Source organism: Meriones unguiculatus, chromosome 14 (genome assembly GCF_030254825.1).
Source record: "Meriones unguiculatus strain TT.TT164.6M chromosome 14, Bangor_MerUng_6.1, whole genome shotgun sequence".
NCBI classification, from domain to species: domain Eukaryota; kingdom Metazoa; phylum Chordata; class Mammalia; order Rodentia; family Muridae; genus Meriones; species Meriones unguiculatus.
This window is the reverse complement of record NC_083361.1, coordinates 89,333,291-89,474,504: the sequence shown is the minus strand read 5'-3', so window position 1 is coordinate 89,474,504 and position 141,214 is coordinate 89,333,291. Positions and strand designations below refer to the sequence as shown.

The following is a 141,214-nucleotide window of genomic DNA, read 5'->3' as shown; positions in this document are numbered from 1 at the left end:
TTCCTCAAGTCCACTGATAGGGAGGTCTTCCTCTCCTTCCTTCTGATCTTAGTCTATCAGATCTCATCAGGAGTGGATGCATTGCCATCTTCTGTGGCCTGGTAAGGCTGCTCTCCCCTCAAGGGGAGGTGATCAAATAGGCCAATCAGTTCATGTCAGAGACAGTCCCTCTTCCCATTACTATGGAACCCACTTGGACACTGAACTGCCATGGGCCACATCTGTGCAGGGGTTCTAGGTTGTCTCCATGCCTGGTACTTGGTTGGAGTATGAGTTTCTGGGGAGACCCCTGTGTTCAAATTTTCTGGTTCTGTTGCTCTCCTTGTGGGGTTCCTGTCCTCTCCAGCTTTTACTATTTCCCACTTCTTACATAAGATTCCATGCACTCTGCACAACAGTTGGCCATAAGTCTCAGCATCTGCTTTGATAGTCTGCAGAGTAGAGCCTTTCAGAGGCCCTCTGTGGCAGGTTCCTAGGTTGTTTCCTGTTTTCTTCTTCTTCTGATGTCCATCCTCTTTGTCTTTTGGGATGGGAATTGAGCGTTTTAGCCAGGGTCCTTTCTCTTGATTAGTTTCTTTAGGTGTACAGATTTTAGTAGGTTTATCCTATGTTATATGTCTATATGAGTGAGTATATACCATGTGTGTCTTTCTGCTTCTGGGACAACTCACTCAGGATGATCCTTTCCAGGTCCCACCATTTACCTGCGAATTTCATGATTTCCTTATTTTTCATTGCTGAGTAATATTCCATTGTGTAGATGTACCACAATTTCTGCATCCATTCTTCAGTTGAGGGGCATCTGGGCTGTTTCCAGCTTCTGGCTATACAAATAAAGCTGCTACAAACATGGTTGAGCAAATGTCCTTATTGTGTACTTGAGCCTCTTTTGGATATATGCCTAGGAGTGGTCTAGCTGGGTCTTGAGGAAGCGCTATTCCTAGTTGTCTGAGAAAGTGCCAGATTGATTTCCAGAATGGTTGTACAAGTTTACATTCCCACCAGCAGTGGAGGAGGGTTCCCCTTTCTCCACAACCTCTCCAGCATGTGTTGTCACTTGAGTTTTTGATCTTGGCCATTCTGGTGGGTATAAGGTGAAATCTGGAAAAATATTTATTCACAAGAGAAACAGAGTGCATAGAAGTCACACATTCTTCTCCTTTGAACATTATGCAGTGATGTAACTGACATGTGATAAAATAAATTAATTATTGTTCATATCATAATCATTGAAGCTGTGATGTCCCAAAAAAGGGTGAAATCATTTTTTTTTATTTTTTTATTTTTTATTTTTTAATTTTATTTTTTTTTTCAATGCAGTTTATTCAGGAACCTTGAACAATCCTCGGACCCTGGGAAAGCCAGCCCACAGCTTAAATAGCCTCTGGGTAGCCAACCCCAGCATGCCACATGGGCAATGCAGATAGGTCCACATACATGGAAGCAAGCCAGATCCTCAGCCTTAGCCAAATGTGGGATTGTTCGTGACAGAGAGCACTCACCATCGGGAAGGTGGAAGGCGGAAACCAGCTCCATCTTTAAGGCACAGCATTCCGCAGCTCTCTACAGTTCCCCCTTTTTGTTTTAGACGCATCAGGCAAGAGTAGAGGTCTGATCTCTGATATTAGAAATAAATTGGGACTTTGTACCGATGTTCATTTAGGTGTCATCCACCCAAAGAGCATCAGACCCGTCCGATACCTTTTTCTCAGAGGCGGGACCTGGGGCATCAACCCGCATGCAATCAGACATGCTCTTCTCTGGGTCGAAAGCGGCTGACCCTGAGTGCAGTGCTTAGCCTCACATCCTGAGCGTATCATTTTAGCTTTTTATGGTATCCAACCATGCTTGGGGAGACTGTCCTGCTTCAATGGCTGTAAAGGCCTGAATGATCATGGCTGCATCACACTGTTGTGAGACTCTAATCTTGCATATATACCACAGGCAAACCAAGGAGACCAATACCAGAAGGCCTGCTAACACTCCCATGCCCGCCCATTCCTTCAGATGATTCATGGCTGCAGCAATCCATGTTGATAATCCTGTGGCTAGTCCTGCGTCCACTCTGGTTCTTTAACCTTTTCAGTCTTCACCCAACAGATTAGTGAATAAGTTGGCAATAAGATCAAGGGAAGTCTATTAGGTTTGCTCTCAATAATGGAATTCTCCAGGCAAATCTCACTCGGTAACAGCAGTCAAGTCTGTAAGTTGTCAGTTAGCAGGGACAAATTTTCAGTCTATATCGTGCAATCACATTTTAAGGGGAATCACCAGTTAGCTGGTACTAGCCAGAATTTTCATTTCATTGAGTTAAATGCCCAGTATTCCTCAAAGGGATATATAGCTACTCTGAATCTGGCTATTTCTTCTCGATTTCTGTAAGTCCTAACATCTGAGAAGGCACTACGCTATTTATTTATTATTTACTTATTTAACAGAGCATCATGCCACCTGGTCTGATCTCCAAGTGCATATGCCGTCTTGAACTTGCTGATCCTCTTGCCCCTATTTCCCAAGTGCTGGGGTTACAGGAGTGTACCATCATACCCAGGTTTTTAAATTTTTAATTAATTAAAAATTTTAATTATTAATTAATTCATCAATTATTTTTTGTGGGCTTTTGCTATAGAACCCATACCTCTATGGAGTATAGGTTTAGACTCGACTTGAACTCATGACAGTCCTCCTTCCTTGGTTTCCTAAATGCTGGGATTATCAAAGTAGGCAACCAAGCCTGGCTATATATTGTATATAATCACACACGCTGTATGTCTTGTCAGTTATCTAATGTTGCATAACAAGGCAGCTTAGCGGTTTAAAATGACAACCATGTATTTTTGTACATGAGTCTGAAAGCCATCTGGCTGGTCAGCTGGGAGCCTAGGATGGCCTTACTTACTCGCGTCTGGTTGTTGTCTGCTTAAAGGCAGCAGTGATGTGAGGCCATGTGTCTGTCCTTATGTAGTAGGCTAATCTGGAGTGGCTTATTGTGGCAGGGCTGGGAAGACCAAAAGGCTGAGGCTCAGATCTGGCACATTCCATTTCTGCTGCATTCGATGACCAGGGCTAAAAGGCCAGTGTAGACTGAGTAGGAGAGGAAACAGATCTCACTTCCTGATGGGAAGGACTTCCCCACCTTGCCAACTGCAATTGCTTAGGTAAGAGATGATTCTCAGGCTCCTGGTGGATCTAATCTTTGAGAAGTGACTGGATAGTGAGGGCTCTGACTTCTTCAATGGGTGATAAACTCACCAATGGATTCCTAAAGTCGATGCCATTACTGGAAGGTGATGAGGGAAAGGGCCTGGTTGGAGAAAACAGGCCACTGCGACCAGGCTTTTGAAGGGTGTGCTGTCCTTGTCTGTTCCTGTCTCTCTGTTTCATGGCTGCCACAGGTGAGCAACCTTGTTCTCCAAGCTCCCTGGCGTGATGGATAGCCTCACCTCACCCTGGTCCAGAAGCAAAAGAATCCAGTGACCTGTGTAAGACAGATCTTTTCAACAGTGAACTAACAACAGCCCTTCTTCCTTTAAATCACTTTTGCGTATCTTTTAAGAGCAGTGAGGTCCTGCAAGATATATTATAGCCAGAATTATTATACTTATCTTTCTCTTTCTTCTTGGTCTAGCTTGCTTGACCTGAGCCAAGGCCACCAGCTGGATATTGTTGCTCTTCATCTCTCAAGAACTCCTATTAAGAAACAATAACTTGGCAGCCCAGTCTCCAAATGGTTTTCCTAGTAAGGGGAACAGGGACTGTCTCTGACTTGAACTCAGTGGCTGGCCCTTTGGTCACCTCCCCCTGATGGGGGAGCAGCCTTACCAGGCCACAGAAGAAGACAATGCTGTCCTGGCCAGTCCTGAAGAGACCTGATGGGCTAGGTAGGATCAGACCGAAGGGGAGGAGGACCTCCCCTATCAGTGGACTAGGGCATGGGAGGAGAAGAGGGAGGGAAGGCGGGATTGGGAGGGGATAAGGAGAAGGCTATAGCTGGGATACAAAGTGAATATATTGTAATAAATTTGAAAAAGTAAAAGAAAAACAACAACAGCAAAAAAACCCAATAACTTTACTGGATTGGGATGCCTATTTTCCAACCATGGCCTTCTTTCCCTATCCTCCCCTTCCCTCCCCTTCTCTTCCCTTCTCTTCTCCTCTCACTCCTTTCCCTTCTCTTTCTCCTCCCTTCCTCTCTCTCTTTTCTCTTATTCTCTGTATAACTTTCTTTTTAAAAATTTTCATTGTTCTCTTTTTCAATACAGCATTTTTATAAGTAGCTTTGGCTGGTTGGGAATTCACTCTGTAGCCCAGGATGGCCTTGAATTCACTGTAATCTCCCTGAGTGTCCAGGATGTTAATATCACTGGGAAGAGTCTGTTGACTCAGATGACCATTCACTTTGCTGTTAAGGAGCCATTGGAAGCCTAGTTTAGGGCAAGCAGAAAGGAAAAGATACATAGGGAGGGACAGGAAAGCAAGAGGCCTTTGAGGGTCAGAGAGAAGCCCAGAGAGCCTTATTCCACTACAAAGGACTTTTCTGTGCCCCCGATTCTGTGAGATGGTCTACTGGATCTGCTCAGGAGAGAATCACGGGAGTTTATAAGGAACAGTCATTGATGAGCTCGTCTGACACAGAAGCTGATAAGTCAAGGATTTCTAGGCAGGTAAAATAGCTGCAGCAGAAATGAAAAGCATCCACTGATTACTCTGAATAGGGGCTGGAGGGTGAGTAAAACAGACAGACAGACAGACAGACAGGTTACAGTGGAGTACAGTCTGTGGTACCACAGTACTTCCCATGACCAATGTTCCAAATAGAAAGAGTGTACACTTGTTTGTTTTGTTTTTGTGACAGTCATTCAGCCTAAGCACCCCCCATGAACCAGAAGATGACCTTTAGTTTCTGACCTTCCCGAATCTACAGCCTGAGGGCTGAGAGTGTGGGCATGTGCTAAACTTCTTTATGAAAATTGATGAAAGGGTGGTGCATGAAGACAAGTTTGGCCATGTAACTAAGGTGTCAAAAGGGGATGTGGGAACACTGAGTGGGTGTGCACTGTGAGTATATCAGAGTATGGGAAACTCAGGATAATTAATACCCAGATATTAATTTCTGCTTCTTTTTTTGAATACTCAACCTCCCCAACATCGCGTCAGCTATGCCCCCAACTTCCTCCTTAGAGAGTAATCCTAAAGTTTACAGAATCCTTAAGTTTACAGAAAGACACAAAGGCATTTGTCTTGTCTCTCAGAATGGAATGGTAGGAAAAGGTTAGGGGATATAAGAAGGAGGAGAGCCCCTCCCGCAGCTGAACCTGACCTGTGACTCCTGCCCACTGTTTGGAGATTCAGCACAGCTGAGTGGAGGCTGCCCTGCATATAGCCCCACAGAGCAGCTGCATTATTTCCTAAACATACCACAGATTAAGATGCTTGATGAACTATGCTCAAGGTTAAAATGCATCCTAAGCTCTGTGTGGGACCTACGCACAGCAAAATTAACTTGATTTTTAAGTTTTGATCTTAAGTACATTTCTTCCTTAGACGTATGCTATCCAATACCTCACAAATAACTTGGTACGTTAATTTGTAAAAATACTTCTTTTGGAAGGAAACAAGTAGACCAAAACATGGTTTGTTCCCTCTCCTTCGGCCTCACTACAGATTACCTTCTTTAAACAATGTGACTCCCTGACTTTCTTTCTTTTTAATATAAGGATACGTGTTTTTATTTTTTGTGTATAGTTGTTTGTTTGCATGTATAGGTTCCAAAAGTATGTTCCAGAAAAGCATGCATCCCGTGGGCATGGAGTTACAGATGGTTGTGAGCCACTGGTGGGTACTGAGAACTGAACTGGGTCCTCGGCAAGAACACTAGGCTCTCTTAACCGCCGAGTCATCTTTCCAGCTCCTCCCCAGCATTCAAAAATCACACGGCTATTGCTAGAGCACTTAGGCATGTTCCTCTCCTACCGCTGCACCTGACTCTCGTCAAGCGTGTCCGCTTTTTCTCCTAATCAACGATCTTGCTAAGTTTGCTTCTTGAATGCTCATTTGGGAATTCTTTTCTGCAGTGTAAGTCAACAGCCCTCGCCGCACCCCAGGAAAGGCCCCTGAGGCTCAGAGAGGAGACTGCTCAGGGTGTGTAGCTAACAATGACAAGGCTCACGTTCGAAGGCAACAGTGGCCTTCATTGTCCTTGACTCTGTCCTGTTCTCTGCCTTGTCACCACTAGGAATTCCATCTTGTAGCCTGCTTGATGAATCTCTTCAGAAAACAAGGAGCTGTTTGGAGCAGATCTTTCTGGTTTTTCTGCACTCTCCCTCCAGTATCTCCAGCGCTATGGACTGCCTGTGTAGGTTTCTTCGATGAGCAGAGGCCATTTTAGCAAGATGATTCAGCCAGTGTCAAAGAGGGGCCAATAAAGCACTCCAGATTAGCCTTTCTTGTCTCTTCTCGCAGGCCTGGTACCTCAGGCCCCTAGGAACACAGCTTCTCACTCTCCATGGAACGAAACTTTTCATTCTTCGGAAACTTGCTGTATTAGAATCCATCACCTTCCTCAGAAAAACCCTCTACCTACCCGAAGGAAGGGATATTACTCCTTAGATCACCCTCTCACTGTGTTCCAAATTTGAATATGTCTATTTGAGGCAGGATCCTTAGGACTTTAACTGTTAAACACAATGTTTACTGTCCCACAAAGCCTAAGAATGTCTATCCATGGGTGGGGTAGAGTGGGATGGAGTAGGAAGAGCCTCCAATGCTGTGGTGGGTTGCACGTTTAGATTTTCCTGGCAATTTTTTTTCCTGTCCTTACATGTGTGAGCAGGAATCGGGTCAGTTTGTTTGATTAGTAGATTTGCCATGTTAGTTATTCTCTGCTCCCAAGAATAGACATTACCTTACAGAGAGTACAATCTGTGCTCATATTGGAAGGGTTATATTTCCTCAATTAGGACATCTTGATGTTTCCCCAATGTTAGTGAGCACGATTATCAGGGAGAGGTCTGGTTTCTTTCCTGCTCTGTCTGGGAATCCACTGAAATGATGAATAAGACACATTATCTTTTAATGGCTCCTGCCTTCGTTAATTCAGGAAAGGCTCCAGACTGTAAATTGTTTGAGCAGTTTGGAGCAGTTTGAGCTCTCCTTTGGGAGCTAGGGTCACTGTGAATATTCTTTATAATAAACACATCTTCACTTAAGTTAACTGAGACAGTTTCTGCTCATTCCAATCAATCGATCACCCCCCAGTAGACAGGTGGGTTCTTCATGTAAGGTTGCAAGCACTGAACCTCAGAATGGTGCAGGTGTCAGATCCAGGACTGTAGCGAGGAGCAGAGCGGTGAAGGCTGGGAGGCCTACAAAGTCTGAATGGCTTCCAGTTTAATTGAGAAAAAAAGAAAGAAAGAGAAAGGAAGAAAGGAAGGAAAAAGTGATCCTTGACTAGAGTTTACTATAATTAAGACTAGGGAAGATATAAGGAAATTTGAGAAATGGCTGGCATGACTTTGTGAAATGAAGTTCCCAGAAAAAATAAAATCCACACTGAGTTCCACATTCTAGGCTGATGACTGATGGATTGTGGAGATCTGGAGTGGGACTGGGCTGTTCTTAGTCGGCTTGGTACTCATCTGTTGCCAAGCTCTCTATGGGTGACCTAAAATCCTCGGGAATTTAGGTAAGTCCGTTAGGAATGTATAAACAGACTTCTAGCTTCCCCCAATCCAAAGGCTAAGATTGCCATTAGATAGTACCTGAGGTCGATAACAAAGGTTTTCTGCTTTGCTGTAACTCACCGAACTGATTATTTCCACCAGTGTACTTGAAAAAAAAAAAAAAAAAAAAAGCTTTGATTTATAACTTTGTATTCTGTTACTATAAAAACTTCTTAAAACTACTTCCACATTGGAACATGATATTTGAGGTTCCTGAATTCCCAGGCCATTGTCATTCATATTTGGCTTTAGAATAAACTATTTTTATTCCTTTTGAGGTGAAAGCTGAGGTTTTTTTTTTTTTTGTATGCATTATTTCTTATACAGTATACACTTCTGGTTAAGGTGAGTTAAATCTTAGCACAGTGCTAGACTAATTCACCAGGGGTTCAGATCTTTTAAGTGGGATGTTGTGGGTTAATTCCAGTACTTACCCAGTGCAGGTACACCATAAGAGGATTAAAAGTGCTGGAGAGATGGCTCAGCGGTTAAGAGCTCTGGCTGCTCTTCCAGAGGACCTGGATCCAATTCCAGCACCCACATGGTGGCTCACAATTATCTACAGCTTCAGTTCCATGAGGACACGAGACATTTACACTGTGCATAGACACACGCAGGCAAACACCCACACGCATAAAGCAAATATATATTTTTTAATGAAACGGACCATAGAGGACATGTAAAGAAAGGGGACTCTTCCCCTCCTTGCTCTTCCTTCGTAGAATGGATTCTGCTGTTCCATTCCAGCTGGTTCTGGACCCACTGTGGAACTGAGATCTCTGGAGCTCTCCCTATCGGATTACGGGTGAACCTGTTCCTCCACTCCACTGCAGGAAGCTTTACTTAAAGGTATTCACAAATCTCTTATCCCAGTGGCACTGAACATTTTAAACAAGTACAAAATTTACCTGTGTGTTACTCAGGTGTGGGGGCAGGCATGTGCATGCCATGTTGTATGTGCGGGCAGCTTGTGGGAATCTGCTTCCTTCTTCCGTTTTGTGAGTCCGGTGCATCAGACTCAGGCTGTCAGGATCTCACCTTTTCCCACCAACCCATCTTGTTGGTCTTGGCACCGAAGTTGTAATTAATTGATTAGAGACGGGTGTTGTTATGTTTCCCAGGCTTTGGACCTATGATCTTTTTGCCTCAGCCTCTTGACTGTTGAGATTACAGGCAAGCATTACCAGACATGGAGTAATAGGCACCTTCATTTTTGCTGTCACTAACTTACCTGACAGGAACAATGTAAGGGAGGGTTTTTAGGCTTACACTGTTGGGAAGAGTCCATCTTGGTGGGCATGGCAGCAGGAGGGGGAGGCAGCTGCTCACCTAGCATCTGCAATCAGGAACTGAAGAGTGGACAGGAAGTGAGGCTGTGCCGTAAAACCTCAAGGCCACCCCAAGTGACCTACTTTTTCAGAGTGGATCTGCCTCTTAATAATTAGTCAGCCTGGGCTGGAGAGGTGGCTCAGTGGTTAAGAGCACAGTCTGCCCTTCCAAAGGTCCCTGAGTTCAATTCCAGCAACCACAAGGTGGCTCCCAACCCCCTATACTAGACTAGGTTCTGATGCCCTCTTCTGGCGTGCAGGTGTACATGCAGTCAGAACATTCATATACATAAAATACATAAGCAAATAAAAAAAAAGAAAAGAAAAGATTCTTCAACCTTTCCAAACAGCATTACCAGGTGGGAACCAAGAACTCAGACACATTCAAACCATAGCGTATGTCTAGCCCCTCTATGAATTGCTACTAGATAGTCCTCCAACCTTGATATATATGTATTTTTACGCCAGGGTCTCATGTAGCCCAACCTAACGCAAATTCTCTGTGTAACGGAGGATGACATTGAACACCCCACCCTTCTGCATCTGCCTGCCATGAGCAATGATTACAACTTTGCATGACCATGCCCAGTTACTCCTCCTGTTCTTAGGCAGTCACACTTTTGCTTTGTTTATTTTTGCATTAAAATTTTTGTCTTAAGATTTACCTATTTTTATGTTATGAGTGTTTTTTATGCATGCATGTCTGGTACCCTTAGAGGCTAGACTGAGAGGCCATGGATACCCTGGAACTGGAGTTACAGATGGCTGTGAGCTGCTGTGTAGGGGCTGAGATCAGACTTGGTCCTCTGCAAGAACAGCAAACGTTCTTAACCACTGAGAGAAACTACCATGAATCAGTTATCTCCTACCAGGAGGGGCCCAGAGATTGAACCCAGGTTGTTAGACTTGGCAAAAAGTGTCTCAACCTACTGTTCAATTTTTGTTTGTTTGTTTGTTTGTTCGTTTAAAGACAGGGTTTCTTTGTGTAGCATTGGTGATCCTAGAACTTGCTTTGTAGACCAGGCTGACCTTGAACTCACAGAGATCTTCCTGCTTCTGCCTCCCGAGTGCTGGCATCAAAGGCATGTGCCACCACTGGCCGGCTCCCGCTGGGCAATATTGAAGCATCAAATGTACCTTTATAATATAGAATATAAAAATGCCATATCCATTCCTACTGTCCTTTATCATATGAATTGTTAGGCACTTGAGTTTTGTTTAGTTTCCAAAGCTGGGAATTCAGTGAAGAATTCCTATTTTAGGAAAGTTTCCTACCACCCCAGCCCAGTTTCATTTTTTATTTTTGAAAGTTGCTCAGGCTGGGCTTGCACTTCTAATTTTCCTGCCTCAGCCTCCCAAGCAGTTGGGATGTGCTGCCAAACTTAATCTGTTAAGCACTTTAAAAAGTAGGCAGGGTAAGCCAGGCATGCTGGCACATGCCTTTAGTCCAAGACTCATTCTCCAGAGGCAGAGGTGACAGTGGGTATTTCTCTGTAAGTTTGAAGCCTGCATCGTCTGTGCAGGGAGCTTCAGGCCAAAAGCTACAAAGTGAGACCTTGTCCTAAAATAAAAATTAAACAAGAAAACAATTAAAAACCAAAGAACGTGGGTAGGGAGCCTAAAGGTAGAATTTTACATTTTATTTAATTCTACAAACTTAAAATTTAAAACAAAAAGCCACACATGGTTACTGGCTACGATATTAGACAGTTTAAGGCTAAAGACACCCTTGGTGAGTTTATAAAAATGGGTCACTCTGCAAGCATCAGGTTGATGGGTTGTGTTTGCCCGTGTGCAATAGCTCTCTGTGTGCTCAAGTTTTACATCTGTAGAGTTAGTCCACTGTTGAGTGAAAATGTTTAGGAAAAAAAAGCTACAGAAAGTTCTAAGCAAAAAAGGAAAAACCTGAATGGCCTTGCACTTAGCTGAGAATTCTACGGACTGCCTTTGAATGCAGTAAAGTGTAGGCACATCCCGCTGTAGCTTCTTGTCATTCAGATCTCAGCCTCTCTCCAACGCTCATCTGAAAAATTTATCTAGTGATTCATTCTCATTCATGAACCATAATGGTTGAGTCTGTAACTACTGACATTTTTTTCTTATTCATCTCTACACTGTACTGTATAGCAACTATTTTTTTAATCTAGGGTTTAGACTTTATCATCTATTATAAATAATCTAGAAGTATTATTTATACTTCTAGATGTGGTTTGTTGTATATGGCAAGCTTCTTAGGTTATCTGTGAATCTGCACCTTATGTATGAAAATCAAGAGTTAGAAGATTTTGATATCCTTAGACACATGATGGCCTGGGAGAATTTCCTCAAACTTGTCTCTCTTGGCTATGGATAGATATGTATAAGGTATGTCTTCTTGTCTGAGGACTTTGGGCAAGGCAGGACCTTTATTATATATATATAATATATATTATATAATAATATATAATATAATATATGCCACCTCATCTCAAGTGTCAGTGGCATGAGTCCCAGAAAGGTGTTATAGCTGAGTCAAATGCCGTGGAACAACCTGACCGTATGGAGGCATGTTTGGGAAATGTTAGCTGATCCTCAGAGAATGCCAACAAAGCTCCATTTTGATGAATGAGGCTCTCCTTCCACTTTCAGAACCTGTATTTCTGTTACCATGCCATAACACCACTTTACAAAGTTCTTTCTCTTCTGCAAGTGAAGTAAGGAATGGTGTGGAGATCAGAGCAGCTTAGTGACGTGTCCAGGGTCACAGAGCTGGTGAGGGGTAAATGCTATCACTCAGTGTGTTCCCTCAGTGTGCAATCCTAGTCAGCCACATCCAGCATTCAGAAGCCATTAACATTTTAAAAATTAGGTCATCTTAGAGTTCAGTTCAGTCTCTGAGTGGGATGGGAAAGAATTCATTACATGACAATGGTGTGATGATATCTTTCTAACTGTTCTATGCAAGTAGCAAGACCCTGATTAAGTGAAAGATCCAGGGTACACATCCAAGTTGTGGCATAGCCAGGACTCAAACCAGGGTGGCTGATGGATGCCCTGGTCTCCCACAGAACTGGATGGATGCTCTTCTGCTTCTCCCCCAGTTTGTTGTGTGTGTCAGGACAATTAAAGTATCCCCCAAAAGCCCTTACTAGAGCCTCAAATTGAGTCTTCCCTTCTTTTCCCATTCTGCTGCATCCGTCTCTTTCACTCTTTCAGTTTCCTGCAGTGTCTGCCTAGCCCATAGGCTGGACTGACAGATAAAATTTATATTGGATATGATAGTGGCGATCCTGATTCTCCCACTTACAACTGTGGCTCTTTGGTACATCTGTCCTCCATCTGGTCCTCATGCCTCCTTCAGTGAGTAAAAGCACGTGCAAAGAAATGAACTAAAACCTTCGTGCAAAGACTGCTTACTTTCTTCCACCCTTCCTTCTTTGCTTTTTAAAATAGGGTCTTGTGTAGCCCAGCCTGGCCTGGCCTTGAACTCACACTGAAGGTGATCTTGACACTCATTCTCCTGCCTCAGGAGATGGTTCTAGGATACTGGTATTGTAACTAGCCTGATGCTGGGAAAGATTTTCTAAAGAGACACTTGCATCTCTCAGTCTGACTTTCAGACTCTTGAAACAAGGGACCTTGGAAGAACTTCTCCCGGATGCTGGGGCCAGGAGAAAGGCACAGCACCATCCACAAGGGGGAAACTTGTCCAGGAGAAAGAGATTTCGCACAGTTCTAACAACTTGTCAGACCCCTTTACAGGATCAGACTGAAGTCCAGACGATGATGGATTGTGGTGTGGCGGAAGGGACCACATCTTGGCTGGGGCTGCTTATATGGGCCTATGCCAGGCCCTTTAATCCTGCTTCAGGACTCGGGTTTGCTGCAAGGTTTGTGTCTCTTCTCAGAGTGGCCACATTGAATAAGCCTCCTTTTTTTGTTTGCCACTTTGTAATTTGGCTCTTTTAGTTGGCCTATGAGGAGGATGGCAGCTGGCCCTGATTTGGGACACAGGGTGTGTGGTGGAGAGCTTTGTGTCAACTTGACACAGGCTAACGTCATTTGAGAGACGGGACTCTCAATTGAGAAAATGTTTCCCTAAAACTGAGCTGCAGGCAAGCCTGTAGAGCATTTTCTTAATTAGTGATTGATGTGAGAGGGCCCCGCCCATAGTGGGTGGGAACACCTGGGCTGGTTGGTCCTGGGTTCCATAAGAAAGCAGGCTGAGCAAGCCACCAGAAGCAAGCCAGTGAGCGGCACTCTTCCGTGACTCTGCATCAGCTCCTGCCTCCAGGTTCTTGCCTCCAGGTTGCTGCCCTGTTTGAGCTACGCTCCTGACCTCCTTCAAAGATGGAGTATGATGGGGAAGTGCAAACTAAATAAGTGCTTCTGGTCATGGTGTTTCATCACAGACACTAGTAATCCTAATTAAGACAGGTGTGACTCCATGTTTGAGAACAGGGCTACAGGTGTTTGCTACTGTTCTTAACACGGTGCTTCTGATCTGAGAAAATCCATGTTACTGGGTTCAGGCTGTCTTGGAAGCCGCTGTGATATTTTTGCTGGCTGGCTTCTCTAAGAAGATTGGGATGGATTCTATCTGTGCTGCTTATCAGCAGTGTGATCTCACACAACCTAACCTGGATTTCCCTGTCACGGTGAAATAGGATTGTGAGGGCTAATTGATTTATTCTGCACAAATACCTTCAAGTTGGCTCTATCAACAATCAAATCTGTTAGAAGTCGGGAGAGTGGCTACCTCTCTGGGTGTTCCCCAGAGAGGACAGTAGAATACTTGGAGGAATAGTGTGGAAGAACTCCAGGGTTGATGGCAGGCTAGCAGCTGCCTCTGCCTGACCTGTTTATGGCTCACTATGAAGACGACTTGCTGCTTCTGCAGATAACATGGGCTCAGTTCCCAGGACCCTCGGTGGCTCACACCATTCATGACTTCAGTATCAGGGTCCTGACACTCCCTTTGCGGAGATCAGACACATGATGTACAAACACTCACATAAATACAAATAAATAATCTGTTTTAGAAAGAACAGGAAGCACTTTGACAAGTCATAAACAGCTGAAAAGTTCTGAGAAAGGGATGTATGAGACATGGAAAGGAAGCCAGTCCAGGTGAATGGAGCTCTAGCCTTCAGGCTCCTTGCAGGGTGGTGGGGTGGGGAGCCAACGCCTTGTCCAGGAGAGAAGCGAAGCAGCCCTGCTGACAAGATGCAGACAGTACAGGCAGGATTGGCTCACAGATTCCTCTGACACACAGGTCAGCAATGGGGATGAACTGTGTGTCGTTCTCTGTGACTCAGAAGGCAAGCTACCTGGAGGGCGTGAGAACAGAGAAGACATTGAAAGAGCCTGGCTAAATGAGCTTGACCAACTCCATGCCAGACTTCATTTTCTTGAACAAACCTAAGGTCACAGGAAAAGCTACAGAAAAAAGGCAAACCAATCAGAACAGCCAAGACATCTGGCCTGGGAAGATAAGGTTGCTTAACTACAGGTTTGAAAAGCACCTAAGTTCTGACTGGAGTCACAGAACCTCCACAGGCACCAGCCAATCCCAATTGATGCCACATAGCCACAGTACGAATTCCCCTTCCTGGCTTTAAAAGGGGCCTTCGAGCTCCCCTCCGGGTCACCGCCATGTTGTAAAGGTGGTGACCACAGCGTACTGGACTTGTGCAGGATAAACACCCCTTGTTGCTTGCATGCTTCTCTAGTCTGGGGTGGCTCTTTCTACACCCAGAGTCAGGGCTTAGGACTAAGTCTGCTGCAGTCTCTGGATGACAGACAGGCCCAGGAAGCACTGGTGACAAGCAGAGAGCCGCAGGCTGAGAAGCTGAGCAATGCAGACCACAGGAGGCTGGGTTCAGGCTGTGTGCATACACCCCTCACCCTATCTTGGTGGTCTGAGGCAGATCTCACCAATCGATAATGACTTCTGGATCTGATAGCTCTGACCCGGAGGTCAGCAGCTGATTAACCTCTGGAGCCGCTTCCTGCCATTCCTGCACACCAACACACACACACAGACACTCCTCAAACAACAGCAAAAACCAATGGCGGTGGAACACTGAAAGACTACAAGCTACACATAATAAAGAAGAGGTGTGAGAAAAAAACCCAAGATCTCTAAGTACTATGCAACTGATCTATAAGAGGTCGTAACATTCAGGGATTTTGAACCTCAGACTTTCCCCTAATTCTTCACCTGAATTCCATTCACAAAAGTTCCTGCTTCTATTATTTCTTTTTCTTCCTTTATTTTTAAGATAGAGTTTCCTTATTTAGCTTTGGATATCCTGGAGTCCACTATGTAGACCAGGCAAGCCTAGATTACATAGAGATCTACCTGTCTTTGCCTCTTGAGTGCTGGGATTAAGGTATGGTGTTGGCCCCTTTCTTCTTCTTAATAAAGGGCTTCTTCTATCCCCTGGGCCACAAACCTGGAAATCTCAATAGGTGCCCTCCATGCTCTGACCTTGCCTCCAACAGCTAGTGAAACTGCCAGGAGTTTGTAAGAGTTGTACTATTTCTTTCTGCCTTCTTCTCCACTGTGGATCCTCCTTGGCTCTCTTGGAAATGGTGGGCTAACCCCTGCAAGAGGCCTGACAGTAGCCTGGAGGCACGAGAGCCAACCTCTCCCTGTTTCTTTCCTTTCTTCCATTTTTGGTGCCTAAGGCCCAGAGCCAATAGTGAGCCTGGACTTTCTACCATGATCTTGTGGAACACTGGCCATGCTTATGCCAGGACAAAGAAACATGTGTACTGTCCAGAGGCTGCCGAGCTCACTTGAAACTGGGAGGCAGCTGTTGGGGAAAGTCCACATGTCAGTTTAAAGCCCATGTAGACCCACAAATGTTGGACAGATCCCAGGTGAGGTCGGAAACAAAACAAAACAAAACAAAACATTCAGATCCCACAGGCAACTCATGCCTATGGAAATCCAGCTTATGCATGCATGGGGGAGTCCCTCCATCTCAGGCAGAGGGCAACATGAGGGCAACCAAACATGATGGCAGTCACACGGGTAACTAAGATGGTGACACTCATATCGGGTAGCCTTGATGGCGCTAATAACAACAATGAGGGCCATGTGGCTGCTTGGGATCCACAATGCCAATGAGTCCCCTGAACACCATCACACTGAAGCCTTTCCCAGCTGCTGATGCTCCTGATGGGTGGGTTTGAATAGACTTGGGAGCGATGGGCTCCAGTGCAAGGACTGTGGTGGCAACAATGGAAGCTCTTGCTTGCTTCCTCTTTGAGTCTAAGATAATTCCCCAGAGACTCATTTCCTTCTTCAGGGCTCAAAGTTGGGACATGGTGAGCTAGTCAGGATCCTTCTGTAGCGCAAACAAGAAGCCAAGGGAACTGTTGCTTGGGAGAAGCGCCTGAGCCCATTGCTGGGAGATAAGGAACACAGGTCTGGCTGATGGGTCTTTCCCCTCTTCGCTCTAGTTAGCATTGCTCTATAGTCTCCTAAAACTGTGCTGTTGCTAACCTCTGCTCCCACATCATCTCTTCTCTGCCACCATGTGCAGCCGTATCCCTGAGAGCATGGGTGTCGTCCCCAGTGACAAGGCATTCCCTTAAAGGTGGGAGCCACAGGGAGAAAACCTTTTTGTATTTTTACCTTGAGTGGCAACGTAAAACAAAAACCAGAGACATTCATGAGCGCAAGACCCTTTCCTAAACCAAGCCACTGTAGCTTGGGCCATTATGCTTGAAGCAGGGGCTTACTTCTCAGTAGTTTGGATTTTAGTCGCAGGAGAAAGACAACACAAGTGATCGGTTCAAATCCTAGACAGGAAAAGAACAAATCTCAAAGAGCTGGGACTCCCGCCAGCAACTGTAATTCTGTGGAAGTGTCTTGGACTTGTACACCTGGGTTGGATGATGGTAAATGGACTTATTCCATCAGATGCTAAGGATGTGGCGTAGACCAGATATATACCTTCTTCACTTCAGAGGCCCCCAATCCGCCTTCGCCCCCTAACAAATACTTTTAAGGGTTATCTCTCAAGTTAACAATATTCTAATATATTGAATTAAATTAATATATTAACATTAATTTCACTGGTTTCCCTCTCTACCTCCTTTCTGTCTGTCTTTCTTCCTTTCTTTCCTTCTTCCTGACTTGCCTTTTTTAGACAGCATCCCAGGATGGCCTCGAAGTCCTGATCCTCCTACCTTCACTTCCCGAGTTCTGGGGCTGCAGAAGGGCACTGCTATGTCTAAGCTCACTTAATTCTCTTTATTTTTACCTATCTTATCTATCTATCTCTATCCATCCATCCATCCATCCATCCATCCATCCATCCATCCATCCATCTCTCTATCTATCTATCTATCTATCTATCTATCTATCTATCTATCTATCTACAGGGTTTCCCTGTGTAGCCCTGTATGTCCTGGAATTCTCTCTGTAGGCCAAAGCTGGCCTCAGACTCAGAGATATGCCTGCCTCTGCTTCCAGAGTGCTGGGATTAAAAGCATATGCCACCATTGCCCAGATTTCTTTTTATTTTTAAACCCCAATATTAGAAAATTAAAAATTATGTGCATTATTTTTGTGTTGGACAAGGCTAAAGTAGACATTTGCTGCTTGAGATAGCTGAGATTTTGGCAGCAGGCAGCTGTAACCTAGGGTGTCTACTCGTGAGGAATGTAAGTGACAGGTTTTACCTGGGTCCACTGGATTGCCCAGCAATCTCAGCAGCTGCTCTGTCTTTCTGGGGTCAACCTCACAGGAACCTAAGCTTGCTTTCCCTGGTCCTCCAAGCTTCAGCAGGTGGCATTCTAATCTGGCTTCCCTGGGATAGTCCAAATCCCAAATTAGAGATAGACAGCAGTTGCTACTCTTTGAGAATTCACAATTTCAATTTTGTAACCTTTATAAGTAAAGTACCATCTGGACATTATGTCTTTCTAAAGCTTCTATAGCTTGTCTGCTCAGATGGAGCCATGTAATCATAATATATGGTGTCCTCAATACCTTGAAATTTAAAGAATTTGCTCATGTGGTGTATGTATGTATGTATGGTGTGAATGTGCATATGTATGTGTAGGGTTTGTGTATGTGCACACGTGTACATGTGTGTACGTATGTATGGTGTGTGTGATTGTGGGTAAGTGAGATAGAGAGAGACAGACAGAGAGAGTCATGCCTATGGGGTTCAGAGGACCACTTTAGAGAGTTACTGTTCTCCTTTCATCACGGGATCAAATTCAAGTTTGGTCTACACTATTAATCTACACTCCACTGTCGGCCTGGGCAGCCGATAGCTTTCCCCGGCACTTTACCTGTGGGGCCATCCCACCAGTCCCTTTTGTACAAATTTTACAGTGTAGAAGTCAGTCTGTCCTGTCTTCCTTCCTTCCTTCTTTCATTCCTTCCTTCTTCTTCCCTTTCTTCTTTCTCTCTTCTTTCCTCTCTCCCTCCTTTCCTCCCTTCCACCTCCATTTTTCTGCTCTTTGAATAGGCTCCTGTTATGTCACTCCGTGTTGCAAGACTTTTCGTGGGGAGACATGAAGAGACATCTATTCACCCCAGGTCAAGGCAGAGCAAAGAAATGACTCTGCCCAAGTCTAGCTTGTGTTTATTTGGGGTTATCTGTAACTTACGGGGAACTGGAGTAGAGTACCCTCCACAGCAATTATTAAGCATTGATTTGTCCTCAGGAGAGGCTGCGTGTGACCTCTTCTATGTGGGAATGGTAGTGGGTCCAGTCTTTTGAGTGTCTCTTATGGGTAATCTCAACTGCTGATTTCAAGATGGCAATAGGCACATCATGCTTGGAACAGTCTTCCTCAGCAACCTGGCTGGTGTGGTATTCACTGTATAGCTCAGGTTAGATTCATTTATGGCAATCTGCATGTTTAAGCTTCCCAGGTACTGGGATTACAGGGCTGCTACTATACCCAACTAGTGGTAAGCCACATACGTCGAATTACGTCCCAGGTGTAGATGCTAGGTGGCTTGTAAATGACTTAACCTTTTTGGGGTCTAGCTATCAATACATGGGAGACTGTTGGTACTAAGATGAAATAGTGACAGAGCCCAGCAGCTCACAATATCCTTAATTAAGCCTTAACCAATCTGCAATCACTGCCTACAGCACCTTATTCAAGCCTGCCTGAGCCGTTCACTCTATCTATCTCAGTTTACAGGGCTATCCAAGTGCTCTGCCGTCACTTGTGTGTGGTAGAATTAATACTTGTGTAAGAGTGCAGTTGAGAATGTCAGGCGGAGGGCTGCTGTCTTTTGCCAAGTGCTTCTTAACGATTTGTCTAGAATGGTAGCCCTTACCCAGGCAGCGGTTCACTGATGCCAGAACGCTCTGAATTCTTTACATTGCAGAAAAGGGCTCAATGGAGTCTATTCACTAATGGATTTTAGTTTTTTTTTTTTTTTTTTTTTTTGTGTGTGTGTGTGTGTGTGTGTGTTTTATGTCCCAAGACATTCCAAAGAAAGGCCCAACCCCTACCTCCCTGTGCTGGGCTCTGGAAACAAGTGTATTTTCTGAAGCTCTGGCCTCCTTACAGCCTCGGAGTCGTGGGGGCATAGAGCTCTGATGCACACTGTCTGCTCTGGTCTGAGCTTTGCTGCGGATTCCTATAGTAACTTAAACAGATGCTGTCACACAGTGTCTAGAACCCTTGATGTTCTACAGCTCGGGAGGGGGATACTTTACTCTGTTTTACAGCAGGAATCCACGCAGGAAGTACCACCCTTGATTTCCAATGGAAGAGCACCTCTATACAAAGAAAAGTGATGGTATCCACCTCAGAAGTCTAAAAAGACCTCGTGTCTGCTGGTTGCCAACTGAAAACCCCGCTGACATCAGTGTCATTGTCTCCAGGAACGCTGACCAGGCTGCGCAGAAGTTTGCCGCTGACATGGGAGTCGCTCATATTCTGCCCACTTCACTCCTGAGCCCTTCCTTAACCAGACCGGGCAGCCTTCTGGTGGCCACTGATCCCAGAGCTCACCATCGCCCGCCAGAGGTGTTTTATGTCAACCTACCTACCGCTGCCCTCTGTAACAGACTCTTCTCTATGCTGAGCAGGAGTCACCATTCTGTGCAATAGCAAACTGCTCACACAGTGGGTCTCATGGGATGCTGGCCCTAGAATTTCCCTAGGCAGATATCACCACGTGAGCACCCTTATGAGGTCATGCCCAATCTCTCCTACAGAAGAACAAGCTGGCGCGGAAAAGGCTGTGACTGGGGGGAGTCTCAGGGTGGATGGACGCACCAGGCTCTGAGTCTACTGCTGCTCAGCCTGAGGAGGCAGAATCTCCAAAGGCACCAGGTTCCTTCTGCGCTTAACTAGAGTTCCCACCACAGAGACCAGGTCTGCAGTTCTGACTGCTCAGACGGCTGAAGGCACAGGACACTATTTCACAGTAGGAAGCTGCTCTGCAGACACTTAATAATATGGAAAATCAAAGTTTCTGCAAGCAAAGCAAAACCGAACGACAGCGGAACGCAACCCCCTCCCTCTCACAGGGTGACTGCCTGCCTGCTGTTACAAAGTGTTGGTTTTTTCCCTGCCCTGGTGCTTTCAGTCAGTGTCTGTATGTCTGTTAGTTTCCTAAGACTGCAAGCTATCCTAAATGGACATGGCTTAGAACAGCAGAAAGGTGGGCTTAGGGATGCATCTCCACTGCAGAGTGCTTTCCCAGAATTCTCTAGGCTGTGGGTTTCAACCTCAGCACAGGGGCAGGGGTAGTGGGGAGCAGGCCGTATCTGTGCACAGCTATACTCCCAGCGCTCAGAGGGTCAGAAGGCCTACACAGCAAATTCAAGGCCAGCCTTGACTCCATGAGACTCATTCTTAAAAAAAAGAACAAAAGATAAAATAATAAAAGAAAGGAAGAAAAGGAGAAGAAGGAAAAGGAGAGAAATCGTTAACCCTGCCTCCAATCATCTTGGCCTTGGAGGGCAGAGGTATAGAAGCAGCGTCAGCGGCACCACATGACCCAGAAAGTGGAGGAGGACAATGTGCATAGTCCACGTGCCTCTCCTAAGTCGCAGTAACACGTGAGCTCAGGTCGTGGCTGTCCTACAATATCTGCCTTAGCCTTCACAGCCTCTCCTTGCCTTAGTCCCAGTGTCTTCCCTTATAAAGGCAACAGTCTAGGGCCCTCCCTAAGTTCAGGGTGATCTCATCTCAATAGCATTAATTTAATTTTATCTGCAAAGGCTCAGTAGCCGAATAAGGTTACACTCACAGGTATTGGGAGTGAGGACATATCTTTCTGAGAGATAATGTTCAGTCTATAAAAGCTAGAAACACCCCCCCCACACACACCAGTCGTTTGAGTAAGCCATATGCCTGATTCTTGCCATTAAAGGTATTCCTGGGTCTCTTGGTTATACTATAACATGCTGGTGTCTATCCGTTTGAATAGTGAAAATTCTTTCCTGCTGCCCTAAAGTCATGTTCCAGTGGCACAGAGCTGCCCCCTTATTGTGTCGTGTGGCCTTACTCCTTCTGTAGACAGGATGCCTGACGAAGGCTGGAAGGTAGAGCCTGCCCACCGAGGCTCATTCCCTGCCATTTTTTTCTTTTAGCGTACAAATAAAAACAGGACCAGTCATTTTATTTTATAAGACAATGAAACACTTCGCTTTCTAAAAAGTATGATATTTAGTATGGGAAAGCAATAAAGAACATTCACAGCATTGAACAGCAAAATTATATATCTTAGACATGAAGATGGACAGAGTAAAGCTTATTTCCATTCCTGATTTCATTTCCCCTGTTAGGGCAGTTTTCTAAAATAACCACAAGCCATCTCTGATATCATTTCCACAACTGAGAGTGAAACCGTGGTCTAAATAACACTCCTACCCCAGATGCTTGCTTAGCATATGGCATGAATCACCCTTTCCAGTTTGTAGGATGGCAGCAAGTCTGTTTTAGCCCAGCTCCCTGGAAGCTCTTCCTGGCGCTCCCGGGAAAATAGTGATAATGGTTAAAACCATCCCACAATAGGAAGTCAGCTGCCTATCAAAACAGTGGTGGTGGGGCCCTGCATTGGGAGGGTTTCCTTTCCCGAACTGGATGCTCTGGATTTCTTGTCTGCTCTCTCTGAGCGAGATAGAGCTATGGAAATGGGCATCTTCTTTTAGCCCAACTTGAGCTTGCATCTGCTATATAGTTCTATACCAGATACTTTTCAAGGTGTGTAGCACATAGGAGAGGGCTTGAAAGGCAAGCTGTTAACTCACTACAGAGACCTATTATCTCCTTTTTGACAGAGAACATCAGAGGTGCTCCAATGAGGAAACCGAAGACAACCAGCAACAGTCAAGATAACGCAAGCTTGTTATCCGCAGGCACCTGTAAGTGAATCAGCGAGACGAAGAGTAACAACAACAAAACCCCAAACCATTATTTGGTTCACAAGGTGTGGTGGTTTCAATGAGAATGCCCCCCCCCCCATAAGCTAATATATTTGAACACTCGGTCCCCAGTTGGTGTAACTGTTTGGGAAGGACTAGGAAGTGTGGCCTTGTTGGAAGAGTTGTGTCACTGCGGGTGAGGCTTTGAGGTTTCAAAAAGTTCATAGCATTCCCAATTAGCTCTTTCATGAACTGGCCTGTCATCCTTGCTCAGGGGCCATGCTAACCTTCTCTGTATTGTTCCAATTTTAGTATACGTGCTGCTGAAGCAAGCAACGCGGTTAGCTCTGCCTTCTGCCTGTGGATCAGCATGTAAACTCTGAGCTACTGTCGTAGGCCGTGCCTGATTGCTTTCTTCCCTGCTCTCCACCATGATGGTCAGAGACTGTGACTTTCTGGAACTGGGAACCCCAAATTAAATTCTTTTATGAGTTGCCTTGATCATGGTGTTTTGGCACAGCAATAGAAAAGTAACCAAGACACAAGGGAAAATCTTTGTCACTGGCAAACATTCAGACAACTATATCTGTGTTAGCTTTTTGTTGTTATAACCAAACACTGAGGAGGAAACCAATTCAGAGGGTAAAAATTTCATTTTGGTTCATAGTTTCCTAAGTTTTTGTATAGGCTTTGTGGCTCACACCGTGACAATCAAGTCAAGGGTTAAGTCCCTGAAGGAGGCTTAGCTTATCTGAGCATCTGATGTCTGGGACCCATGACATTTCTTTAATTTTTATTTGAGATTTGTTTTATTATTTGATGTGTATGAGTGCTTTGCCTGCGTGTATGTATGTGTATCATGTGTGTGCCTGGTTCCCATGGTGGTCAGAAGAGGGCCTCAGATCCCCTGGGTCTGGAGTTCCAGATGGTTGTGAGTTACTGTTGGGCCTGATAAGGCCTGCTGCATCTACCTGAGCCTGGCTCGAGTTTGGAGACCTGTCTTTAGCTTCTGATTTAAGAGGCACCACTTCCGGGCAAATGATACAGCATATCCACCTTAAAATCAACCCTGCCTGGTAACTGTTATGTGGAGTTTTGTCGCTGGCCCACCTCTCCTTGCACTACCTAACCTTGCCCTCTACGTCATCTTACCTCACTTCCTAATCCTGCCTCCTGACCCAAACCTATGAAAAGGACAGCTTTATTCAATAAACTGAGTTCTTGCTTCGACAGATCTCCCAGCTTGGTGGTGGTTTATTCCCTGGGGCCTCCAGGGAGGTCCAGGCCGTCTACACTCACCATCCCGCTCAGCCACGGAGGGTGTCCAGCTGGACTAGCCAACCCTCCTCTCAGCTCCACCTGCCGGATATCGGATATCGACCCGGCAAGTTACCATGTCAGTGCTGGGGATTGATCTGGGTTGTCTGTGATAGCAACAAGTGCTCTTAACTGCTGAACCGACTCTCCAGCCCCAAAGGATGTTTCTTGTATAACGAATTAATCTAGACATCTCGCATCATTTCTAAGATTTTGTTTCATTCGATAATTATAAACATTAAGCCTGTATTGGTATGTGAGAGAAAGAATTTCAGTTTACAAACAGCCTAGAGACTATTGGTGAATCGCCAACCCAGCAGCAAGCCTCAGTCTCCTCTCAAAGAGAGTATGATTCTCAGTTGCTGAAGGAACTGTCTTAGTTGAATATTCGGAGTATTTTTTTCTGTAGTTTTCTTTATAGGAACTTCCCTGCTCGCTCATCTGTGTTCATAAATCACCATGGTGGGAGAAGGAGAAATTACAGAAACCTCAATTTTTTTTTTTTATTTATCTAACCAAAGGTTCATGTTGGGACTCAGAAAACAATTTCACAAAGCATTGTATTTTGATATGTTGAGAATTTGATCTGATGGAGAATGGAAGTCCTCATTGATCTTCTCATGGCCTTTTGTCCCTTTTGTCTCCTGCCACTTCTTTCCCTGAGCAATTCACTGAAACCACAATTCTTTTCTTCCTTCCTTCCTTTCTTCCTTTCTTTCTTCTTTTCTTTCCTTCTTTCTTCTTTCTCTCTCTTTCTTTTCTCCTCTCTCTCTCTCTCTCTCTCAACAGGGTTTGACTGTGTAACCTGATTATCCTGGAACTCGCTATGTACACCAGGCCTTGAACTCACAGACCAATGCTTCTACTGCATTTTTTTTTTTCCTAAAGCAAATCATAGAAATGAGGGGTTGAGGAGAAGATTTGGCAGTTACTGTTAGGCCCAGGGAGAGCCCAATTGCCAGGAAGACAACTGAAGGAAACTTGGAGATGGATTGATGTAAACGCAGGAGGTTTATTCAGGCCATCGCACCATGGGGCCACCTTGCGAGTCAGCAAGGAACAGCCCCAGGGACCAAAAGCCTTGGGTTTTTAAAGGAAAAAGCACGGGGAGGCATGGGGAGGCACGGGGTTGCAGCTTGTCAGTACAGGATTGGGTGTAGGGGCTATAGGGTCGTTGACTTTAAAAATGATTGGTTCATTTTAGGCACCCAAGTCCAGTCAGTCCTGCTCCAGACATCTAGAGGATATCTGGTTTTTAAGTTACACCTGGGATGTCCTTTGATGTACAGATTCAGTCTTAGGGAGGGGGTGGCCATCATATCCTGTGGCTTCTCCAAAAAGGGGAGTAAAGAGCTATCTGGGTGAGGGAGTTGTGACCTCCTGGACAGGCTGCCAGGCAACCCTATCTGGTACTGCCGGCCTGCACATTCCTTTGCAACAGGGAAGAGACCTTGGGAGCAACCACTGGGCAACGATATCTTGGAACTACCGGCCTAGTTTAATTTTTTTTTTTACAACAGGGTGGGTCTTGTCTCAATTCATCTGCTTCTTTTTTGTCTGCGTCCTTCTGCTTTCTGGAAGAGTGCTGAGAGAATGTAGGTTAACATGGGGTATAAAATTCTTAAAGAAACCTGGGAAGCTAGCCTGTTCCTTTCGGTTACGAGACTTGTTGCTTTTCCAGAGAACCAAGGTTCTATGGCAGCAACCACTTTGGGTAGCACAGGCATAAAGAAAAAGATTTCCAAGTTGTTGGGCTGCAGTGTGGCTTATCTGCAGAACGCTGTCTGGCATGTTTGAGGCCTTTGATTTGATCCCTAACGCTGTGGCCTGTCAGCTGACTAATCAGTCCGCTGCTCAACATCTATAACCCCAGCACTGTGTGTGAGACAGGAGGGTCTTGAGCTTGAGGCCTGCCTCGCACAGTGAGACCCTATCGAAAAAACAGAAACAGAGTTGACGCCCTGGGTTCGGCCCCGGCACAAGCATGAACTAGGCCTGGTGACACACGTGTAATCCTAGCACTGGTGGAAGGAAAAGGTCAGACGCCCAAGTCATCCTTGGCTGAACAGTGATTCAGGGCCAGCCTGAGCTACAATAAAACCCATCTCAAACAAACCCTCTTAAGTGTTAGTTCGCCAGGCTCAGCCGGATCCAGAACTCTGTTGTTCTCATGAGCAAAATCAAAGTCCAATTGAAACAGAAAAAAACATTTCACGGTGAGAAACCAGGAACCAGCCTGACGCAGCGACTTTCCACTCTGACACTCCACGCTGGTCTCAACTGGCGATCTTCCTACCTCCCTGTGCACCACCACATCTGGCTACAGCAGCAATGGCAGATCCTCAGACTCACCGATTTTGGACAGCGGGGTTGAAGGCATTCGGCAGGAACCACAGTTAACTTCCTTTAAAACAAACCAGTACGGATTCTAACTCATGGCGGAGCTATCTATTCCTCGGGAAGCCCAAAGCAGGACAACCCAACCCGATGAAAAGAAACAGCAATAAGTGAAGCCAGAGGCTGAACCTGGAAAATATCCGGGGATGCCCCGCCCAGCCCGCCTAAACACAAAGCCCTGCCTTGGGCCTAGGCAGTACTGGGTCTGGGGTGGAACTTGTCAAACTTTAGAGGCCGCCGCCCAGGGTGGGTGGGGTTCAGTAGTTTAGGTTATGCCTTTAACACCCCTGCTCTCCCTCTCCCACCCCCCACGCGCAGCCTTTTTCTGATCACTCCATGCATAAACAGAAATTTCAGTGGCTTGCCCTTTGACGTGAGAGAGCCGAGGCCTGAAATAGGCCCACCAAGAAAATGAGCGAAAGGGGAGCTCAAGTTCAGAAAAAGGGTGCCTCTGGGGCCAGCCTGTTTATCCCTTAGATCCCGGGGCGGACCCTTAAAAAAAAAACCAAAACAAAAAACTTTGGACATCCCGCCCTGTGGTCGGCCTCTTTCTCCCCCCACCGCGAAAGATGCCAACTCCCGCCCGGCTGGGCTGAGTCACAGCCTGAACTGGGAGGAGGCGGGGAGAGGCAGCCCCAGCCCAGATTGCAGCGGTCGGTTCCAGGGAGAGCAGGCCGGGTGGTCCGAGACCATGGGGGAGAGCGCGCTGGAGCCGGGGCCTGCGCCCGGGGCGCCGGCCGGGGGTCCCGTGCACGCCGTCACCGTGGTGACCCTGCTGGAGAAGCTGGCCGCCATGCTGGAGGCGCTGCGGGAGCGGCAGGGCGGCCTGGCTGAGCGGCAGGGCGGCCTGGCGGGCTCGGTGCGCCGCATCCAGAGCGGCCTGGGGGCTCTGAGCCGCAGCCACGACACCACCAGCAACACGCTGGCGCAGCTGTTGGCCAAGGCGGAGCGCGTGGGCTCTCACGCCGACGCGGCCCAGGAGCGCGCCGTGCGCCGCGCCGCCCAGGTGCAGCGGCTGGAGGCCAACCACGGGCTGCTGGTGGCGCGCGGGAAGCTGCACGTCCTGCTCTTCAAGGTCAGTGACCTCAGGCACCCCCACCGAGAGGCACTCTCGCCTTCCCCGGGTCCACCGGTTACTTTCCTGACCCTACAGGCGGCCCTCAGCTGGGGAAGACTCTCAGAGCCGCACCCACTTCCCACATCCCAGCCTTGATGGCGCTCGCTCCCAGCCTGGACAATCCACGCCCTCCTTGCTTTAGCTCAGGCAGATTTGGTCAGCCCCAACCGCGTGAAAATAACGGTTATGGTGTTTCTCTGCCTCCCCCAAATGCCCGTACAGCTGTTGTCTTGTTTCACACCTTACATAGTTTCACCTACTTTGCAAACTTTCACAGTCTGCTCTCCCCCTCCCTGCACATCCCTCTGCTCTCCATCCCCCAACTTTCCATTCCTCTCTCTTGGCCCCAGTTCCCTGTGCAGAGGCAAAGGGCGGAGTAGCTTCCCTCGGTGTAACTGCGAGAGAGTTTCAGGCTGGTCCTGGCTAAGTGCCCACTAAGGCTGTGTCTTCACATTCAGGAGGAGACTGAAATTCCAGCCCGCGCCTTCCAGAAAGCACCAGAGCTCCTGGGACCGGAGGACCAGTTGGTGCTGGGCCCAGAGGAGCCAGAGGATGAAGTTGGAGAGAGTTCCGATGAGGAGCCGGTGGAGTCCCGGGCTCAGCGGCTGCGACGCACCGGCCTGCAGAAGGTGCAGAGCCTGAGAAGGGCTTTGTCTAGTCGTAAAGGCCCTGAAGCAGCACATCCCACGCCAGTCAAGCCTCCCCGCCTAGGGCCTGTCCGGAGCTCCCAGGGCCCAACGGAAGGCCAGCCGGCCGCTCAGCCAGACCCGCCGCTAGAGTCTGCCCTGGAGCCAGAACCGCCTCAGGCTACCGAGGACGATCCTGGGAGGCCGGTGCTTCAAATAGAGAGCACGGCCTGATCCCTGGGGCTCCCTGCCCCACTTGGTGCTTATGCCTTGTCCCAAAATAAATCCTTAAAGAGTGCAGCGCTTACATCCAAATAAGGAGGGAATCCTGAATCCACTGCCCAGCTCCAGTCCTTCCCTCCTTCCTTCCGGGCTTTCTAGTCTTGTACCCTGTGTCCTCTGAAAGAGGAACATCCACCAGTTTAGGCTCACCACCAATAAAAGCAGTTTCATCTAACCCAGACTCCATGTGGAAGGGGAAGGCAGTGGGAGGAGTAAGCATGGCAGAGCCGGAGCCTCGAAAGGGTTTGGCAAACATTTCTGCCTTTTCATTGAGTCCTGGGTTCTCCTGCATCGGCACGGAGAAATACCCTGCCGGCCGCTTACTGCCTAAACACATTCCTTGTGGGGACACGTGAGTGCAATTTTGGGCCCGGCGGGGGGCGGTATGCAGTGCTTTGATGAATGCCCAAGCAAATGCCAACTAATGCGTTCCCATCTGGTTTCTTCGATCTCTGTCATCCTTTATTAAAAGCTGAGTTTTACAGAGTTCTTTAGCCAGGTTCGTGTTCACTCCTCCGACGTCTGGTGTCGACCCTCCCTCCGGGGCCTCTCCTAGCAGCCACAGACCATTGGGTTGGGTGCAGTTGGAAAGCAATCCAAAAGTAGCCTTTGGTCTACTTACGTTCTTCCGCCAAAAACCAAAAGAAAACACACAAACCACTTATTGTTTTAAAAAACAAATGAGTAATCTGATAGGTGGAGAGAGTCTCGGCCACTTAGAATTGAGCATCTCCCACAAACAAAGAGACAGTGTGATGAACTGACTTCATAGGTGAAAGGAGTAAAACAAAATCTTCTCCCACAGTCTTCATGCCAATGCATTAAAAAAAAAAATCTACATGTCTTTTAGATTTTGTTAGGGTTTGAATCTGAAATGTTCCCTGAAGGCTCACTGCTGGGAGCTTGGTTGCTCGCTTCCTTCTACTTCTTCTTCTCCTCCTTCTTCTTGTTCTTCTCCTCCTCCTCCTTCTCCTCCTCCTTCTCCTCCTCCTCCTTCTTCTTCTCCTCCTCCTCCTTCTGCAGTAGAATGGGTTCTGATCTACTGAATAGATTAAGCCCTGGTGGCTTCCATAGTATGCCAGCATTATTGGGAGACAGTGAAAAGTAGGTGAGCTTAGCTGGAGAAAGTAGGTCACTGGGTGTATGTCCTGGACAGATGGATGCTTTATTGCCCATCTCTGTTTCCTGGCTGCTATGAGGTGAGTGTCCTCAGCTAGATATGCCTGCTGCCATAACCTGCCTCACTTCAGGCCAAAAACCATCTCGGCAGGCCCCATTTTAAATTATAACAACAACAAATCATCTCAGTATGGTAGCATGAGGAATTAATTTCATTCTTGATGCCTAACAGAATAGCTGCAGTGTTAATTCCTCTGAGGGTATACATCATGTCAGTTTCATGCACTTTCAAATAATCTGGAATATTCAAGTGTCCACCACCATTCTGTGGACACTTCCATATCTAGCACTGGCAGTGGGCACATGGGATGGGGGAGGGTTATCTATTACCTTTTTAGGGAAACAGGCCATGTGGAAGCCTAGCTGCTTGAAGTAGCCCAAGTTCTCCCTCTGTGGCCAGGCAGGGCATAAGTACAGCAGTTTGGTCTCGATGCCTTCCCTGGGGGATACAGACTGCAGCTGGCCTGTGTATCTGGTGAAGCTGCCATGGGTGCTGTGATGCGGTCTGACGACTGGCTGAGACACCGGTGGGTGTTTCTGGGCCAGACGGCACACACAAATGAAGTGTAATGATTGCCATCCATGTGACAGAAGCTACGCAGTGGCTCTGGACATCTGTTTCCCTCATATTTAAAGAGAAGCAGCAGCAGACACGTGCCCAGCTTCACTGCACTCGTGTGCAGGCTGGAGGACAGCTTTTAACAGTTGTTCTCTTCTACTGAACTCAGATCATCAAGCTATGTGACGTATACTCTCACTTGCTGGGCCATCCTTGGTCTTCTATCTTCTAATTTAAAACGTTTTTAAAGGTTTATTTTATGTGTTTTGCCTGCATGTTTGTATGTTCATCACATGTGTGCCTAATGCTCATAGAAGCCGGGAAAGGGCATTGGATCCCCTGGAAGTGGAGTTATAGATGGTTGTGAGCCACCCTCTGGGTGCTGGGGCCTGAACCCAGGTCCTCTGCAAGAGTAACAAATGCCTTTACCTGCTTGGCCATCCCTCCAGCTCCTATATTCTTTCATAACTTTTGCTTGAGTTTCATTCAAGACCAACAGCCACTTATCGAGTGCCTCCTAAGTGGCAGGCCCTGCCTGAGTACAGTTCAGAATTTCCCCCCTCCTGAGTTTTCGTTACTAACGAGTGGCACTGTCATTTGCATAAAAGTTTAACTTTTGGTTGGTTAAATAGTTCTGCGTTCCCTCCCACGAGGAGGTAGTTATCGTGGACCTGACCTTTACAGTAAGGCTTCCACACTATTAAGCCTTTTGAGGGCTTCTCACCTGACCAGGCTTAGACCACTGTCTGATCATGCAGGTCTCCTGATTCACACCGTCAGTGTCTCTCACGATAAAGCTAAAGCTTTTCACTAAACTTAGGAATTGGTCTCTTGTGTCTCTTGCTGTGTGTCCTCATGCTGCAATGGGTTGAATGTCTCTGAGCACTGAAATGATGCCACAAGTGGGAGCTCACAGTTGACCCACATGACAGTCACCACTCGAGTGCAGGTGTACTGAATGTTTGTACAAAAACTCCGTTCAGGCTCTGTGTGTAGAGCGCGTGGCTGGCCCAGACGCCGGAGCTCTCATTGTTCTGAGCCTGTGCTGTCGTGCTGAGCCACATGCTCTCAGTCTGGTCTCCTGCAAAACTCAGCAGGGCACACCTTCTTCAGGGCCAGGCGTTTCCTTGGTCCCAAAGCACCCCTTGCCCAGCCCTCAACGCTCTGGTGGCCTGGTCGTGGTTGCTACGCTTCATCCCACTCTGCCCGGTGAAAATTTGCTCTGGAGACTGTTCTACTCCGGTTTCTTGCGGCTGGTGCTCCTTTTGACCACATGGTGTCACTATTGGGGTGCCAGTGTCCAAGCTGGCGCTTCATCCAACCTCCCCCCCCCCCCAGCTCTTTCTCCGCTTGGTTTGATTTTCTGGAGTGGGGGCAGTTGGTGGACCAGGCTTTGTGGGTCTGAGGCTCCTTTCAAATGGGGAGAGAGGAGCCTCCTCCTGCAGACCCTGAAACCCTGGTAGTCACAACACCCCTGGCTTCCTAGCCGCTACTGCTTTCCAGAGCCTCCCACCTCAAAGGAACAGGAAAATAGTCTTTTTTTTTCTTTTTTAAATCCTTAGGAATCCACCTGATTTTCCAACCCACAAACAAAAGGAAGGCCTCAGATGATTTTTTTTTAAACACATAAAATGTCTAGGCCCTTAACTTCTAGAAACCCAAAGACTTGGGGAACTTCCAAAAGAAGGTACAAGTTAGTTTTTATGCCTTCCTACTTGGTCTACAGTAGCAAATAACCGAATCAAGTTAAAACAAAATTAGTTCTGTTTCTTAAAAGCCCACTTGATCACATTATGTTCTCAATTGTCACGGCTACAGTAATTGTTAATAAGGCTGGAGGGCATGGAGGGCATGGAGACGCAGATGAGAGCCTTCCCACAGTGCAGCGCGGCCACAGCTGCTTTAGGCAGGTGGAGGGTACGCTGATGGATCGCTAAATTTCAGAGGTTGGTTCTCAGCTCTTTAGGCCAGAAATGGAAATTTATTCGTTGATCCAGCATGATTTGGCTGATCTGAAATAGCAAAGCTCAAAAAAGATTAACTCTGGTACTAGCCTCATTAATTTCCCTAAGAAATCTCACTGCCGGGTAAGTGGAGCAACCCAGGCAGAGAGGGCAATTTTCATCCTGCTACAGAGTCTCCAGAGAAGTCAAAGAGAGCTTAGGGTGAGTGCAGAGAGTAAGGTTACTGAGCCTGTGCTCTGGCGTGACATTCCTCCTACAGCAACAAAGAATCCGTGCATTCATGGTGGGGAATTCTCCTGTGGGTAAGTACAGGAAACTCTGGGCTTTCCTTTGTTGCAAGCGGAGGAGTCATAACCTCAGCCCTGAAAACCCCTCATCCCCCAAGCCACTGAGCCCACTAAAGTGTCTTGTTCAGTCTTGTCTATTCTTAGCTGGTCTGCGTTTGAAAAAACCCAGGGCCCAGGAGCTCACCATTTTCCCAGCAATCCTATTTTCAGATAACGGGCTTGATGGTGATGGTTAGTTAGTTTTTGTCACCCTGACACGGGTGCAGTCATCTGGCCTGTAGGCAAGCCAGTGGGGTCAACTTTCTTAATTAATGATTGAGGAAGGAGGACCTATCTCATCGTTGGCAGTGTCACCCCTGGGTGATTAGCCCTAGGTTGTTTAATATGATGGACTGTAAGCTGTAATTGAAGAGACTTCACCAGTCCAGGCCTGGCAAACATGGATCTGGCAGGCCTTGCCCTTCTCCCCGATACCTTCTGCCTTGCTAAAAAACTTCAGATTACATTCCTAAAGCTAGCCATCAAGATCTATCCCCTTTTTTCGACACTTCCTCCTCTTGAGGCTGACTACCAGTCCGTCCAGCTATCAAAGTACTGAAGTCCAGCAATCAAAGGCCCCTTTGGTTAACCTAACTAACATGCCCAATCAAAATATACCACCCCATCCCAGTCCACTCTAACACAGAACTTCCCCCCTTTTCTCTTTTTAAAAATGATACCTGAAAGGTTATTTGCTGCTGTTGTTCCGCCTGAGTCAGAGAGCAGTCACTTGCACTTTTCTTCCCTGACTGATAGAAGGTCTCCCTGTGAAAACAGGGGTTTGAGTGTTTGTGCCTAATCCAGGAAGGAATCCCCAATGTGCCGGGGTGAGGGGCTAACCTTCAGCAATAAGACAAATCCCTTCCTCTCTAGGTGGCTTTGGTCACAGTGTTCATCACAGCAAACTAGGACAGTGACCAAGGCATTTTCTTTATCCCAAGATCAAAATCTGTTCCCACGATTTCCAAGTGTGGCATTTGCTTCTCCTTCAGGGATATGTTGGAGAAGACCTACTGAAACAGGGTACAGAGGGCTGAGTCATCTAGGATTTCCCCAATCTCTTCTTCAGGCCAGGCATTATCTGTTCTTTTTTGTGTTCTTTCGAGTTGTGGCCTTTTTTTTTTCTTGTGAATTATTCCACTTTATGGAATCTGCCTTAAACAGGTAGATGGCGAGGTGCCATGGAAGCATGATTTTCCTACTCAAAGACATCTGGGCTTCATGGCTGGCAATTGCCAGTTTTCTTTGCCAGGTCTGTTATAAGAACTAAAAAAAGATGATTCAGTTGGGGTTGGGAATAGCACAGTAGTGGCAGAGCATTGCTTAGCATGAGGTGCTAGGTTCAATCCCTAGCACTAGAAAAAAAAATGTTCTTTTGGTATTTGTGGTTTCTTGGGAGACTAAGGCAAGAAGATCACTGCGAGTTGAAGGACACTAGGGTCTACAAGAGCCTGTCTCAAAATCCCCCTCCCTGAAAAGGATGCTGCCTTTATGGAGTTCACACGAACAGGCTTTTGCAGCAGAAGTCGCTGTATTGGAGAGACAAGGTTCCGCAGTCCAGAATGGCCCTGAAGCCTCAGTTCTCCCGCTTAGATCCCTGCCTGCCACCATGCCCACCTTGTGGTACAGTTTGGAGTTAAGTGCTCTGTCCCAGCAGAGGTAGCAGCTATAGGGGAACCTCGTGAGGTCTCCCACGGTCTTCATGCCAACCTAACTCCCCTCTCTAGATGCTGACTCTTGTTGCATTGCTTAATTTTAAGGGTGGCGGGGAGAAGCCCTGAGTGGGTGAAGGTCCTGAGTGAATGTGTGTTTCGACATGTGGGCATAGCCACGTGGAGGACTCTAGGGCCACACTGACAAAGCTGTTACCTACACGGTTAAAGAGGAACGGCAAAGCTTTCCTCGGGAATCTGAGTAGGGAGTCTGAGCATGAGTGTTTGTGGGCCTGTGTGGAACGGCAGCTTCCTGCTCCAGGATGTTGACAGCCTGAGCAGCCGACCCTCCTCGTGCTGTGGGTTTCCAGAGGTGTCAGCTAGAGCACCCACTTGATCCCAGCTTCACTCTTAATGCGTCTGTCTTCTCTTCACTCACCACCCCGAGTCAGGGTTCTGGGTCCCAAGCAATGCGGGTCTTGAAACTTCTTTTTATTTCCATAAATGTCTCAAGTAAGTCAAAAGTTAGTTTCAGGTAAGTTAGAATGATCATGAGACTTCCACTGACGTGTTAGGGTCCACCCTGTGGAGAAGTTCTTTCTGCTCAACAGCCAAGATTTCCCAAGCCCTAAGTGTCACAGTCAAGATGTGGCTTCATTCACATCACTGACCTGAACCCCACATCCGATGAGTCACTGACTGACCCTTGCAGATTTTTCATGAACTCGGTGACATATTATCTCATAAATAAATCCACTACATCTGGGGCCACTCCAAGGACTTGAGAAGAAAACTTGCATAGGGGAGCCAAGGGACAGAGGCAAGTTAGCATCCGGAGCTGATTATGCTGTTTACTATGAAGATCTGTTGGGCTGAGTGGACAAGCAGAAAACGCTCAGAACCTGGCCGGGCACGGGCAAGCTTCCGGTTCCTTGTTTCGTTTGGATTGCTCTGCTCAGTGGGCAAATTTACTCATGCAGGAAACTGGCTCATACTATGAACATTCGCATTCGTAGGCACTAAACAATATACTTTTTGTTTAACTCATTTTGTTGTTGTTTTGTTTTTATACTGGGGATTGAAACTAGGTCTTACATATGGTAGGCAAGCATTTCACCACTGATCTCTCTCTATCTCCTTTTCAGTTTAAAATACACCCTCAGTGGCTGGAGAGATGGTTCAGTGGTTGGGAGTGCTTGTTGCTATTGCAGAGAACAGGGTTTGATTCCCAGCACCCACGTGATGGTTTACAACCATCTCTAATTCCAGGTACAAGGGATCCAGGGTTCTCTTCTGAGCAACCTGGAGACCAACCATACACTTGGTACATATATATATATATATATATACATGCAGGCAAAACACTCGTACACAAAATAAAATAAATAAACCTTAAAAACCAAGACACAGTTCCACTAAGCTGCCCAGGCTGGCCTTGAACTCATGATTCTCCTGGCTCAGTCTCCTGAATAGTTGGGATTATAAGCATCAGCCACTAAGCCTGGCTCCAGATTTAGTATTTCTGTGCTTTTGCCCTGTAACTGAAAGTGTAGCTGTAGCCCCAGTGACAGTGTCACTCACAGCATAAGACGGGGGACTTTTTAACCCCCCTTCAGATGCTGACACAGTGCTTGGAACTAAGCGGAAAGGATGTCTCCTGGGGAGGTGGCAGAGAGTAAGGCTGAGCAAGTGCTTGGCCTCAGGAGCTCGCTCTGCTTAGTGCTCCTTTTTATTGGCTCTTGGCATGTCTGGGCTGACTAACGCAGGCAGACACGCAGACACTGAACGTGGAGCCGCAATCAGTGTATGGGCCCAAGAAAATGTTTTATTGATCGATTGATAGATTTTTGAGGCAGGATTGATTTTCTGGAATCTAACTATGCATCCTTGTCTGGTATTTAGACCAGGCTGACCTAGAACTCATAACATCTGCCTGCCAGAGCTTCCCACGTTAAAGGTTTGTGCTACCAAGCCTGGCAAAATATTTTACTTTCTTTTAAGTCAGAAGAAAGCAATGAGTGTTTTACTCAAGAAGGGCGTCGTGATAAACACTATTAATATATAGTAACACAGTTGTAAAACTACAGTTAAAAACTGTTTTTTTGTGGGTGGGTGAGGTGGCTTAGTGGGGAGGGGCACTGTGTGGAGCCTGAACACCTGACTTTGTTCCCTCTGTCCCACAAGGTGGCAGGAGAGAACCGACTCCCACGAACTGCCCTCTGACTGACTACCACACGCAGGACAGTGCGTGCGTGCGTGCGTGCATGCATGCGTGCAGGTAGTAAATGAAATAAATACAATTAGGATGGGGTTTATGAAAACAAAAGTGCTTTTTATCTGTTGAAATTGATTCTAGTCTTTCTTCCTCTGCCTTCCTTTGTCTTCCTCCTCCAAAAAGTTCTTAAATTTTCTTTTAAAAATTTCTACAAGTGGCTTCCCTCCCCCCCACGCTTTCACAGGGTGAGGTACTCACTGCACACAATGTCGTGGGCTTTCTCAGTGCCAGAGCATTTCCTGAGGAGTTCTAGAATTCCTCTCAAACACGATCCATAAACTCCTGCATATTTTCCGAAGCCAGCGGCTGTCTTTGATGAGATCTGACCTATGGTGGCGCTTTAGCCATTCTTACGGCCACATTCCCTCGGGTACATCTGGTAGCACCAGAACAGCTTCCAAAGCCCTTAGAACTTGATCCTGAGGGTGATGGTTTTGGACAGACTCCCGGCCCTGAGGGCTGGACCGTACTGGAGCAGCGAGCTCTGCCAGCGAGGACAGAACTGCGCTGGAGCATGGGCGGGTGCCAGCACTAAGACGGCAGCGAGTGTGTGTGGCCCCCGAGAACAGCCACAGATGGCTCTATACATTTGAACACTGTATAATGTTCAGCGCACTTTGTTAAAAGGATTTATTTTTATTTTATTATATGTATTTTAACACAGGGTCTTGCTGTGTAGCTCTGGCAGTCCTGGAACTCACTATGTAGACTAGGCTGGCCTTGAACTCACAGAGATCCACCTGCCTCTGCCTCTTGAGAGCTGGGATTAAATGCATGTGCCACCACCTTGGCTATTTTTATTTTTAATTGTGTATGTGTCTATGTGCATATGTACGCAGCTGCCTGCTGAGACCAGAAGAATGCCTTGAGTTCCCTGGAACTGGGGTTAAGGGCGTTGGGAGCCCATAGTTCTGGTTCTGGGAAGGGAATTTAGGCCCTCTGCGAGAACGGCATGCTCTCTTCACAGCAGAGCCATCTCTCCACCCCCAGGATCAGTCTAAACTTGCCTGTCTCCTCAAACACTTATCACTTCTTTATGATGAATGGCAGATTATTAAAATCTAATGTCCTTTTACCCAAGCGCATGATAAGAATACACATTTTGGATTTTAGGAGGGACTAATGCACCCTATAATAAGACAAACCTGCCCTCTGTGACAAGTATGGAGCGGAGTGTAATAACTGTGCACCACTTCTCTTCCCCACTCACTTTGAGAAACTTAAAGTAGATTTGACAGGCCCTGCACATCTGGGGTCAGCCCTGCCCCTACGGAACACAGCTCTGAAACCGTGACTCAGCTGGAAGGGCGGGAGGGGACACGAAGCAAGAGTTCCTCAGAGAGCTGTCTCACAGTTAGTGGAGAAGAGCAACAATCGGGCACCAGCCAGACACATACAAGGTATTGTTAAAACCCTTATTTCTGACAGTTCTGGGAAGGAGAGGTTAGACACAGACGTACCCTGTAGCTCACACTTAGGATTGGTTACTTTAATCATATGCACACGCATAGGCGCACATGTGTATACACTGGGAAGATAGAGAAGTGGTAAATGATTCTGATATTTACTGTATTGAATGACAGTTTCTTGGAAGATTTTTTTAACCTATTTGAACATACACATATGTGCCATATAGTTATGTGAAAATGCATACACCTATACCTCAGTGTTACATTTTATAAACTCCCCCAAACCATGTAAGAATGTTTTAAAATTACTAGACTATTAAATACAATAATACAAAATCGACAGATGAGCAAAATCACATTTCTGAAACTTTGAATGAGCAAGTGTGTGAAGCCTGGTGCCTTCAGGTCTGTTCATTAAGTGTTGTTGCTCCAAATATCAAGCCAGATGTTTCAATTAAAACCTTGATTGCTGTTACTTCATTTCATGTGTATGGGTGTTTTGGCTGCATGTATGTCTTTGCTTCACATGCTTCCAAGGCAGAACTGGAGTCACAGACAGTTATGAGCCACCACGTCTTTTGGAGGAGCCACAAGAGCTCTTAACCACTGAGCAATCCCTCCAGGCCTCTGTTTTAATTTTTTAAGTAAAAAAAAAAAAAAAAAAGAAATTTAGAAAATTATAAGGGATTTTATTTATTTCAGCAAAAAGAGAATATCAAGTAATCATGTTCATGGATTAAGGTATACCTGTCCAGCTGGGCATGGTGATATATGCATTTAATCCCAGCATTAGGGAGGCAGAGGCAGGTGCATCTCTGTGAGTTCCAGACCAGGCCAGCCTGGTCTGCAAAGTGAGTTCAGGACAGCCAGGGCTATGTAGAGAAACCCTGTCTCAAAAAACAAAAATAAAGCAAAGTAAAACAAAATATATACCTGTCCTTAGCTGGCCCTGGTGAGGAGGCTGAGGCAGGAGAGTTGTGAGACAAGAAAAGTTTGGCTATATAGTGAGAGAACTGCCCACTCGAAAGTCCTTTCCACGTTTCCCAAGTGTTGTTTTAAATAATATCTAACATTGATAGAATTGAAGACAAAATGTGTGGCTACCTTTACGTATTAAAGTCGACAGTTCATTTCACCAGCAGACACGCATACATATTTCAATATTTATTATGTGTGTGTACATGGGGAAGTCAGAGAGAAACTTTGTGGAACTGATTCCCCTTTTCCATCTTAATGTGGAGCCTGAGGATGGCCCTCAGGTGGTCAAGCTTGCTCGGCAAGTGCCTTCACCTATAGGCCATGTTGACCCCCTCATACACACATAGTTTTTAAGTTCAAGGTGCTGGAGATCGAGCCCAGGAGCGAACAAATCCAAGTTTTCTTGCTAGGAACTTTCCCACCACTGAGCTGTACTCCTAATCCTCTTTCTTTTCTTTTCTTTTCTTTTCTTTTCTTTTCTTTTCTTTTCTTTTCTTTTCTTTTCTTTTCTTTTCTTTTCTTTTCTTTTCTTTCTTCTCTTCTCTTCTCTTCTCTTCTTTTCTTTCTCTTCTCTTCTCTTTTCTCTTCTCTTTTTTGGGGGGCAGGGTTTTTCTTCTTTCTCTTCTCTTCTCTTCTTTTCTTTCTCTTCTCTTCTCTTTTCTCTTCTCTTTTTTTGGGGGGGCAGGGTTTTTCTTCTTTCTCTTCTCTATTTTTATACGTTTATTCTTTTCTCATACAATGCATGCTGACTGCAGCCTCTCCTTCCTCTACTCCTCCCAGTCCCTGCCCATCCCCTCTCTCCTGGATCCACTTCTGTAAGAGCAGGCCTCCCAGAGACATCAATGGAACATGGCATAGCAAGTTACAATAAGGGCAGACACAGATCCTCATGTCAAGGCTGGATGAGGCAACCCAGTAGAGGGAGAAGGGTCCTAAGAACAGGTCCCAGGGACACCTCAGCTCCCCATAATACACACACACGCAGAGGATGTAGAACAGACGCACGGAGGACCCACGCTTGTCGCTTCAGTCTCCAGGAGCCCTTATGAGCACTGCTTAGTTGCTTCTGTGGGAAGTATTTCTCCTGGTGCCCTCACTTCCTCTGGCTCCTCCCGCCCTCCCTCCCAGTCTTGAAACAGGGTTTGCTGTACTTGCTCTGCAGCCCAGGCTGCCCTTAGGTTGTGGTCCCCCTGCCTTAGTCTCCCACATGGCGCAATGACAGGCCTTCGCTACCAGTGCTGGCTTCCATTTTAAGTTTGCTCTGATAAGGGAGTGCCCAGACTACCGAATGTCACACCTCTAAGCCGCATGGTCTTTCCCGTGAGTGTGTGGGTACAAGAACAACTAGTGTAACAGGTAATAGGAAGCTGAAATCACACAAATCAATGCAGGACATGTCATATAGGAATTTTTCTTTCTTTCTTTTCCATAATTTTATTTTTCTCATTAGTTACATTTTGTTAATTCTGTATCCCAGCTGTATCCTCATTCCCTCCCCAATCCCACCCTCCCTCCCTCATCTCCTCCCTGCCCCTTTCCAAGTCCACTAATAGCGGAGGACCTCCTCCCCTTTCATATGATTCGCTTTTGTCAAGTATTTTCCGGACTGGCTGCAAAGTCCTCCTCTGTGGCCTAACAGGACTGCTCCTCCCTTGGGAGGTGGGGAGGTCAAAGAGCCAGTCATTGAGTTCATGTCAGAAATAGTCCTTGTTCCCCTTACTATGGGAAACCAATTGATTACTGAGCTATCACGGGTCACATCCGAGCAGAGGTTCTAGGTTTTATCCTCTCATGGTCTTTGGTTGAGTGTCCATCTCAGAAAAGACCCTGTGCCCAGATACGTTTGGTCCTTGTGGAGCTCCTATCCTTTCCACATCAAACTCCCCTTCTTTCATATGATTCCCTGAAATTTGTGAAATCACACAAATTTGTGAAATCACACAAATCAATGCAGGACATGTCATATAGGAATTTTTCTAATGTAGGAGTTGTGGTAGGTTCACTTGTCTTGGCTCTGTAACAGCTTGCTGAGGCAGGGTTTTTCACTAGCTTAGAAAACTTCCCTCTATCTTTATTTCTCCTACAGAAATCTATGTATGAAATAAGTGACAGTTGTTTGGATATGTTTCAAGTTTCTTTTTTTTTTGTCCATTTTTTTTCTCTCTGACATGTTGCTTGATTGAAGCTTTCAAGGTCCCTTTAATGGGAGAAGATTGAAGGAAAAATCATTCTGAAAACAAGGTTAAGGCTGCAGATATGACTGAAATTTTTAGAGATTGTATTTTACCTTTTTGAGTGGAGTCCATTTTATTACTTCAGCACAGTTGAGGACTGTATGGAATAACATGACTAGTAATTCAAACTATTTTTTTTTCACAGACAAATCACACATTTAGTCAGAAACCGATAAGATTTACACTTTCTCAATTTCTCACACATATGAATCACACATTCATTCTGGTCAAAATATACCCTTCAAAAAGTTTCAAAAGGAAATTTCTCATATTTATGAATGAAAGTTTCATGTTCCAAATTAAGCATTTTTGATAATTTGCATGAAGGCACTGTGTTGATTAGGGTTAACTGTCAGTTCAACACAACCTTAAATCATCTGGCAAAAGAGCCTCAATGAAAAATTGGGTTAGCGATGGCTCAGAGGTCAAGAGCACTGGTTCCTCTTGCAGAAGCCTTGGGTTCAGTGCCCAGCACCCACATGGTGGTTCACAACCATCCAAAACACTGGAGCTGTCCCAGGAAATCTGGTGCCTCTGATGGTCTTCATGGGCATCAGATATGCAAGTGATGCTCATGCATGTTTGCAGGCAAAACACCCTAAAACACCCCAAAATAGAAATAATCTTAGAAAAATCCCGTAGACCAAGTTGGCCCATGGGCATGTCTGTGGAGGACTAACTTGACTGTTGAGTAAGAGGACACACACTGAATGCTGGTGACACCATTGCACGGGCTGGGCCCTGAACTACCCAAGAGTCAAGAAAGCCAGCTGAGCATAAGCATGCAGGCACAGTACATTTGCTTCTCTTTGCTCCTGACTGTGGAAGCCACAGGACCTGCCCAGGCTCTGACCTTGACTTTCCTCCCTGCTATAATGGACTGGAGCTGGAACTGTGAGCGCACTAAAGCCTTCCTCCCCTCAGCTGATTTTGTCATGATGTTTTATCATAGCCATGGAAATGGGACTAGACCAGGCATCTATTCAAACAAACTTCTTGATAATGCTGTACACTTTCAAGGTCAACTCCTACTCACACATGACATCTCTTTCTTAGCAGACTGAAACATTAAACACACAGATTTCAAGAAGAATATTTTGTATCAGTATGGACTTTCTATGCCTGCTCCAGCTCTGAATAATGACACAGAGACCCACTGCACTTATATAATAGATTTAGGCCTTACCTTACTGTTGTTCCCAGCTAGCTCTTTTAACCTATGTTTAATTTGTGTTCTGCCACGTGGCCAGTTACCTGTCCATCTTAGTCTCACCCCAGCATCTGCTTCTTCATCCATGTCCTTATGAAGACTCTTCTGCCTCTCTCTCTGGACACTACCTGGGACCCCTCTCTCTTCTCCCTCCTGGAAGTCCCGTCTCCTAATCTTGCCTCAGTTTATTTTTTTATTAAATAAGCTCATCAGATTTTTTTTTTTATTAAAACCAATCAGAAAGGTGATGGAGAACACGGAGACAGGAGATGCTTCATAAAAATGACAATGGTAAAGTCTGGCCTATGATCAGATCTGCACCAGCACAGAAATCAGCATTTTAATAATTCAAGGTTAATCTTTACAAGTGCACAAAAAGGTTACTCTGTTAAAAACATTAATTTACAGCAGCAAAGATACAGGTGTGTACAACAGCAATATTTTAGCTTATTTCCAGTCATTTTCTCCCTTCCTTCTTCCTTCCCTTTCTTCCTCTCTTTCCTTTCCTTTTCCCTCTCTTTTATTTTGCTTTGCCTTTACAGATGGCCAGGAAGTTTGAAGAAAATACATATCTCTACTACAGCAGCTCTCACATCTAAACCTCACTTCTCTTGAATTCCTTTTGCTAAACTATGAGTCCTCAGCATTTTAGATCCTCTCCATTTCAAGGTTGTGATGTGTACAGAGATATTTTTAAAATTTTATTTATTTTTTTATTATTTGCAGTTTATTCACTGTATCCCAGCTGAAGCCCCCTCCCTAATTCCCTCCCAATCCCATCCTCCCTCCCTTTCTCCTCCCATGCCCCTCTCATAGTCCACTGATAGGGGAGGTCCTCCTTCCCTTCTATCTGACCCTAGTTTATCAGGTCTCATCAGGACTGGCTGCATTGTCTTCCTCTGTGGCCTGGTAAAGCTGCTCCCCTCTCAGGGAGAGGTGATCAAAGAGCAGGCCAATCAGCTCATATCAGAGACAGCCCCTGTTCCCCTTACTAGGGTACCCACTTGGACACTGAGTTGCCATGGGCTACCTCTGAGCAGGGGTTCTAGGTTATCTCCATGCATGGTACTTGGTTGGAGTATCAGTCACAGAAAAGACCCCTGTGCCCAGATTTTTTGGTTCTGTTGCTTTCCTTGTGGAGCTCCTGTCCCCTCCAGGTCTTTCTATTTCCCCCTTCTTTCATAAAATTCTCTGCATTCTGCCCAAAGTTTGGCTCTGAGTCTCAGCATCTCTTTTGATACCCTGCTGGGTAGAGTCTTTCAGAGGCCCTCTGTGGTAGGCTCCTGTCCCGTTCCTTGTTTTCACCCTCTTCTGTTGTCTATGCTGTTTGCCTTTCTGAATGAGGATTGAACATATTACCCAGGGTCCTCCTTCTAGCTTAGCTTCTTTAGATGTACAGATTTTAGGATGAGTATCCTATATTATATGTCTAATATCCACTTAAAAGTGAGTATATACCCAGTTTGTCTTTTTGCTTCTGGGATACCTCACTCAGGATAATCTTTTCTAGTTCCCACCATCTGCCTGCAAATTTCCTGATTTCTTTTTGAGACTGGGTTTTTCTCTGTAGAGCTTTGGCTGTCCTGAAACTCGCTCTGTAGCTCAGGCTATCCTCAAACTCAGAGATCTGCCTTCTTCTGCTGCTATTAAAGCTGTGTACCACAATACCTGGCTCTAGGCAAAGAGTTTCAGCCAATATAAGGAAATTAATCTAAATGTATGAAAAGGTATTCATGTACTGTTAAATTTGATATCAAGTATAGAACCATGAATTACATGTAACCACTAAACATTCTTGTGCATGTATGAATATATGGTACCATATATATATATATATATATATATATATATATATATATATATATGAAACCAGAAAATACTTTGGTAGGAGTATGGGGAAATATGCATATATGTTATTTTATATAGTTCTGTGATTGTGTCAACAGACAAGTACACATTAATTTTAGTAAAAAGGTAACTGGAAAGCTCCACCTAAATCCAATGAAGAGGCTCTTGGACTGAAAGAAATAATAGCTCCCTACTTCTATTTTGTAAATACATACATACATTAACTACTGGTTATCAATACAAAACTGTCTTTTAAAGAACAGGATTAGGAGCTAGAGAGATGGCTCAGTGGCTAAGAGTACTGAGACGTGCTGGGATTGTGGGCATGCACCACCTTGCCTGGCTCTGAGGTATACTCCTTAATCAAGATGTTTATAGCTTTTGCAATATAAGTATAAGCAGATGGCTTGTGAGAGGTCTTGTGGGTAGAGTGCTTGCTGCCAGCCTGGTGATTCTGAGTTCTGTTCCTTCAACATGGTGGAAGGAAAGAATCAACTTCAGCAAGTTGTCCACACTCTTACAATGCAAATAAACAAAACAAGCAAATCTTTTAAAAAATCAGCAGAAAACTTAAATTATTAGTTATGTCATCTAAACAGAAATTTTTGCTTTTACCATTTCAACATCTATGGGCATGTGGATCATCCAGGGAACTTCTGTTTTGGTCAGGCAATCACCAGGAGACAACACAACAAATAAAAACCACTCCCTCAAAAATGACATTTCATGGAGGTCCCAAAATGACTAAAAACAATTTAAAAAGTATAGCAAGCTCTCAAATAGTTAAACACACCAGAAAACCAAATCATTTACGCAGTATTTTCCCAGCTATCTTTTAAAAGCCAAAATATGCTTAAGAGGAAAAGATTAGCTTAAAATGCCAATATTGATGAGCCACATACTTCTTCTCTTCTTTCCTTAGTTTCTCAATCAAGTTATGTTTACAATGAGCATATATTTGATAAACAGTGAAGAGTAAAAAAAAAAGTTAGGCTGTTGGGATTAAGCAGATGAGACTTAGCCCTAGTACTGCCATTTTGTTTTCAGACTCCATTTTGTTCATAAGATGAAATCAAGTTCAAGCTCCTAGGCTCTAGGAGAGCATTCCAAATGGCTAGCCAATTTCCTCCTTATTCTTTTGTTCCCCAAAACATGACTGTTCCTAACCATGAAAGAACAAATGATTCTGATTGATGAAAAATTGTGACTGTAACTTGGCACAGATATTTGTGGGTTTTGAGCTTAAAAACTCTGCAGTGTTCTGGGTCGGAGTCGCAGTGCAGCTCTGGAACCTGTTCAATGGACCTGATCTATCAGTAGTGGCCTGAGTACAGTAAATTTTCGTCATCTGCTTAAATCTATACTGAGGTGAATGCACAAAGGTGCAGTTAGCTCTGGAATCTGTGCTGTTGTCCCTTTCTAATCAGTTTCTGCTAATTCAAACAAAGACCTCGTTCTGCTTGACTCTTGTGCTTGCTTGGGTTAGGTTTTCAGAGCAACACTGAAAAGCAGACCCAAGTAAATAAAAACCGTTAGACGTGAGAGTGAAACCTTTTCTGTGCGAGGTGGATGAAAGTTGAGGCAGTTCTGTAAGGGGGGGGGGGGGCTGAAGAAGCCTTGTTTACCCCAGCGCCTCATCTGGTTTATAGAGGGTAGTGAATCGAGATTGGAAATTTTGCTTTCCTAATATGCACTCATCAACAACTCTCACATCGTGCTGAGAAATACAAAGCCATGCAGAGCCTGTGTGCAGCACTCGGCCATCCCTCCCCGACAGAGCCTTAATAATGGAGCTATTCTATATTCCAGCTGAGCAGGCTCATCCTCATCACATCAGCACTTGAGGGAAAATAAAACGGCGGCACCCGAGTTAGTCATAGGAAGCTAAAGCTAAATTAAGAGGTGATAGGATGGAGGCGGCAGTGATAGCTTGAATTCCCAAGTACTGGCTTGTAAGGCATAAACACTTTGGATTTAAATGGAGACCCAAAAGACCAGAGTCTTCTGTGGGAACAAAATAAGATGGCAAACAGGCTTTACAACATTCAATCTTCCATTGTATAAATCCACCGATCTCTTGAGTACTCAGTGTAGCATAGTTAAAGCAGTCGCCCAGAAAGTAAGCTTGTTGGGGCTCGAGAGATGATGGCTCAGGGGCTCAGAGACCTTCCTCTGCAATCTTGATGCCAGCATCTATATAACGAGCGAGGCATTCCTGAAAATGCCTATAACTTCAGTCCCAAGACAAAGACGTTGGGGACAGGAGGATCTCTGGGGCTGCTGGCTTGCAGTCTAGCTGAGACACAAGCCCTTGGGTTCAGGGACAGTCTTTACCTCAAAGGAGCAGGTAGGGGCGACAGAGGAGTACCTGACATGAATGCTTATACACACACACACACACACACACACACACAGAGAGAGAGAGAGAGAGAGAGAGAGAGAGAGAGAGGAGAGAGAGAGAGGAGAGAGAGAGAGAGAGGAGAGAGAGATCTTTTTAGTGTAATCTTTCTCTCTTCAACTTTCACCCCATTTCCTTTCTTTAATACCTCCATTAGCTATACCTTCACTCTCTCCATTCCTAATGCTTGGTTGAATCCCACAGGCAAGAGGTTCACAAGTCAGCAGAATCTGGCTGTGCACCATTTCCTATGTGTATTTTAGGTGTGGTTGCCACCATCATCATTAAGAATCCCATCATATCTTATATGGACTCTTAAGACCATTCCTACAGCAAATATATTTTACATTCTCAGTGAGTCAAGTATTATTCTTGAGTTTCTTCAGATTTGTGGCTCTCTTAGCCAAAGCAGCATTTTTGTACAACATTTGCCAAGTTTTATTTGTGTAATTGTTCTACTCTCTGTTATACTCTAAGCTCCTTAAGGAAAGGAACATATTGAATTTATCTTTCAGAATTTCCCCATAATACACATGCATTTCAAAGTTATGAAAATTCTTGTTCTGTTTGGTAGTGGGCTTGAGGTATATAATTATGAGCTTGGCTTTTCATTCTGCTTCTCCCAGGGCCATGAAGCTCTTTTCAAAAGTGTGTCTAGGTGGGCATGGTGGCTCATGCCTGCCATCCAAGCACTTGAGAGGACGCGACAGGAGGATCGCTGTAACTTTGAGGCCATCTTTGTCTATATAGTCAATCTGAACCCAGTCTGGACTACAGAACAAATTCTGTCACAAACAAACAAACAAACAAACAAAAAACAAAACCCAAAACCAAAGCAAAACAAACAACCAAACCAACAAAACCAAAGGCATGTCTGAGGTAAAGAGAAATAGAATTGATGTATCTTTTCTGAATCATAAAATCTATTTCTTGAAACATCTTTTCCTCAAATTATCAATGACGGGAGATAGTAACACCCGACCTTTCCAACAAACGTATTGAGAAGATTCCTTAAAAAAAAAAAGCCTGTTTGCTGAGGCCTCCATTTAGTCACAGGAAGCGCAACTCCGCGCTCCAGCAGTGGCTTGTGGCTGAGCTGTGAGGCGTCTGCGCTTGCTGCCATAGTTGTTTATTCTGTCAGTAGGAACTGCTGTTCCGGAAGCTCCACCCCACCCCACTGCCAGTGTTCTAAGAGTCCAGTATAGATCGGAGCCTCCTGGCCCTGCTCCGATTCCCTGTTTTGTTTTTTCATCGGGTACCTAGAAGCCCAGCTCTTCCCAGTGTTTGTGCTTTTAACAGAATGTCCTGAGATACAGGCTTTATCTTTTGCCCCATCAAAACTTCAAATTTGAACTGTTGTTTCAGGGGAGTAGTTAGAATCTTGATCTAAGACAGTGGGGTGTGAAGGGAGTCCAAGAGGATACCCCAAACAGATCATCATGGTTCTTTAACTTGAAAACCCATTATCACCTGGGCAGACCCTTAAATACACTGAACCTCATTACTTGGGGGAGTTCTGTTCTTCAAGGCTTCTTTACCAGCTGCTAACACGGGCTTAGGCTTCTAGCCTGGACTGCACGAAAAACTGTCTTTGTATGTATCCTAACAAGGATGACATCACAGAGGTAGCCAAGTGGCCACGAGGAGAATGCAAAGACTACTGAAGAAAAACCAGAATAGAAGACGAGCGTGAGTATTGCGTTCCGTCCCAGTGGGCAGGGAGGAGTCACAGAAACCCTGCTGAGGATGGCCGTTGAGCTCAGGTAGAACTGTCTAGGTGTACATTCCCGACATGCTGCAGAAGCTTAGAGCTGGCTGCACAGGTGCTTTAAAGATAAAGCCACCCACTGGCTGCGTAGAGGTACTTTTTTAAATAGGCGAGAGTGACGTTTTTGTTTTCTTATAGGGTCTCATATGTAGCTAGCTCTGTCTGGTCTCAAACTGGTTCTGTAGACCAGGTTAGCTCCAGACTCACAGAGATCTGTCTTCAGACATGTACCACCCGGCCCAGCAAGGATTCTATGTTATAAAGAAGGCAGGGGTTGGTTTATTTACATCTGGACAATAAGACAGACGTGACGACGAACACTTGTAACGAAAGTGGCCTAAGAGGTTGAGATGGGAGTATTGCTACAAAGTGGGGACCAGCTTGGGCTGTGTTATGAGAGTCTCAAACCAGAACCAAAATAAAACTCTGGGAGCGGCAGCAGCCCACACAGCCAAGAGTTTTGCTGTGTCACAGCTCAGCAGACTTTTCTCACTGCACACTGTCAGGCGCTGGATCACAGAGCTACATTCCCAGTCTTCAGTCTTTTGACAGTACACAAGGAAGTGTTTCCGGGTCCTCCATCACCAAAAGAAGGAGAGAGAGGTTTGGCCCACTTTGAGGAAAATGTGTTCTATCATATTATCTGCCATTTGTGTACAAGCAGAGAACTCAGTGTGGCCTTGATGTTGACAAATTGTGTTTCGCGTCATCTAGAGCGTATCTTTGAGAGTTAGAAAAAGAGCCTTAAATTTCAACACTTCCCTCTCATGTACTTTTTGAAGTTCAGAGGAGTTGAATGACCAGGCCAGTGACTGATGAGACATGTCAGGTCCTTTTAGTACCTAGAGCAGGAAATATACCAAGTGATGTACCTGCTGAACAGGAAAGATACCATAAAGTTTCTAGAAGGTTCTATGCTAAGTTGCTAGGAAAATTACACATCTGGGCTGCCTCAAAAGTCTCCTTAAGTCTCTGAATACCTGTGGGTGAAGCAAAGGCAAGGGCACACGGAACATCACTAAATACCATATTTCAAAGTAGATACTAAAAGGTACATTCTTGGGCAAAACTCTCATACAGATGTAAAAATAAAGGTGTGAAAATGACCTCTCTAGTGGAGCATCACAAACTGGTTAGAGAATCCCAAAAAGGCACACTTAGATGTCTGGAACATTCAAGTGAATCCACAAATTGAGCCTTGGCAGACTCTGAGTTCCCCCCCCCCCCCCCCGGACAGAAGTCATTTGCATTTCTACGGCCAAGACGGGGTTGCTGTCAGTTATTCTTGCAGAACAGCCTGGCCCCCCGAATCAGAATCAGACAGCCCAGCTGTGCCCTAGGGCGACAACACACGATTTCTCACTTAACCATTCTTTCTTGATAGTCTCCACATTTTGGATTGTTTTAAAAAAAGCATCTCAAAGATTTTTTTTTTTTTTTAAATCACAAAACGAGTCTGGCCTCATTAGGTTTGGTGATGTTATTTGCATAAGTGCAGCAAGAATGTTAATCTACCGTCTGGGCCTTCTCAAAAAAAAAATTTTTTTTTTTTTCTGGAGGTTTCTGTGAGAAATCTTAACCTGGACTACTTTTCAAAGAAAAATGGCATACATTTAATTTACATAGTAATGGGCTTCATATGTTATTTTATACTAGTATTGTGCTGGTTAGTTTTAACTGTCAAATTGATAAAATCTAGAATCAGCTGAGAAGAGAGTCTTAAAGATGATCATCTAGATCCAGTCAGCGTGTGTGTGCGTGTGTGTGTGTGTGTGTGTGTGTGTGTGCATGTGTCATCTATTCATCGTTCATTGTTACAGGAAGATCCTGCCCACTGCAGGTGGATCCATTCCCAAGGCAGGAGACCTCAAACAGCTTGAAAGAAAGCTAGCTGAGGGCAGGCAAGCAGAGAGTCCTGCATGCATGTGAGGGCAGGCAAGCAGAGAGTCCTGCATACATGCTTCCCTTTGCTCTTCTTGACTGTAGACGTGATGTAACTAGCTGCTTCAGTTCCTGTCATGACTTCCCCTCAGTAATAGACTATAACCAGGAATTTCAAGCCAAATATATCTCATAGGTTACTTTTTGTCAGGTTATTTTCTCACAGCTGCAGAAATAAAATGGGGGCAAGCATATAATGTACTTTGATGGGGTTCTTTCCAACTCCCCACATAATCCCCTTCAGTCCATTAAACAGTTTTGCTTTTTTTATGTCATACATACACGCATAATTTTTGGTGGGAATGTAAACTGGTTCAGTTACTATGGAAACATACATGGAGATGCTTAAAACAAAATAGAAAAACAACTGAAGATAGATTTTATCACGTGATCCTTCTATAGCACTTATGGGTATTTACCTGAAGGACACTGAGGAGATGTTTATTGCAATATAATTCACAATAGCTAAGTCATGGAACCAACCTAGATGTAGGCTTGAGCCCCTAAATGCTTCTGTTAGTTTGTCTTGAAGATAGAAGCCAAAGCTTCAGAATTTTCTCTTAATAAGATTTATCTGTAACGTCTACACACTTGGGCACCCTTCTGTCATGCTTTTTCTTTCCTTCTTCCTTCCTTCCTTCCTTCCTTCCTTCCTTCCTTCCTTCCTTCTTTCCTTTCCTTTCTTCCTCCTCCTTTTTTTGAGCAAAGTCTCACTCTGTAGCTAACTTGTCTTGGAACTTGCCATGTATCTTAGGCTCGTCTATCCTTTTGTCTTCACCTCCTGAGAGTTGGGATCCATGTATCATCCTATTCATCTCACTTGCTGCTGGAAATTGAACTCAGGGCTCCCTGCATGGCAGGCAAGCATTACCAATTGTGCTACATCCCAAGCCCCAGGAGTCAGAAAATTCAATTTTAGCTACCTTCTACTGCTGATCAGATAGTTAAGTTTGGGGCATTCTAGGATGGATTGCCTCTTCTGCACTCTGTTTAAGAAACTTTTGCTCATTCCAAGGAACTCTTCCTGCTGAATCAGTGAAAGAAGCTTTTTTAGGTCACTAACAAGAACGTGGAGTGTGGTTTTAAAGTAATTCATAAAGTTAAAAAGAAAAAAAGAAGAAAGAGGAAAACAGAAGGGGTAATTGAAACAGGAAGATGTTCAGGTCAGTGGTCTTTGGGACCAGTGAAGCATTGCCTATTAGAGAAACAACACATACAGAGCTGAAGAAAAGATGGAGCCTCAAGTCTAGGGCTTGATTTCTTGGATAAGCTTGGAGTCTCCTATAGGAATTGGTGCAACCATTACCAACTTGTAGGAACATTCCTCTGAAGAGGAGAGGAATGGTGGACCAAAGTAAAACAAAGTGAATATTCTATCCTTTAAGATATGGAAGGTTCCAAAGTGTGCAAGTCTACGTTCCCACCAGCAATGGAAGGTTCCCCTTTCTCCACAGCCTCTCCAGCAAGTGTTCTAACCTGAGTTTTTAATTGTAGCCATTCTGATGGGTGTAAGGTGAAATCTCAGGGTTGTTTTGATTTGCATTTCCTTGATGACTAGGGATGTTGAACATTTCTTTAAGTGTTTCTCTGCAATTCTATATTCCTATATTGAGAATTCTCTGTTTAGCTCCATACCCCATTTTTTAATTGGGTTACTTGATTTGTTGCTGTTTAACTTCTTGAGTTCTTTATATATTCTAGATATTAGCCCTGGCGCTTTCTCAGACAGTGAGGAATAGTGCTTCTTCAAGATCCAACTATAGCTCTCCTAGACATATCCAAAACGTGCTCAAGTATACAAGGACATTGGCTCAACTATATTCGTAGCAGTTTTATTTGTTATAGTCAGACTCTGGAAACAACCCAGATGTCCCTCAACTGAGGAATGGATACAGAAATTGTGGTACATTTACACAATGGAATACTACTCAGCAATCAAAAACAAGGAAATCGTGAAATTTGCAGGCAAATGGTGGGAACTAGAAGAGATCATCCTGAGTGAGTTATCCCCCAAGCAGAAAGACACACATGATATATGCTGACCACAGTTAAGCTGTACAGATCTAAATTTTGATCTTTTATACCTCTCAGGAGAGCAGCCGCAGTCACGGTTTTGCCAGGTTATTTCCAGGCCTTATTGCAGTACTGCTCATTGTTGATTTGGAATGTGGGTTTTCTGGCAAAAATCTAATCAATCAGCCAGTGGATCGCATCAAAATGTCGAAAGAAGTGGAAATATCTAATCAATCAGCCAGTGGATCGTATCAAAATGTCGAAAGAAGTGGAAATATCTAATCAATCAGCCATGCCAGTGGATCGTATCAAAATGTTGAAAGAAGTGGAAATATCTACAGTAGTCTTTGCGGGGCTGGAAAGATGGCTCATGTGGAGCTCAGACAGCACACATTTACCTTTAACACCGGCTGCAGAGGATATGACACCCTCTTTTGGCCTCCAAAGGCATTGTATTCATGTATACAAACCTACACAACATACACATAACATACAACATACACACACAAACCCATACAACAGACACACAACTTATACCACAAGTAACAGAACACTCATACAAACAGGGAACATGTGTATAACACAAACATGTAATGCACAAAGCATGTAACACACAAACCCACACACCATAACACACCACACAGAGACTCACACCACACACACACACACACACACTTGATAGCAAATAGACTTTATTACATATAAGTGAAGTTTATAACTAACTTTGAAGAGGAGACCCATCAGAAAAGTTACTCAGCTGCATCGAAGCTACTGAGACACAGAAGAACAACAATAGCTGGGCTCAGGCCTTTGCATTTCAGATGAAGGATATTAAAGGAGATGATAATGACTGTATAGATCTAAACAGCCAATCTAAAGACTCATGCATCATAGATGACCATCAGCTGATGAGCGGGTATAATAGAATCTTATTCAGCTGGAAAGAAAAATGAAATCATGAAAATTGCAGGAAAATGAACGGACCTGGAAGATATCATGCTAAGTAAAGTAACACAGGCTCAGAAGACAAACACTAATATGACTTAAATTTTAATTTTAACTGTCTGTAGAGGCCGGGAAGCTCACAGCTGGCGCTGTACACCTGGCCAAGAGTGTGGCTGTGGAAGTCACTGGCCTCAGGGAGAAGAAAAGTATTGTTTTGCTCTATGGGCACAGTGACAAACTTCCTAAGTATTTATTTGCATCCCCATAGATTTGTGCTGTTGTCAACCTATGTCACAGACACTCACTTTTGCAGGGGTCTTTGCAGAAACTCACATCGATCGGGTCGAAGTTCTGAGAATAAGTGATCATAGAATGGTTGGCTCTCAAGAGCATATCTATATCAACTCTCTCCTGGCTCAGGAAACATTGTAGAAAGAGGATTGAAAAGCATGTGAGAGACAGAGGATGTAGAGGGGTGACTCACATTTTGTCATCTAGAAGAGATAGAGCATTGCAACTCACATCCACTGTGTTACTTGCACAATACTGGATCTGTCACCACCACCTCAAGTACGGCAAAAGGGCTCATGAGCCATTGCTCACTTCAGGACTGGGGCAGCAGCTGGCTGCTGGGATGTCATTCTCTTTGGTGGTATTGAAAGGGTTAGACTAACTTTGTAACCTATATGTCTTCTAAAGCCTATAGTTTTGAGTTTTAGGTCCAGGTTAATCTAAAGCCTCTTAGTACCTTTCCAGAGAACGGAGAAATGTGACCCTATCTGTGAGGACAGATTAAAAAAAGCAAGCAAGCAATGACCTTCACTCAGCAAAAAGAACGACCAGACCCTTGTCTTCGAGATAATGTTTCTTAGCAACCAACCCAGATGGCCTCAATCCTTCTTCTGAGTAGCTCCTGACCTCCAGCCAAAAGCCTGCAGCCCCAATCTTCAAGGATGAGCTAACCACCCCCACTTTCAATTGCAGCTGCATCCACACTTGGCAGGACTGGCCAAGCTTGAGCACCTAAGACTAACCAATTATCTTACTTTATAGCTTCCTCATCCAATCCTAAATTGCCAAAACTGCAACTTCAAATTTCCCACAATTTTTCTTTTAAAAACCTAAGGCCTTTGTCTCCCGGTGCCACTCTTTGCTGACCGGCAGGGGTGACCCCATTGCGCAATGGTTAATAAACCTCTTGCTTTTGCATCGAGTCGTGGTCTGTAGGTGTTTCTGGGAAGGGCGCCATCTTGAACTCCTGAGCTGTGAGACCCCAGGTCTTACAGTATAGCTACTGATACATTGCCTATGTTCTGGTAAATAATGTCCTACCCCACCTGCTCATACTTGTGAAAGCAACCATGATTACAGCTATGAAAACTACTATATTATTATTAAAAGCGAAATTTGTGTGGCTGGAGGCATGGCTCAATGGCTAAGAGACTCTGCTGTTCTTGCAGCAGGTGACCCACATTCTCAGTGCCCTCGTGGCAGCTGACCCCACGTGTGTCTCCAGCCCTGGGGTACAAAGCACTCTTTTCACCTCCACGGGTACCACACACGCATGTGCCGCACATGCACACATGCAGACAAACACTCACATGCATAAAATAAAGATAAATTTTTAAAGTGAGGATGGTAAGTAAAGAATTGCTGAATTTTCAAAGATCAAGAAGGGAGAATAAATTTCACCTGAAAGAAGTTCTGTTTCAGGCTAGGGTCAGATGGAAGGGGAAGAGGCACTCTCCTCTCAGTGGACTAGGGGAAGGGCAGGGAGGAGATGAGGGAGGGAGGGTGGGATTGGGAGGGAATGAGGGAGGGGCCTACAGCTGAGATACAAAGTGAATAAACTGTGATTAATATAAAAAATAAAAATCATAAAAAGTTCCATTTCAGTTTACAAAAGCCAAATCTACTAATTTGTATGGCTTCAGGCTGCCGGATAGCTCAGTGGTAGAAAGTGTGCCTAGAAAGCATGCACGGGGCTGCCGATAGCTCAGTGGAAAGCATGCGTGGGCTGGGTTTCAACATCAGCACCAAAGAGGGAGTGTCTTTAAATGTAATGGGTTACAAATAACTTAGTTCCCTTGTGTATCTAGACACAGCATGACAAAAACCAAAAATATTTTAGACAAATAGCTATAATCATCTCTGCTTGGTTCTTTCAGTTCTATGTAATTACTTCTTTTGTTGTGTGTGTGTATCTCAGGTCAGAAATACTATAAACCCACCTGCTTATTTATTCAGAAGAGTTCAAAAAATTCTGACTCAGCCTATTGGTTCTGTTGTAAAGGTATGTAAGCAATGACATCAGAAGCCTGTACCTAAGAGCTACTGAGCAAAGTACCAACTAAAAAAAAAATAAAATAAAAATAAAAAATAAAAAATAAAATAAAGAGCATGGATAGACCTTTTCTGTATCTCCAAGTCTTCTTTGTTGAAGACAGGAAGATGAAAAGCCTGTGGTTGATTGTAGAGCCCTGAAAGAAATAATAAATGTAATAGAAGAAACTCTACCCAAGGAGAACAGACACTCCAGTGACCTTGGTTAATTGCTAATAATTTCTTAAAGAGTGATCTGACGAGACCTATTATAAAAATATGTGTTAGAATTACAGACATGCTACACTCTATCAACTGAGCTTCATCTACAGCCCTCAGAAGGCACTTTCAAGGATCATTGAGAAAACTGTGTCCCCGAGAACCTAATTATATTGGCTAATATTTGACCCATGTGAAAGAAGGCTCCAGGAAGAGGACTGTGGCTATAGTCTGATGATTAAGTGAGGAAGAATGTCTAAGCTACTAAAAACAAAAGAGCATGCTTCTGGTATTCCAGACAGGGAAAGGGAAAAAATGAGTATGATTGTTGTCATAAAAGATTTCCCATCCAAATGGGATTCCTGCTAGAAGATGCTAGGCAGAAGGGGTCATAGAAAAAAAAAACAGAAGCTGGTGTCATATGTGTCAAGGAAGGGAGCTGTTACCGTGCAGTGTCTGTGATTACCAATCCAAGGGCTTATCCTAAGTGCCTCATGAACACCCACCAAGGTCATGAACCACCACCAAGGGCTACGGTGTTGGGGTGATCTTTTTATGCAACATGTAAAGATTGTTCTTGTATGTATAAATGCTGATTTCTCTACCTAGAGAGTTGAGTACAGGCCAGACTTTGGTATTGTCATATTTATGAAGCATCTCTTGCCCCAATATTTTGTAAACATTGTTCTCCCTCATCTTCTGATTGGTTGAATAAAGAGTTGATGACTTATAGCAAAAGCAGGAGAGAATAGGTAAGGCTTCCAGAGAGTTAGGATCTCTGGGAAAGAATCTGAGAGGTGGGAAGATTTGCCTATAAGACATGGAGAAGGTCCAGATGTATGAAACTGAGGAGAGGTAATGAGCCACGGGGCAGAACACAGATTAATATGAATGGGCCAACATTGGCTATAAGAGCTGGTTGGGAACAAGAGTAAGCTAGAGCCTAAAGCTGCTATAAATAAGTATAAATATAAGTCTGCCATTATTCAGAGGTGGGGTGGGCCTAGAAAGTCCTCACGGTTTTACTAAGGCTTCTCATGAGGGACCTAAGGACCTGCTAGAGCAATCAGAGGTTGAAGCGGAGGCACCAGGACTATGTCAGAAGACAAAGCCTCTCGAACCTGTATTGTGTCATCTAGAGCCCCCTCCCCCTAGTACCATTTAGTTCAGGCTGCTTGTCTGAATTAGCTTGATCTGGGGAAGGAAAGAAAAATTATGGAACCTGACATTGATAAAGTGGCCAAGAACCTGAGAATAGCTAGATAAACCATAGGCCCCAAGGGAAAGCCTACGTAATAGTATTCTGCTAAAGGAATACAGCAACAAAATGACTCCTATGATATATACCCATAGATCACAGCATTGTGCAAAACCCATCAGAGAAGATTCTTTTCGTAGTAGATGGTAATTAACACAGGGACCCACAACCAGACAATGTGCAGAAAGTGAGAGACTGGAGCACTCAGTCCTAAATGGAATGTCTTTATCAGAACTCTCCTCTCAAGGCTTAGGGATCTGTGTGGAGAAGGAGGTGGAAAGACTGTAAGAGCCACAGATGGGATTCCCTGCATTCTGCCCAAAGCATCTGCTTCAATACACTGCTGGGTAGAGTCTTTCAGAGGCCCTCTGTGGTAGGCTTCTGTCCTGTTCCCTGTTTTCTCCCTCTTCCTATTCCATCCCATTTGTCGTTCTAAGTGAGGATTGATCATCTTACCCAGGGTCCTCCTCCTTGATTAGTTTCTTTAGATGTACAGATTTTTGTAGGTTTTTCCTATATTGTAGGTCTAATTTCCACTTATAAGTGAGTATATACTATATGTGTCTTTCTGCTTCTGGGATACCTCACTCAGGATGATCTTTCCTAGATCCACCATTTGCCTACAAATTTCATGATTTCCTTGTTTTTAATTGCTGAGTGGTATTGCGGTACATTTTGTAAATGTACCACAATTTCTGTATCCATTCCACAGCTGAGGGACATCTGGGTTGTTTCTAGCTTCTGGCTATTATGAATAAAGCTGCTACAAACATGGAAATGAAAGAAGGGGGAGATAGTGGGACCTGGAGAGGACAGGAGCTTCACAAAGAGAGCAGCATAACCAAAATATCTGGGCACAGGGGTCTTTTCTGAGCCTGATACTCCAACCAAGGACTATGCATGGATATAACCTAGAACTCCTGCTCAGATGTAGCCCATGGCAGCTCAGTCTCCAAGTGGCTTCCCTAGTAAGGGGAACAGGAACTGTCTCTGATATGAGCTGATTGGCCTGCTCTTTGATCACCTCTCCCTGAGAGGGGAGCAGCTTTACCAGGCCACAGAGGAAGACAATGCAGCCAGTCCTTATGAGACCTGATAGGCCAGGGTCAGATGGAAGGGGAGGAGGACCTCCTCTATCATTGGACTTGGATCAGGGAATGGGAGGAGATGAGGGACGGAGGGTGGGACTGGGATGAAACAAGGGAGGGGGCTACAGCTGGTATACAAAGTGAATAAACTGTAATGAATATAAAAAATTAAAAATTAAAACAAGAGCCACAGATGAGAACATCTCCAAGGAGACAGCATCTTCCAGACACACAGGGTTGACACAGGCATCAATTCACGGAGACTATGGCAGCACACATAAGACCTGCACAGGTACAGACCACACAACCTCCCAACACTAAGAAGGGAAAGTGGACACAAATTCCCGCCCCTAACTAAGAAGCTATTTGCAATCGACACCTGCTAGAGATGTGAGACTCAGTTTTCTCCAATAGTGTCACGGGGTATATCAACCACACTCCGGGCATATCCACGCCAAGGAGAAGTTGGCAGACACAAAACAACTCCCCCCTTCTTAAAGGGGGTGCTTTTTGTCTTTTGTTTTTTTGTTGGTCTTTTTGTTACTTTGTACTTTTTATTTTTCGACCCAACCCAGGACCCTATGCTTGCCTAGCGCTCTATCACTGAGCTAAAGCTCCAACCCCTTGTTTGTTATTTTTTACTTATTTTTTTAAAAGAATTAACATAAAGTTGGGTGACTAGGGAAAGGGGAGAATCTGGGAGTGGTTTTGGGGAAGGGAAGGAATATGATCAATATATATTGCATAAAATATTTTAAACAAAATATTTTTAAAAAGCAGCAACAATGACAACAAAAAAGAGAAAGATGTCTGTCAAATATGAGTTTGACTATTATGGAGAACTGGATATTTCAGCTTTTGGCTGGCTTATGACTAAAAATAACTGGAGGACATTTAAATTTTTCTAAGTGTCTGGGAAAAGCTATAGGAATATGAGGTTTCATTAGTGGCCAAGGAAGAAAATAGCTTCTAAGTAGAGGGAGTAGAAATTAAGTTGCTTTAGGACTTCAGCATCCGAGAAGGCTTGCAGCGAAGAGCAGGCACAGAAAGTGGAGACTAAACATTGCCGTAAATATGCGTGCATTGAATAGCAGAATCAAAACTTCCGTCCTATGTGTCAGGATTTTACAGACACTGTGTCTAAAGGGATCACACAGGTGTCTCCTTAAAGTGTAGATTCTGACTTGAGACTGAGTTGGGTTTGAGGTCCTTGACTCCTAGCAATTTACCGACTGGTTCACACCTTTAAGAGGGGAGAATGGGGCTGGAGACATGGCTCAGTGGCTAAAATCATGTGTCGCTCTGGCACAACCAGGGTTCGATTTCCAGAACCAGCATGGCAGCTCACAACCATCATATCTCCAGTTCCAGAGTTGTTCTGGCCTCCACTGGCACTGTGTGTATGCAGTGCCCTTGCATTCAGACAAAACAGTCATGCACATAAAAAATGAATGATGTAAAAAGAAGGGGCTACATTGAAGAAAAGACAGGAGAATAGGAAGAAAGGGTTAAAGCTACATTGGAGATTTATATTATTGGAAGAGATCAGAATTTGAACCCTGGCACAAATCTTGTGAGGACAAAGGAAGGCAGTCAGGTTTAGGTATAGGTCGGTAGTTATTGAGGTCACAATTCTCTTCTCCCTATCATTTTAAAAATAAACATTAGTGGCCAGAGAACTCTCTGGGCTAGGTACCTTTGTGAGGGACATGGGGTCATGGAAGTTTACTGTGCTAAGGCAAAGAACACAAGCATAAGTAATCTTACACATTCTTATGTGCTAAAAATTAAAATTGAAAGTGAATAAAAAGAGAATGTTGGAAGACAATTTAGATTAAATAGAAGATATTCTTTGTATAAAACATATTTAAACAGACCTGACTGAATGAATAGAATAAATTATTCAAATGAAGAGAAAGAGAAACTTGGGACAGAGGAAACTGCTGATGAAGAAAAGTTGTTTCTGATGTAGAAACAACAGGACTTTTTTTGAATCTCATTAACCATGTAACCCAGATCAGCCTTACGCTCACAACATAGCCCATGAATTCTTCATCTTCATGCCTTTGCCTCCCAAGTGCTGAGCTTACAGACCTGTGACACCATGACAAACTGGACTTCTGAACAAATGAAGGATACTGGATGTTTAGAAAGAGGTCAGCTCAGGAGGGAAATGCTAAAATTCTCAGGTGTGTCAGTGAGGGTGTGGGCATAAAGGGCAAAGTCTCTGGATTCCCGTCCAGACAGAGTCACGAGTGGCCCTGGAAACGGGGTAATCTGTCCCGAGAAAGGAATCAGTCCTGAGCTTGTGCTCTTTCTCCCTTCTCGGTCTCATAGTCTCCTGGAGATCTCAGGTCTCCACTCCCCTTTCTCATCCATTCTTCCGCTTGATCTGATCAGCACTCTGCGCTGGGCTTTCAAGCCATCCTTCATTTTCATCTGCTGATCCTTCCTTCCTTCTTCCTTCCTTCTTTCTTTCCTTCTTTCCTTCCTTCCTTCTTTCCTTCTTTCTTTCCTTCCTTTCTTCCTTCCTTCCTTCCTTCCTTCCTTCCTTCCTTCCTTCCTTCCTCCCTTCTTCCTTCCTTCTTTCCTTTCTTTCTTCCTTTTACAATAAGGTTTCACTGTGTACCCTGATTCAGCCTCCTGACTATTGGGAGCACAGGAAATTTCTGCCACTTTTCAATTTTTTTTATAACTATTTTCCTTCCTTGAAATTCTGAATATTTATCTGAAACATGCTCCCTTTTTGGAGTTTTGGATAAGTCTGGCTCAGAGGGTGCTTGCTTCACAGACTCCTACTTTGCCCATTGCTGCCCGTTTACTGCAAGCACAGCTTTCTTGACTTAGAGAATGTTGTGTATACTAGCGTGTTTGAAAAGAGAGTGGATCCCAGGCACACCACGGTGCAGCCGCCTTCACGGTCTAGTTTCTGCCCTGCAATTTCTCCTCTAAAATAGCAAGCGTTTATTCTCCCAGGATGCCCGGTAGCTTCATACATTTTAGAACTGTCATTTTCTAGGAATGTTCCTAACGTCCCATGAAGGTGAGGGTCACCTGGAGCAATGTTAAATGCCACATTCCTGGAGTTCAACTGACTGAAGAACCCTGTTATCCAAGGAAAGAGTATCAAACAATGGTCCTTATTATGATGGAAATTGTTGAGAAGCTTTAGGTTAGAAAATTCCCACTCCACTGGCCTTTTCTGTACCTTCCCCTTGCTGTTCCTATTAACCAATCCAAAGTCCCAAACCAGAAGCTTTGCTTCCTTAAGTTTGGGATCTACATGTTAAATGACCACTGAAGTCAAATGAGCACCGAAGTCAGCAGATCCTGCACAGCAATCACAAAAACAACGGGCAAGAACTTTACCAAAGAATAAGGCAGTGCAGGTGTTAGCAACCAGGCTTCGCCAGCACTTGGGGTGCCTGCCTCAGGGACCCAACAGCAGCAGGGCATGTCATTAGCTGCCGAGATGTGACACATTCCTACTGTCACCACGAGTCACCTTCCCTGCACAGGTGCTACATCCCATTATAAAAGGCCAGCCCCTTTCTTTGCTCCCTCCCCCCCCCCCCACAGGCAGCCTCTGTATACACCCTCCCCAATAAACTGACTGGCCAAAGAGGACAACTCATCTCTACTCAGGTTTTTTTTACTTGAGTTGTATCTCTGGACAAGTCATTTCTCTGGAGTTTTAAGTTCTTCATCTGTAGAAGGGAGATAATGCCACCATTGTGTCACTTTACAGGTATTGCAGGGTATTTGGACAAGAGGAAACACTTTGAAAGAATTAGATGCCATGTGGTAAGACGGTCACACCATCACAGCTCTGCCTTCACGGTATCACAGACAGCCCAGCAGGTACAGCCATGACTGCTAGGCCTTAGAGCCAGGGCCCTGTCTAATCATCAAAACATAGCAGAGAAGATCTGTCAGGTGGCTACTTCCTGGCTTCATGGCAACACAAGCCTTTCCTGGCTTTGGTGAGGCCCTTTCCTTGCTGGAGGAGGAGAACACAGCAGCTGACTTCCCAAGTCCTGTCCTCTGAGCCATAACTTCCATCTTTTTCTTTTCCTCCTCCTCCTTATCTATTCCTCCCTTTCCCCAACCCTCACTACTGTTCTCATGCAAACCCACCATCCTGGCTTGCTTGCTTACATTGCTTTCTTCTGTCCATTCCTGTTGCTCTCCCTTTTTCTCTCCCCTAGTCCAGATACTTTCTTCTTTCTCTTTTCCTGGTCCCAAGTGCATCATTACTGATGTTTTATGTGTCTAGACCATCTTTCTTGGCCTTAGCCTGTGAGCTTTCGGGGGTGTTCTTTGTCAGATGTTGGAAACAAAAGGCCCCCTGTAGCTCTTCGTCCAGGAGTTGGTGTGGGAGGTCTGGAAGATAGTCCTCGAGAGGATGAAGCCCACCTGGCTTTTCCTGGGCCTTGAGAGAAGCAGTGATCTTCAAGTCAGTACTTCAGGAGCCAGAGTGTGTCCTGTGTAGAGGCCTCTTGGGACACAGTTAGCATATTTACATCCCCCTCTGAACTGGTTTGAGCTGGTTCCTCCTTCAGGCTCTGACCTTGAGACAACTTCCAAGGAGAAAGACTGGCACAAAGCCCTAGCAGGTAAGACCCGGAACTGACCCGTGGGAGGTTACTCCTCGCCTGAATCTTCTGTGTAAAATAATTATTCTTATAATTCTGTAACTGTTAGATTATAATTGTTACGATTAGAAAGATTGTTTTGGAAATGCTAATTTATTGGTAGTGATATTGTATGACCACAAGAACCCTCAGTATTTTCTCTTTTGAAAGTAGCAGCCCCCATACTCTAACCCTATCCCCACCCCCATCCTCAACCCAGTGCTCTATACTTAAAGAAAAACAGAGGTGCTGGCTAGTAAAGATTACACTTGGAACACAGTTATGCAATTTTTTTTCTCCTTGAAAACTTGAGGGAAAGGAATTTCTAAACTTCTTTAGTATTCTCACATGGGTGAAAGTGAAAGAAAGTTGGGGAATAAGATTTTCATTTGTCCTCTGTCCAAACATACTTGGTGGTCCTCATTTTCTATCTCTGTCCCCCGTCTGTCACCATGCCAAGGGACTGATTGCTCTGACCTCTTAGCTGCATTTAAAGGATTTCCCCCCTTTTGTCACTCCGGTGATTGAACCCAGGGTCTTCTGTATGTATGCTAGGCAGGCGCTGTATCACTAATCTGTACTCTTAGCCCTGGGATCCCCTTGCCAACAGAATAAATCTTCAGAGAGATGTTGAGACAAAGAGGCGACATTGTTTTGGAAACCATAAAGAAACAGATGAACTTGTATTCATTAGCTTAGTATAAGTTATATAAGCAGACTCTCATAAGCAGACTCTTAGCAGTGTACTGGGTAGGTAAAGAATTGCCACAGTTAGGTAATAAGCTCCTCAAAAGACCTAGAAGTTGGTGAGGCAAGGCATCCCTGAAGAGAAAAGTGACATGGGAAGAAAAACAACAACAGAAGAAGATTGGTGAAAGCTGTGATGAAGAGGGTTGACTTCTGGACTTCCCCCTAACAAACTCACCACAAGTTGGATGCTTCAAAAAGAGGTTGAAGTGCTCGTGGGAAGCAGGTGTTTACTGGACTCATCATAGGGACGTAATGATCCAGTATCATCGTTACTTTAAATTCTATAAGCGGGTGTTGCTAGAGTTGTCGCGCTTCTGGGGCCACTAACAGTCATACTGAGTTTGTACTTTTTTTTTCTTTTTTAATACTTTTTTATTTTATGTACATTGGTATTTTGACTGCATGCATGTCTGGTTGAGGGTGTGAATCCCCTGGATCAGGGATTGTGAGCTGCCATGTGGGTGCTGGGAATTGAACCTGGGCCTTCTGGAAGAGCAGCCAGCGCTCTTAACCAGTGAGCCATCTCTCCAGCCCCTGAACTTGTGCTTTTCTAGAGGGAGCTCTCTGCCCCATGTGACCCTGACAGCCAGCACCAGGCAGTGGAGTGTCCTCAGGTTAGAGATGCTGACGGTGAGGGCAAGTCAGGCCTGGCCTGTCCGGAGTTGGATGGCAGAGGGGCAGTCTGAGTACCAGTGCCTTCTGTCTCACTAGGGGTGTGGTTTTAGCTCCCTTGCCACGGACACGCATTGGTCTCCTCTGTCCTGATCCCTTCTTTTGTTTTGTAGCTCTTGTTTGTGCTACACCATCATTCTAGGTTGACGAATGCAGCTGCCTCTTCATCCACAGAAAGACCTTCTTTTTCTCTGGCCACAGTAATTAAAAATGTCTCTCCAAGTCTGGCTTTCCATCATCCCTCCCTTTAATTGCCCCTATAGGTTTTTTTTTTTTTTTTTTTTTGCGGGGGAGGGTGCTAATTTATAGGTCCACATGAAGGCTACTTAGGGGCTGGGTTTCAAACGCCATGAAATGATACCCTATTTTTTTTAGAAAAAACAAAAACAAAAAAACAAAACAAACCAAAAACCATTATTGCTAAATTTGGAAGCATCAGGATGTCAACTCTGGATTAGATGAGAATGGAATCCTCTTTGCCCACAAGCTGTGTTCTGCCTGGAAGGCTTTGCTTTTGTCTGGGTAGGGCCTTTTTTTTTTTTTTTTTTTTTTTTAAGAAATGCATTTACTACACAGTTCTATGTAAGCTGAGAATTATCAAATAGCACTGAGAATCCTTTTTTATTTTTGATTGATTCACTTTACATCCCGATCATAGCCCTCTCCCTTGTCTTCTCCCAGTCTCACCCTTTCTCCATCTTCCCCCAATCCCCATCCTCTATTCTTCAGAAAGTGGAAGACCTCCTCCCTTACCTACTGACCCAGACTATCAAGTCTCTTCAGGGCTGCCTGCATCCTCTTCCTCTGTGACCTTCCACCTCACCAGGGGGAAATGATTAAAGAGCAGGCAATTTGGGGAGAGTGCAGGGCATCCTATGGAAAAGCTGTTGGATAGAAGGACCCGAAGAAGATAGGAGCTCCACAAAAAGATCAACAGAGCCAACAAATTCCTTCCCCCCCCGGGGGGGGAGGGGACTGTGGAAACTGATGCACCAACCATGGAGAGGACCTGGGCTCACTGCTCAGATGTCGCCCATAGACAATTCAGTCTCCATGTGGGTTCCTTAGTAAGGGGAGCAAGAGGCTGTCTTTGACATGTGTAGGGCCTTTTCAACAGTCCTTCCTTTCACACATTCAGCTAGGCAACCTTGTTTCTTAAAATATACTTGAGGTCTTATATTCTGCTGTAGAATGTCTTGGCTTTCTGCCTCTTCCTTGTTGCTCAGAGCCTGCTTGCTTTGCCCTGAGAAACTGGATACCTTATCTCTAGCTACTCTTATCCTCTAAATGTACATTCCTCAGGAGCCCTCCAGTTCTTATCAATCACTACTTCTGTGCCTACTGGGGATTCTGACGCACAAAACTGTTTGATTAGGACACATTCTACTTCAGCAGCTTGAATTCAGTAACTGTTTCCTGTCCCCAAGAATGGCTTTGTGGTGAGGCTGGAAATTCTATTGCCCAAAGCCTGAATCCTGTTCAAAGGGAGGTAATGATCTTTATGCATGTTGCTAGTAAACACATGAAGGTTCTGGCTGATCAAGTACCCCCTAAGCTTGAGGAGGTAACAGCTGAGGGTCAGGGAGCAAGTAGCAGCCAAAGGCTTGTGGCTTGGTATGCAATAACGGTTGCAGTTTGCTGGAGAGCACTGCATCCTCTGTGCCTCAACAGCAAAGCCAAAACAGGTCCTGCTGCCTTCACGCCTCATGCTTTGTTTTCTTTTTCACTTCCTGGAGGCAACCTTGAGTGAAGAGCCCATAACTCATCTTTCTCTCCGCACTAGTCAGATCTGACCAATCAGCATTTGCTCCTGACTGCAGATGTCTGTGACATGATGTCTGTTCCCTCTGCATGCTCACGGCTACAGCTCTTTCCCTCGATTGTCACCAGGAGTTTCTGCGACACAGTATGAAACCTGCCTTCTTGAGAGATGTTAAAAGACGGGATTTTGTGTTATGGAGGATGGTTTCCAAGGGGCTTCTCTGTAGGGATGGAGAGAACAGAACAATGGCTGCTGAGGGACCCAAGCCTGCAGAACCACAAATACAATACCTGTTCTCTGCTTTGAACCCTGAAAAGAGTTTTGAGTGGCTCTAAGTTGACTCCACATTCCTGAATGATTTCCTCCTCTGGGAAATTAGAGACAAGATTTATGATGAAAAGAAAATGGGCTTTGGGGTCAGGGAGAGCTGGGTTCAATTCCTGACTTTGCTTTCTAGTCTCATTTTACAGAGGTTCCGACGCTCCTCTCAAACGAAGAATTCTGCCACTTTCAGTTGTAGATGGATATCTGTGTAAGTCAGTTTTCTGTTACCATAACAAATTACCTGAAGCAATTACTTTATAGAAAGGAAACGTTACCTGGGCAGTGGTGGCACTCACACCTTTCTTTAAAGGCAGAGAGAGGCAAATCCGAGATCAAGGCCAGCCTCATCTACACAGCGAGTTCCATACAGCTAGGGCTACAGAAAAACCCTGCCTTGGAAAAAACAGTCAGACAGACAGATAGATAGATAGATAGATAGATAGATAGATAGATAGATAGATAGATAGATAGATAAATAGATAAATAGATAGATAGACAGACAGATAGGAAGTTTGGCTCACAGTTTTGGACATTTTGGTCCATTAATTAAGCTGGAGAACTAAACAGTCCCGGTCCCTTTGCTTTCAGGTTGTGCAGAGGTCATAAATCATGGTGGCAGAGCATGTGATAGATGCAAAACTACCTCACGATGAGCAAGAAGCAAAAAGAAAGCAAGGTGGGTGGCTCCTGCGGAAAGACCTCTGAGGTGAACCCATCTCCACGTGCAAGCACATACATGCAGGCACACTCCCATACACACGTGTGAACACACACTTCAGGTACACACCATTTTTATCACCTTTTCCCCAGGGCCGGTTTCCCGGTGCTTTTCTTCCTCCAGGTCACAAAGGAATTTCAGGTTTAACCTTTATTATGTTATATGCCAGTACAATGACAATCCATTCCATGCTCACTATTCTGCTTCTTTCTGAAGTGATATATGGTTGTAGTGTGATCATTTCTGTTAGACAGTTGGGACTGAAACTCAGATGATTTGAATAAAATCATGTAACCTTTTTTTTTTTTTTTCTGGACAGGGTCTCACTGTGTAGCCCTCCCTATCCTATAACTTACTTTATAGACCAGGCTGGCCTTGAACACACAAAGATTCACCTGCCTCCTCCTCAGGTGCTGAGATTTAGGCTGTGCACCGCCAAGCCCAGCTTCGCACCACACAGGCTGGCTGGTGGTACAGGGGTTGGAGAACATACGCCCTGTGACTGAGTAGGGAGACTTTGGGTTCAGGTACTTAAGCTCTGTTCTGGACTCTCTTCTGGATGTGGGCGCTTATATAACTACTCTAGGACTCCGAAGCCTTTGGAAGAAGAGAACTGCTCTGTGGAAGGACCTTGGGAAGGAAAAAGATGAATCTGTCTAAATGCCTGTCATAGAGCACCAGGAAGCATCAGGTTTCACCAGCACCTGCTCTGTCACCTGGCTCTGTCACCTGGCTCTGTCACCTTCCTGTTATAGCATCCTGTTTCCAGCCCAAGAGAGAAAGGAGGCAGGCACACGAATAACTGTCAGGAGAGAGAAAGCAGGGGAACACTGAAAGCCGACAAGCCTTCTAGAGTGACCAAGCAGGGGCCACGAGGGCAGTGACACTGAATCTGCAGCAGACATGATTTGCCAAGTTTCAATAAACACGTGTCAGATGGAAGATGCTCAGGACTCCCCATCTGGCAACACAGAGGAGGACGATGGAGGCAGGAAGGTTCCGTGAGTGAAAGGCTTTCAGCAGGAACAGTGGTTCACACCTGAGTTCAAGGAGGCTACATCAGCCCTTCCTCGCCCTAGCTCTGGTGCTCCCTCCTGATCCTCTGGAATCAACGCCTTCCTGACAAGGAGCAGCTCTCACCGTGCTGGAAGGGCAGCCTATTCCTGCTCCCATGGAAAAGCTGGCAAGAGCCTAGGGCCTAATATCTCCCTCAGCTCCTCAGGCCAGCTGGGATTCTATTTTTAAACAGCACGGTCTTAAGTTGACAGCTTGGAACGCCTTCTCCTTCATTTCTTTCTTCCCCCAGCCATCCACAGCCCAGAACCCAAGAGAAACTAGGGATAGAAATGACCCTATAATGGTAAACAGAGGGCCTGGTGTCCCTTTTCACGGCGCTCCCCGCACCCAGCCTTTCTCCAGGGTGGTTGGTTAGTGGGCGGATGTTAGACAAAGCTAATGAAGCTTACATTTCAGGCTCCTTACTCGCAAGGTGCTGGGTCAGGATCCAAGCAATTTTATAGCCACCAACTTTGTCTTCTTTTCTTTAGTAAAGGTACCAAATTTTTGTATACCTTGCCTCATAAAACTTGGGTCTACTTGTCTCCACAGGATTTACATCAATACGGTTCTTAAAAAATTTTTAAATTTATTCTTTGGGTATTTTTCTGCATGAATACAATATATTTATATCGTACGTAACCACCAGACCCTCCTGGTCTCCCTTGTCTCAGCACTCAGCATGGAGAGGGCTCATAAGGTACTAACCCCTAGCTGAGGAGCTGTTGGCTGTTATTTCTTGTTTTAAAATAGTTAATTACTATTATGTGTGTATGATGTAAGTGTGAGTGCAGGTATACAAGCCACAGTGCACAGGGGGAGCAAGCCATGGGGAGCAAGCCAATAAGCAGCACCCCTCCATGGCCTCCGCCTCAGCTCCTGCCTCCGGGTTCCTGCCCTGTTTGAGTTCCTGCATGACTTCCTTCAATAGTGGACTATGATGTGGAAGTGGGAGCCTTTAATAAACTCTTTCCACCCCAACGTGTTTTCAGTCCCGGGGTCTCATCACAGCAGTAGCAGCCCCAACTGAGGGTCTGTTTCCCATCTGTCGCCACATCAAGCATCGAGGACCTCTCCTCTCCCAACAGCTCTCCTCTGATCACCCTTGTCCATTCTCTCCTCCCGTCTTCTCCCCAACCCTCTGTGAAGCGCTAAGGTTGCTGGTTTCTGTTGTTCTCTGGAGCTACATGAGTTGGGCTCTGAGACCCACACTGGCCTCCAGTCCTGTATTCCATCCTGTCATCCCCAAGTCTCTCTGTTCATGTATTTATTGAACCATTGAACTATTCAACTGTATCTTGGCCAGTTTCTGACCCTAAAGGAGATCAAGTATGTAACACAAATACCCCACTCTTTAACTTCTATGTACCTGTCACAGTCTGATTCTTGGTGTTTCAAACACCCATTGAGTAATCTGAGTCTTATGTAGTCTTTCATCTTTTATCTTTTCATCAAAAAATTAACCAGCAGCCATTAATATATTACATTAATGGCATTAATACATTACATTACAATGGCACCAAATGGGAGAATGTACTCAGGAACCTTGAAGTGTCACGGATATCCCACCTGCCACTTTGAATCCCAGCTACCACATCTCTGGAGTATGGGTAGGACCAAGACAAGAATAGAGAAAGGATGCGATCGTCCTTATCTGTGCTCATACCAAGGCCTTTTTGCACAAGGTTGGACACGGGGTTGAGTAGTCATGGGAGCAAACACATGAAGAAGCTTCATGTAAGCCACACCTGCTCATCTGCCTGCCAGTGTTCAGGAGGCCCAGGAGGATGCTGGGTCATTTATTCTTGTGTCACGTAGTTTGCTGAGGGGGGAGGGGCAGGAGAGAAGGCTTTCCTCAGTGCCTAATGGAAAGGGAGGAGGGGACTTTTTGGTCCTGAAAGATCTGCAGCTCAGGAAGGCATGTGATTAGGCCTGTTGATATTTTCAGTGCTGCATGAGGAAGGTCAAACTGGGGACAGCTTGCAATGTCCTAAGTCGGAGCTGCACTAGGCTATGAGTGCTCTAGAAGATTGCCATTAATGTATGCATGTGAGCCAGTCAGCCCTTGTGAGAGTCCCCCTGTGTAGAGAAAGTTCACTGCTACGGACACTGTCTGTGAGGGTCAGGCATCCAGGGCGGGGCTCAGTCCCACGTGAGAAGTGTGCCTTCTTTCCCGCGTGAGGCTCCTGTCTGGTCCAGGTTGGGCAGCGAAGATACAATTTTCTGTGTGCAGGGTCTGTGTGTGGAGTTGGGTTCCACCTGGATTAGTCCTGGTTTGTGTTTCTTATGTGTTTGCATGGATCAGTTTACAGAGATTATGTATCTTTTCTCATCCTCCACTCCCCCAAACCCTCAGCCCGGCCCCAGTGTGCTGATGGTGGTATAGCTTAGCCTGGAGAGAGAAGCGATGGAGGGGGTAGGAGGATCCTCGTCTGGAAGGGGTCGGGGGCGAGCTCGTGGAGGCCGTGGGCAGCAGCGGGCACAGGTGTCCAGGCAGGCCTGGCGAAAGCGGCGGTGCATGAAACAGTAGACCAGGGGGTTGACACAGGCGGAGGCATAGCTCAGCAAGTGGATGAAAGAGATAGGGGCCCCCGAGAGCGCCCGGTGCGCGCCTGGACTGTCGAAGGCGCGCCAGGTGTTGGCGCTGAACACTGGCAGCCAGCACACGAAGAAGAGCGCAACAATCACCAGCAGCATTCGTACCACCCGTTTCTTAGCCAGCAGCTTGGCCTGGTTGGGCCTGGGGCCAGGGCCAGGCCCAGGAGTAGGCGTGGTCAGCGTTGTCATCTCCAGTCGGGACCGCGGTAGTTGCACATAGCAGCCGTCGCTGTCTTCCCCACCCAGGCTGGTCTCGGGTCGGCAACCCCCGTTCTGGTGGACAGGCCCTGAGCACAGAGCGCAGAGGGTGCAATCGAAGCGGAAGGCAGACCCCTCTTAACCTGCAGCCCAGCCTCCACTCGGCCGCACCAAGGCCACGCCCCATGCATTTCACCCACCTGGCGCTGTCCCACCGGGCAGGCCTCCTTGGTTTCGGACCCGGCTTTGGGTCTCACTGTTGTCACCATCAAAGCGAAGCCCTAGGTAGAGCTCGCGAGAGATGAGCCCGTAGGCCACCGCCATAACCACACCCGGGATGAAGAACAGGAGCATTAGCAGCAGCACCGACCTGGAGACACAACACAGACCAATCGCTGTCCCCTGCGGCCAGTCACAGGTGGAAGAAGAGGCAAAAACGGGTTTCTAGGCTGCGGCCGGATGGCCCCGAGGCAGGTGTAGAATCTGGGGATGGTACTGGAAAGGGCAAGAGACTGGCCCTAAATTGGAATTCCAAATGTGGGGGTGCAGACCGGGGCTTGGCGAGAACATTCTTGGGGACTCCTGGGGGAGGGGACGTTCTAAGATAGGGTGGCGGGGTGCCCTCACCAGGTTTGTTGGACGCGCGCACTGGGCCAGCGATGCTCGCACTTCAGTGCTTGAGGCCCCACTGGCCGCACCACTGTGTACACAGGGTAGGGCACCATGAGCAGGCCGGACAGCAGCCACGTGGCTAAGATCACCCGGGCTGCGTGGGAGCGAGTCTGCCACACCCGGGCTTGCAGTGGTCGGCAGATGGCGCTGTACCGCTCCAGGGCGATGGCCACGAGACTTAGCGTGGACACGCTCACGGACACCCCTAAATGGGGTAGACGAAAGGGTCATCTTAGAAACTCCCCCCCCCCCTGCATGCTCCCTAGGAGGATTTCCCACACCCTCGTCAGGAAAAACCCTGTGTTTTCAGAAGGGAGAGGGCAGAGGGGGGATAGTGTCTGTCCACCTACCCATGAGGTAGGAAACTGCCTTGCAGATGACTGGGCCGAAGATGAAGGTGCCCATGAGGTTGGGCAGCAGCGTGAAGGGCATACAGACCACAGCCACCAGGAGGTCGCTGACTGCCAGGGAGAGCAGGAAGGTGTTGGTGACGGTCCTCAGGCGCCGGCTCAGTCCCAGGACCACGATGATGAGCACATTTCCTCCAACACTCATCAGAAAGATCACCGCATAAAGGGTAACTCTAATGGCCAGCTCCAATTCTGGGTAGACACGAGAGGTGGCTGTAGGAGGATCTGAGCCCCATTCGTGCAGACTCCCAATCTCACTCCACTCCCAAACCATAATATCCAGCTAGATCCCGACACCTTGAGATTTTTGCAGTAAAGGATGATGGATGACGGTAAACGCTTCACCATCCTAAATGCGGAGGCTTAGTGGAGTGGGCCCAACCCTACTCTTCCTTAGAAAAGCCTGTCTCTCCTTAAGGTTGGTTCCGTGCTTGCTTTTCTTTGTAAACACTTTAGGGAATCACTGGTTGGATACTTCTCAACATCACTAATCTGTAGCCACTAGATGGAAAGGTTCCTTCTCTGACCATTTCACTGGAGCTCCATGGACCCTGGACCCTCCACTCCCCAAAAGCAAAACAAACAAACAAACAAAACACCCCCCAAGTAAACAAAAGAGAAAAGGCATCCACTACTCCTGTACTGTTCAGCCCCTCCTTCAGGACCGTCTCCTCCTCTCAGCGCTCTGCCCACTCAAGCCACAAGATGACTCAGTTTCTTGAATGCATCACGAGCACTCGTGACTCTCAAGCTGGTTTCTCAGCCTTGGAATGAATACTGTTTCATAATCTCCTCCCCTTGTTTCCACCCCCCACCCCATCCAAAATGCAGTAAATGTGTTCAAATCCCTTACCCACCAAGAATCAGACTGATGGCCACTGCTTTGGAAAGGCTACCCTGGACACCTCATTTGGGGAACTAACGCATGTCCCACATTCCCTACACACTTATTAGAAACCCCCCCTTTTTTCATTCTGGGTTGTGCTTTAATATTCTCCAAACATTAATTCTCACTCAGTAAACATTTGCAGAGAACCCACTTTGTGTCAGACACTGGGGACAAAAGGGTGACTATGACAATTCCCTGCATCTGAGAGCTTACAGGAGAGTGGGAATCTGAGATACTTCAACTGATAATTGCCACACAGTGTGATAGGGCCGAGAGCTATACAAGAAGCTGTGTGAGCCCCAGGAGAGACCCATGCTGCTGGGCGCGTCAGCAGGGCCCGGAGGGTGACCCATTCATTCGTGTCATTGTCTGTCTACAGACTCATCTTTGGACCTGTGTTCTAAGCACACAAACCTGAACAACACTGCATTGAACTGAACTGGTCTGAGTTATCCATTCCTGGGGCCTCGGTGCCAGGGAGAAAGTGTGCGACAGCCTCCTGCACTGTGGGGTAGGGGGGTCCAGTGATACAGCCCTCTCTTCTTTAACTCTCTTCTCTTAGCTGATGCTTGGCTTAGTTTCCAAACTATATTGCTGTCTCATAATGATAACTAGCTTATGTAGAAGTTCTTGTAGGGTTCAAATAAGGTCTATTTATTAGAAATCCTCAAGGCTTAAAGATGTAAAGAGCACTTCTATGCCAGTTGGCTCACAGCTGTAATTCGAGATCTTGGATCCTGGGAACCTGACGCACTATTTTGGATGCAGGAGTGTCTTTTCTGTGTTCTTTTTTGTCCCTTCGAGTGTGCTTGAGTACACGCATGCACACACACAAGTGCACACATGCACACACACAGACACACATAGACACACACAGACACACACACACACTCATACTACAACTACTCTTACTAAAATAAATCCTTAAAAAAGAATTCCTCAAACAGGACTTAGCAGTAACATTACTTGCTTAGATCTCTGGATACCTAAAAGTTTTGCCTACAGCTGCTGCAGGGGCCCAGCCATTCATCATACTTTTTCTATTTTCTCCAATCAGATCTCAGTGTAGATGCCTCTTTGTCCCTATCTCTATTCCATCATGGCGCCTCTCCCCACTTTATTGTGCCCTTTCCTCTGCCTGTGTGTCTTAGGAGGTGCATGCTGGAGGATCGTGGTGGACCAATAGCATATGATGGGCTGATTTGGGACCGTGCTCTTGCTGTTGTATGTCTACTTTTCAAGCTCTCTTCCTTCTCCTCCTTTCCCGCCTCTTTCCCTTCCTCCTCTTTTTGAAATTCTTTTTCTTACTTTTGTCAGTTTCTTTATGTAGTACTGGCTGTCCAGGATTTCCCAATCTAGACCAGGCTGGCCTTGAACTCAGAGGGGTTCTCCTGCCTCCACATCCCAAGCACTAAGATTAAAGGTGTGTGCCACCACACCTGGATCAAGTGTCCCCCCCCCCCCCCGACAGGGACAGATTATGGAAGGCTTAAGTCTAACATATTTGAGGTGTGAAGTGTGTGTGTGTGTGTGTGTGTGCAGGAACAAAGAGACTCTGGAAGGGAGATCTTTGTTATAGAGCAGGTGGCCTCTTTTGAATTCTTTGTTTTTTTCTAAGTCCACTTTCTCCTGTCTTTACCCACCTTAACCTCTTCAGTTCCACCATCATTGTTACATCCTCTGGATCTTTCTTCAACTAATTCTTAGCATAATTACCCCACTGCAGGCTGGTGCTGCACTTTTAACTACACAAGCACTAAAACACTCATATCTTACTCATTCACCCGATTGATACACCCCATACGTGTGTCCTTGGGCTTGAATAGTGGTGGCCCCAAAAGATGAAAGGCTTCCCCTTTATGAAGTTCTGAAAACAAGAGGATAAAGTCACAGTAAGTGTGACAAGCAAATGCAGAGCAAATGTGTGTGAATGTGTAGCGTGTGTGAGTCTGTGACTGAGCGTGCACCTGGGCACTGTGAGGGAGAGACTGAGAATGTGTGTGTTTGCTAGTGTGTGAGCATGTGAGTGTGTGTTAGTATGTGAATGTGTGTTTGTTAGCGTGTGAGCACATGGGTGTGTTAGTATGTGAAATGTGTGTGTATGATCATTCAGATGATGGCAGAGAAGAGTGAGTATAAGAACGGAAACAACGATCTAAAACAAATGATAGCCTTGTGCTGAGGATGTGGTTCAGTTTGTAGAGTGCTTAACTAGCATGTGCAAAGATGGGGGTGGGCGTGGGGGGAGGTTTATCCCCATCACTTTCTAAACCAGGCATGGTGGAACATGCTGGAAATCCCAGGGATTGGAAGCAGGAGGATCAGGTGTTCAAGACCTGCCTAGGGTACATGTTAACCTACCTAAAAACAAAACAAAAGCAAAGCAAAGCAGGCTTTTCTAAGAAAGACTCCACAGGAGGTGCAGCAGCCAATGCCTTCGCCTGGTGTGCTCCGGTTGTGTGCTCCTGGTGTGTGGTTACTCACTAACAGAGAGGTCAGTGTGGTACTCGTGTCCTCATGCTCACTCTGCAGGGACAGTGCTCGAATGACTGAGAACAGCTGGGTGCACAGGAGTGTTGGTGGCAGTGAGCAGGAAGCAGAGGCAATGTGCAAGGGTGAGTTGGTAACAATAGTTGGCAATGCTGGGTGCTGCTCTGGTGTTTGAGGATGATGGAGAGGTAGGTTTAATTTTAGAGACCACCAGAGTGGCTGTGATGACACTGGGGTAAGCAAGGATGATGGCCAAGATGAAATAACACCTCGGTTTGTAGGTGATGCCTTCAGGAAGCAAGGGCTATGTGCAGAGCTCTGTTTGTGAACGGGGAATAATGCCATGATGGTGGCTCTGTCAGAGGAGGCGGTAGTAATATCTAAGATGTGTGGGCACTATCTAAGTGAGTATAAATGTCAGATGTTAACACGTTTAGCTCAGCTAAGATGTTAATCTTTGTTGTGTGAAATAGCTGAGAACCGGAGCGAACACAGAGTCTTTGCTGAAAATAGCTGTGTGCTTATGAATGATACTCCATGATTTTCTGGGTAATATCTGGAGAAGGTCTGCTTACGCAGCCATGGAGAAGGTGATATTTTGTATGGAATAATAAAATAGGTGCATCATGTGTTAGACAAATAGCTCCTAAATCTGTAGCAAATCTGTAGTCCTTGCTACTATAGGGGCTAATGCAGGAAAAAATTGTTTGAACGACCATTTTGAGATCAGCCTGGGCAACAAAATGAGATATGACGTATGTATGTATGTATGTATGTATGTATGTATGTAATGCTTTGCTACATCCCCCCAAACTTCTACCTATTTTTCTTTCTCTCTCACACCCCTACTTCTTGGACTACTCTTGTTTACCTCTTACCACCCCTTCGCTGTGGCCCAATCCTCTACCTTCTGAGTCAGGTCTCGGTATCCACATCTCCCCCTAAGAACTCGTTATTGCATATGAATAAGACCAGCATGGCTGTCGTGTTCTTCTCTGACTCACTCTACCTCAGTCAGGACTCTCTCCTCACTTTCTGCAAAGATACAGCTACTGTTTCTCTTTCACTTGAATCTCCTCATGGAATCTCTTCCCTCTGCCTTGCTTTTAAGCACCAGGATTCTTTAGAGGCCTTTCTCAGTTTCCTTGTTCTCATTTTGTACAATATTAAAAAAATTGTCTATTTCTATGGTCTCTAGTACTCCCTCCAGCTGAAGATTTTTCAAGTCTGTATTTTCAGCTCAGACCTCCAAGGTAAGTTTCAGATCTCTGGATTCAACAGCTTCGGTAAGTAACTACCGTTATCTGAACCCTATGAGTTCCAAACTAAGTTTATAATAATTCCCTCTTCCAAAACTTCTCCTTTGCTACTGGGAACTGAAGCCAGGGCCTTGCAGTTGCTAGGCAAGAGCTCTGATATGAAGTGTACTGCATATCCAGCCCCTCCTTGATTGTCTTTCTCATGATATTCCATCTAACAACTTTCAATTTCCCCCACCAGAAACTGGGTTTCATGTGGACCTCATCCACCCTCTCTGCTTCTAATCAATCTTCAGGTTCTCTTGATTCCATTTTCCAGAAGTGGCTCTCAGATCCATCCACTTCTCTTCATTCCCACTGCCAGCACCTCCTAGGCTGGCATCAGCTTTCAACCAGATCTGGGTAATGCAATGGCTTTCTAAAGTACCCTGCATTCCGTGTCATGCTTCCATCCATTCTCAACACCATGAAACTAATCCTGCTAGCACGACTGAATTCTTCAGTGGTCCCAATGCCGCGGGATAAAATCTACAATCTCTAGCAAGGGCTATAAAGCACTCCATAAACACTCTAGGCTGGTCCAGCCTGAACGTTTTTATGTACCGTTAGTGGTCCATGTTCCCGTCATTCAAAAACTACGTTGTATTGATCAAACATGCTCTGGGCTTAAACTAGAGCTTTTTAGACAAGCTGTCGTTGCCAAAGACACTTTATGCCTCCTCTGCCCCTTCACTTTTAGCTCTCTGCCTGTTGTGTTTTCTTTAATTCAGCATATATCCCACTGTCCAATAAACCCATCCTAACTCCCAAGGGTAGGAGCCTAGAGGTGTTCCTCTTGTATACTCCCTCTTTCTCCTCTTTGTGCTGCTGTTCCTGGCTTACTTGTCTGTTTCCCTACAACCCCAGAGCTCCGTAAAGTAGGGTTGTGTCAGTTTTGTTAAACTCGTATCCTTGTTGCCTAGCACAGTTTCTGGTTCAATAAATATTTCCTGAATGAAAGAATCTAAGGGACAGTGGGTAACAGCCAAACCGAGGAAGCATGGATTGCTTTATGGGTAAGTAAATATGTAGATTATAATTTATTCCAATGTTTACTCCATAGAATCCAACGCTCCCTGGTCCAACCTCAGTGAGGCTGTCAGACCCGGACTCCTTTGGGTGTTCAGGATCCAATCAGACCCTTTTGTGGGACTTCCGGGCTATGGTTTTTCCAGTGATCTCTGTCCCCATGTACTTGACTGCAGCCTGACGAGACTGCAGACTGTGTTTAGTTCATTCTGGTTGCCCCCAGTGCTTAGCCTGGCAAATATTCATTAAACATTGCAAGCCAACATGGTTATGGGAACAGGGGGGGGGATGCATTTTAAGATGTTCATTGAAGCAATGAAGATGTTAGCGGATGGGAGGAGTGAGAGTCACTTTGAAGCCAGGATGAGTAGTGAAAGTAGCGGGGAGGGAAGGTGACACGAAGGGATGGCGTGATGATGCAAGGGAAGTTGGCTCTGGCGCAGCGAGAAAAGGGACGCTTGGAGGCTTGGGAAGGGACTCTGAGACCCAGAGAGACAGAGAAGGCAGAGACAGACGGAGGAAGGACTTGAATCTGGCAGCAGAAGAGTTGGGGGACAAACGAAAACACGAAAGGCAGCATCCCCTAGTGCCGGCAAAATTCAGATTTAAGAATCTTTTCCCGGGAAGGTCTCCCATTCAGGCAGTCCAGAGAGCTCTCGCCCTCATTCCAGCCTCCCCCTTTTTGCCTTTCTTTCACCGGTTCCTGTCTCTCTGCAGTGCTAGACTAGAGAGCTAGAGAGCTGGACCTGCTGGCAAGAAGAGGCCCGTGCGTCCCACCTGTGTGGTGCTGAGCTTGGGACTGACAGAGCCGGTGCAGGGCCAGAGGCTTTGAAACAGATGGTACGAAGGTGTGATGGAGTTGTAAGAGCTTGCGGGGCGCAGTGTGTGGAGGCGAGCGACCTGTGTAGAAGCCGGGGAAGTGCTGCCAGGGTTCTCGGTTGGTGTTATGAGGTGCATGAGAAAGGCTCAGGGAGGCACCCACCTCTGGTCCCGGTTCCGCGGAGGCGAGGGGGCTCGCAGCTGAGGTTGCCGGCATGACTGGTGTTGAGAACCGGGACCCCCGGGCGGCACCCGGGCTCCTGTACGCTGCGGTTCAGCTTGAGCAGATCCATGGCCCTGTGAAGTCCCACTCAGCTCCGCCAAGCCGGCTCCAGCGCCGGTTCCACCTGCTCCCGCAGCGCGGGTGGCTCAGGTTCCCGCCCACCGCCCTGCCCGCCCCTCCCGGTTCCCGCCCTCTGCCCCGGCCCCTCCACTGCCCTTGCAGCCTGCCCCTGGTTCCAGCAGGTCCCAGGCTCTGAGCGGCTTTTGTCCCACCAGGTGACACTTGGCGCGCCTCCTCCGCTCCAGAGTTCCGCGCGCGCTGCTGGGTGACTGCTCTCCAGGCTCGCCCCCGCGTTAGGTTCTCCTGTCTTCTCTCAGAGATGTCTTTTCTGCCCACCTCTCGAATCAATGCCCCTATCTCTGTGTGTGTGTGTGTGTGTGTGTGTGTGTGTGTACGAGTGTGCGCGCGCGGGCACACACACACACACACACACACACACACACACACACACGGGCATCTGCGCGCGCTCCTGCGGGAGGAGATGACATGATGGGGGCGGGGGGCCGTGAGTAACTGCTGTAGGGTCCAGCATTTTTCTTTGGTGGTTTAGAAGACGTGGAGGTGGCGGTGGTGATCCGGTTTGCATCCCGGGTTCCCCGCTACAGAGCAGGTGCCTGAGCCCGCCTGGAGCCGCAGTTACCCTGCTCTGCCGCAGTGGCCCCAGCGACCCCCTCAGTATCACCACTACCTTAGCTCCTTGCAGCTCTTTGGTGAGGGCTGGAGTAGCCCTGCCTCGGCACACCCCACCTCCTATGAGAAACCCAAAACCCGGGCTTCTGCTCCGAGGCCTCCAACAAGGTCCCGGAGGGCCTCTTGCTCACAACGGAGACTGTACAAGGGAAAGGGCTGACTCGAGCTGAGAGTGGGCTCAGGCACTGGGGGCGGCCGGAAATGCAAGTGAGAACTGCATTTCTCACTTGCAGTGAGAAATGAACCCAGTTGAGGTGTAGCAGGGTTAGTCTAGCCCTGGCCTTACCCGGGGGAAAGATAGGGAGCAAGGCAGCTTGGTCGGCTCCCTCGGCTGGTCTCTAGGCAGCATCCACCAGCCCCTGAAACGCTGATGCTCTCTGTTTGCCCTCAGCACAAGGGCAGCACCCGTGTGCAGCGCTGGGTTCCCACGAGAGGGGGTGGAAGAGGGCTGGGTCTCTAGGATGCGGCGGGCAGGAATAAAGCTGGAAGGTGCATGCGGTGAGCAAGACTGAGGCGGACTCGGCTTCCTGAGGCAGGACAGGCCTCCTCTACTTCAGCCTTCTTTCTTCCACTCTTCCCCATTCCAAAGAAATTCCAGCATGATGCGAAATATCATCTTTTGGGCTCCCAAAGAGGTGGGGAGGGCGCGTCCGAGGAGCAAGAGAGAACTGGAGTTGGGTGGAGTCTGGCTATATGGGGAATTCAGAATTAGCATCCCATGGCCGTTTTGGAAAGGATCTGCCTGATCAGTCAGCGCTGACAGGTTCCTGAGGGCTGAAGCACTGGAGAAAGGGTTAAACCGGGATGTCATCACCGACTCCCTCCCGCTTGCTTCGTTGTCTCCCTTGCTCTTTTGAGAGCCCTGGATCAGTGGAACTTGATGTGCTGTTTGTTCAGCCTCAGCACAGGTGGCCTCTCTGATAATCCGATGAACTTTTCCCACATTGGACGATGGTAGCACCGAGGAACGAGGGGGCAAAGGCAATGGAGGAGGGAGGAAGGAGATGTAGATTGCGTTCACTCATCCAGCAAACCACGTAGCTGTCAATTTCGGGACTGTGTGCCACTTTCCCACGCAGTGAGTCTGCCCCTGAAGAGCTCCCACTGCAGTGGGGATTTTACCGGATAAGCCAGAGACTGCAAATTCAACTGGGAAGATGTGCAGATCGAAAAATTAGGACTCAGGGCTGGAGAGCTGGTATTAAGAGCGCTTGCTGCTCCTGCAGAGGACCCGGGCTTGTTCCCAGCGCTGACCAGGTGAGTCTCAACTCCAGTTTCAGCAGATCCATTGCTCTCTTCTGGCCCTTGTGGACACAGGCCCTTATGTGGTACACATACCACATACATGTAGACAAAACACTCCTATCACATAGACAGATCAAATGAAAATAAAAAAGGAAACCTAAGACTCACCCTCTATGCTCCTCCACCACTGTAAAGGATGTTGTACACGAAGCCCAGACTCCTTAAAAACAAAGGGTTCATTGCCTAGAAGATGGCTCTCCACTGTCAGCCCCCTTCAGAAGCTGTCAGCGCAGAGTGCCAAGTCCCTCAAAATCATGAACTCTTCCTGGGCTATCATACATGCACCGACTGATGAGCCCAGAGAAACTGGCCCCAGTCCCCACATCCCACCGGAGGCAATCTGTTCACAGCACCCCAGCTTCTCCTTTGAGGCCGGCTGAGGACTCTGTTGGGTCTGAATCACTGCTCAGCTCTCGCTTTGCCCAATCCCATTTTCCTCCCCTCTTGCACAGGTGTCGACTTTGAGAGTACTCCTTAGTAAATGCCCTTCACAGTAATCTCTGGTTTAGAGGTTGATTCCTGTGGAGTTGTAGCTGCGTTGCTCCCACACTCAACCATCCACAAAGTCCTGTGGATTTTAGCTACTGAGGGGCTCTGCCTGCATTCAGCAGTCCCTTGTACTACGACACTACAATCCCAGGCTCCCAGGATGGCTACCGCACTTTGCCGGTACCTCTTTACGTCTAATCCTCTATGCTATGGTCAGAGTTTTATACTCAGAATACCATTTGAGTTATGCCAACCTACCGACCTTTGCTTTAGGAGAGAGGTGAAATACCAACCCTAGACCCAAAATTTGCCCTGCCTGTAAGATGTGCAGGGATAAAAGATGGAGCAGAGATTGAGGGAATGGCCAACAAATGCCTGGCCAAACTTGAGACCCTCCCCATGGGAGAGACCAACCCCTGCACTGTTGATACTCTGCTGTGTTTTCAGAAAGGAGCCTGGCTTAACTGTCTTCTGAGAGGCTTCATCCAGCAGATAATGGAAGCAGATGCAGAGACCCACAGCCAAACAGACATTAGTCAGAACTCGGGGAGTCTTGTTCTTGTGGAAGAGTTAGAGGAAGTATTGTGGGAGCTGGAGTGGCCAAGGACACCACAAGAATACTTACATAGCCAACTCATGTGGGCCCATGAGGGCTCATAGAGACTGAACCATGAGCCAAAGAACATGCATGAACTGGTCCTAGGCCCCCTACATATATGAAGCTGACGGGCTGCTTGGTCCTCAAGGGGGTCTCCTGACAGTTGGAGCAGGGGCTGTCTATGACTTGGACTCTGTTGCCTCCATCTGGATCCCGTTTTCTTAGCAGGGCTCCCTTGCCTTGCCTCAATGAAAAAGGAGGCAATTAATCCTCATTCAATTTGATGTCCCAGAGTGGGTTGGTACCCAGGGGTGGAGGTGGGTGGGGAGGAAGGGGATATGGGGAAGTGGGTGGGAGGGTAGGACTGGGAAAAGAGGAGAGAGTGGGGTTTTGATTAGGATGTAAAATGAATGAATAAATAATGAAGAAAAAAGGTGCCCCCTTCCACCTTTTGCTATGCATTTTCCAGTCACATCAATTTTGCATATGCTTTCTGGAAGATTCTCTTTTCCTTTAAACCCATATATCTAATCTCATGTGTAAATATTATTTGTATTCCTCAGATGATGGGATGAGATGAGTGCTGTACCCAAGATTTACAAATTCATGATTTGGGCTGAGCCCAGAGCATTTCTAACAAACTATCCCTAGGCCTAGGTTTGGAAGCTTCTAGCCTTCATACAATCTAATCTTCTGCAAGTTCGGGCATGAAGACTTCAGCTTCCCACCTCCTTCTGCTAACCACTGTTGAACAAGCTCATCTTTTCTAGTTCTCGCTGAACTATGGCTGCCTGGTTTAATTCAGCTGTTACGGCTCAAAACTCCTCTCTGGGCTGACTGATTCAAACTGGTATCTCTCTGCTGTTTACTGAATTGCTCTGATTGGAAAAACGGTCTCTGGATTCCACCAACTGGATTACACCAACTCAACTGAACTGCACCAAACCTCACTGAACTGTACTACACTCCCAAACTTCACTGTGCTGTCGTCTCCAACTCTCCTGCTCTCTTTCTGCACTGCTCTTAAATAAATTCTCTCCCCTTTCTGTTTTCCCAAGAATTGGTCAAATCCTGTCTTTAACTCATTCTGTCAAAACTTTCTCTGATTTCTCACTTTGTCTGCCCCTCAATTGACTTCATTGTTTGGGATTACAGGTGTGTGCTAAATGCCAGCCAGGGGGATTACAGGTGTGTGCTAAGGGTGTGTATTCATTCAGCCGAATCACACAGACCCAGGTCTTTGGATATGACCGCTCGCCAAAGCAGCCATGTTGCTGGAAAAAAATTCCTCTACACTCATGTAGATTAGCATTCTGCAGAGATACTTTCCTGACTGTCTTGGAGGGTGATCTCTAATCATGTAAACATCTCTAGAGTCTAGATAGGCCAGTGAGTACAGTGAGGAACTAGACACATGACCAGGTTATGTGGGAACAAAGATTTTACGTGGAATTAATGTCACTAGTTAGTTGCTCTCAAAAATACAGAAATTATTCAGGCACTCCTAGTCAAATCATACAGATCCTTGAATAGCAAAGAGTTTTTCCTGGCTGGACAGGCAGCAGCAGAAACCAGATATTTTAAGAAGGGAGTGTATGTCCAAATAGAGTCTCAAGTAGTGCTGGCTGGCCCGGAACTCACCATGTAGCAGAGAATGGCCTTGAACTCCTGACCTTTCTGCCTTCGTTTTTCCAGTGCTGGAATTACAGGTCTGTACTACTGTCCTATTTTTTGTTTTGTTTTGTGTTTTGTTTTATTTTTGTTTTGTCAACTTTACAACAAGGCAGAATTACCTTGGAAAGAGGAACCTCAAGAAAAAAAATGACTCCATCAGATTGCTGGAGGCAAGTATCGAGCATTTCCTTGCTTAGTGATTAACATGGGAGGGCCCATCCTCTGGGAAAGTGGTCTTGGGACGCATAAGAAAGCAGGCTAAGCAAGCCACAAGGAGCAAGCCAGTGAGCAATGTTCTTCCATGGCTTCCACTTCAGTTCTGCCTCTACGGTCCCGCTCCAACTTCCGTTGATGATGGACTGTGATGTGGAAGTGTAAGCCAAATAAACCCTTTCCTCCCCAAGTTGCTTTTGGCCATGGTTTTTCATCACAGCCATAGAAACCTAAGACAGCCACCATGCCCACCTCAGTACACTAATGTTTTTAAAGACTGATTTATATATATTTCATAAGTATCATGTGTGTATGGTTGTGTGTCTGTATGCCACATGTATGTGGCTGCCTGTGGGCCAGAAGAAGGTGTTGGATCCCTGAGCTGGAGTTACAGGCAGTTGTGAGTGTAGCTACTGAGAACCAAACTTTGGTTCTCCAGAGCAATGAGCACTCTTAACTATTGAGCCATTTCTCCAGTCTCTCAACATACTACTGATGGCGGAAAGACAGGGACCCCGTGAAGAAATGACAGTTGCTATTATAAGCTAGAGAACAGAGGAGGGCGCAGAACAAGGACCTGAAAGTGATTTCTAGCAGAGAGCAGTTACCCTATGGCAGCCAGAAAAATGCCAGGGACTTTTAGTCCTTCCTGAATTTCTGGAAGAGAATACAGTGTAACGACAGCTTGTGACACCCTGAACAGAGAATTCAGCCACATTGGCTAGATTTCTGGCCAATAGCTCTGAGAGCTAATAAATGAATGGCTTTAAGTCCCGGAAGTCATTGTAATCTGTTACAGTGGCTATAGAAAAGAAACACACTTTCTAGTTAAGTGAGAGGAGATCCACATTGCTACACCCGGAAGACATGGGTGTATTTTAAGGATTGCAATGATGGCTCACGTCAAAGCTAGGTATGGGGGGAGACCAATTCAGATGAGACATGACAGTGGCTTAAAGCTATAGAAAGAATGTAGAAGATGGAAGTAAAAACTGCCCGGGAAGTAGGGAGGCAGAACTCCGAGTGTTTGCAGGCGGAGGGTGGGAGAAGAAAATGAGAGAAAAATCCCTGAGAGTTTTGTGAATAAAAAACTGAATGAAAATAACAGAAACTGTGTTCTGGCATGTTTCTTTTGATGAATTTTTCCCTCTCACTTTAAATTTAGGCCTGATATTATTTTTAAATTTATTATTATTTTGTTTTAGAATTTTTAAATGAACATACATAGCATCAGCTGATTTTGGCATTTAAAATTTATTTTTGTTGATTCTCCTTCCACCCTCTTCTACCCTTCCAATGCTTTGTAACTTCCTTTTCACTTTCATCTGATAGTGCCCATTGCCCTCCTCCACTTCCTCAACTCCTCTTCTCCTCCTCTCCTGGTCTCTTGTACCCACACATATCCACTTAGATACACACATGTAAATATTACATGCTAGGATCAGCATATGAGAGAATACTCTATTTTTTTTTTTTGTCTTTCTGAGTTACCCAGCTTAATGTAGTATTTCCCAACATTATTATTTTTCTTGCAAATTTCACTTGTGTTTACCTCTAGAATTCCATTGTTCTTTGGCGCTATGATTTCATTATCCATTCATCTGTTGATGGACACGTAGGAAGGATCCATTTTCTTGCAGCTGTGACTAATGCAGCAGTAAATATGATTGTGCAAGCATCTCTGTGCTAGTACATTGAACCATTCTGGTATATGCCCTGGAGTAGTAGAGCTAGCTTATATGAAGGTTCTAGTTCCCTTTTTTAAAAAAGTGTATTTTATTTATTATTGGTGTACACATGTGTGTGTGGGATGTGTGTGTTTGGGGGGGTGTCTGCTTGTGACATGACACAGATGTAGAGATCAGAGGACAATAATGCAGATTAAGCTCTCTCCTTTTCATTTTTATGTGGGTTCCAGGGATAGAATACTAGATAATCATGCTTATTTGTGTGTACATGTGTGTGCATGTGTGTGCATGTGTGCGCCCAAAGCTGATGCTAGAATTTCTTTTTGGTTGCTCTTCAGCCTTGTTCTTTGGGGCAGGATCTCTCAATCAAACTCAAAACTCACAAAATCTGTGTAGTTTCACTAGCCAGATTTCTGTGGAACTCCCTTGTCTCTGCCTCCATAGGCTGAAATTACAGAGGGCTGCCATTCTTGCCTGGCATTCATGTGGCTCTAGGCCAATGGTTCTCAAAATGTGAGTTGTGATCCCTTCAGAGATTGAATGACCCTTTCCCAGGAGTCACCTAAGATAGAGGAAAGTGTATTACATTTACATTGTGATTCGTAACAGAAGCAAAATTACAGTTATGAAGTGACAGTGAAAATAATTTTATGGTCGGGGGTCACCACAACATGAGAAACTGTATTAAAGTGTCACAGCATTAGCAAAGTTGAGAACTGGTCTAGGGATCTGAACTTTGGTCCCCTTGCTTGCCAGCAACGGCTTTAACTGCAGAGCTGTCTCCCCAGCCACAGTGATTTTTAATTTGAGAAGCCCCCATACTAAATTCCATCATGGCTGTACTAGCTTACATTTCTACCAGCAGTGGATAAACATTGTTCTCCCCACATCCTCATCAGAGGAGAATGTGCTGAACCAATCAAATGCTGCTCCTGGGTAAGAAACTGAATGGCTGAGAAATTGTTCAGCATCTAGTGACCTAGAAACCATTGGTAACCTTGGAAAGAGCCATTTTGGTTGGTTGTTGTGGCAGAAGACAGGGTAGGTATATTAAAAACTGGGTGTCCCTGGAGGACGTGGAGTGACAGATTCAGGAAGTTGTTTTAGAAATGCGGCCATTAAGGAAAGGTAAGAACGTGGAAAGGTTTTAGTTTAATCTGAACTCTCAATCTTTTTTCAGACAGAATCACTCTAGTGTAGAGCAGCCTCACAATGCAGCAGGAATGATGGAGGTCAGTTTGTAATGCCAGATTTCTGAGAAGACAAGGAGAATGGACTCTAGAGAAGAGTGGAGGGCCCTAGCTTTTGAGAGCAGCAGAGACTCAATCTCAGAGTCAAGGGTAAAAGGCGATCAGAAGTGGAAGGCTGTAAGCATGTTGTGAGCAACTAGCTGACAGCCATAATTTCTTTTTTCTTTCTCTATTTTATTTAATCTTTATTTATTTAAGATTATCTTTATTTAATCTTTCTACTTCCTTTCTTCTTCCTTTTTCTCTCTTTCCCTTCCTTCCTTCCTTCCTTCCTTCCTTCCTTCCTTCCTTCCTTCCTTCTTTCTTTCTTTCTTTCTTTCTTTCTTTCTTTCTTTCTTTCTTTCTTTCTTTCTTTCTTTCTTTCTTTCCCTGTGGTGAACTCTGGCTTTATGGGTACAATAGTGGCTATGCCAGGAAGAGACAAATCGAGGCTTCTAGATGAAGGTTGAGGGAAAAAAGCAGGCCCCTCCCCTCTTGCAGGCAGACTTAGCTGTGAGGGCAAGCCACCTTTGATTATACGTGGAAGAAATGTGGGAGAAGTGTCAGGGTGACAGAGAGGAAGAAGCCTGCGTGTTCTTTACTCTGAAATGATTTTTACTGTCTTCAGTTCTTTTGCATAAAAAAACCCTCCACACTCTCAAGTCTCTTTTACTATTGCCATGGCAACACAATGGGAATCTTAACTAATATAGTAGGTTTGTAGTTTTGCTGTGCTCAGGCACTATGAACTGGTGTGTGTGTGTGTGTGTGTGTGTGAGAGAGAGAGAGAGAGAGAGAGAGAGAGAGAGAAAGAGAGAGAGAGAGAGGAGAGACATCGAGGGATGGAGATTTGTGTGTGAGTGCATGCATAAGAATTACTGTGGCTTCTGTCACCGGTGTGCCTTAGTGTGGTGGGGAGGTCAGAGGACAAGCCTGGGTGTTAGCCCTCACCTTTCTCTTTGATGAAGACAGGGTTTCTTTTTGTTTGTCGTTGTGGAGCTAGCTGGCCCACACGTTTCTGAGAATCTTCTGTCTCTGCACTGAATCTCGTGGGCATGCTGCAATTACAGATCCACACTGCTCTGTCACTGAGGTGCACGAGTCCCAAGGATCCCAAAGCAGGAGCCGCGCTTGTCGGAAAGTCACTTTACCCATCAATGTCTCAGCAGCCCTCTCCTCTTCTTTCATTCCTCTCTTTCTTTCTTTCTTTCTTTCTTTCTTTCTTTCTTTCTTTCTTTCTTTCTTTCTTTCTTTCTTTCTTTTCTTTTTTATCTTCTTTGTTCTCATACTCAGAACTTGGCTCCAAATGAAGGGTCATACTTCAGGAACCTCGAGTTGCTGACAAGTTCTTTTCTTTTAAATAAATATTTAAATTGTTTTCATTGTTATATTTTTATCATATTCTTTCCCTCCCCCAACTCCTTCCAGAACGTGCCCACTCCCCTTCCTACTCAACTTCATATTCTTTATCCTTTTTTCTAAAAATAAAAAATAAAAACCCAAATCAAAACAAACAAAAGACCAAAAAAAAAAAAAAAAAAAAAAAAAAGCCAAACCCAACCAACCAACAAAAGCACATAAAAACCATGGAGTTCATTTTGTTGACTAACTACTCCTGAGCGTGGCGCCTGCTCTGAAATATGGTTGATATACCCACTCCAAAGAAGAAAACAGATTTTCTGTCTCCCAGCAGGTGTCAGTTGCAAACAGCTTCCTGGTTAGGATTCTTGTACTGGTCTTGTTCACGCTGTCACAATTTCCGTGAGGTCATGTGTGCATCAGCCCTACTGTGTCTGAAAGAGGCTGTTCCCTTTCGCTCATCTACCACCTCTGGCTCTTCTTTGATGATAATTTCTTACACATGGCAGGTTGATCTTCATCTCTGAACCATGCTAATCTCCTCTGCACCATCTAACTGCTGATGGTTAATGAGAACCAAGGGCCAGGAAATACTGTGAATCTGCCCATTTAATGAAAGTTGTTTAGTTAATTAGTTCAGCCGTGCTGAAGATTAAACCCAGGGCCTTGCTCCTGCTGGGCAGACACTGCCACTGAACTACATTCTAGGTCAGTGAAGATGGCTTATAAAAAGGAAAGTAAAACTAATACTGTGGAGAAGAGGAGGCTTCCACGTATGGGAGAGGACGGAGATGAACATGTGTTAAGAGAATAGGCATTCATCACTACAGCTGAGGACATTCCATCCAGGCCTAGGGCCCTCCGGGGTTTGGGGAGAAGGTTGTACAGGGCCAGGAGACAGGGAGGGCTTAGATGAGAACAAGAAGGGAACTGCAAAATCAGTATGAGCATCATAGGAGAGAGACCTGGATCCTAGAATCGGTCGGAAACCCGTGTGCTCATGAAGGGTGTCAAACCACACGACCTCCTGAGCACAGCCAGGTTCCATGCTGAGAGAAGTGGTCATAACTCAAGTCTTGACTGGCCACAGCTGTGCTTGGCTTTTGTTTTGTTTTGGAGCTTGGGGCTTCTGGACCACTAAACTTGATTCTTGTGGTGAGAACAGTTTATGTTTCCCTTCAAGAGGTTCTGTCACCCAGGCATGCTCTGACCCAGTAACCCAAGTATGATCCTTCTTTCAATACTTGCTATCACTACTGAGGTAGGTGAGGGGGATACATACTGTTTCAGTAAATGCTCAGGAAAAGGGTCAAAGAGAGGAGAATACAGCACCTAACGTGCAATCAAGATGACCTGTATGACAAGATACTGTTTCTTCTCAGCAGCTGACAGGTCTACAAAATACTAGTAGTTTGTTTGGCAAGCCCACCTTTCACATACACAGTAGTGTCATGTCAGGGTCATGTAGTAACAGGATCTACCTCTGGCAACCCTTGGCTGGCTCACCGACCCCCACCCCCAGAGATGGGGTCTTAGCCCAGGAGATAAATGTCATCTTAGCCCTGGGCTTTCCAGCTTCCCCCATTTCATCAGTCCTGCTCTCTGGGTCTGGTTAGCTTGCCTCCTCTTGAGTCTCCACCTTCCAAGGCTTGCTCTGCATTTCTGTGGTGTGTGGATGTGCTTCTGTGTGGAGCTCCCGCCTACGCAATCTCTGCCCACACAGGAGCATAATTAAACAAAGAGGAAAATGGCTGGGAAGGCAGCCAGCTGGAGTCAGAGCAGGCAGTCATGTTCAGCAGGAGAAAGAAATCAGGGGCAATATTGGCCTTTCAGGTCCTTGAGCTTGCGTTTAGGGAGAGCAGAGCCACGTGCCCAGAGGCTGTCTCTAGATGGATAACCACAATTGGTATCTGACTGGGTCCTCAAAGTAGGTCAATAAAGGCAAGAGGTTTAGCAGGTCAAGACCTTACTCGTGGGCTAATAGAGCCAAAGAAAAGCTACTCAGAGAGAGAGAGCGAGAGCAAGAATGTCCCAAAATTATTAGCTTCTGGTGCTCCCATGGGACCTGTTGAAGGTTGAGAGCAACAGGTGAGATACTAAAACTGTGAAGGTACTTGCTAATCTTGTAGATCTGGGTTCAGCTCCCAGTGACACACAACCATCCGTAACTCCAGTTCCATGGGATCTGAGGGTATGTGCATGCGTAGATACACATATACATTAAATAAAATAAATACATCTAAATTTTTTAAAAGTCTGAACAAATATCTTAGCCAACCAGTCAAGATCACAATGCCCACCAATGTTATTCCTTGTCCCTAAAATTCCATTTCTCCCAGTTTTTCAAAGCAATGCAGTTCTGAAGTCTCCAAGAGAGGCTTGTAAGGGAAAGAAGGACCTGGTGCCCTCTGCTGGCAAGATCTGGTACTGCCATAAGCGCTCAGAGGCCATACATAGATGCTTGGACCCACAGACACTAGACAGCTAGAGCCTCAGAACTCGCACAGGCAAAATCACATGAGTAAGAGCGATAGATAATATTCATCATGAAGAAATCGCTACCTACCAGGTGCTGGTGGGAACTTTACATTCATAAATTAGTTCACATTTCAATTCTCCAGCATTTGCTCTCAATAGCGCTAAAAGATTTTGTAGAACAGGCTAAAAGTTCCCCAGCTAGTAAGTGCTACTTCAGAAGCAAGCCTCAAGTCTGATGGCTACAATTGCATGCTCTGTCCCACTTGCAGTACTTCAGCTCCAGCTTAACAGGTGCCCTGACTTGAGTCATGGGTTTGATATCAACTTGACAACCCACCTCTGATTCCAGATTCAGGCCAAACCTTGCTTTCTGTTCTTAGAGTTTGCATTAGCTCTTACCTCAAGATGGATGGACCTTCTCCTTATGAATCTGATTCCTTCCCAAGCTTGAAAAACTATTTCCATATGTCTTTCAGGGCTAACAGCCAAACCCTAAGAAAGGAAGGAAGGAAGGAAGGAAGGAAGGAAGAAAGAAAGAAAGAAAGAAAGAAAGAGAGAGAGAAAAAAGGGAGGGGGAAGGGGGAAGAGGGTAGGATATATATATTAAAGTTATGCTAATGACTGCAGTTGGTTTCAAGATTGAGCTTTATGTTTTTAAGGTTAAGCCTATGATGGGTAGCTACAAGACTGCCTATATAGATCTACTTGAAATAGATACGGTCCTAAAACACTTATCTAAGGAATATGCCAGAATTAGAGATTATAACATTCTCATTTTACAGGATGCAGTTTAGAGCAGATAACTAAAGACAGACAAAGACTAACTCAGATATGCTGGCCCTCAAGCTTTTCAGAGATCTGATGAATATGGCATCTAATGTATGTAGGTTTTATTATGACAGAGAGTCCCAAAATCCTGGCAGTAGCTCCCCAAGGTCTCCGAGAAGATTTGGGTACAATGACAAATGACTTCAACTCTGGATTGTGGCATGCTAACCACTGGGCAAAGCTGACCCAACTGGCCCACCACTAGGGCTCAGCCTAAACTGTGGACAAAACTGTGGACACCTGGAGAGTCATTGTTTCATGTTGCTGAAGGCAAGGTGGGCTCAGTCTCTCGTGTTCTTTTTCCTTTGCTTGTGATGCCATGAGACCACAGAAGCGAAGGACAACTGCCCAGGTTGTGGACTGACTAGTCATTTGTCATTTTGATTAGTACATAGATTGGTACATTTATTTAGCTTTTAATTTATCCTTCTCAGGTCTCTGATCACATTGATGGCCAAGCTAAGCCCTAATTAGTTTTGCAGCTAAAGAGCAGACAATTAGATCCACTGTTCGTTCATTGGTCGATTCATTAGCTAGTTAGATTTACTAGGTACTAGATCTCTTATTTAGAAAGGCGAACAGGTTTGCCCTGCTCGTAGGCTTCATGTTAATTGCCTGCGCCTTATGGTGAATAACTAGATAGAAAGATATAAATATATATATATCTTTGCAGGAGATTAGCTAACTGGGAAAACAGGAGTGGGTGAACATCTTGAATTCCAGCCAGGCCAAGGTATCCTGCAGTCATGACTGTTGAAAAGAAGACAATGAGACTGAGGTCTGCTGAAGACAGAAGAGCTGAACCTCAAGGCAGGCATGATCTCAGCAGAAAAGCCCTTGACATGTTTTGACACTTTGGAGCAAATCTAGCAGCAGGCAAGATGTAGGTGTGTAGATGCTTGTCCCACCCCCTTCTCCAGCGTGGCAGCTGGCCACACTGGGTGGCCTTGTCAGTGGGTCACAGCTTTGCTTTTCAGGAGGGACTTGGTCTCCCCTGGTTACCACACTGACTGTTGGAAAGAATCATGTCGCTCTCTGTAAAGGAAGGTGCTTTAGCCCCAAGTGGAGACCGTCTCTTTCTGCCTCCCTTCACAAAATAAGTAAGTAAATATAAAAACAGTGGACGTAGGTTTCCTTTCGCGTGAACTTAGGAGCCCTGTGACTTGGGGTGTGTCATTTTAACATGGAGATAATACTGGTTCCCTTCTCACATGGTTGTAATGATGAACTGAGACAGTGTACGTGGCCCAGAACCTGGCATAAAGTAACTCCTCAGCAAATCAAATCCAGTGTTTTCAGTAGCTCTCTTTCCAGCTTCCTGATCTGGAAAGAATGAGCATAATAATAAACTTCCTAACACTGTTATAAGAACCAAAGGGTATAACATATGTATAGCAGTCACAAATGCCTCCTTAACAGTATGAAAAATAGCAAGTTTTGTAAATTTCATTTAAGTTTCTAATCATCTAACTTTCAGAAGATTTTTTTTTTAATCTCAGTTGTATTTTATGGATTTATGTCTGGTTTTTCCTTCCCATTCTTAGGGTCTTGCAAAAGTCTCTGGCCATCTGAGGCCCATCTGAGGCCGAGCTGATGGTCTGTTGACAGTGCCAGCTGGTGTGTGCCTTGTTCAAGCTTACACACTTTTAGGGGTCCACTCTGGGGTTCCAGTGCTTCATGACACTGTGGTCAGTCTCTAGTTTCCAAAAATAATCCTGTGTTCTCCCTGTTCTGTGCCCTCTAGGAAAGTGGGATCTAGGTTGCTTCCTCCCAAGAGATGTTAGTAGGCAGAGATCTGGCTCTTATTACTTTTACCTTCTGAATATGGCAGAGGAGCTCTGCAGGCGTGACTAAAGGTAATAGTACTCGGCTGACCTTGAAACAGAGAAATTATTCCACATTATTCAGGTTGACCTAATCTGATGGGTCCCTATAAAGAAGAGCCTTTCTTTTGCTTGGTCCTAGAAATGGAGTGCTTGGGGAGAAGGGGTTGGCGCTTAAAGTAGGCAAGCATCAGAAAACCAGAGAGAAGAGTTCTACACTCAAGGGTGACAAATTCTGCCAACAGCCTGAATGAATCTGGAAGCAGATTCTTCCATGAAGCCTCCAGTTAAGAGCCCAGCCCAGCTGACTGCTGAATTCAGTCTCATCAGGCCCCAAGCAGTGCGGAGCTGAGTCACACAGCTGTGAGGTAATATGTGGATGCTGTTTTAGGCTGTGAAGTTTGTGGTAAGATGTTACAGCTAGGAAAATAACAACAACTAACATAACCTTCAAGCTTCCTGTTCCTTTAATTAGTCTTAAGGAATATTCCATCCTCAGGTCCAGAAGTTTCTGTTCTTTCATTTCTAAGCCTGCGTAGAAGAATGGGAACATTTGCCTCCAAGTTAATATTTGAAGTCCTAAGAGACCTGGCTTTTGGAAACAAAATGGTGCAGAGGTTTCTGATGATTCCTGGTCTGGATGCTGCAATTCAAAAAGCCTTATGTTCCGGGGATGCAAACATTTCAGTTATTTCCTATGATAGAGGGCAGGGATAAAACGCCCAGTACCTGGAATGATGATTTCAATAACATTTCTTGCCACATACAGAAGCACCTTGTTTGATGCTTGTTACACACTGAGGTATTTTTAGACTAAAAGAATTGACTTTTTTGTTGTTGTTGTTACAGGAACTTGAAATTGTGTTCTAACCTACTTCTACATAACCCCAAACCGTGAAAGCACTGTCTTCAACACAGTAACAGGAACTGCTCCACCTCTGGAGGACCCCATGTGGTGACATCACACCCCCCATGGAAGAACAGAGGTAGAAACAGATGCACATCTGGCCTTGAAGCTTATTTTCCTGCATCCAGGAGACTGGACTTGGTCCATTATCACTGTGTTTTTGCTGCTGCAGACAAGGATTCTATGGAGTGGCAGGAGTCACCCACTCTAACAGAGCCTCCAAGGGGGTCACGTGTGTCTATCACACTGTACTAAAAATAAGTTTATTTTCATCTCTCTAAGTCCATCAGGTATGTGATGAAACTGTTCACCTCCCCCCCCCCCATCTAGTTCAACGTGATTTGGGGGCAGAGAGGTAGAAAAGGCACCCATCTTCTTCCAGCACTGGGCTTCTATGTTTCAGCTTTCCTCAATAAATGTGTATGTGTGTACCTACTAAGTATCAGGCAGTTTGGGACTTGGTAATATAGAGATGAATGAGATAAACCCAGTGCCAACCTTATGAATGTTATATTTTATTAACAAATCACAAAATAACCACATACTTTAAAATGCTTTAAAGTGCAGTAACCCTCAATATCTTCTTCTGATGATGACACTTATCATCCTGTTATACCCCAGTTACACACCAGGTTCATTTTAAAATACCGCCTGACACAGCTCAAACCTGAAGTCTGGCCATGCCCTGAGGCAGCTGAAATGGTGATCTCGAGTGAATGTAGTTCAGAAATGATATCAGCCTTCTTTCCTTGTAGCTCCAACACCGTCTTTGTCCTATTCCAGTAGACCTCCTTTAAATGGACCAAGGTTACAGCACTCCCAGGTCATTCACTGTTCTCCGTGATCGTGGTTATGCTTATGAGGATGCATGTGTGTGCAGAAGACAGAAACAGTTAATGTGGGACCCGGTCTTGAGCCAGTGTGCCCATGAATGTGCATGTGCATATGGGTGAGTAAGGGAGAGATGCATGCTATAACCCACATCTCTAGCTAGGCATATACAGGCCTATGTTTCTGTGACCTAGCAGATAAGATGGCAGTTTCTGCAGGCAGGCTTTCCTGCCACTCTGGATTCACTTGAGCTGGGATTCCGGGGGTCAGGATGAGGTCACTCTTTGCCTATGGGTTTCTCCTGGCCAGCCTTTCCCTCTCCATCCTTGGAAGTTCCTTTGCCAGGCTCAGCCTCATCATCAGCCTCAGCTGTGTCCTCTGGCATTGGCCATTCTCGAGCCTGCCACTCCAGCCTTTCGATGCGGTAAGCGATCTTCAGTGCGCTGGACTCCAGCTCGGCCAGCAGGCGAGCAAACTTGGTCTGTAGATCATCAAGCTGCTGGTCCAGGCCTTTTAGCCGAGCCTCTGTGGCCTCCTGCAGGGCAATCTCAGCTGCCTCAGCATTCACATCCAACTTATTCATTTTGAGCAGTATCTCCCGGCCTTTCTCCTCCATGACGGCCTGGGCCTGTGGATACTCACTCAGCACCTCTCGCAGATCCTCCTTGCTGAGGCAGAACAGGTCCGAGTAGCCTAGGCTCTTGATGTTGGCTGTTCGCCGGTTTCCAGACATGTTCCCTATGGTCCAAGGGCAGACAGATGTGGGAAGAGCAGTTAGGAGGGACAGGAAGGTGGCATTTCACTCCTGAACCAGGATATAGCCTCCATATAGCCTTCCAAACTCTCTTTCTGCTTTCTTTCTCTCTCTTTTTCTTTCTTTCTTTCTTTCTTTCTTTCTTTCTTTCTTTCTTTCTTTCTTTCTTTCTTTCTTTCTTTCTTCCTTCCTTCCTTCCTTCCTTCCTTCCTTTCTTTCTTTCTTTCTTTCTTTCTTTCTTTCTTTCTTTCTTTCTTTCTTTCTTTCTTTCTTTTCATTTAGTTGTGCTGGTGAACAAGCCCTGTGCTTATCAGTAACCTTCCTTGCTAGACATTTGATGGGTAGTTCTGTAACAACATAGCTGATGCAGGAATTTTCAGCTGGTCTGTTGGCACTTCCACTAGTGCCCATGGGACATATCTGCATTGTTGTCTAAGAATCCACCCCGCCCACTAACCTTGGCTCAGCTGCTTCTCAGGGAACAGATAATCCAAATCCTGTTTCTCCCCTGAGGCCTCAGACAAGGACCATATCTCCTTAATCTACATGGCCCAAAGTCCCATCTCGTCCCAGGGGTCTGCCATCCCCACTGCCCTGCCCTGCCCAGCCCTGCGCCTCTCGGCTCTCCCTGGGGACCCACCTTTGATGTTGATGATACTGATCTCCCCGAAGTAGAGCCCTGCGCCAAGCACAGCATACTGTGTGACCCCGTCGTCGGCCACCACGGCCAGCTGGCCCTCGCGGATGATGTACATCTCTCGGCCGATGTCCCCTTTGCGGCACACGTACTCGCCTGGCGAGTAGGTCTGGGGCTGGAGCTTCAGCACCAGCTCTTCCAGCAGGCTGGCTTCACAGTTCTGGAAGATCTGCACTCGGCTCAGGGTAGACAGGTGCACGGACACAGCAACCTCGGCCCGAAGCCGCTCAGGCAAGTGCTGCAAGATGGCTACCTCATTGGTCATCTTCTTGTTGATCTGCAGATGCTGGTACCTGGGAGAAAGGCAGTGCCATCTCCTCACCAGAATCCAGTGTCTGCCTCCACCCACTCACCAGGACTCAGCTCAGCCAAGAACCGAGCCCACTGGGTTCTCCTAAGAGCAACGGGAGTACCTCACAGCGTCTGACTCCCTTTCTTGGTTCACAGACATGATCTTTTCTACTTCATCCAAGACGCGGAGGCCCCTACCACGTGATAGCAGTCACTTTTCCTTTACTTCCCGTCAGGCCCTGCCCCCAGCCACAGGGTCTGGCACTGTTTCCACACTGAGTTGCTTTAGTCAGTGAGCTCCCATCCTCTCAGACAGGCTTTGTGTAATGCTGAGACATCTCCTTTTACTCAGAACATGGTTTGCAGTGTCATGATATAACCAACCGTCTGTTGGCCATCTCCTGGCTGGACAGCTCCCCTCTCCGCCCACTCCTTTCAGAGTCTCCCGAACCTCTCAGGCAGGGGCAGCTCTCATTCTCTGGTCTGTGTCACTTTTTTGTACAAATCCCTCTCCCTGTCAATCTCTTGCCCACCGTCTTTCCCTGGTCCAGAGTCCCCAGTGGAAGACGCCATTTTCTAAGCCCAGTCCCGCAGACCTAGCGATGAACGCCACCTTCCAGCTGCCGGGTTCAGCTAGCAGGCAGTGAGAACAGCCACTGGACTCAGGTCCCCAGGCACCCCTCCCCCCAGCGGGTCTGCACCCCGTCTTCTCACCAGTCAATCACGCGGCGCTCCAGCCTCCGGTTGACGTGCTGCAGCTTCATGTACTTCTTCACGAGAGCATGGTCTGGGTAGAAGGCTGCATCTGCAGTGTTCATGTTGTAAATGACGGAGCTCATGCTCCCCATGATGGTGGCGAAACCCATGACGGCCAGCAGGAAGTCACCCACCATGAAGAGATACTCTTCCTCTCTGGCTGGCAGCGGCGTGTCGCCCACAGTGGTCAGGATCAGAGTAGAGAAGTAGAAGCTGTAGAGGTACTGGCGCCGCAGGGTCTCAAAGCCCGGCTGCGCAGGGTCTGGGTACACCCACGCATCCCGACCGAAGCCCAGGTACCTAGACAGGGCAAAATACAAGCAGCTGTTCCAGTGGATGACAACAAAGATGTAGAGCATCAGCTTGGCGATGCGGAAGGCGTTTGGGTAAGCTGTGCGGGTCTCTGTGCGGTCAAAGGCCTCGAAGAGACGGGGTACTCGGAGAAAGCGGTTTAGCCTGAGCGTGGGGATATGGGGGCCTAGCCGCACGTAGGCTGCGTCTGTGGGGACCAGGGAAGCCAGGTCCAATAGGAAGCTCCAGGTGCGGACGTAGCGACTGGCGATCATTCCTTTGTCCACCACCAGGATGCCCTGCTCTAGGAATCCTGGAATGAAAGGGGGAGAGAGACCGGGGTCAACCACGGGCAGGTCTGGGGCAGCCAGGTATGACAGGACAGACGTGAGGGCAAGAGGCAGGGAGGTTTCTGGGGTGAGCTCTAAGGTGTCAAACACAGCAACGGGTGCCAATGCAGTCCAGAGGTGGCTACTTTCGTAATGGAAACGTGCGGAAAGGCTAGCCCCAGGGACTCACTGACCTGTGTGGAAGCGCACCCCAATGTCCAGGAGGTACAGCAAGTCACTTGTGTAGTCCAGCACGAACCAGGCCACCAGGTAACTGTGCTGCAAGTCGGGAAAGCACGCTCTACAGGACAGAGGCAGAAGGAACTGGCTTAAAAGTTTCAGCTATGTGTAGTGGGTTGGCAGGACAGGCCCCTCTTAATCTGTTTTGAGTCCTTCCAGGGAAGACACCCCACCCTTAGACCCTGCCCTTCTCCTTGATCTCTCTTTAGGACAGCTTAAGGCCCTCATTTAGCACCCCTGCCAAACCTGCATACAATGATGATGAGGTTATACATGACCGGGAAGACCATCGTGTTCAGCCACCAGTAGTAATAATCCCCAGACGGGTCTAGGACAGGCAGCCTCTTCCTGCAGAGAGAAGAGACTCCTCTCATTCATCCACCAGATAGTCAGCGCTCGGGTTGTGACCAGGAGACCAGGAGGAGGCCCCGGGGAGTGAGGTGGTAAGATCCCGCACAGAGGACCAGACTTCTCACCTGGGTTCGGTCGGGGCTGTGGGGCTGGACTCTGTTGTCTTCACTTTGCTGTCCTGGCTCATGGTTCTGTAGCGTGGCCCTAGCCTGTAGGAGACCCTGTGCTTCTCTGACCACAGGTGGCTTGACAAAGTGCCTGGCTTCCTGGGGCTCCAGCTGCGTCTACTCTGTCTTTGAAGCTCTTAGCAACACAGCTAGGGCTAGCAGGTATGGGGTGGGTGGAGTCCATGGCGCTCCAGCACCCTGCCCCCTGTCTCCCAGGGCAGAGGCTGGCTTACACCCGCCCAACTAAACACTGTTAATGAGGTCCCTGGAGGTGATGGGAGGTGGAGACTTGGAAAGCAAGCTTCACTTTTGTTGCTGTCTCCTTTTGCCTTCCCCTCAAACCCATGGCATCAAGGTCAGGAAACAGCCTGCCTTCAATGTAGGTCTGAATCCTGTTTTACCTTATGCAGGTTCTCTGTTTGGACCTAGTTATTTATTTAACAGTTATGTGCCAAGTGGCTCATTCCTGTTGGGTGTTAAACCAGTCTCTAGGGACAAAGAGTGTTTTCATTAGCTACATCTTTATCCACACACATAGTAGCCAGCCTTCTGGGGTGTGTGTCATCTTCTGCCCCTTTGCCCTTTTACTGTTAGCTCATGCCAAATGCCACCAGCACGTTCTGCAGAGCCTCAACGTCTATCAACTCTTCTGGTGAACACTTCTTTCCATAACAAAACAAATGTATCTCCTACAATTTCCCCGTCAAGCTGATGTCCCTGCTGAAGTCATCATTAGCATTGCAGTTATGTGCCAGGCCAAGACCGGGCTGAGTGCACAATCCCCTGCCCTCATGATCTCAGTCTTGTAGGAGTGCTCAGTAGGGTGGGATATATTTAGGTAAACACACAAGGGTAGTCCTTGCAAAGAGACTGGTGAGCACTCTGCTAGATGGGTACAGAGAGGGCTCTTGAGGTAGTAGGAAGAGACCCAACTGAGCTGTGCTCTATAGGATAAATAGGAGTCAAGTGGAGGGATGGGAGAGTGAATAGCCAAGGCAGAGTTCAAAGTGTGCATAGCATTGAAGCCCGAAAAATTATGGTGACTGGGAGAATACCAATAGTTTAAAAATATTTTTTAAAAATTTATTTAGTATTGCTATTATTATTGTGTGTGTCTGTGTGTATCTCTCTCTCTCTGTGTGTGTGTGTGTGTGTGAAAGAGATAGATAGATAGAGAGATAGAGAATGTTCCATAGTGACTATGGGGGTCAGGGTAGGTGTCTTTAGGAATTAAGCTCCAGTGATGAGGCTCATGCAGGAAGTGGTTTTAGCTGCTGAGCCATCTTGCTGACCCTCCCCCTCCCAATTTTAAAAGACTACAGAGAGAGGGGCCAGAAAAGGGGAGGCAGTAGTGAGAATGAGGCTGAATGGTGGACAGAGTCCAGATCAGGAGAGTTTTATCAGCCATGCAATTAACCTTGATTTTTTTCAGAGACAATGGGGAACCCGTAAACTATTTTGCATAGTTATGGGGTAGTGTCAGGTTTATATTTTTGGAATTTCTTGGAAGAAATATCTACATCCCTAGGTAATGTTTTCAAAATGCTTTTATCCATAGCTTTTGTCACCATTTCTTGTTTTTCTGTTTATTTCTTAGTCTTTTTTATAAGAGTCTTTGCCCATTCTTTCTAGGTTAGTGATATCTAGAACTCTCAGATTTCTCTTTTTCATCTCCGTCTTCAACACACTTTCTGGCTGACCTAGGTCACCCACGGAATTGCTTTGCCATCTAGTAACTCTCATGAAAACTACCGAGCCTCAGTTATTCACAGGATTAGCTGCATGTTAGACCCCACGTTGATACTCCACACTCACACTGCGTTAGCTACTGTTCTAATGCTGTGAAGAGACACCACCATGGCGACTTTTTGCCAGCTGTGATTTAATCCTAGACCTCACTGGAGAGGCAGAGGCAGGTGGATCTTTGTGAGTTCAAGGCCAGCCTGGTCTACAAAGTGAATTCCAGGACAACCAGGGCTGTTAACACAGAGAAACATTGAGGGCTTGTTTACAATTTCAGAGGCTTGGTCCATTAGCATCATGGCAGGGAGAACGGCAGCAGCAGGCACAGCAGGTATGCTGCTGGAGCTATGTCTTGACCCACAGACAGGCAGGAGAGAGAGAGAGAGGAGAGAGAGAGAGAGAGAGAGAGAGAGAGGCCTGACATGAAGCCTCCAAGCCCAATCCTAGTGACACACTTTCTCCGGCAAGGCCACACCTAGTAATCTTTCTAATCCTTTCAAAGAATTCCACTCCCTGGTGACTAAGCATTCAAATGTACGACTCTCTCTCTATCCTATATAAATCAAGTATGATTCCTTCCCTGTTCAAAGACACAGGCTCTCTCAATGAAGCTCAGAGTTATCTTCCATGGCTAGATACAGGTGGGTCACCACACACCCTGACACTTTCTCTCCAGTTCCCTTTGATTTTGAATTTATATAGGATATCAATATTTAATCCTTCCTTTTCCCTTATCTAGTCACCCAATTCTCAAACCCTTCTAATGCCTACATTTCTTCCTTTCTACATTCTTACCCTCCTTGCTCTTGAATGACCTTTAGCAAAGATGGCCAGTCAACCTGACCATGCATAAAATTTTATCTCTCTGTTTGTTCCAAGAATACAATACAGTTTAACATGGCCAACCAGTCCTGCTGTACTTTATATTCTGTTTTCATTCTCATCTGATCTTTGCTTTGCATGTTCCCAGGTTCCAGACACACTGTACTGGTTACAGTTCTCGGTGTCTTGACCATTCTGCCTTGCCTTAGTGTAGGGCTAATCCTTCAGGCTGAAATTTTCATTTCTTTCTTCTTTTTGAGTACTTCTTACTTTGAACCAGTTTTAGGCTTACAGAAAAGTCGCAAAAATAACACATAAAATCATAGACTCCTTATCCACGTTCTCCTGTCATCCGTCATCTTATGTAACCACAGAACAATGATCACAACAACTGATATACTTCCCACTGCAGACTTTATTGGGAAACTGCTAATTCTCTATCCTAGTGTTTCTCGTCTCTCAACCAGCATCTCCTCCTGGAAGCCATCTCTCAGCTCTTTCATCCTCTGTGCACAGAAATCAAGCTAAGTGCTGCTTCTTCTTTTACAGCCCTAATAACTACAACGTTGTAACTGTTTGAGACCGGTTCTAATGGACTAGGAATCCAGGCTGTCACGTAGGAACTTATTCCTCCTTCCACGGGGTCGCGGAAGCTTCGGGAGAGCCAGGAAGAGGCGGTCCTCGCGGGTAGGAACGTAGAATCCAACCTGCGTGCACAAGTCTGGCGAACACACTGGCGTGGTGGCCGTCAGTCAGCGTGGTCTGGGGCAGCTTTCCCACAGGCTCTGCTCACAGACTGGCCCTTGGCCTAGATCCCTGCGGGAAAGCCCCGCCCGGGACCGGAGGCCCCCGCCCGCCGGGCTCCAGCCCGGTGCCTTCCCAGCTCGTCCCTCCCTAGGCGAAGCCTGCTGCCCCCTGGCTCTGATCTTCCCGCTCAGGCCCCGCCCCGGACCGCAAGCCTCCGCCTCCTCTCAGGTCGGCCCCTATGAAAGGCCGGAACGCTCAGGGGGGCGGAGTCTGCGGCGCGCGGGGGCGGGGCCTGGGCGCGCGGAGCCGCCGCTTCCTCGGAAGGCGGAGGGTGACCCCGCCCCTGCGCTCGGCCGTTGCCAGGAAACGAGCGTTGACGCTCAGGCTGGGGCCCGGGCGGGCCAATGAGCTGGCACGCCGCGGCCCAGCCGTGCGTCGCTGGGCGGTTGCGTGAGGCGCGCGGGGTGCGGGCTGCGTGTGGCGCGGGGCGGGGCGCGGCTGGTGCGCCTGAGGAGCGATGGCGGCGGCCTGAACTCACCTAGCCCGGCCGCCGACAGGCCCGGGCAGGGCTGCGTGCTGCAAGGGAGAGCGACGCGTGGGTCGCGGCGCGCGCAGGAGCGCAAGGTGCCGAGCGGGCTCGGGGTGACGGCACCGGGTTTGGGACTTGCTGGCGCGAGGGGACGCGGCGGCGAGGGGATGGCAGGTGGTGAGGGGCTGCGAGCGTCTTAGGTGGGGGCCCTGGGGGACAGCCTGGGTGCTGTGGGCCAGGAAGAGGCCGGCCGGAGGAGGTTCTGGGATGCTTTCTGAAGGGCCAGCTTGAAGGAACTCACGGACACCGTTTGCAAAGGGTGTGGGTCCCTCGAGCTTGGAAAGGTGAGGGACGTCCTGGGACAGGAGTTGAGGGGTAAGGCCTGTGCCAGGTTGGGGAGCGTCAAAGGCCAAGGCGGGAACCCGCGGGGGCTGGCTGTGCCTGGAAGGAATTGAAGACAGGGCAAAGGAGGAAAGAGACCGAGGGTTCTGAGACCTGGATAAGAAATGATGGTGGTTTTGGGGCCACCTTGGATGTCCTGTCCTATCCAGGGAAAGAAATAGTTTAGAGCAAGTAAGGACAGCATAGGTCCAAGTGTGCACTTGGCCAGCCTGCGCAAATGTGTATGTTAGAGAGAGAGAGAGAAAAAAGAAAACAAAACACACCACACTTAAAACAGCGTCACGAGCAGTCTTAACTATGATAATGGAAATGTTTGAGGTAATAACAACCACAGTTTCCTCAGGATATGCCTTTGTAAGGCAGACTTTAACATGAGAACCTCATGAAGTGTTTTTGGAGAGGTAGAGAGATAGAACTATTTGTATTTTCTCTCTGCCTGCTTCTGGACACCCTTACTCCATTCCTCCTTACCTACGGTTGTCATCTGTATTTTGGACGCTAATTCCACTTTCATGGAAGTCACATGGCTTGTCACAATGCAGTACTGTATTTAGGTTTAGTCTCCTTGGGAGTTGGAAAAGAAAACACAAAACATGGCTTGGTGGAGATAAATTTTTGCACAGTCAACTGCTCATGCTTTAAATTTGTGTTTTGACATAGGTGTACATTTGTGAAAGCAAGATGCCAGACACTTTTACCACCTTGAAGAGTTTTCTATATTCTTTTACAGTTCACCAATCTCCCTCCCCCCAACTCTGTAATTAAGTTCATTTTATAACTATCTTTTTATTAACCTACACAGACATGAATTATGGAAAGTTAGTCTCCATCAGTGGTATGGCCATATTCCCATCACTGGATCGTCTCCACTGACGGTCTGCTGTGTAGGGGAGGCATTTTGAGGCTCCTTAACCAATGTTTAGACCTTTCCTCTGCAGAACATCCTTTGAGAGTTGGAGCAGCCTCAGTCCACATTCTGTTTCAGAATCTCAGCTTCAGAGCTAGTTATTTTATCGTGTGATATATTTTCTTCCATCTGAAGACCAAAGAGGCCTTCTTCACGATGATAAAACCTTGGCTGCCTGCCCAGAGAAGCAGAACTTTGTAAGACTTACAAGCATAACAGGTTTAGTAGTGGTCCCTAAACACGGAGCCATGGATCTGATCCATGGTAGAGTTCATCCATATAAGATAGGAAGACAGAGCTAAAGAGAAAAGTTACAACCTGGGGTGGCGGGGGATGTAGCTCCGTGGAAGAATACACTGCCATGTTCAAGGGCTCAACTTTGATCCATAATACTGTCAAAAATGGGGGGCAGGGGAAGGAAAGGAGGGGCGGGTTGTCATTTAACTTATTCCAAGACTATTGTTTTTACTCCTTTGGTGTTAAGGTGCTCTTTGTTCTTTCACAGAGGAGATAAGTAGTGGTAAAGTAGATGGTAAGTTTAAAGGATGTCATGAAAAAAAGTGACCACCTCTATGAAGGCAAAGGAAGGGATTTTAGAGATGAAGAACCAGACTCAGAAGCTAGAGGTCACACAGGAATATGGCGACAAACTGACTCAAAATTTGGCCTCTTCACAGTGCTAGTTACTTGAAGGAAGATTTGTGATAGACAGGAAAGGTGAGCTCACACTGTTAAGAAGTATTTCTTGATGATTTTGTAATTGTCCTACTTGCAAAAGAGATTAAGGGCACTGAGAATGTCATAGGGTTGAGGGCTTTGTTTAATGCTGTGTCAGCGACATGGACTAGGTGTGTATAGTATCTGACACATATAATGATATTAATCATGTGTTAGAGAATTTGTTTTTGTCTCTCTAACAGATCTCGCTGTGTAGCCGTGGCTGGCTGGAAGCTCCTAGAAACCCGCCTTCTAAGTACGGGTAGGAGGTGTTCACTACTGTGGCCAGCATGCTACGGCAGCCTTAGCATTTGTCTGAGTTCTCGGTTGTACCAGAGAAGGCACAGAATCTGGAAAGCTTTTTGTTTGCTGTCTAAACTCTTGTTGCCACAGTAACACATTAATTAAAATGGATTTTGAGTTCTGCTATATGGAGAAATGGTAGGCCTGAGAGGGTGAAATGTGATTGAGGATGCTGTAGTGATAGAAATATTTTTTGTGGTGGTGTGTAATCATCTATTCTATATTCTTCATGTGTCAGGTACTGTTACTAAGGGCCGGGAAACAAATTCATTCATTTGTTCATTCAACAAATTCTTGTTTGGGATACAGTCCCATGAGATAACAGTAGAAAGAAGTTGTATAGAGTTCTCATTCTGGTTATGAGAGAAAAAGACAGTTTTAGTTTAGAGGGAGAATGAAAATATATAAAAAAACACAGTGATATTATTTCTCTATATCTCTCTCAATCTCTCCTTGTGTTGTAAATTTATATGTGTAGTTGGGCATGTATCTCTGCAGGGGTCTATGAATTAAATGCCTGAAACAGAACCTAGCCATTTTGTCCTGAAGACCTGTTTTTGTACTCATGTGGCTTGTATCAATCCAGAGAATGACTTTGGTGTTGTCTTCTATTCTTTCTGCTCCTTCACCTTCTAAATTTAGTCAGTCATTAAGATGGCAACATACTTCCCCTCTGTTGTCTCCATTGCCACATCATCACCAACCTTAGCTCAACTCCTAAGCACTCATCAATTTTTTTTTTAAGTCTATTGCTTTAAAAGTTGATCTTTTCTTGCCCATTCCTAGAATGATCTTTCTAAAAATACAAATCATGGAACTACACTGCTTAAAACTTTGGCTCTTTGTATCCTGTAGGACAACATCCAAATTTCTTAATATGGCCTCAGCTCACCTCTTTATGCCTCCTTTGCTGCCACTCCTCCTCTGTGTTCTAGCTTGAATAAATTGCTCACAGTTCTCCAACAAACATGCTACTTTTTTAGCCTTGAAATCTTTGTAAAGGCTGCTTCCTCTTGTAGGAACTTCTTTTCTTCTCTGTCCAGTGAACTTCTCTTACCCTTTAGGATCAGTTTCACCCAGTCTTTGACATCCTCTTTGTAACACTCAAACAACAGGGGTAGAGATAACCATGTGTGACATTGAGGAGTTCACTGTTGTAAAGGCAGTCACTGTGTTCCAGAAGTTCACTTTGAGCCTTATGAGGATTCACTCAGATGAAGAGATGCCTGTAAGAGGCCAAGGTGGGATGTATCCTGATAGTTCTTTTGTCTGAGACATGGAAAAGCAGGGAGGGTATGTGTCACTTTAGCTCCAGATACGTAGGCTGTTAGGAGTCTCGGCCAGGAGTCCTGGCCCCCCTTCAGTGTTATGGGCAATAGCCTTATGCCAATAATTAGTCTTGCTTAGGAAGAGGTCTGATTTTGGAAGGTCATTTGGGTGCTCCTTGCCTGTTAAAGTTGTATATATACATATATATATATATAAAGGGATATAAATCTATATATGTAACTATGTTAAATATAATATTAAATAACATTAATAAATATAATATTAAATACAATTAATATTAACCATATTAAATATAAATATATTAAATATTATTGTATAATATATCTCCATATATATATATACACATATGAGTGTGTGTGTATGTGTGTGTATGTATGTATGTATCCCTTCCTGCTTCCTGCTCCTTTCTCTTTGCCTCTCCCAGGGCAAAGGTTCTTAGAGGCTGAAGCTGAGCCACTTCCTGTCTCTGCTGTTTTGAGATTGATTGACAGTTTTTGCAGTGTGGGTCTGTAAAGCTGTATTGTGTTTTGGACCCTAAGGTAAGTGGCTGATCCTGGCCTTGTGTAGATTGGAGAAATCAACTGCTTCTGTTACTTTGTGGTTGTGCCTGCAGATAAATCAGGGAAGAGGGAGGAATTCATCCTTCTCTTTGGCCTTTGTTGTGGGACAAAGGGCATCATAACTATATGACAGTTCTGCACTGTTTGCCTTGTTTTGAACTTTGCCAGGAGTTGAAGTAGGTGACATTAATACCAAAGAATGGCCTCTTACTTTTATTTTTTTATTTTTATGTTTCAGCATGTGAACAGGACCTACATTAAGTGTTTAGTTTTGACTTCTGAGATACTGATTCCAGGCCAGGGCCCACAGGGGATAGTGAAAAAAGGCCTGGAGGTCAGTCTTACATCTGTAGTTGCTTTGTGGTTGTTAAGCAGGGGAACAAGAGTTGTTACCCCAGATATATATAGGAAGATAGGAGGAGTTTGTTGGTCTTCCAATACCTGGAGGGGGTTTTGTTTTGGACTTATTAAGGGCTTCTTTTGCTGAGCTGTCTGAGGCTTGAGTGTGAGGGACACACATTAGAGCAGGTTAGATCTCTTATCTCAGAGATGTGAGTACCCTGGTCAAACAGGATCAGAAAGGAAAAGAGCAAAGAAACAATTTACAGAGTGTTTGCTTTATGCTCAGGGTGCTGTTATCTCATTTAACTCTTAAACAGAATAGTTACTTTGTAAGGACGTTTCTGACAAGGAAACAGGCTCCTATTTGTGATTTATTTACGATCACATAGCTAAAAAATGGTGCACTGATGTTTAGACTTTGGTTTGAGCAGTTTGAGAGCTCAGTCAGGCCTTACCTACTATTTGTGTTAATCTTTTCCAAGCATAAGGTTTCTATTTGTTTTCAGTGTTCAGATGAGATATGTTGTAGAGAGTACTCTGTAAACAGTGATATTCTTGTATCAGTCAAGCTCCTTGGCAGGTGGCAGGTGGCAGATGGCTCAGGCTGGGTTTCACAGGAATTTAATTAATAATGGGACTATATTTACAAAGGTATAGGCGGTGATTAAAGAAACCAGTAGAGGCTAGTATAGTATCAAAAGGCTAATAGTAGTAAGGCTAATATCATGTAACTGTGGGCTTTGCATTTCTCAGCCTGTGCCTACTTGGGACCTCAAATCCTTGGGACATTGGGTTAGTGCTTTTTGCAGTGCATCCTTTTGGTGCATAGCCACTAATGTGTGCAGTTGTTAGTTGTTTTATAGGATGCTGTGTATGAAAGAGTGAGCATCTATTCTGTGGCTTTTCTACTTTCTCATTTCTGCTTTCTCCCTTACTGTTACTCTCCTGAGGGAGGGGGCAGGGTGATATGGGGGGGTGAGGTTGGTAGAGGCTTCCCCCTGTCTTTGCTGTATTTATTTGAGGTGGCACTCATCCTGTACCACTGTTTTACTTCCCTCTCAAAAAGGTGGTAATGCCCTTTTTTTCTCAGATATCTTATTCCTTATTTTTGTCTGTTATGTTTAACTTATTTATATCAACTTCTTTTCTCCAGACTTACTTTCTCACTTGACAAACATCCTTGTGGCTTTCCACCTAAAACCCAAACAAAGATCCCTTCCCCCCTTTTGACACAGCCTCTTATTCTGTACATAGGCTGTCCTGGAACTCACTGTGATTTCCCTGCTTCAGCCTCCCAGGTGCTGGGAGTGCAGGCCTAGGCCAGCATTCAGTACAGAACCTTATGAACTCTTGACGGCCCTATTTTTGTCCTGAATTTTTGTTAAAGTATATTTTATACTTTGTTGACTCTCAGTCATTCTTTAATTGTTTTTCTAAATTTATATAAAAAACCCAATAAAACCAGTAGACAGTCTTCCATCTTCATACTACTTACTCTTTCTGTGAGATTATGGTCAAGCTCCAGTTTCTTGAAACATCTATGCCTTGGTTTCTAGATGATTATTTCTTGGATTTCTCCTTTAATTTCTGACTGCCTTCACTGTCGTTAGTGTGTGTGTGTTGCTGGGGTTTCGGGGGCAGGGCAGTCTCAGTATGCATCCCTGGCTGGTCTGGAGCTCTCCATGTAGATAGTTCCAGCTGTCTTTGAATTCATAGACCTCTGTCTCATTAGTGCTGGGATTAAAGGCATACACTGCCATGCCTAACATTTTTGTCTTGTTTCTCTTTCTTTTTTTTAAAGATTTATTTATTTATTATTATTTTTACATTATTCTGCCTGCGTGTATGCCTGTATGCCAGAAGAGGACATGAGATCTCATTAGAAATGGTTGTGAGCCACCATGTGGTTGCTCGGAATTGAACTCAGGACTGTGAAAGAACAGCCAGTGCTCTTACCCTCTGAGACATCTCTTCATTTTTTGAGATTATCTTGTTAGATAACTCAAGCTGGCCTCAAACTGGCAGTCTTCCTGCCTCATCTTCTCAAGTGTTGGGATTATAGGCATGCACTGTTACATCTCATTAAATCCTTGTTAATGAATTCTCTTTTCTCTTAATTAAGGTTTTTGTTGCTGTGAAGAGATGCCATAACCACGGCAATTCTTATAAAGGAACACATTTAATTGGGGCTGGCTTACAGGTTCAGGGGTTTAGTTCATTATCCATCATCAGTGGTACACAGGCAGATAAGGAGCTGAGAGATCTACATCTGGATCTGCAGGCAGCAAGAAGAGAGAAAAACACTGGGCTTGGCTTGAGCATTGGGAATCTTAAAGCCCACTCCCAGTGACATCCTTCCTTCAACAAGGACACACCTTATAGTGCCATTCCCTATGAACCTATGGGGGCCATTTTTATTCAAACCACCACACTTTGCTTTTTTAAATTTTGGTGCTTTTTAGGATTTTTGCCTTTAGTGTCTTTCATAATAACATTCACGACTTCATTGACTGTTTATAGACTGTCAATTCCTGAATTTATGGCTCTAGTTTAATATCACTTTTGAACCTAAGTATGCTATTTTTCATCCCTTTTTTTTTTTTTTTTTTTGCCAGCCTCATAGGCCAGGGTTGGCTTTAAATTCATTTTGTAGTTGAAGGTGATCTAGGACTTCTTCTCTGTATTTCTCCACCTCTCAAGTCTAGGATTATTGATTTACACTATCATTTTTGGTTTCTGTGGTGCTGGAGATTGAACACAGGGCTTTGTGCATGTTAGACAAGTACTTTACCAGTGGGGCTACATTCCTAGTCCGTTTTCTGGATATTACAAGTATTCTTTATCTCAAAATTTAACCTGCTTAAAACTTGTCTTTCTGTTTCTTCTTTAAGTCCTCTTCCATCTTATTCTTTGCCCTCTGAGGTAGTTTCTTGCTATTTTAGTCTGGGCTAATTGGGGATCTGCTGTGTAGCTCAGGCTGGTCTTGAACTGGTAGTCTTCCTGCTTTTGTTTGATTGCTGGCATTTCGGATGTGTACTGTACCTGATCTCATCACCTTTTGAGAAGCACAATTCCCCTGTGTGTTATAAGTCAATGGTGTTCCCAAGTTTCCTGGTTAGTTGTATTAATCCCCTTTCTTGCTTTCCTCTGTATGTTTCAGGTCTCTTTGTTTTCACCTTTTGATTTAAATCCAGAGGCAAACTATCTTCAGTTGTATCCTAGACCAGCTATATACCAGCTGGCTAATTTGAGGCAGTTTGTCTAGCCTCTCTGGGCTTTGATTTTCTCATTTGTAAAATGAAAATGTTAATAAGTAGTGCTTTGAGCAGAGCTTGGTATGTATGTAGTAAGTGTTGCATATATACACATGCATATATGCATTAATAACATGCTGTTATTAATTATATTGAGCCAGTGTTTTACTGACCTTTTTGAATACTGTGTAGGCACTGAGTTTTCAAAGAAGGAATGATATGACTACCTACAGAAAGAGAAGAGACATAGTATAAATAATTTGCAAATACATAGATATGAATACTTAATGCACAGGACATGTTTAGATAGAGGTGAATCTAAGATTTAGCTTTTTCCTCCTGTTTTTATTACCTTAGTTTATTCCATTACTTTTTTATTTTTATTTCTTTTTATTTTTTACAATTTGTATATTTTATATTCTGATTGTAGCCCTCTCCCTCATCTCCTCCCCCTACCCCACCCTTCCTCTTTCTTTGTCCCATCCCACCTTCTCTCCCTCTTCCTCCCAATCCCCTTCCCCTAGACCATAGAAAGGGGGAGTCTTCCTCCCCTGCCATCTGACCCTAGCTTATCAAGTCTCACCAGGACTGCTTGTATCCTCTCCCCTTGTGGCCTGGCAAGGCTGCATCACCAGGAGGATGTGATCAAAGAGCAGGCAAGTGAGTTCATGTCAGAGACAGCAGAAACATGGCTGGACCACATAATCCCTGCAAAGAGTTTCTGCTGTTTAGAGACAACACTGATGAGGAGGTGTTAGGTATAATGGAGAAGGAACTGTGGGTTATGGCCTGGGCCTGTAGCTAGTTTGGTACCTGTCTCCTTTATTCATCCATTGAGCAGGGAGTTAGCAGGCATTCAACAAATAGATACTATTCTAGCCACTAAGGGCACAAAAGGAAATAAGGTAGGTAGGTCTCGCCCTCAAAGAGCTAATTTCTTTGTGGAGAAGAGAGCTAGCTAGATAAGATAGATTTTTAGATAATAGGAACTATTAAGAAGGATTAAGAACTAGAAAGTGAACATAGGAAGATGAGCTATTTAGATGAAATTGTGAAGTAGGGAGGGATGGTCTGAGATGACATTTAACTAGAACTCTGAGCAAGGGGAATGGCTGAAGAACATTATAGGCACAGGGAATAGAAACTACTTAAGCCCTATGTGACTAAAGTATCAGTGAGGAGACTTGACAGAGCTTATAGAGATTGCATTGTATAGGCCTTTATAGAATAAGGTAAGAATTAGGACTTCCTAGTGTGATTAGGAAGCCATTGGGAAGAGATGTAGTAAAATCTAGGTTTAAAAGTAATATGGTTGCTGAATGGAGAATAAACTCCCATGATGGTGAGGATGGAACTGTAAGTCAGGCATGGTGGCATGCATTTCTAATCACAGCACTGGCAACGGTGAGGCAGTGAAGCAAGATGAATTTGAGACCAGCTGGGTTACATTGTGAGGCCAAAGCTAGCCTGTTTAGTATATCGAGCACCTGTCTCAAGGAAAGCTATTTAGAAGCTATTATAACAGACAACTTTATTTCTGTACTTTTTTTTCATCCCTGTTATTTTCTTTTTAAGACAGTCTTTAACTATGTAGCTGGTTTTGAACTCATATTCCCCTGGAATGACAAGATTTGCTGATGAATTAGATAATGGAAGGTAAAGGATAAACTAGGACCATGCCCAGGCTTTTGATCTAAGCATGTAGCTGAATGTTGGTGACATTTACTAAGAAAATGGTGAAAAAGCTATAGGTTTGGTGGTAGAAATTATACATTGTATTTTGGGCATGTAAGCTTCATGTAGTGGCTGTATGGAGTTCTGTAATTTGTATAATTTTCATTAGAGTGATTCTGAGTTATACTTTTAGGAAAGTTGAGAGATGTAAACTTCTGTTATCCTTTTTGTCTCTTCTTGAATTAGATTTGCAACTCTGGACTGGGGGTTGAACTCTGGGCTTGCTACTCCAGTTTGGATCTGTGGCTCCATGGCCAGCTACTGGAGCCTACAGACCGGATGAAGCAAATTGGACACAGAAGTGGAGAAAGCCTCCAGCTGGTACATTCTCAGTGTAGTCCTCTGTCTGCTGGCCCTGTCCAGCCTGCCTCATGGAGAAGATGAACTGGTTGAGCAGGCTGGCCTCCCGGGTCCCTGGGCACCGTGTACCTCAAGGGGCCAGTCTGCAGACTCCTGTCATGGCTGACCCTGAGACATGCCTCATGGTCTTCAAAAATCATTGGTCCCAGGTAGGAGACTTCATGACAAAGTACCTAGACTGTTACTTTCCCCAGTAGCTCTAAGCTTCTGAGTTCTGTATTCTTATCACCCCATTCAGTAACCTTATCATAGATTCTTCCTATTTTCTGTCCTTCACCTTAGGTGGTTCGAATCTTGGAGCGGCAAGGCCCTCGGGCAGCTGCTGGAGGTGCAGATGATCTCAGTGCTGTGAGAAACCACACGTACCAAATGCTAACTTTGCTGGCAGAGGATCGGGCAGTCCCTTCGGCTCCCTCAGGCCCTGGGCCCCTGTTAGAGTTTGCTCTTCGTGAGGATCTGTTGAGCAGAGTGTTGACCTGGCAGCTGCAATGGGATGAACTTGGGGATGGGGTTGAGGAGCGTCGGGCTGAGCAGCTGAAACTATTTGAGATGCTAGTGAGTGAAGCTCGCCAGCCTCTGTTGAGGCACGGGCCAGTTCGTGAGGCTCTACTTGCCCTGCTGGACGCCTGTGGGCGCCCTGTGCCTAGTAGCCCAGCACTGGATGAAGGCCTGGTGCTACTTCTCAGCCAGCTATGTGTGTGTGTTGCTCGGGAGCCTTCATTGCTTGAGTTCTTCTTGCAGCCACCTCCTGAGCCTGGAGCTGCTCCACGTCTTCTCCTGTTTTCCCGCCTTGTCCCTTTTGTCCATCGAGAAGGCACCTTGGGCCAGCAGGCTCGTGATGCTCTACTTCTGCTCATGGCTTTGTCAGATGGGAGCCCCACTGTGGGCCGCTACATCGCAGACCACTCTTACTTCTGCCCGGTTAGCAAACCCTGGGATGGGGGTAGGGTGTGGCATGTGAACATCGGAGAGCGTCTTCTTATCCAGGACATGTGGATAGGCTAGTACTGGGGAAAGCCTTTCATTTCGGATTTGAAAGCAGCTCCTTGGTATTGGAATGGTGGTGAAACATGGGCATAACTAGATAGGGCAGCTGTTGCGGGTCAAGTCCCAGTACATGGCAATCTGACGTGTATTTTTTACCCGTATTCCCATCAAATCTATGATTAGTTAACCCCCAAAGCTCTCTCATTTTATTATCTGAGCCTTTGGTAACTCTTCTTAGGTGCTGGCCACAGGGCTGAGTGCCCTGTACTCCTCACTGCCCCGAAAGATTGAGGTTCCAGGGGATGATTGGCACTGCTTGCGAAGGGAAGACTGGATCGGAGTGCCAGCCCTTGCACTCTTCATGAGTTCTCTGGAGTTCTGCAATGCAGTCATACAGGTAGGGATAGGATTTCTAAGGATTGTGACACTTGGTGCTTCTGGGAAGTGGGGTTAAGAGGGTCCATTTCCTGGAGTTCTCCTATTGAACTTGTGGTTATGAAACCTATCTTTATTATAGTGTTCTGCTCTCTTCCAGGCAGTGGACCCTTGATAATCTCTCCTCTCTTGTTCTACCTAGGTAGCTCACCCCTTGGTGCAGAAGCAGCTGGTTGATTATATTCATAATGGTTTCCTGGTGCCTGTCATGGGTCCTGCCCTGCACAAAGTAAGGAAGATAGGTGGCTAGGTATAGGAAGACCCGGACTAGAGGGTGGTTGACCAGTGAAAGGACTAATGTGGGAGGTCGTGCTTAGTGTTCCTCTCCCCTTTTCCCTTTCTGATATTTCCTGTTCCCTAGAACTCAGGGAACATGAATCATTGTATGAGCAAGGAAACCCTAAGTCTCCAGACTTTCCCTCCCCTTCATGCAGACCTCTGTGGAGGAGATGATTGCTAGTACCGCCTATCTGGAACTTTTCCTGCGGAGCATCTCAGAGCCTGCCTTGCTCCGCACCTTCCTGCGATTCCTGCTGCTGCATCGCCATGACGCCCACACCATCCTTGACACCCTCGTTGCCCGCATCGGCAGCAACTCCCGGGTATGGCTCTTAAACTCTGTCCTGGCTTACTGCCTGGGTAAGCCATCTTTCTCTGGTCTCTGTTGTCAAAGGGTCTTCCTGCTTTTCTCTAGAGTTTGACTCTGGCAGTCACTTCAAGGTGGCACTTTGTAGCATTAAACTTTTAGCCATTTTGAGTAAAGAGTTTACTGTGTGCATCTGTAGCACAGTTATCCCCCAGGGCTCTAGGCTTTGCCATGGTGCAGTGCTTGTAAATGTAGCATTGCTCCATAGTTCTCTTAAGCTGTTTATCACTCTCTCAGTTGCTGTGGTGCTGTAAGAGTGTTTTGGGTTTTATGTTTGGCTAATAAATGATCTAGCTGTTTCTTGTAGGCTTGCTGTCTCTCCTCTTTGGATTGGCTGCATTTGAACTGTCTATAGTCAGGGCACACAAGTCCACCTGCCTGCCACTCAAATTCCCTCTGCCTGCACATTTGTATAATAGTGACATTCTGTCGGGTCATTGGTAGTTACTGTTGCTGGTACATAAGAGCTTATTTTATGAAGAATATACGTAGCAAATTAAGTTACTAAAAATAGTTGAAGACTGAAGTTGCTGTTTGTACAAAAAAACTATTTTTAGAAAAGAATGGATTGGCTGGAGAAGACATCTCAGAGGAGGTGACGTTATGCGCAAGATAATGGAGATTTTGGATATTAAGTGAAAACAGTTTAGGCAGAGGGAGCAACATGGAAGGGCGTGTAATAGGGAATGAGGATAATGTATTTTAGGAATGAAAGATCATTGTAATTAGAGATGGGCTGAGTAAGACGGAGGAGGAGTGAGAGGGGTGAGGGCTGAGAAGATCCTAATCATGCATTGTGGAGAGGAGAGAAGGAGAAGTGGATATCTTTCTGTTATCAAACACTTAATTTTATAAAGGTGCAAAACATCCTTATTTTGAAGGTAGGACATGCCATGGTTTTAGGTTTATCTGACCTCATGAGTTGCCCTGTCAGTTAATTCCCTTTTTGGGGTTCATTCCCTCATCTTCTTTGTGTTAATCTGCCATTCTTTCATAATAATATTATTATTTTATTGTTTTTTTTTTTTTTTTTTTAATCATCGTTTTTAGTCTTTAGCACTTGCTTCTATTAGTCTCCAAGGGTTTTTCAGAGCTTTTAATGTTCTTGGGTTGCCCCTTTCTGGTTTCTGGTTCTTGCAGGATTGTAGGATACTCTTCTGATTGTAGGATACTCATGTTAAGCATGTTAGATGTTTTTATTTCCACCTTTTGGTCCTTTTAAGGTGGTTGATTGGCCTGGCTTTTGTGCCTTTTAGTGAACCACTGTGGCCGTCTTGTCTGTGGACCTGACTCTCTGTGTTAGTTTCTATTTGCTGTCAAAACAAATTACCACAAACTAGTGACTTAAAACATGTTTGTTAAGGACCGTCTCCAGCCTGATTGCCTTTTTTTAATCTTCAGAGCCAGCAATGATGGGACACATCCCTGCTATGTTTTGAGCTCCCTTTTCAAATTTTTTTTCTTTACAAATTGTTCTTATAAATAGTGCTGGGAGCCAAACCCAGGGCCTTATATGTGCTAGGCAAGCAATCTGCCACTAAGCTACATTCCCAAGTTTTCTTTCTTTTTCTTTAAGACAGTCTCCCAGTGTATTCCAGACCATGATGCTGTATATCATAATCAGAGCTTCATGAATACTAAATAAATTCTTATCACTGAGGTATGCCTATACCGTAACCCCCACAGGCCCATAATATTAATCACAGCTGTAAAGTCTCTTCAGGACTTTAAAGTAAAATGTTTATAGGTTCTGGCATCAGGTCTCTGAAGAACTACTTTGCCCACTCACCTGACTATTGTTGAGTGAATCTGAGTTCTTATTGCTAGTTAAAGTGGCCATTTAGGGTATCCATGTTGCCCCAAGTGTGAACTGTTTCCTACTATTGATGTGCTTAATTCTTTAATAGGCATTTAGTAAGCAATGCTAAGACTATACAAGACCAAGATGTCTGATATGAGATGTCTGTTGTGCTGTAGGAATTCAGAGCAGTGAGGGTTAGCGTGTTGCACGTCTGTTATTTTTGTCTAGCTAGAAGTTAATAAGGCTTCTTCCGTTTCTAAAACAAAAGGTTTTTCTGCTCTTGACCTACCCACTTTCTTTTTCCTTTTCCTATCAGTTGCCCCGAGCTCTTTATCCCACATCCTGAGATACACTGGGGTGGAGAGGTGACTCAGACTCCATACTCATGATTCCACCTACTTCCCAATTGGGACTCTTCCAGGTTTCCTCTGATTCCTTATTGGTAGTCATTCAAAACTGCGTGGCTATAGTCTCTTTTGGCTGTCATAGCTGTAGTTCCCTGTGAATCATTATTTTTATAATCTTCCCTAGTTTCGGTTTTCTTGGAGTCTCATTAGAGCACGGATGGAATCAGTGTTGGCAGATAGTCTTCAGTTATGTATGTGCTCTATGGAATTCCAGTGGATCTGACACATTATTTTCTATCTGTGAAGTCTTGTGCGCAAAGATTATGTGTTTATCTAGTTAATACTTACATACTGATTATGTGCTAGACTTTGGCTCCTAGGCTATTTATTCTAGAAGTGGCTGGTTGGGCCTGGGGCTGGGGGGAATGGAGTTTTCATTGGTGAATAGTTTGGAGGGTAGAGGGCTCTTATGGTGACCCCCTCCCTCACCTCCCCCCTCAGCTCTGCATGGTCTCTCTGAGTCTCTTCAGGACCCTTCTGAACCTCAGCTGTGAGGATGTTCTGCTGCAGCTGGTTCTCAGGTACCTGTGGGGGCAGGGCTGAGGGATGGTTGACCCTTAGGGCCTAGTATTTTGTTGGGATGATGGGCTATATTGGGGTTGCTTATGAGTGCCTCTTGGAACCTGGTTTAACAATTTAGTTCGCTTGGCCTGTTCTTCTAGGTGCTTTCTTTCCTGATCACCCTATGTCCTCTTTTTGCTATGTCCTAGGTACCTTGTCCCATGTAACCATGTGATGCTGAGCCAGAAGCCAGCTGTGCGTGATGTGGATCTTTATGGACGAGCAGCTGACAAGTTTCTCTCCCTAATTCCACGCTGCTGTCGGCATCATGCCCCCAGCCCACCTCGTTCAGAGCATGCCTCATGGGCACGAGGTGGGCCTAGCCGAGAGTCAGGGAGAAGGGAAGACATCATGGGTATGGCCTGAGTTCTGGGGGAGCCTAGAGAGAAAATCAGGGCTTGGGTGAGGGGAGGAAGGTGACAATGAGTGAAATACTTTCTCTAGGGAGATTGATGGGTGGTCTTGCAGAGAGAATCTTTAGCCTTCCCAGAGAAATTAGGGTAAACTTCTGGGAAGAAATAGTCCTCCTCTTCTTTATTTCAGTTGTGTCTTCTGTTTGCATTATTTTCAGTGATGGAGGTGGTGAGGGAGTGATGAATTAGGATAAATTAGTCTATAGATTGAAAAGTCAGCTATCATCTCTACCTCCTCACTGTAGTCTCTTTTAGTCTCTAGATCACTTGTTTCTCCATGATCTGTCATCTTGATTTTGGTTATATTTATTTTCCCCTCTAAAGGTCCTGGAAGCCCAAGTGTTGATTCTTCTTCAGTGGTAACAGTGCCTCGTCCCTCCACACCATCTCGTCTGGCTCTGTTTCTTCGGCAGCAGAGCCTAGGTGGCTCTGAGTCCCCAGGTCCAGCTCCTCGCTCACCAGGGCTCACTGTGTCCCCAAGCTCCAGCCCTGGCCGAAGGCCCAGCCCTGCAGAGGAGCCTGGTGAGCTGGAAGACAATTACCTGGAGTATCTGCGTGAGGCACGCCGCGGTGTAGACCGCTGTGTCCGAGCCTGCCGAACCTGGTCCGCCCCGTATGACGGCGAGCGGCCCCCGCCTGAGCCGAGCCCTCTTGGCTCCCGGACTAAGAAACGCAGCCTACTGCCTGAGGAAGATAGGGACACTGCGGGGGAAGGGGAGGAGGAAAACCCAGGAAGTCGGGGCCTAGCTGTGGGTGTAGGGGATACCCCTGGCCACCTACCCCCGCCCCAGCTCAATGGGGTACCAGGGCCATGGCCAGAGGGAGCCAAGAAGGTTCGCCTGGTGCCACGGCTGGTGTCACAGGAAAGAGTCAGGGAATTGTTAGAGGGTACCTCGGAGGGCATGGCAGGACTAGAGAGCTTTGGGCAAGAGCTCCGGGAGCTGGAGGTGGCATTGAGCAATGGTGGAGCTAGTTCCGAGCCTCCCTTAGAGCCTCCACTACCTCCAGAGGAGGAGGAGGCCTATGAGAGCTTCACCTGCCCTCCTGAGCCCCCTGGCCCCTTCCTCAGCAGCCCTTTGCGGACTCTCCACCAGCTGCCAAGCCAGCCCTTCACTGGTAAGTTGTTTAACCTAAACCACCTTCTCTGTGTACTTTTGCATGTTCTTGACATGTTTGTGCTGATTTCTAAGACTTTTTGGCTATGTCATTTCTGTGTATTTGCCTACACCTCATCCGTTTTGCTTGAGTCCCTTCTTCATATATACTGTGTCATGCCATGCCCTCATGTTTGTTGATATGTCTTTCCATGCTTCTGCTGGTTTGAATATTGACTTATGTCTGAGCCTTGTGTATCCTTATATGCATGTTCCTCCTTTTCCCCTAGTCTGGCCATTTCCTGGGGTTTGTAAATAGGATGCTTTGTGCTTGGGGAAAAAAATACATCTGAATCATATGGGTGATGTTTGTATTGTCCCGAATGAAAGACACATGTGCACCTCTGTCTTGTGCCATTCCCACCAGTCTGTGTATTGGGTTTTGAGTCTTCTGCCAGGTCTCTGATGACCCTGGAGTCAGCTCTTTTGGTGTTTTTCCTCCTGCTCAGCAGCTTCCTGTCTCTTCAAAGGAGGGCCTGATTTCAGTTTCCCATCAACTGTCTTTACCTTATACCTTGGTTGTCCAATGTAGTTATTTTGAGGAGTAATGATTAATAAGGATTTGGGGGTGAGTGATAGTCCTCTTTGAGGACAAGTGACAAGCATCATTCTGAGTGTGCCTGGTAGGCCCTGTTAGGTTATTCTTGGAGCTAGACCCAACCTGAGGTTTTGGGCTGGCTCTTTGCTTTGTTTTTGAGCAAGACAAGCCTTATCAGGCCCTAATGTACATCTCAGCATGGGAAAAAACATCAAATCAAAACAAAACAAAATTAATCTTTGGGAATCAGTGCAGTGGCTAAGGTTAAGGCCTTAGCCTTTGGATTAAGCACCCCTTAAGTTAGCATTTTGCCTATCATTGGTGCATGAAAATCATTTAATAGAATATTGGCACATTGTGAAAACTCAACAAATGGTAACTTTTCACTGGGATTATCATTTTTGGGTCATGGGAGATGTAAGTCGACTAAGGCACCACCTGTCTTAGTTGTCAGCAGTCAGGTTTCTTGGTAAGCTTGGGACTGTCTTGCTCTAGCACTGGGGCTTCTGTCTGGATCGATATTCCTTCTCTTGCAGACTGTAGAAAACGATCTTCCTATTTATGTAGCCTCTGCTCCACTCCTTTCCTCTAGGAGGTGGTTTTACCACAGTCTTGAAGTAGTAATTGATGCTTCTTTTCCATTTCTTTTTGGTAAAGTTATTTATGTGCTTTGCATTATCCCTTACAAGATACTACCAGGGAATGAAAAGAAGGATAAAGTTAGAGATTTTGTTTACTCTTAAGTTAGTATTACTTTAGAGCTAAGATTATTTGTTATGGACACCTCAAAGAGATGGTAGTACAAAATCTGTTTCAGGATTCATCACCTCTTGTTCATCATTCTTCTATCATGGTTGTTAGTATAGTTTCATATAATATTCTCTTTTCTCCAAAAATCCTTCATCAGAAATACTGTGATGGCTTTAGTGGTCTAGTGTGGTGGAATGTCTTAAGGTATTTTTCTCAGGACAGAATGCTGATTCCTTCTTGTCATCCTGAGTCACTTTTCTGTGCCTCAAACTAAGCTATTCTTTTCCTTGATTCCTAGTTTACCTTGATTCCCCGCTCCTGAAGGACAGAGCCAGTATCCTCTCTGTTCCCCTAAAGCCTTAATCTTGCTTTGAAGTTCATAGTTTCTTTTTCTTTGTTACATCTCTTTTTTAACCTTCTTTGTGACCAGTTTCATGCAACTCTGTCTTACATGGAAACTGATTCTGTGTTTTGGCTGTGTATTCTGTTGTGTTCTTGAGTGAAGCTTCTTAAAAACTGAGAAATACAATATAGGTTATGATTATAGTTGAATGAAAAATTTACCAGATCTTGTACTTGATATTTGACGTTGATATCTCATTGGTCCTTTTAATTATTTTATGAGGTAGGTATATTTATTTTACCACAAATAGGAAAATAAATGTTGGTGAGCTTTCAGCTTATCTAGTCACAGGGCACATCTGAAATCTGAGATTAGATCTTTGACTCTAGAGCCCAAGGTCTGATCCATCAGTCATAGTGTTTATAATGCTGGCATCTGGATTACTTTGTCTAGAGAAAGTGGTCACAGGTCATTTGACACACTCGGATCCATATAACTTTTCTCTGGTGGGTCTCTTGTTGGGGGAGGAGTGCGTGCAATGTGCACTGTGCTCAGGCCTTGTGTCCTGTGCCCACCCCTCCCAGGCCCCTTCCTGGCTGTGCTCTTTGCCAAGCTCGAGAACATGCTGCAGAACTCCGTCTATGTCAACTTCCTGCTGACGGGGCTGGTGGCCCAGCTGGCCTGCCACCCCCAGCCCCTGCTCCGCTCTTTCCTGCTCAACACCAACATGGTCTTCCAGCCCAGTGTCAAGTCCCTGCTGCAGGTGTGCGATGCATGCATGCATGGGTGCGTCCAGGCTCAGTGGTGGGCCAGGCCCACAGCTAAAGTGACCTTGGGTGGGCTGGGAACAGACACAGTGGGACCTATGTAAATGTGGAACCACCAGAAAGGTCATGAAGTTGTGCTTCATAGGTGCTGGGCTCTGTGAAGAATAAGATCGAGAGCTTTGCGGCCTCCCAAGAGGACTTTCCTGCTCTGCTATCCAAAGCCAAGAAGTACCTCATTGCCCGTGGCAAGCTGGACTGGGCTGAGGGTCCTACAGCAGGACCTGCCCCCCGCCGCTCTGATTCCCTAGGTGAGGAGAAACTGACCACCCTCCTTTATTTTCCCTTGACATCTCATTAGCCAGAGTCATTTAAGATCCAGAAGCTGAAGAGTTGTTGAAAAGCTAGTCTTGTTGCTAGGCTTTAAGTCAGAGAATAGTTTTATTAAAAAAGTCTAATTGACAGTATCAACAAAAACTGCATAAGGGCCTAAGGACAACGAAGGAGAAAGAAGTTCTTGAGTTGAGATACTGTGAGAACTTAATGTGGCATGTGGCTTTGAATAATAAGTAAAGATTAGGTTGACGTAGGACTATTCTGTTTTTTTATTCAGGAGACATCTTGGATACTAGTTGGAATAGAGTGTTTTACAAGGCTGTGGAACAATTGGTGATAAGGCAGGAATGATTTGGCTGAAGTAGGAGGTTCTTAGAGTAGAAGTTAGGCCGAGCAGAAGTTGGGATCTTCTAAGAAACCAGGAGAGGTTTTAATATCTGGATGTGGTAAGTAATTGCAGATGAATTGGAGCTAAGAGAAGGAATTTAAGAGAAGGTCCTGACAGGAGGAACAGTCAGGACCAGGGAGGTTTGAATTTGAATAGTGGAAAAGAAAGGATGTATATGACAGGGTAGAGATGGGAAGGATGGTTTTGCAGAATTTGGTCAGTGTTGAGGAGACAAGGAAGCATTAACCATGACAGAATTTGCTAGAAGTTGTGAGATAAGGAAGCATTAAATGTGACAGTTTAAGTTCTTGAGTTGATAGTTCAGTGCATGAGATGAAGCCTTGGGAAGAAATTATTGATGTTGAGTTAGGGATAGTAGAACAGCAAGTCAGTGTAGGGAAAATCACAGAGGTGTTCTTCAGGGTTCTCCCAGGTGGAGATAACTAAGTTAGAAGGATGAAAAAAGTAGGAATGACAGATTGTAGCCAGAGGAAGCTACAGATAGATATAAGGTGCCTGTTGGATGTCATGAAGGTAGGTATTGATGCAGAAGCATGTGGGGCTTAGGGAGTTTGAGAAGAGGTTGGTGAGTGAGACCCTGGTTATGAAGGACTTTGAATTCAAGGTTAATAAGTCTATATGCTGTATCTGTAACCAATATTAGAGGTGGTGAATAGAAACATTTATCATGATACAGGTTCCAGAAAGTTAGAGGACAGTATTCTAGATAGTGCAGTTGAATCTAAGCAAATATGAAGTTGTCTGGGTATACCCAAAGGGGAGGGTAGTCTTGGTAGGTATAGGGTAGGGACTGATGAGTGATGAAGGAGGAGTGTAGGGAACTTGATCCTTGATTGCCGCTGGAGTGTGAAGAAATGAAATACTCCTGAACTATAGTTGTACATACAGGTACTGAAGGAGAAGAGGATGTGGGTCAGCTATAGGTAGGCAGAGCAAAGTGGAAGTAGTTGACTGTGTGTGTGTGTGTGTGTGTGTGTGTGTGTGTGTGTAGTTGTAGAGCAAAGGTTCTCAACCTGTGGGACGTGATCCCTCTGGGGATTGCATATCAGATATTCTGCATATTAGATATTTACATTATAATTTGTAACAGTGTCAAAATTACAGGTGTGGAGTAGCAATGAAATAATTTTATGTTTAGGGGTCACCACAACATGAGGAGCTGTGTTAAAGGGTTGGAGCATTCGGAAGACTGAGAAGCACTGCTCTAGAGGGTGATAGGAAACACAAAGTTAGCTCATGTTATGGACTGAGGAGAGCGATCTTGGTGGTGGTAGAGTAGTGATTAAAATGAATTCCATAGGGCGAGGGCTCATGGAGATGGAAGAAGTAGTAGCTGGGGATAAAGTAGTTCAAATATTGGCTGTGAGACTAGACAGGGGAAAAGCTGAGCAAGCAGAATTTTGGTGTGAGAATGAGAAAAAGCAGCTCTCATCTTGTCATCTTTAGAGATGAGGCAAGAAATGGGCTTCAATTCTCGACCTTCTTCCAGAACCCCAGGGGAGAAGTTCAAGAACCTAAGGGGGTTGAGGAATCTGCTCGGCAGACTAGGGCAGGTTCCCTGACCCCAGCACCTTCTTGACACCCTGTTTATTCCCAGTGAGGAGCCGGAGGCCATCCTTGGGGGAGTTGCTCCTGCGGCATGCACACAGTCCAACCAGGGCCCGACAGGCGGCACAGGTTCTTCAACCTGGGCGAGACGGAACAGGACTTGGACTAGGTGGGGCCTCTCCAGGGGCTTCAACTCCAGTTCTGCTCCCCCGGGGCGGGGCTTCTGAGCGCCAAGGTGAGGCTCTGCGAGTCAAGAATGCTGTCTACTGTGCAGTCATTTTCCCTGAGTTTCTCAAGGAGTTGGCTGCCATCTCCCAAGCCCATGCTGTCACCTCGCCTTTCTTGTTGGATACTTCAGAGGAGGTATCTGTTCCTCCCATCTCAGGCTTTGGGCCCCTCAATCCTTAATTTTCTTCCATGGACAATCAGGGCCTTCTGTGTCCTAGGCTGAAATCTAGGACACGGGCTCCTTTTTATGTTTGGAGGCAGTGGCAAATGGACTTTTTAATTTATTTCAAATGAATGTTTTATGAGAACTTGTTGCAATATGTATAAAAGGGAATTCTCTATTCTGTGCTCATTCTTCTTTGCCACACATTATCTGTAGGGCTGTGGCCCTATGAAGGTTGTATCTGGTGGGTCAATCATCAGGGGTATTTTCTCTTTGGTGATAACACTGATGATAGGGTTTCAGGACAGCCCCCTTTACTGATAGGAGCTTAGAGGATTGATGATTATAGGGAAATGAAGACTCTTCGTTTGTCTGGACCCTAGAAGGAAGAAGCACACAGGCCCAGGGTAGTTTGGGGGTGCAGCAGCTGATGTTTATTGGGGACCAGTATTTGTATGCCAGATCTTAGGGGCCTTGCCCCCTGCATCTCTTGTCTCAGCTTCATTCGTCGCTGTCGAACTCCGAGGACAGACCCTGCAGCAGGGGCAGGGACATGGAGTGCCGGTCGGGGTCCCCGGGGCCCCCACCCTGGGCTCCTGGTGGGGGGTTGCGGGGGCTGAAGAGCCAGTTCTCTGCTAGGGTTGGGGATAGTCACAGCTTGACTCATGCCCTGGTCTTCCTCCCTAGTCCCTCCCTCTGATTCTCCGTTACCCACCCTCCCCCTCCCTCTACCAGGGCCATGCTTCCACCTCACCCTCCCTGGGCTCCCTCAGTCCCCTATGAGGGTCTTGTACAAATTCTGGGCTGCTGAACCCATTCCTGCGTTATATTCCCTGTACCCTCTCTCTCCAATGGCCTTTCCCATCCCTTGTCTTCATTTCCTTTAGCAGTACCTGAAAGCATATAGGGGCCCCTCCGGAAGGGGTTTCGACCCTTATAGGAGAATCTGGTGGGTCTGCTTTCTGGCCCTTCTTGGGGAGGTGGTGTAGGTGGGTCTGTGACAGGTGGAGATACATCATCAGCAACTTCAGGGGTATCAGCAGGTACTGATGTGGGAGCCAGAGTTGATATGATGCTAAGGCTAGGTCTAACCCAGTTGGCTCCTTGGGGCAATGGATCTTTGGTCAGAGACTTCTGTGGTCCCAGCACACCCTTGGGCTGCAGTGAAAACTTGAGGCAGGAGAAAGCAATAGGTAGTGACCGCTGTAACCGGAGCAGCTGGGGCTCACGGGCTGTAGGCAGTAGCCCTAGCTGCAGCCAGGTGCAGGAGAAGACCTGGTAGATGACGTAGATGCTGTGGGTGCTCCGGAGCCAGGGAAGGTTCTGCTGTAGGCTCACCTGCCCTGGCGGTAGCAGCAGGAAGGCAACCTTCTTGCGCAGACCTCCCATATGTAGGCGGATCCGGCAGGGCTGACCATCCAACATTCGCATTTCTTCATAGGCTATCTCAGCTCGGCCATTTGGTGAGTATTCTCGAGTGCAGTGGGCAAAGACACCCTCAGACCCTGCCTGTTCTAGAAGATTTGGTAGCAGCCCTACTGATTTCAGTGCCCTTCGGCCCTGCCGGCCTGGCAAAGCCAGGCGGGTGTGGGCTGGACGGGACTGTTTCACTAGCACGCCCAGTAGATCATAGCAGGCTGCATCCGAGAGGAAAGGTACTGCCACTACATTGGACCCAAAACGCTCCTCGATGACCTGCAGGTGGCCAGTTTATAAGTCAGGGGCTGAGTTAAGGTCAGAGGGTAAATTGTGTTGTCTAACCTGGCCTTCCCACCACTTCACTGTTCAGGTACATTGCTACAGTATACACAGATCCACACTTATTTCCTAGTTCCCTCCTGTAGTAAAACCTGAATATCTTATTTTGTGGCAAATTATGGTAGATATTTGGATACACACAAAAAAGAGACTTTTTATCCTAATGTAGCTTGGGCTAATTGAGGAGACAAAAAATGTGAACAGTAGTTAGTTAAGTAAAGTAATAATAGCAGGATGTGGGCAAGGACAAGTGGTTTAACAGCCTTTGTCTTTGATAGAAAGATGGTCAAAGAAATTTCCTAGGTGGCAATACTTGAGCTTTGGAGGAATTAACAGGTTGGGCAGTAGGCATTCCTGGCAGAAGGGGAAAAACCCCTGAACCTTCCAGTCATGCACATTTAGGGACACATAATTTCATTGCTTGCATTTAAGGTAGGAAAAGGAAAGGCACACAGGAAGCTAGGATATGGGAAGTCATCAGTGTATGCCTTTCATAAATAACTGATTTATTCTGAGGCTAATGGGAAGCCACTTGTAGGCCCTGGGTAGGAAGATGGGATGAGGAAGAAGAGAGTTGATTTTTTACTAGGCCTACAGCAGGAAAGAGAAATAACTTGAGACTGTTGCAATAACTGCAAGCAAAACACGATTTTAGTTCTTGAACTAAATAATGGGAACTAGTGGAAGTCACAGAACAAGTTCTCTTCATGGATGTGGAAAGAAGAACTCTTGAAAGGTCATGGCTAGGTGATGGTTTATATGGATACTATTAGTGAAAAATGGATACCCAGATGTAGGCTTATAATGTCCAATCTTTGACGACAGCAGTCAGTTACCTCTTATGTGCTTTCTACCCTAGCTATGAGGATAGTTTTTCGTGTGTGTGTGTTTGTGTGTGTGTGTGTGTGTTGAGAGAGAGAAAGAGAGAAAGGTTCCTAATCTTTGTATTATTCTAGTATCCATTTAGGGTGTCTAGTTTCTTAGGTTTGTCCTTATTTCTTGTTTTTGTTTAAGTTATGTGTGCTTGGTGACCAGTTCTAGAGAGTACCCGGGAACACGGTAAGATCCTCTTTAGTAGTTTGTAACTTAGCTGTTACAGTTTTGACCCATTCAAAGTTTCATCAAGTTTCATTGGCTGAGCCTTCTGGCTCTCAGTTACGCTTGAGAGCACGGCCACACAAAAGTTCCAAGTTCTACATTTTATCCCCCAGATCCCACATATCTGTACTCCTACACTGAATTCACCCAATGACCCCTAAAACTGCTCTGCTCTTATTCTGTAACAAAGCATGTTTTGAAGTGCTGGCCTATAGTATTGAAAGAAAGAAATCAGGGCATTCAAAGGTGCCTCATTCTGCTTGAAGTTGCTGAGCTTACCCTGTGTATCTCTGCCTCAAGTTATTCACTGAGATAATGTAAGGAGAGGTTTTTTTTTTTTTTTTCCTCATTTCTATAGTGGAAAACTTCATTTATGTTTACTGTAATTTTAGAAGATCTAGTGTAGGTACAGACTTCAGTACCGTTGAAACCAATTACTCTTAATTTTGAGAATATCTGTTGCTTCTGTATTTCTGCCTCCCTTGCTTATATGGTGAGCATTTTCCCAAGTCATGGGAATTAATGCCATTAAGGTTGCTTTAAGTCTCGTGGATGCTGCTCTAAGGTGATAGTTTAATTGTGGAAATAGCACATTTTTCCTTTTTCCTCTTACAGATTTTGGTGTTCATCTTAAGTTCGTTACTGTCCACTCGCCCATCACTCACTCATTCAAGTGGCTTTATATGTCAATTGCTATTATTGTCTTACGATTTCCCACTCTTCCTAGACAAAAACCACTTAAGACCCAGCCTGGTCGCACTTTGCCACTTCCTCCAGAGCATCCTTACTTTACCTACTTTATCCTTGATGAGGGCCCAAGTGGCATCTGCTTCATCCAGTGTTAGCAGGTGGGGGGTACTGACCAGCATGGCAGGGAGTGGGGGGGGGTTGGGCAAGGTAGTGGCTGCTGCAGGGACCCCAAGTTGCCCAGGGCTTAAGGCCCACCTACCTTGGTCTGTGACCTACTTTAGCATGAGGTCATAGAGGTCCTGCTGGATGATAGAGTCTTGGATACAGAGAGCACATAACTTTGCTAGCCTCATTGCAGCCTGTGAGTCATAATATTTACAGTTTTTTAATTTCGTTTTCCCGTTTCTTTCTTTTTATTACTCTTTGCCCTTTTATTTTTCCTTCTGTTCCTGCCCTGCCCTGCCTTGTCCTGTCCTATCCTGTCCTTGAACAGTGTAGAGATGCTCCCCTCTTTCTTCACTCCTTTTTTCACTCTTTTTTCTTTTACAGTCCTGCCTCACGGTCTTCTGCCTCAGCCTGGAGCGGTTACTCCAGTGCTTTGGGGGAGGGAAATGCAGCACGTTCTTTCTGTCTCAGTCTCTCCTTATCTGTTGTTCTGGGTTTGAGTTTTTTTTTTTTAAGGAAACAGGGTAGGACCACTTCTCCTTCTAACTCCTTTACTAGAGTAACTGCTGTCTAGTTTAGGTGTAGTTTACTTCTCTTTGAGGTTTCATTGGGGTCCCGAAGAACATGGAAGTATAGATCAAGAACAACGGTGCCAACAACAATAAAACCCCAGGAATTCTTAACCTGTAAATCACCTGGGAGATTTAAAAATTGCTGATACCTATCTCCTAACAAATTCTGATTTAATTCATCTGGGGTATACCTGGAATCCTAACTTTTAAAAGCTCCTTGATTGAAACCAGTTATTAATGACTGGGTTATAAATGCAGTAAAAAGCAGGTGTGTGTAGGAGGGTATTCGGCTGAGTGATGGTAACATGGAGAGTAAGATATAAATGGGATTATGTTTCCTTAGTAACTGGCAGGAATTTTCAGGAAGCCAGAATTACCCAGGTAAACATGAAGATTTTCTTATGCTCCATTCCTGTCGTAGGCTGATTTGTGTGAAGTAGTTTCCTTTCCCACTCCAGTTATTACTCGTCTTCTCCCTTGTGTCTTTGTCCAGAGATCTCAGTGTTTTGTTGGAGAAGAATGACTCTTTAAAAGAAATAACTTTAGAATTTTTTAGTAATCATTTTCCTACTTCATACCTTGTCTGTACTGTTTTTGAGGTCCTCTGGGGTCTCTTGTCTAAGTGTTCTGTTTCAGCTTGACCTAGAGGCAAATGTTGTCCTGAACTGTCGTCTGAGCCAGCTTGAGGTGGTATGTGTGATGCCATACAGAGGGGTACTGCTGTGGTGGGAAATTGTTCTCAAGAAACCTTTCCAAAAGGAGGTGCAGTTGGCCTCATGAGAAGGTACGTCTTCTCAGATAGTACTAATGCACAGGTGCCAGGTCTTTGAGCAAATGGTTGACAGACGCTTGATCCTGTTTCTAAGAGAGGAATTAATGTGAGATGCTTGAAACCTTCAGTACTAGGGGTCTATATCCGACACTGAATGTATTATCTTAGATGATCCTTTTAGAAATCTTGTTTTTGTTTTGTGTTTGTTTTTGAGACAGGGTCTCACTGTGTAATCAAGAATGGCTCTGAACTCATTATGTAGGTACAAGCTGGCCAGAACTTAAAGCCATCCTCCTGCCTTAGCCTTTGGGCTGGATGCTGGGATTATGAGTGCACCACTGTGCCCAGCTTCTTTTCTGGAGCAGGAATTATTTCATTTTATAGTGAAGAAAAAGTTCAGTAAAATTAATTAGCCAGCAACACACAGCGAGTGGTTAACAACATGTCTAGGGGTCCAGCTCTTATTACTGAACAGTAGTTCCTTTTGGTATTGCTTGCTCACTTCAGTGTGAAATGAGAGAAATACATGTGGCTTAGGAGAAGGAAGTGGGCAGGATACAAGAGAAGCCACAACAGTCCCAAGTGAGAAACCCCAGGTTTCTTAAGACAGCTGAAACCAAGCTGCTTCTTTTTGTGCCTATTTGGCAAGCTCCTCACACAATACCATCTTTGGTATTAGAGATGTAGTTTTCAATGTTTATGGGTGTTTTGCCTACATGTATGTCTGTGTATCATGTGTGTGTACCTGGTGCAAGTTGGAGCCAGAAGAGATCGTTGGATTCCTTCGGCTTCAAACATATCATCTTTTTTTCAGTTAAATATATGAACATTTAAAATAAAGGCTATAAATAGGATCATGATTGTTGGGGTTAGGATTTGGGCCAAAGTTATGGAAAAAAATGTTTCTACAGAGATTATTTATTTTGAAAGTACAGGTGGTGGGCTGTGGGCATATAGTTAATTCTCAGGTTATAAGAATGAGGATATGCTGGTAAAGCTTTCTGAATATATCATGTGGTAGTTATGTATGAAACATCAACAAAACACAAATGTGTTAGATTTTTGGCTTGAAGGAAAACATTCTGAGCACACAGCTTCGAAACAAGCGACCTTGGGAGAACTGTGCACAGCTAAGAGTTGAAGGTGCCTTATCTTCCCCATGGTGGTATGGTAACACTCATTGCTCATGTACATTGGTTGCACATGATTTCCCTTTCCATGTATCAGAGGGGAAAATGGTGTGTGTGTATGTATGTGTGACATGGGATCATCGCCCAGAATTCCTTTATATTTCTTTATAATAATGTAATAAATATCCTACTGCCATACATGTTTGTTCATATCTCAGTTATTTTCTCAGAATAGATCGATCAAAGGGAAATCTCTTAAGAGAAGGATAAGGCTATCTTGTGATACGTCAGAGTCTGTGCATACGCGTGCGTGGAGGAGCCAGAGCTGAAGTTGGGTGTCTTCCTCTGTCCTTCTCCACCTTGTCTTTTGTGACAGCCGCTTGCTGAACATGGAGCTCACTGATTGGCTTCAGTGACCTACCTGTCTCCCCTTGGTCCTCCTTTTCTGGACTGGACTTTGAGATTTGCACCTGGCTTTTATGTGGGTGCTGGGAATCTGAACGGAGGCCATCATGCTTCTAGGCAAGGATTTTTCCCACTGAGCCATCTCTTCCAGCTCTAGGACTAGTGTTTTGTTAGTTTTCTATAAAACCATTTTGTGGAGTGCTTTTAAATTTAGAACTGCATGAAAAAGATTAGTTTTGAGAATGACTGAACTCAAATGATTGACTCAACCAGGGGTTCCCAACTTGGGGGTCATGACCCCATTTGCAAACCTTTTGTCTCTAAAGACATTTATATTACAATTCATAAGAGTAGCAAAATTACAGCTATGAAGTAGCTAGAGATAATTTTGTGGTTAAGGGCACCACAACATGAAGAACTATTATTAACAGATAGCAGCATTAGGAAGGTTGAGAACCACTTTACCCAGTCAGATTCAGTGTGATCTTACTTGAAATCATGCAGACAATTTGAGGTACCTCCTCCTTGTTTTTAGGGCTCTAATGAGACCCCATTTGGCCCTACGCATGACAGTTGTCCTTCAGTTCTGAAGCTATATCCTCTGTGTGGTGTCCCATGGTGCTTGGCCCAGCTCTGAGCAACCAGATGTGTTGTGCTTGCTTCAGGTCTCCGAAACTGCACCAAGACTGTGGTTATGACTTTAATTTTCTCTGACCTTACAGATTCAACTCCCTGTGTATTAAACATTCTTTCCATTGTCCAGCCTTAGCTGAAAATTAATTCCTCCATTGGGCAACACTATGCCACTTCCTGTTTAATATTTCCCCTTGGGCAGCTGCACTAGCAGCATATTTCCATTTCGTCATATTACACCAGTATCACATGCTGCTAGTGACAGTGAGCAGGACAGATAGGGATGCTGATGGGGGTTTTACTGAGGGATTTCACCTTCTTGGCTGAGGGTACAAAAAAGGTCAGGTTGACAAGTGATCATAATGACTTGACCTTTTAGGTATCAGCTTTCTTTTTAGTTGGACCTTTGACTCTCAAAGTCACAGCCCCAGAGAAAGAAGTGGCTACAGTTTTGGGGGTCTTTGTTGGAACTGAGAGAAGATGAAGTAGTAACTACACACATGACCAAGAGAATTCTTTTTCTTTTCTTTTTTTTTATTATTAATTACAGTTTATTCACTTTGTATCCCCCCATAAGCCCCTCCTTCCTCCCCTCCTGGTCCCACCTTCTTCACATATGCCCCTCCCCAAGTCCACTGATAGGGGAGGTTCTCTTCTCCTTCCTTCCGATCTTATTCTATCAGATCACATCAGGAGTGGCTGCATTGTCATCTTCTGTGGCCTGGTAAGGCTGCTCCCCCCTCAGGGGGAGGTGATTAAAGAACAGGCCAATCAGATTATGTCAGAGACAGTCCCTCTTCCCATTACTATGTAACCCACTTGGACACTGAACTGTCATGTGCTACATCTGTGCAGGGGTTCTAGGTTATCTTCATGAATAGTCCTTGGTTGGAGTATGAGTTGACCAAGAGAATTCTTTGGTTGGGAGTGTCTTCAGTGCCATATTCTGGCTTAATTGGCACTAGAGGGTACATTTCTCAGATTTTTAACAATGTGGAGAGTAAGTTTGTATACCAGCCTTTAGAATAGGCTGGAAATAGAATGTGACTGCAGGTATAGAGAGGGCTGTAACTCCAGGCAAGTACCTGCACATTTAAGAAGCATAGTGAGAGACTTGGGTTGAAATGATGGGGTTGAGGCTGAAAAGGGACATTCTGGAATAGACTAGCTCTAAGGACCTCAATTAGTTCCTTCATCTCCTTACTATCCCTGCATGGTAATGTGCAGCCCCTGCCTTGCTTCCTTCAAGCAAGATATGGATTGCTAGGCCGAAGTCTACAGGTACCAGTGCTATACATTCTAAGGGCTTCACAGCAAATACTTATCATAGTTTTATGCATATATAGGACAGAGGTAGCATAACCCATATTCCCAGACTACACCAAGAGAGTCCTCCGACCCGGTTTACCCCAAGGCCCACTGTCCATTAAAATTGCTTTTATTTTTTCTGAATTTGAACATTTCTAAGAATCAGTCCCTCATCTGCTTGGTGTGGACCCCATAGATGAGGGGATTGAGGGCAGGTGGCAGCAGCAAATAGATGTTGGATAAAAGGATATGTAACTGGCTTTGGGACAGTGTGACAACCAAAGTGGTGTGTGATGTAGAAGAACAGTCCAGGCACGTAGAAAGCCAGGATGACACAGATGTGAGAACTACATGTACCTAAGGCCTTTGCCCGGGCCTCCCGGGTAGGTAGCTGAAGCACAGCATGGGCAGTGAGCCCATAAGATCCAGCAATACCCAGAATATCTATACCAGACACAGCCAGTGAAAGTGCTAGCCCATACAAGTTGATGACCCATGTGTTAACCACCACTAGCTCTACGACTGCCATGTGTGCACAGTAGGCGTGATGTATGATCTTGGCATGGAAGTGCTCAGATCGTGCCACCAGCAGAGGAAAAGGCACTACAGTAGCCACAGCTTTCAGTGTCAGTGCCAAGATCGCACAGCCCAAACAGGCTTTAGCAACCAAGATAGGGTGGTACAATGGACGCCCCACTGCCCCAGCGCGGTCACAGGCCATGGCCAAAAGTACACCAGATTCCACAGCAGTCAGCGCATGTACAAAGAACAGCTGGCTTAGGCATGCAGTATATTGTACAGGTGGGGGCCCACGCCGCAGCACAGCCAGCAACCCTGGGGCTATACATGTGGCTAAGCCCAGGTCAGTAGCTGCCAGTGTGGCCAGGAGTAGAAACAAGGGCTGATGCAGAGAGTCTATTTGGATCACTGCCGGAAGTGTTGCATTGCCCAGCAGGGCCAGAGACACATGGGCCCAAACGCTAGTGCCAGCCAGCACTGGCCATCTCTGAAGAAGGCTGGGCATTGGAAGGTGAAGTTGGACTGTGGAGTTTCTGCCATCCTGTAATGATGAAGTTTGGGTCTCATTGTTCCTGATGGGGAAAGGACAAGAGGAGGAGAGCTTCTAGGGATGTCAGGGTGCCACAAACCCTTCCAAGGGCCTGGAGCATAATTGCTTGGATTGATAATTATGGAGAACCTTTTGCTCCTAGTTACCCATGAGCGTTATAAGGAGAGCAGAGGCAGGGTCTAGTAGAAGGGTTAAAGAAGTGGGTGACTGATATAGTGGCTGGTATAGTCAAGAGTCCTCCCATGTGAGGGTCATCTGAGGAGATAGAGCGGAGACAGAGCTTTTTCCCTCGGAGTCCGAGGACAGCCAGTCTTGGTCTTTTTATTTGGGGAGAAAACTAGTGACCAGGTTATCTCATGTTGACTATATTTTTGGGGGGAGACCTTGAACCTCGATGTTTTTTTAATTTATTTTTATTTTTTTATTTTGTAATAGGGATAGACACAGTAATCTTAAGTGTTTACTTGAATTATTAGTTGGGGTACCAATACAATAGGAAGTAAGTAGGAGGCAGTATAGCAAGAGTGGGAGAAACTATATTGGGGGCACAAGTAGGGTTTAGAGTGAAGCTGGAAGCCTGGAATGGCAGGAGAAAATTTGGTAGGCTCAAGGGATGAATACATATTCTGGATTTTGTGCTAAAATTGTAATCTTGAACATCAGGTGGAGAGTTAAGTTGTGAGCAGGTAACAGTGGAGAAAGAGAGATGGCAGGAAAAAAAATTTTTCTTCTTGGTATCCTTTCATTCTTTTGGATTCAGAAGGGGCTTCCACTAGAGTTGTATTCCTGGAATCCTTCAGAGGGAAAGCAACCGAAGGAGGAAATGGTAGAAATCCCAAGAACTTAGTGTGTGAAGAAACACGTCTGATGGAGGAGACAGAGAGAGTTGACGCAGTCCCTGCAAGAAGCTTAAATGCTGAGTGAAGACAAAGCCAGCTGGAGACTTGACTAGGAAGCGACCCTGAGTACTGTGTGCTGGCAGTCTCTCCTCACTGACCAGTCAGTGCCCCTTGGGGCCTTTTCGGAGCTGTTCTACCCGCATCCCTCAGGGCCCTTGTCCCTCCCACCTGTGCCATCTTAACTCTCCTCTTTACTGTTTCCTCGCTCAGTGCTCACACACTCAGCATGAGTGAGGAGATGGGAAAGGGGACATGCCAGGGAAGCCTTGGAAAACTCTGGGAAAGAGAAGCACTTTCTCTCAGAGGTCTTTGTTTTTGGAGAGAATTTGTATTATTCTATAATGGCATCTGCCCCACTCTATTATACTAGCTGTTTGTCTCTAGACATAGCTCACTGGAGTGGAAGAGCAGGACAAGCATTGCCTCTCATTCACACTGTCTTCACAGCTTCACAGTGTCTGGCATGCAGTTGATTATGAATTAACATTTAGCACTTTGGACTGTGGGCAGATCTGTTGGCCTAAAAGCCTAGGATGACAAGTACACTCGCTACTACAGTTTTAGGAGTCAGGTGTCTACAGAGAAGAGAAAGTCTTGTTCACCACCAACCAGAAGACTATTGAAAATGCAGTTCTTTCTGCTGTAATTAGGTGTGCTTAAAATGACCACACTGTGAAAATCACAGTGAAAACCAGGAGAGTTATTGGAAGACTGGAATTAAGGACATAGCACCCTATAATATCAGTGACACATAGGAAATGTAGGAGTGGGCCCAGGGAGATAGCTTATTGGATAAAGTACTTGCCACTTGAGTATGAAGACTGGAGCTTGGATCCTTAGCATCTACATAAAAGCCAAATGGATGTGCTGGCCCATTTGTAATCCAGCAATTAGGAAACAAGACAGGGGTTCCCTGGAACAAGCTAGCTGGCCTAGAGTACGTCTAGGCTTAGCAAGAGACTCTGTGTCAACCTCTGGCCTCTCCATGCACACACACACAAACAAAACAAAAAACAACATCAGAATTGTCTTAGGTATTATGTTAGAAAGTATGCAAATACTACAGTAATATGGCAGTTAATCTTGAGAAAAAACTTGAGTTTCATAGAAAGGCTTGTCAGAATTGGGTTGAAAGTTATAGTAAGCTGAAGTAGCTGACAGATGTTTGAAAAAGAGTACATGCTGCTTAGCCAGGGAGGGAATGACGTTTTCCATGTCTAGTCTCTAAAATGCATAATCATGTCTTAAGTATAAAACTCAGTGCTCAGTTTCCTGGTGTGTCGGCTGTGTTTGAACAAATTTGCATTTCAAAACCAACTCTGTAGCAGAACTGCCTGAACTTTTTTTGTTCCTGGTCCTTTGCCATGTGGGGAAGATGTGGCGGCTCTAAAAAGACCCTTTGCCCTCCAGAAGTTTATGCTGTCATGTGCCCAGAGGGCTACTACAGGGGTTGCACTGACTGACGTCTGTACTTGCTACAATGGCCACACAGAAAAAGAAGCCTTTTTTTCTCCTTGGAAGACTCTGAAAACCTCTGCATCAGTGGTGACAGTCCCATTGCGTTTCCTACATGCATGTACTGATGTGAGCCCTTACCTCCAAATAGGTTTTCAAGTAAGTATGAACCTTTGCTTTATTTTATAAAACAGAAAACAAACAAACCCTAAGGCACAAGCTGCAATAACCTGCCAATAGCCATAGTCAACAGCAAAGTCAATACACAAACTCAAGTAGTTTAGGCTTCAGTGTCCTTGCACTTGGCCACCACTAAGTCCCTCACCTGAAATTTGGCACATGGGGGGAAGTTTAATAGAATAGCTGTTTAATAGAAGTTTAATAGAATATACTGCCGTATAACATGTAGCCTAGCCATAGAATGGGTACAAGTTCCTGGGTCAAATAACTGAGGCTTTCGTTTTGGGGGGTGGTCCCCGTTGGATACAACTAGGCAGGGGATGGTGATTCCTTGAGGAAGGAGGAGAATGCTCAGGAGCTAGACACTATACTTGGATAGCTATGGAGAGAGTTGGAAAGAAAATGCTTTTGGCTTCCAGAGATTCAGAGAATTTTGGCTGTGCATCAGAGATGGCTCATAAGATAAATCACAGACCTCTTAGAACCAACAAATCTAGAACTGAAGGAACTGATTCCTTGGAAACCTGCTAATTTTGAGTTTACAAGATGCACCAGGAGATTTGTTTTTAGAAAATTCCTGTGTTGTATCCTAGACCTTCGATGGTCTTTATAGAAGTTTTCTGATGCATGTTGGGGTCACCTGACTTAAGGGGATTTGACAACATACCTATCACCTTATAGGACTGGTCATATAGGAGAAGCAAAGGAGAAGCAGAAGCAAAGGAGAAGCACTGGGATCACAAAGGCCCCTGCGCGCACAGATCACGTTAGGGAGACAATGGATGTTAAACACACTGGATTGTCCTTTCAAAGGAAAAGAGATGTAGCCTGTATTCTGCCCAGAGGGCTGGGAGTGGAGGAGGCTCTATGGTCTAGGTAACCCTGTGCTATCTGTTGGACCAGGTCCTATCTGGCTGCCCCCAAGCTCCCACAACCAGGGCCAGAGGTGGCCAATAGTCTAGATGACTGCTGTGCTATGTATGTCCAGGGACTCCTCCAACCTTCCCAGCAGAACCAGAGGTCGTTAATAACCTCGGTAACTTCTGTGCTAGCTCAGTGACAGAGACCACACCAGCTCCTCCCCTAGGCCCTTCAGATAACATGTAGCCTAGCGATGGAACCCACCTTCATGGAAGAAGTGACATGTACTTAGAGAAGAATTTTTTATGTAATTATGTCTTTTTGTGCACATGGGATTGTGTAACACCAGGAGACATTTCCCCAAATTGTTCTGTACTTAAATACAGAAATAAACTGAAATAAACTGCCTGGTATCAGACTCTAGAAGTTTTAACCAATACCAGCTACTGAGTAGTTTAATGTTATCTCTAAGGCTTCTTGCCTTACATAGATTGTTACTCTAGTCCTGGTGTTTGCAGAGACCCCTATAGAGAAGAGGACATTGAACCCCTCAGGACCTCAAGACTGGCATAGAAAAATAGAATAAGGGAGGCTCTGTTTGGAAATTGTCTCTGACTCTTGACTAATGTAGCTGCTACAATCATCTTCATAGAACAGGGTTGTCAGATATCAGCATGTTTCCAGGTGGACCTCTTTTAGGTCTTTACTGTTTATTTATTTATTTAATTTATTTATTTTAAATGGTCTGTAAACACATTACCCATTTATACAGCAGATTACACATCAGAAAAACTTGGGTTTAGTGGTACCACTCAACACTGAATCTTCTTGCAGAATCCCAAGTAACTCTGAAGTACCAAACCACAATTACTAGGTCAGTATGAGACCCCTGCAGAACCAGCAGCATCACAACAGTTGAGGCTTCATCTTCCCCTAAATCCAGAGAAGAGGCAGGACCTTGTAAGGGCAGGCGGCACTACTATATGGAAATGTGAAGAGGTCACAGAATCAACACACCCGTTCTGTCCTCTAGCATCAATCACGCCAGCCATCTCTGCCCTTTTAACCCTTACATGTGAAAGTACTTAATAGTTTATAAACCATTGAGCACTGTCAATTTCTACTCCTTGGAGTAGTAGATGTGCTTGTATTGAGGCCACCGATTTGAGAAAGGAACTGTTTATTCTCCATCTTTTTTATAGTGGGATCTTGTGAAACTCACATTGTGCTAGAATGGTCATGTATAGCATGTCTGAATGCATGTATGTATTAATGTACGAATTTGTATGTATGTATGTATATGGATTTTTGCCTCACTGGGGGTTGAATCTAGGGTTCATAATACTCTAGGCAAGTTATCCGTCACTGGGCTATATTTTCACTCCCTTAATTTTTTTCTTGAGGTATGAACTCAGTAATTTATCCAACTAGTACTGGAACTCACTACATAAACTAGACTGGCCTCAGACTAATGATCCTCTTGCCGCCGCTTCTTTTTTTTTTTTTTTTTCGAGACAGGGTTCTCTGTGTAGTCCTGTCTGGAACTCATTCTGTAGCCCAGGCTGACCTGGAACTCACAGAGATTCACCTGCCTCTGCCTCCCAAGTGCTTTATCTGCTCTCCATATATATTTTTTTTCTTCCACTGCAACAGAATTGCTTTCTAAGCATAGAATTCTGGGACTAACTTTATTTGACCATAGTTAACCAGTGATTAACACTGTCTTGTATGCTGATGTCACAGTCTCCTAGTCCACCCTCTACCTGTGAGACTGGGTTAAAGCACTGAGGAACCCTTCGAACATACAGAATATTTTGTTTCTTTCCAGGAAAGGCATGGAAGAGGTGGTATTATTATTATTATTATTATTATTGTAATGCTAGCCGAAGCCACAGACCCATACTGGGGTGTTTCTGTAAAAGCTTTTTTTTAAATAGAAGATATGGGTCCTTGTAAAGGTTCTCTAGCTTTTAAAAGAAGACTCCTGAAGTGACTTCATTTGTTGGAATTTGGCTGAGGTCATCAAGAAATTACTTCCCATCCAGACATGGTGGCTCATGTTTGTAATCCTAGCACTTGGAATGTGGAAGCATGGGGATTGCTATTAGTTTAAGGCTAGCTTGCGATACAGAGTGAGACTTTTCAAAACAAGATTTCCTGAAGTACTCTATAGTACTTTTACTGTCCCTACCAGAATTGTCTTCCCTCTGAACTAACACTGTATGGGTGACTCATAAGCAGGAAAAGTACTAATGTTAGATCCAGAATTCATCAGATATTATTAAGAATTCATTATATTCATTATATATCAAGAACAGCGCTGTAGATGGACAAACAATCTTACTGTGTTTGTTGGGGAGTGTATGTTTATGCCTTTAGTTTATATGTTGCTCTCGCCCTCACTGATATTTGGAGATGTGGCTTTGGGAGATAATTAGGCTTAGCTGAGACCATGAGACCCTCTGAGTGAGATTAGTGACCTTATAAGAGTGGGAAGAGGGAGGTTACTCTCTTCCTATCTTTTCACATCTTTTGTGGGACCCAGGGAGAAGGCAGCTAGCTGGCTCTAAATCAGGGACAGAGCTCCCGCTAGGAGCCTCAGCAGGCTTCTTAATGTTGGACTTCTCAGTCCCCAGAACTATGAGATAGGATTGCTTGTTGTCTAAGCCACACAACCCAGGATGCTTTGTCACAGCAGCCTGAGTATACTAAGAAAACCCTCAAACAGCCACCAAGGACATCTCATTAGGACCTTGTGTGTCTGAATCCTGCCTGCTTCCCTGGAGTGTGCCCTTTTTTATTCCTCATGCCTTATTCTGGAATATTGTAGCAGTCTTGTTATTGATCTTCTTGTCTTTAGTAAGTTGTTTGTATTTTACTTTAAAAAATGCATACTTTTATCTTAGAAGAGACCAACATATAAAAGTACAAAAAATAAGAATATGCACAAGTATTAATAAGCCCCAACTTGTCAATTGTTAATGTTTTATCCCCCTTGCTTTTAGCTATTTTTAATACAGGCAATAAATATTGCAGATACTGTTCTCTTTTATTCCTTATGATATCCTGTTCTCACATGTTAAAATAATTAATATGAATTTTTAATGCTTTTCTTAGTTGGTGCTTTTATATTCCTATATGAAGTAAACCCTATTATATATAGAAATTATGTTTTTGAGTTCTGATTATACAGGTAAGCAGATTTTTATCACCCTTTTAAATTGCTATAGTTTTATAGTCTAGGATTACATCAAATATGTATTTTAAAATATATTTAAAAATTGTTTCTGGCTATTTTGCTATGGATACTATTATTGGCAACTTTGTATACATCTTCTGTGTAAATGGAGATGTGAAAATTTCATATGTCTTTCTCTAGAGCATATATCTTCAATGTGGAATTGTAGATTATAAGATACACACATTTCTCCCTTAGCAGGTTACTGTAAAATTGTTCTTAAAATTGTTGTTTTAATTTGGCTTCTTTCTAGCAACTTTATGCAAGATTTTACTTTTTGTAAAACATCATTGACAACTTTATATTAGTAGACTGATTTCTTATGACTATAATTAATAATATTATCTTGTTTTAATATACATTTTACATGCATTCATTGGTTATGTAGGATTTCTCTGCTGGAAATTCCCCAGTTATTTCTTCTGCCTGTTTTTCTAGCCAGCTCTTTCCCTTCCTGTGTCAGTGTGCAGATGGCTGTAAGTATTCTAGACAGCAGCTCTTCATTTTAGATTAGAAATATAACCCTCCAGGCTGGTGTCTTCTAATTTTGTTTATGGTCTCATTTATCTTGTAGGAAATTTGAATTTTAATAAAAACATGTCCAGGACATATCCTCTTTGTATATAGTTTATTGTGTGTTTTCCTCCCCGAGGTTGTAAAGACACTGCTGTTCACTGACATGTACAGATCTCAACAACTCTGAAGTCACGAGTTATCAGACACTTTCTACAAGTCAGGTGTAGGCTAAGCATTATATGTACATCATCTTAGTGTGGAGCTAGACGCTAGTATTTCTACATGATACAACTGACAAATGGGTAGCTTATATCTAATGGATCCGAATTTGAATTCAGGTCAGTATGAGTCCAGAATGGATTTTCGTAATGAGAGCATGTTTCAGGGTTATGTGGACTTAATAAAATGAAGTCAGCTTGGGTCTCATCATGTGTTCCTGGAGTAATCTTATTTCTCCCCAGTTTGCACTTCCTCTCCTCAGGACAACACCTTGTCTGAGATTGAAGAAGCAGCCCTAAATGCTTTGCTTGGAATCAGTAGGCAAATAAATGGCCTTTCTTCTGTCCTCCGTGTTCACTTGACTATCCTCAAGTCCACTCAAATTAACTTTTAAAGAATCGTATTCATTACAGCTCCTGTCTGTGAGATACCACACTTTCTGCCTGCACTCCCAAGTTGCTCTTTGGAATTTGGTGTTATGCTGTCCTCTCTGTTGAAGGCACACAAATGCATCTCCCAGACTTTCTAAAAAATCCATTCAGTGACTAGCACCCCCTTATCACCTCTTTTCCTTGTGTACTGAACAGTGTTGGACATTCTGAGGAACTGGCTGTACTAAAAGCATAGCTGTCGGTGTTGGGGGAAGTTCATTAAAAATGAAATGTCAGTTTTATTGATTTGTTGCTGTTTAACGTCTTGAGTTCTTTATATATTCTGGATATTAGCCCTCTGTCAGATAT

General features: G+C 45.4%; 6 protein-coding genes, 1 long non-coding RNA gene and 1 pseudogene across 9 annotated transcripts; 3 read left to right on the top strand and 5 right to left on the bottom strand.

The window, feature by feature from the left end:
• Positions 1-22,612: 22,612 nt before the first annotated feature.
• LOC132647698 (U6 spliceosomal RNA) lies at positions 22,613-22,730 on the bottom strand (annotated as a pseudogene).
• A 3,976-nt stretch (positions 22,731-26,706) lies between these two features.
• Positions 26,707-28,623, top strand: Cavin3 (caveolae associated protein 3). Its single transcript, XM_021655069.2, has 2 exons — positions 26,707-27,187; positions 27,688-28,623. Exons 1-2 carry the CDS (start codon positions 26,804-26,806, stop codon positions 28,087-28,089), a joined length of 786 nt encoding a protein of 261 aa, XP_021510744.1. The 5' UTR covers positions 26,707-26,803; the 3' UTR covers positions 28,090-28,623.
• Positions 28,624-67,902: 39,279 nt separating this feature from the next.
• On the bottom strand, positions 67,903-78,339 carry Cckbr (cholecystokinin B receptor). Its single transcript, XM_021664471.2, has 5 exons — positions 78,206-78,339; positions 71,458-71,709; positions 71,063-71,312; positions 70,636-70,805; positions 67,903-70,524 (listed from the first exon to the last, which is right to left on the bottom strand). The coding sequence occupies exons 1-5, from the start codon at positions 78,333-78,335 to the stop codon at positions 69,992-69,994; spliced, it is 1,335 nt and encodes a 444-aa protein (XP_021520146.1). The 5' UTR covers positions 78,336-78,339; the 3' UTR covers positions 67,903-69,991.
• Positions 75,885-82,467, top strand: LOC132647284 (uncharacterized). The gene is made up of 3 exons (XR_009585650.1): positions 75,885-77,210; positions 77,941-80,272; positions 81,971-82,467. It is a non-coding gene; the product is annotated as an uncharacterized LOC132647284 (long non-coding RNA).
• An 11,637-nt stretch (positions 82,468-94,104) lies between these two features.
• Cnga4 (cyclic nucleotide gated channel subunit alpha 4) lies at positions 94,105-98,672 on the bottom strand. Its single transcript, XM_021664466.2, has 6 exons — positions 98,272-98,672; positions 98,042-98,143; positions 97,750-97,856; positions 96,894-97,539; positions 95,832-96,181; positions 94,105-95,175 (listed from the first exon to the last, which is right to left on the bottom strand). The coding sequence occupies exons 1-6, from the start codon at positions 98,331-98,333 to the stop codon at positions 94,715-94,717; spliced, it is 1,728 nt and encodes a 575-aa protein (XP_021520141.2). The 5' UTR covers positions 98,334-98,672; the 3' UTR covers positions 94,105-94,714.
• A 3,420-nt stretch (positions 98,673-102,092) lies between these two features.
• On the top strand, positions 102,093-129,889 carry Fhip1b (FHF complex subunit HOOK interacting protein 1B). 3 transcript variants are annotated; one of them, XM_060367772.1, is made up of 12 exons: positions 102,093-102,249; positions 111,850-112,172; positions 112,306-112,944; positions 113,249-113,407; positions 113,588-113,674; positions 113,880-114,047; positions 116,741-116,824; positions 117,014-117,173; positions 117,598-118,389; positions 120,643-120,821; positions 120,971-121,133; positions 123,165-129,889. In XM_060367772.1, exons 2-12 carry the CDS (start codon positions 112,035-112,037, stop codon positions 123,521-123,523), a joined length of 2,928 nt encoding a protein of 975 aa, XP_060223755.1. In that variant the 5' UTR covers positions 102,093-102,249; positions 111,850-112,034; the 3' UTR covers positions 123,524-129,889. The 3 variants fall into 3 exon arrangements, with proteins under 3 accessions (XP_060223755.1, XP_060223754.1, XP_060223756.1); XM_060367771.1 differs by having other exon boundaries at positions 117,014-117,215; XM_060367773.1 differs by lacking the exon at positions 123,165-129,889 and having other exon boundaries at positions 117,014-117,215; positions 120,643-120,844; positions 120,971-121,127.
• On the bottom strand, positions 123,918-127,231 carry C14H11orf42 (chromosome 14 C11orf42 homolog). The gene is made up of 3 exons (XM_060367774.1): positions 127,160-127,231; positions 124,400-125,201; positions 123,918-124,141 (listed from the first exon to the last, which is right to left on the bottom strand). Exons 1-3 carry the CDS (start codon positions 127,229-127,231, stop codon positions 124,008-124,010), a joined length of 1,008 nt encoding a protein of 335 aa, XP_060223757.1. The 3' UTR covers positions 123,918-124,007.
• Positions 129,890-132,133: 2,244 nt separating the features above from the next.
• Positions 132,134-133,123, bottom strand: LOC110566598 (olfactory receptor 52W1). Its single transcript, XM_021664465.1, is given in 3 exon segments — positions 132,134-132,289; positions 132,291-133,003; positions 133,006-133,123. Coding segments are annotated over 3 exon segments (987 nt in total).
• Positions 133,124-141,214: the final 8,091 nt, after the last annotated feature.

What these genes read in the sequence shown, in the direction of transcription:
- Cavin3 (XM_021655069.2), top strand. Translation starts at nt 26,804, where the DNA reads ATGGGGGAGAGCGCGCTGGAGCCGGGGCCTGCGCCCGGGGCGCCGGCC. An exon ending in TGCACGTCCTGCTCTTCAAG is followed by an intron (nt 27,188 to 27,687) that starts GTCAGTGACCTC and finishes CTTCACATTCAG; the next exon opens with GAGGAGACTGAAATTCCAGC.
- Cnga4 (XM_021664466.2), bottom strand. Translation starts at nt 98,333, where the DNA reads ATGAGCCAGGACAGCAAAGTGAAGACAACAGAGTCCAGCCCCACAGCC. An exon ending in ACAGCCCCGACCGAACCCAG is followed by an intron (nt 98,144 to 98,271) that starts GTGAGAAGTCTG and finishes TTCTCTCTGCAG; the next exon opens with GAAGAGGCTGCCTGTCCTAG. An exon ending in TGGGGTGCGCTTCCACACAG is followed by an intron (nt 97,540 to 97,749) that starts GTCAGTGAGTCC and finishes CTTTCATTCCAG; the next exon opens with GATTCCTAGAGCAGGGCATC.
- Cckbr (XM_021664471.2), bottom strand. Translation starts at nt 78,335, where the DNA reads ATGGATCTGCTCAAGCTGAACCGCAGCGTACAGGAGCCCGGGTGCCGC. An exon ending in GGCAGTTTCCTACCTCATGG is followed by an intron (nt 71,313 to 71,457) that starts GTAGGTGGACAG and finishes TACCCCATTTAG; the next exon opens with GGGTGTCCGTGAGCGTGTCC. An exon ending in GCGCGCGTCCAACAAACCTG is followed by an intron (nt 70,806 to 71,062) that starts GTGAGGGCACCC and finishes TTGTGTCTCCAG; the next exon opens with GTCGGTGCTGCTGCTAATGC.
- Fhip1b (XM_060367771.1), top strand. Translation starts at nt 112,035, where the DNA reads ATGGAGAAGATGAACTGGTTGAGCAGGCTGGCCTCCCGGGTCCCTGGG. An exon ending in TCAAAAATCATTGGTCCCAG is followed by an intron (nt 112,173 to 112,305) that starts GTAGGAGACTTC and finishes CCTTCACCTTAG; the next exon opens with GTGGTTCGAATCTTGGAGCG. An exon ending in GCATCGGCAGCAACTCCCGG is followed by an intron (nt 114,048 to 116,740) that starts GTATGGCTCTTA and finishes CTCCCCCCTCAG; the next exon opens with CTCTGCATGGTCTCTCTGAG.
- C14H11orf42 (XM_060367774.1), bottom strand. Translation starts at nt 127,231, where the DNA reads ATGCTGGTCAGTACCCCCCACCTGCTAACACTGGATGAAGCAGATGCC. An exon ending in GGGCCCTCATCAAGGATAAA is followed by an intron (nt 125,202 to 127,159) that starts GTAGGTAAAGTA and finishes GGCCACCTGCAG; the next exon opens with GTCATCGAGGAGCGTTTTGG. An exon ending in GGGCCCCTATATGCTTTCAG is followed by an intron (nt 124,142 to 124,399) that starts GTACTGCTAAAG and finishes CCCCAACCCTAG; the next exon opens with CAGAGAACTGGCTCTTCAGC.